This window comes from Rhinichthys klamathensis, unplaced genomic scaffold, assembly GCF_029890125.1.
Source record: "Rhinichthys klamathensis goyatoka isolate OS25496 unplaced genomic scaffold, OSU_Roscu_1.1 h1tg000738l_1, whole genome shotgun sequence".
NCBI lineage: Eukaryota > Metazoa > Chordata > Actinopteri > Cypriniformes > Leuciscidae > Rhinichthys > Rhinichthys klamathensis.
In genome coordinates, this window is record NW_026607150.1 from 324,944 (window position 1) to 450,000 (window position 125,057).

Consider the following 125,057-nt stretch of genomic DNA (forward strand, 5'->3'; position numbering starts at 1 on the left):
CAATAAAAGACCGGCGTGTAAAACTCTTGGATGTATTTTACAGAGTTTATCCCGTTATCTTCACATGCTTCACATAATTGAAAATCCAGGGCTGCGTTCAGCCCCGACAAAACGTTGCACAACGTTTTTTAAACCGAAACGGTGATTTGTTGAACACACTGTTCTGATGACATAAGAGTTGCAACTACAGTATTGGTATAAATATGCGTTTAATACTACAAAATATGCCCGATGTTACAGTTACTGCACTTGCCGCCCAGAACACAAGAGAACATCCCAATCGAGTGATGGGGTTTGTGGAAACTGAAATGGAAGCACACATCTTACCTAATTCACACTAAAACACATCTATTTATCCTCACATACTGACTTTATTTGTAGTTCATACTGTTTTAATACCCTGTATTTTCTTTCTCATTTTTAGGAAAAGCACTTAATTACCATTGTTTATATTTACCAAATGCCATACACTTGCAATGAAGCTAAAAATATAAACAACTACATCATTATGTTGATATCCTATATTTTTACAATAAACATGTCTTCTAATATCCTCAGTTGTTGCGTATACCGAACTGCATCGAACACGTTTGTAAATGACTTTCCTTGAACCCATTGTGCGAGTTCACTTTAATACCGCGTGCTTTATATACATGTTGCTGCTGATTGGACTGCAGTTCTGACACACCCACCAAACAAGAGAAAACGTATCTCAAACCCTGTTGCACACCGGTGCGCGCCGTTTCCAGGAAACATGACGTTCAACCCGGAAACCGTAGCAAAACGTTGCATACCATTTTGAACTTGAACGTGCCCCCGGTGTTTAGTTGATGGATCCTGATAAACGCTCATTATCACAGTTATAAACATAACAGCTTTCTTTTTCCATGAGGGGGTTTGGCATCACGACGGCTTTGTTTCCAGGCAGACCGTTAACGAAAGCGACACACGTCTCCCGGAAATCCTGTAGAATTCAACCAATCAGATGATGACTTTGAAACTCCTGAAGTGTTTCCAATTTTGTGTGCCTTATGCATCAGATGTTCAGCCAACAGTTTGTTTGTGTAATGTCTGAACCTGAGACTATTTACAGACAAGACCTGCTGATGTACAAGCCACAAGTCCTAGTGATTTTAACTTTAAGAAAGAAATTTTAAAAGGCAAAATCCCAGACTACCCCATAATCCTGCAGAGATCCATCACTAAGAGAAATCACTGTTACCTTGGCAATGAACGTCATTTTAAAAGTGCTTTTCAGAGAACGCCCAATCCCATAAAGCATTGTGGGTGATCAAGCTTATGTAATTGCTATGTATAGAGCAACTAATTATATGCTATATATATTTGTTGTTTGATTGTTTAATATTGTTAGATTTTCATTGTTTATATCCTATTGTTTTATATTGTTACATTGTTTCATAATCAATAACTATATCTATTTTTATTTTGTATAGTTTGTGATTCCATTGTGGCTCATTTACTCATCAAATAATTGAAGTACAAATAAACCTTTTTTTATTCTTATCAACATTGTAATTTTGTAACTTTTGAAATGCCTATGGACAGTGAACTGGAAAACATGCTTCTTGTTCCAGTTATTCTTCCACAATCCTTCAGTTGTTTTTGCATGTTTTGAGAGTACAGTCGGTGAGTGAGTATTAGACGTCTCGTAAAAGTGAAAAATGTATTACGCATGTCTGGTATGTAGACTTTGCCTGCTAATAATCGTGATATTTTTGTTGTGTTGGAGACACTTATTTACATTTATGCATTTGGCAGACGCTTTTATCCAAAGCGACTTGCATTGCATTTCAAGGTACACATTTACATTATCAGTTATTTCCCAGGGAATCAAACCCATGACCTTGGTGTTGCAAGTGCCAACACTTTACTGTTTGAGCTACAGGAAAGCTGTACACTGAGACACTTTGATGCAATATTGCTAGAAACAGAATCAGGATTGTACTGCATTATTATTCATGTGTGGCTTTGACTGGGAATGATGGGACATATGGAAGAGATTGGGCATGACCTCTGGTGTTTGGCACGGTTGGCTCTTTGATGACTCCATTGGTAGGAAGTTATGAAGCTGAAGTGCTGTTACTAGGGATGGGCATTTTTCAAAAATATAGCATTCGAATATTCGGGCTCATAAAAATCGAATATTAATTCGTTTATTTAAATGACGTTTAACGAAAAAGACGTTATTTTTTAAGTTAAATTTTTTTCACGTTTTTGTCACCATTTCTGAACAAGCTTACAATTAGGCAATATACACAACAAGCTTACAATATATGTTAAAGTTTTCTTTTAGTTGAAAACATTAAACAGTAGGCCTATGTGTAAACAAAAAATATAAAAAAAACAAAAGCATTGCTTAAGCAGCGCGAACGGGAAAAAAACGCCTAATAGAGCAGATTGCGCCAGATATCGTACAGAACGCACACACACACTCGAGTCAGCATATGATTATCGTGTTTATATTGTTTCACGTTATTATTGAGAAAAACAATATCCACAATGTAGGGGCGCCGCCAGCAATTTATGCTCGAGTGAGAAAAGGCGCTTCGCTGACAGACGCTTCAGAGACACAAAGATAACGGTGTTTTAAGTTTCTAACAGCACTAAACATGTCCCCCTCAACAAAACTTAAAGGAAGTATATGTCTCAGAATCATTTTGCTGTAAGATAAGTTATTATTTCAGATCACGCGGGGTCCAGCTGGGCTTACCTGCCGTCGTGATGCAGTGATGGACAGCTGTCTTTCCTCATTCGACTGTTTGGATTTCATGTGATTTCTCATTGTGTTGATGATATTATAACTCAGATTAATTAATTAATTAATTCGATCAAAAGTAATTCCATTTAGTAAGATCGTTTTCAAGTAATTCCAAACTTCGCGAGGCAGACGACAACATTATGTGATCAAATACACACAACTTGTTAACACTCCACAGCGCCACCCATTGCATTTAATTATAACTGCGAGTTAGTGCTTGGGATTTATCATGGATTCACTGCATTTACGGCCAGCAAAGCAATGTAGTAAAATTCGAATAGTATTTTATTTTTCGAATAATAATTACAGATCGAATATTCGTGCACATCCCAAGCTGTTACACGCCTTTTTCAGGGTTAGATTATAGAAAAAGTTCTCAGGATTTTCAAACACTTCAGACCCATATAAGAATCAGATTCCAGTTCTACATAAACCATAATTGGAATCCAGTTTCTACGTTCAAGTTTACTCTTAAAGTGTAACTTTGTAAATTTTCAGCATGCTTTGTATTGTGTTGTGTTGGTATTATATGTAAATAAACAATGTTTACTCACTCTCCGTGCTAGAAATTCATGTTTATTTGTCAGTAAAAAAAAAAAAAAGCTTTCCTGTAGCTCAAACAGTAGAGCATTGGCGCTTGCAACGCCAAGGTCATGGGTTCGATTCCCAGGGAAAGAATGTAAATGTGTGCCTTGAAATGCAATGCAAGTCGCTTTGGATAAAAGTGTCTGCCAAATGCATAAATGTACAGATTATACTTCCGCATTTTTGCATCCCTGCGTCCCCGCCCACGGACAGTCGGATCATCAGAGGGTTATTAACAGAAGAGTTATTGTAAGTATAGCTTCATCACTGAAACTTATATCATACTTTGTCTACTTTTTAAACAACATTTTGGTAAAAATGTAACACTGACAACAGCTTTCTTACCTGAACGCGATACGTTTTGCTCGGGGCAGAACGGCAGTTTTTCTCCTCCGTTTGGTCTAAAACACTCATGGTCATCCAGATTGAAATGTTGACTGAAACGTGTTCTCCCTATTTACGATTCTTTGCCGCCTTTATCCTCTGCCTACAACGCACTGGATCCTTCACTTTAGAGCTGCAAGATTAATCGTTAAAAGGCCACAATCTCGATTTAAACACCCACGCGATCTTATTCCTAAATGAGAATGATTCAGCTCTATCAAAATAGAGCAAATCCTTTTGAAAGTATAACTTGGCACTTCAAATAACTGTTGTCAATTACATTGTGACGCCACCAGGTGCAACAAGTGACTTATTGTGTCATTGAATCATTCATTCAAACCAATTAATTTTTTTAAATAATTAATTCAAATTAATTCAACATTTTAAATAGACTGCAGCAGTTAATACTTTGTCAGAACCTCTAGTAAATTACATGCTATTTTGTTTAGTTGTCTGTTCAGAATTGACCGTTCACAAAGACTTAGTTTAAAACAGTAACTAAAAACCTTTAGTTACTGATGCTATGTCCGACAAGCCACGCCGCTCTCACGCCACACCATGTGAACAATACATAATGCGGAGCAGAGAGGACACAGGCAACATGCTGACAGACAGGACAGACCAGATTACTTTTAATATGAAGCAAAGTCTCAACTTTCAATGTTTTAAAAAAAAAAAAAGAAAAAAAAAAGTAAACAATAAATGCAGTTTTTTGGCTCTTTAATGTGTCTGACAGATCGCTGTAAAGCCTCAGTTAAAGCTGCTCGTGAACCGATCATCTCTTTCTTAATTTATTTTATAGCATCAAATAAAGTTCAAGTTTATTGTCAATTCTACTATATGTACAGGACATACAGAGAATTGAAATTGCGTTTCCCTCAGACCCATGGTGTAAAACCCCCAACATAACACAGACAAGTATTAAAAATATATATAAATCACAATACTAACTTTAGGCACATGATAATTTAAATAGATTTACATTAAAAAGTGCAAACAGTATGCAACAAGAAAGAGAGCAGCAATTGTAAAAGTGTCTGGTGCATTTTGTGTGTGTGTGTGTGTGTGTGTGTGCATGTGTGGCTATTGGGGCAAAGAGTCACAGTTCAGTGCATCTGAGGGAAGGGCATGAATTCATAAACATGAATGAACATAAGGAGGAGTGTTGTTTTAACCGCGGAAAGACGTCAGTACACGCCGTTTTTCATGTTCAAATCCTCCAATGTTAATCTACTAACTCTCCTGACTGCTTTGTCGGACAAAAATGGCGGATTCGGCGGATTATGATTGGTCAGAGAACGCCTGTCAATCAAACTCCCTGCGAAGGGTCAATTGGTCAGAATGCCTGTCAATCAAACTCCCTGCGAAGGGTCAATTGGTCAGAACGCCTGTCAATCAAACTCCCTGCGAAGGGTCAATTGGTCAGAACGCCTGTCAATCAAACTCCCTGCGAAGGGTCAATTGGTCAGAACGCCTGTCAATCAAACTCCCTGCGAAGGGTCAATTGGTCAGAATGCCTGTCAATCAAACTCCCTGCGAAGGGTCAATTGGTCAGAACGCCTGTCAATCAAACTCCCTGCGAAGGGTCAATTGGTCAGAACGCCTGTCAATCAAACTCCCTGCGAAGGGTCAATTGGTCAGAACGCCTGTCAATCAAACTCCCTGCGAAGGGTCAATTGGTCAGAACGCCTGTCAATCAAACTCCCTGCGAAGGGTCAATTGTGGGAGAATCGTGATCTCTATTCAAAACAAAAGATCGTGATTCTCAATTTATCCAGAATTGTGCAGCTCTACTTCACTAGAAACTGAAAGTAACTCATGGTGCGTTCAAGTCCTCCTGGGAAGTCGTGTTTACGACGGCAGGTGTGTTCGACAGTACTTTCTCTTCATTAATTACACAAAAATACAGCAAGGTTCTTAAACTCTAGTCCTAGAAAATGAAGAACTAGGAATGTGCATCAGGTGTGCTTTGCTTTTTTGTAGGGATGCGCGATATTGGGTTTTGGCCGATATTCGATATGCCGATATTTTCAAACTAATTTTGCCCGATACCAATATATTTGTATTTTTATATACCGATATATAAGTGCAAAAAAAGCTATTTAAAGCTTCTATTAAAGTTCTCAGTCAAGAGCAGTGAGTGATTTCCTCTCTGTGTTTTGTTATTTTATTAACATTAAAGGGATAGTTCTCCCAAAAATTTAAATTGTCATCATTTACTCTCTCAAGTTGTTTTAAACTAGGGCTGGGCGATATGGCCAAAAAAATTTATCACGATATTTTTTTATATATCAGTCGATATCGATAATTATCACGATAAATGTCAAATCTTTATTTCTTTCAAGTTTAAAGGCAGATTTTTGCTCCTAAGTGAAAGTTGTATAAACCAGAGCGTTGTGGTTTTAAAAATCTGAGCTAGAACATTCAAACATTTGTCATTTTTCCTTAACAAAATAAATATCTGAAAAGAAAAACATTTCTTCAGCACAGTTTGCAGTGCAGGCTGCAATATTCAAATTACATGTTTTGTCTCGAAATGCATATTTGACAGTGAGTTGACAGTAAATCTGCATCCTAACTCAAGCTAATACTACTATGTTAAATTTATGTTCATTAACAAAAACAGTAACATCTGTTTTTTTTTGTTTTTTTTAATTTAAGGACCACATTTTTATTTGGTAAAATGTAATATTCTGACTGTTTGAGTTTTATTAAAATTAACCATTGGTCATCCAGTATTATGCATTTAGATCATGATAACCACAGATAAAGCCAGGTACAGCCTATAGCACCTCACTATCATGCAAAATGTAACTTTATGGTATTTGTATGAAAAACAGTAGCCTAACAGTTAAATACATTATTAAATACTGTAATTATATTCCATTAGTCATTTAATACATTTTCTACATTAATAATATTATACAATTCAATATGTATTTCCCACATTTCATGGTGCAGTTAATATTACTAGGCTAACGTTACAGTAAATCCATGGTAGGCTAAATGGATTCAGTATCAATTCAGATTCTTACTGTTTCGCTGCGCACAGTGTTTCTCCTGTTTGTCAGCGGTGTTTCATCTGCCTTTGAACTGATTTAAACTGGACATTTGTGTTCTTCGCTGAACTTAAGCGCTTCTCACTGGATCTGGTGAGCGAGACGATCAGAGTAAACGCGTCTGCTCTAGTGAGCTCGCGCTGCCGTTTGGACTTTGAGCCGAGCGGATAAACAGTCCGTGAGGCGCGCGCGGTTCAAATGAGTTTCGTTCCGCTTTTGGCGCATACACATTATCGAACATTTATCGACCTCTTGATATCGTTTTATCGAGAAAAAATATATCGCGATAATTATCGTTATCGTTTTATCGCCCAGCCCTATTTTAAACCCAAATAAATTTCTTTCTTCTGTTGAAAATAAAAGTTATTTGGAAGAATGTGGCTAACCAAACAGTTGCTGTACTTCAGTGACTTCCATAGAATATTTAAGCACAAGAAAGAAATGAATACAGGTTTGGAACAACATTAGAGTGAGTAAACAATGACATAATTTTTTATTTCTGGGTGCATATTTTTATCCTTTATCTCTTTAAGGACAAGCGGCAGCATATTATTACTGTCTCTTTAAGAACTGCACGCCACGCGTCTAATATACATGCATTTGACAAGTAGATTTTCTCTGTTTGCTTTCACTTTAGACATAACCAACTTTGTTTATGTAAACCTTGTGTGTATTTGACAGTTTCAGCGCAATAAGACTCGAAAGATTAGTCCAGTATGCAGGCGCTGTGACGGCTGTTAGTTCCTGTGAGTGTCGGGTGTAACGCGCTCAGAAAAGCGCATGTTAGGACAGCGCATCAGCACGTGAATGACATGTTTAACTAGCAAGACTTTGACGCACATGCAAATAATGAACTTTTGTGAATTGCAGTGTCCCGTGAGTGTAACTCTACCTCTGCGTTTACATGTGATGTGATGTGAATGTACGTCGCGTTGTACAGTATGTTGAGATGAAGGCGCCAGAATTGAACAGATAGAATGCACGATACAATGATTTCTCTTCAAAAGCAGATCGTGGAGACATTTTAATCGTCCACGATCAAAAACCGCGTGAGACGCACACTAGAGATGCGCGGATGGGCTATTATTTCATCCGCAACCGCATCACAAAACTCATCATCCGTCCGCCATCCATCCGCACCAACGTTTTTGACCAATTTTCAAAACCGCACCCGCCCGCCATCCGCTGATTGGGCGATACAAGGCGTTGCTGATGACAGCCGCGAGACTAGAAAGCTCTCAGAATATCAGCAGTGAACTCCGTCTCCGATCGGCGCGCAGGGACAAAAATAAATAAATAGCCTAAATTAAACGCACTTCGGCAAACCTGACCTTATCTGATAGGCTACTGTACAATATGTTCATTGTAGCCTAATAGAAAACGCATTTTGGCACATAATTTCAACATGCTGCTATTGTATGGGGCGCCAACAATGTTACGTGACAGTTCTCCATTACTGACGCGAACACTCAGAAAGCGGCACTAAAAGAATTTTTAAACTTTCACAGAGGCCTCAAAAAAGCACAAAGACTTTCTTTAAAGCGAATTTCGTTTTGTATTAATTGTATCTTCATTTTAATCCATGTTTCATTAACCAATTTCCTGGATTTAATAAATAGGCTAAAAAGTAAATAGTCTATCTTGATTGTGTAGGCTATTTTTCATTATAAAATATTAGGCTGTGTATACCGACATGGATCAATTATTAATATTATATTTCATCTGTCTTTTGTAGGCATAGCTGATGGCGCACCAACGAAAAAGCCTATAGTGACTTCGGCGTTTCTTTAATGGCTCTATAGTTTATTATATGATTGTTAGGCCTGTTGATGGTATAAAATGAATTGCACTGTGCCTGAAAAAGACGCGCTCTCCGCTCTCTTCCCGTGCATTCAAAATTAACGGGAGTCTTCAGAACAGGCTCGTCCAGCGTCAACAGGACCGAACTTAGCTCCAATGTCAATCAACGTCTGGGCCACTTGGTGGAATCCTTTACCAGAAACAATATCGAACGGGCGCATATCAAGAGAGCGCACAACTTATTCCAGGCAACACTTTTCTGACTTTCTATTTCCTTTGTTTTTAATTCTCCTTTTTTGAGTTTGTCACGTACCTCCTTCGCCGGCGTTGCCATCTCTGATAACAACAAGCAGTCTCTGCATAGACTCGAGCTGATGAAAATTTGACTATTTCAAAGTGTGCTCGATTTATTTTTTATTTTTTGGATGTAGGTATAGTCAGATAACAATATTAACAATGTATATTATTCATTTGATTGGTTCAACCGCCCGCCACCCGCCCGAATTTAATTAAAATACTTTTTTTTCGTCCCGTCATCCGCCCGATCCGCGGTTTATCCGCGGAGTCCGTGGCTGTAACCTCCAACCGCGCATCTCTAACGCACACCCCTAGTTGGAAGTTTAAGTTGCTGGCGCTCATGCTTCGTTCACGGTCGTCACGTGCGCATAGGAAACACGCCACCCTATCGGCAAGACTCATCGGCAGAAATATTCATATCGGCCGATGATGGTCATTTTAAGCTTTTATCGGCCGATACCGATGTTGTACCAATATCATCGTGCATCCCTACTTTTTTGTTTTTAATTTATTAAGCCACTTTATACTTTATCGTTACATATTATATTGTTATATTGTAGGGCTGTCACTTTTGTGAAAAAATCCTGTTCGATTTTTGAGACGTAAAATCGATTTTCCATGTCTAAAGACGTTTCCATTTTCATCACCACATACAGGCAAATCCATGGACAACTAACAGGCATTAGGACGAGCGTAAAGAGGCGCTTGAGACGCACAAGTCAGCAATATTTCTGATGATTTATTGGCGTGAAGTTTCGTGCACAATGACAAACAGGAGCGCAACATTCAGAGATTGAGATTAACTCCCTCCGACCGTACAAATGCGGGTAAAAATGAACTTTGGCGGGAAACGCTGTCAAATCACGAGCCAATCTGGCGTGTTTCTGTGTTTACTCACTTTTCTTTGCTGGGGAAGTTCGTGTAAGCCAAATCTGTGCGGATTTAACGCAAATACGCAACTCGTGAATCCTCATGATATATTAAATACAGTGTATCGCGCAGAATCTGCGCATTTCTGGCTTACTTGAACACACACGTCACTACGCAACAAATAACGGCGCGCTTGTTCACTTGCATTGAGTTAATAGCGAATATTAAAAAGCATTTGGTTTACAGAAAAGACATTGTTATTTTCCAGCATCGTACATGTTCTGTGCACTGTATTGATCTGTCCGCCTAAAACACATTTTTGGTAAAAAAAAAAAAAGCCTGTTAAAATCGATTCCCTATTTTCGTTTTCGAAACTTGTGTTGGTTGGTCCGATCGATTGTGTAATCGATTTTCGAACGTAAAGTGACAGCCCTATTATATTGTGTGGCAATGAGCTTACTTCGCTGTAAATAGAAAAGTCTGACAATATCACTGCTAAATTTCTCACTGACACACCCTCAACTCGTAAAGATCGGGGCTTAAAGAAAACCCTGAGCTTCCCACTCCATATTTATGACATGGTTTAACCCGTAAATACGATCTTGAACGCACCATCACTCCCACTGAACGTTTACTCTTTGAATTCTTGCATCCGGGAACAATACAAGTCGACAGCATTATGACTAAAAGTTTGCTGAGAAGTATTTCCTAGAGTATTTGACTCTGTTAAGTGTATCCATAGCAGACTGGTGACTGTGGCCTTGGACGGCAACATGCCCAGTGCATTATGGGTGTTGGAGTTTTCCTATCTATGTGACAAAAGGGAAGAAAACAGCCTTTTTTCTCTGTTTTCTCTTGTTAGGAAGCACTGGTATCGAACGTGTTCTCCTTTCTACTGTATAGCCAAGTCGCAAATTAGCAAATGCCTTGCGATGAGCCTGGTGGAAAAAATAAATCCAAGATAATGGACAAGATAAATATTTTTTACATCCTTGCATACTAAAAAGTAGCAAATATAATGCAGTTAAAATTGACTATTTTAGTCAATGTAGCTGTGTTTGGACTGCAAATGCTGGAATTGGATGTGACTGGAAACCACCACATTTCTCCTTTGTTGGTGTAATTTCAATCAATTTGGGTCAGAAATCTCAGTTCGCACCAATAAAGGGAAACTGATCTGTTTATATGCTGCTGCCTTGATCATTGTGTAGTTTTGATTTAGGCCAAATATTCTGTCTTAATGTTCTTGTGTTCCCAAGAGGAGCCCAGAGCACTAATATATATATATATCTCATGTTGTCTGCTTTCAACTTCTGCTTTTTTACTGTTTCTTTCTGTTGTGTTTTCATCTTGTCTCTAGATGGGGTCGAGGATTTGGACTGTTGGGATCCATTTTTGGGAACGACAGTGCAGTAAACCAGCCAAACAGTGTCTATGGGATTTTCTTTTATGTCTTTCAGCTGTTACTAGGTAAGAACAATCATAAACCGCATTGATAAGCAGATAATGCCACCGTTTCACATGAACAGGTACTAGGGCTGTCACTTTTGTGAAAAAATCAGGTTCGATTTTTGAGACATAAGTGTTCATTGAATCGCTAAATATATCTGTCTAAAGACGTTTCCATTTTCAACACCAAATATAGGGAAATCCACGGACACCTAACAGGCATTAGGACGAATGTAAAGAGGGCGCTTGAGACGCACAAGTCAGCAATATTTCTGATGATTTATTGGCGTGGAGTTTCAGCACAATGACAAACACAATGAGTGCAGCATTCAGAGATTGAGATTAACACCCTCCGACCGGCCAAATGCGGGTAAAAATGAACTTTGGCGGGAAACGCTGTCAAATCACGAGCCAATCTGGCGTGTTTCTGTGTTTACTCACTTTGCTGTGGAAGACAAATCTGCGCGGATTTAGCGCAAATACGCAACTCGTGATCCTCATGATATATTAAATACAGCGTATTGCAGAATCTGCGCATTTCTGGCTTACTTGAGCACACACACACACACACACACATCACTACGCAACAAATAACGGCGCGCTTGTTCACTTGCATTGAAGCAATAGCGAATATTAAAAAGCATTTGGTTGACAGAAAAGACAGTTATTTTCCAGCATCCTACATGTTCTGTGTCCTGTATTGATCTGTCCGCCTAAAACACGTTTTTGGTAAAAAAAAAAAAATCGATTCCCTATTTTCGTTTTCGAAACTTGTGTTGGTTGGTCTGATCGATTGTGCAATCGATTTTCGAACGTAAAGTGACAGCCCTAACAGGTACTTTATTAGGGATGCACCAGTATAGAAAGTATATGCCATAATAAATGTTACTTTATGGCCAGAATCTTGATATTTCAAGCTAACGTGTCTATTGGTCTCTGATGAATGTCTTTGGTCATTGCGTGCATTGTTACTGTCCGTTCTGCATCAAGTTTAACTTTTAAAAATGTGTTGAGATTTCTCTGTGCACTTTTGTTCAATATAGCTGTATTTACACTAGGGCTATTTTCACTTACAATTTATCAACCGCTTGATTGTTTTATATTGTTGCAAAATGTATTATCGCCCAGCTCTTTACATGATACCTTATGTATCAATATTATATAGAGCGATATAAACTGCTTGTATCGTCGCAAAAAATGTAAACCATATTATCACCCAGCTCTAATCTGATAGGCATGCCATGAAGATATTATAAACATTAACATCATGTTTTTTTCTGTAAAGCTGCTTTGAAACAATGTGTATGTGAAAACACTATACAAATAAAATTGACTTGACTTGATTTTGACTTTTGACAATTATGAAAACAATATAATTGAGAAACTATTATGGTGTTTAGTAGTTTTCAGTAGGTTGTGGAAGTGCAACATCTTATTTTGATATCATACATTTGTTTTTATTGTTTTTGATATTTATTTTTTATGTTTTTCAGTTGAATTATATATTCAAAGATATGAAATCCACTGATTAAAACACAATAAAAAAAAAAATATAAAAAAAATAGGTGGTTTCTTAAAGTCAATAGTGTTGAATTACTTTTGTTTTTCAGTTAAATTATATATTTAAAGATCAATGGAATACACTAATAAAAAGACAATTAAACATAAAATAAAATTAAAAACAGGTGATGTTTCCAAAGTCAATGGTGTTGAATTACGAATTTGTTTATTTTTGTTTGTTTGTATGTTTTTCAGTTTAATTATATATTCAAAGATCAATGAAATCCACTGATAAAAAGACAATAAAAAATAAAACAATAAAAAATAAAATAGGTGGTTTCCAAAGTCAATGGTGTTGAATTACGAATTTGTTTTTTGTTTTAAAAATTTTTTCAGTTGAATTATATATTCAAAGATCAATGAAATACACTAATAAAAAGACAATTAAACATAAAATAAAATAAGAAATAGGTGAAGTTTCCAAAGTCAATGGTGTTGAATTACCAATTTGTTTATTTATTATTTGTACATTTTTGTTTTTCAGTTGAATTATATATTCAAAGATCAATGAAATGCACTAATAAAAAGACAATTAAAAATAAAATAAAAAACAGGTGGTGTTTCCAAAGTCAATGTTGAATTACCAATTTGTTTGTTTTTATGTTTTTCAGTTTAATTATATATTCAAAGATCAATGAAATACACCGATAAAAACACAATTAAAAATAAAATAATAGGTGAAGTTTCCAAAGTCAATGGTGTTAAATTACGATTTTTCCCATAATCAAGCAGCCATAATTTAAACGCATGAACACGCGTGGTGTTTCCAGCGCCTTAAACTACATTTACTAGTGGGGGGATTTATGTTGAAACTCGTAGGTGATAACATTCCTGTCTCCGTCTAGGTTTATTTGTGAAACACCTGATAGTTCACATCAGTTTGTGTAGTGTACAGTGTCTGGTATTAGCCAGAGATGAAAGTTAACTCGTATCGTTTCCTGAAACAGGATTGAGACTGATACTGTAAGGGATGTGCGGGCGTCTCAGGTTATATAAGGAACTTTAATGTCTGTAATCTAAAGCGGCCTCGCTTGTGCATATGTCACCACTGACGGGTGAAATCTCTAGGCGTTTCAATGATAAAGCACATGTCAAACATTCACAACCTTAGTTTAACCTCACGACTCTTATGCGCCAATCTCCTGTCTTGACAGATTGTTAGACAAATGTGTTTGAGTTACTGCTGTATCAGCTTCTCTTATATTTCTTATTCCCTTCGTCTGGGTGTATGATTATCATAACTAAAACATTGTTAGCAGAGTGAAAAAAGTCAAAGTAAAAACTCGTTCATTCATTTTCTCCATAGGGATGTCTAATTTTGCCACGGTTGTTTAATAGGGATGTCATAATTTTTCAATGTCATGAAAAATGATGTTGCCATGACAAAAAACGTATGATCCTAAAATAATCTTTTTGCTTCTGGGATGAAATATGACCTAGACATTTTGTGTGTGTGTGTGAGAGATTCAATGAAATTACTACAACCTGAATTTGCGCAAAACAACCACAGTCGTCGCTGAAAAAAACAGATATGCATGTAATCTATGATAATGGGAGCATGAAATATATTTTCTGTAAAGTCATCACGGTTTAAAAACCACCACAAACATTTAAACACAATCACTTTTGATTTTGCCCCCATTTTTCATGAGCTGAACTCAAAGATCTAAGACTTTTTCTATGTACACAAGGCCTATTTCTCTCAAATATTGCGGGGACATATTGAATTGAGATTAATGTTTTAAATCTTACCCATTTATAAATCCATTTTGTACAGCGTACAAAACAATCGTCCAGACAAGATGATCACAACAATATTATCAAACTCTGTAAACAATAAATCAACTCCGATAAAACGGGAGACGCAAGACGGCAAGTTGTATTTGAATGAAACAAGAGCGCGTGTCCGTTGTGATGCATAGATGTGCGCCGTGTAATAATGTGTTGCTATTAGGGGTGTAACGGTACACAAAAATAACGGTTCGGTACGTACCTCGGTTTTAAAGTCACGGTTCGGTACGTTTTCGATACAGCAAAAAGTAAGAATTGCCAGAGAAATTTCCTATTTGTTAAAAGAAAAAATATTTTTTAAATAAGTGTGAGTTTTCCTAAATCTTGAAACTTTCTGGTTTATAAATGGGTGTCATCTTTGAAGGATGAACGAATAATGTTTTGGTCATCACATTAAAAATAACATTTAAATATAGGAGGAGTTCAGATGCAAAAGCCATTTGAAATTTTCTTCTAGAATGATCATTTTTATCAAGCTTGTATATTTAAGTTCAGTAATTTCACTTAAATGGCAGTGAAGATTACCTTTTAATTGTCATTTGAGTGAAATTACTGAACTTAAATATACAAGCTTCATAAAAATTATCATACTAGAAGAAAATTTCAAAGGGCACTTAGAGGCTTTTGCATCTGAACTCTTTGTATATTTATTTATATAATATTTGAGTTTTGAAGTGCTGGAAAAAGATGTGTGAAGTACTTGAAAGCATTTCACTATTCCAGCCAAACTGGTTACATTTAGTGTTACTATATTAAATCCATGGTGAATGTTGCTGGTCTGTGGACGTAAAGTAGCTATTACTAGTTCATTCACGGCACAATATTTCTCCTGGTGTCCACGTCAGCGCTGTTTGATCTAATAGAGATCTACGGTTAATAACGGAGAAGTGTGAATGCTTCTCACTAGATCTCGCAGCGATGTTATTACTTCAGTGGCGAATTCAAATGTTTTCTTCACTGGATCTTAGCGCTGTGTTGTAACAGTGTCGCTTGATCAAGATCGGCTCGCGCTGCACAGATGTTGCTGGTCCGAACTGCGATCCGTGAAGCACAATATAATGAGTAGCGCAGTTTCGTTCCGCTTTCATTACGTTTGCCATTTGATGTTGCGCAACGTTGTGGTGATCGCGCCAGCGCGGATTTTTTCGGCAGGAAAAATGGTCCTAGGAATCGTTCAGTTTGTATGCGTACCGAACCGGAAGCCTCGTACAGAAACGGTTCAATACGAATACATGTACTGTTACACCCCTAGTTGCTATTGACGACGGTCATTATAAAGAAGGAAATGCCACAGAATAGAATCTTGCTTAAAAAACTGCATAGACCTGCTTGTTTTATTTGTTGTTTGTTGATTTTCAAATATAAAACTTGTTGAAATGTTTTCAAAAGTGTTCTTTTTGAACACTTTCATCTCATTTTAACAAAACCGTGATAATATTGATAATCACGATAATTTTGGACACTATAATCGTGATATGAAATTTTCACACCGTCCCATCCCTAGGTGCGCCGTTATCCGCTGTGTTTGATGTCAGATTGTGCGCAGTGTTGCCAGATTGGGACGGTGATTTCCAGCCCAAAAGCTCACCAAAACCCGCCCACTACAAGAAAAAACCGCCCAAAATTTTACTGCCAAAATAATGTGATATAATTTCATTACCATGTCATTTAAGGTTGATAAGCACAATTTGTATCTACTTAAAACAAAATAACGATGATAAAATAAAATAAAAAATAAATAAATTTTCCAGCAAAACAGATCAAAACAGGGCAATAATTAAGGAGAATTAGCCAATATGACTAAAATGTCCAGGTGGACACTGTCAAAACGGCAATCAAGAAATGAACCGATGACTTTAACCCTCGGAAGTACACATTGCAGAACATAACGCAGAATTTAGCAGTCAAAACGGATTCATCGTTGATTCAAACCTTTTTCAGCTGCCGTCAGGGACAAGTAGAGTGCAGTCTGGATGGTGTAAAGTTGCAGATGTTTGGTTAGGCTAGTGTGCACATATGATATGGACAGGAATCGTCCCATTTTTGATTTCAATTCAAGTCATTCAACTGTGCTCTCCTCTCAGAGTTATATTCACCATAGAGTGATCTCCTTCCACGTGTGCGTTTTTTAGAGTTGCTCACTACTGTACACTCTTTTGTATAGTTGGCACTTTGCCTTAGCGATCACTTTAATATACAGCTACAACTTCTCGCGCTCAATCGCGTCTGCCTGCGGATCGCTGATTGGCTAAAAGTGCGTGCTCGTCGGTGATGTCAACACTAGCGCCAGCTGACTCTGCATGAGCGTGTGTGTACAGTAATGTCATGATGACTGGTTTTATGGACTACATGCACTTTAGTTTCGTTTTTTAGATTAGACTTTAAAATGTAGATGTTTGAAAACCGCCGAAATGATCCCAAACCAGCCCAAATTTTGACCACCCGCCCAAACCCTTTTTTACCCGCACAATCAAATTCAAAACCGCCCAATTGGGCGGGAACCCGCCCAATCTGGCAACACTGATTGTGCGCCGTTATCCGACTACCGGAACCAGTAATAACTTTTTGTTAGGCTTCTGATTGGCCAACGTGGCTTTACGGTTAGGGATATATCGTTTATGTTTGCATTTATGTTTGCATTTTCATGTAGACAACAGAGACTTTTTTTTTTAAACGCAGGAGGAAAAACTCCGGTTATAAAAATACCGTGTCCGTGTGGACAAGGCCTAAAATGTGCTTTGAGATCAGCTCATGAAAAATGGGGGCAAAAAAAAAAAGTGTTGTTTTTAATTTTGTTCAGTGTAGTCCTGACTGATTCCTACACGCACGCCTGCCTCATAATGTCCCGTTCTTCATTCCTCAGCGGTCATGTGGGCTTTGCTGACTCAAGTTCTTCTGCGTGTTTGGCTCTGCTGATCTGTCCTCAGGTTCATTGTGCTTCTATAACTGGACACACTGAAGTCTTTCTTCACACTATTGCAGCACATTTGCATAACGCCAGCGTGCAGTTGGCTCTCTGAGTGATGGACGGTTGTAAGCGTGGAATCGTTTTGCACTTCCTTTAAACTGTTTTACATTTACTGTGCAGTTTCTCTTCTTATTTTCTTATCGACACGTGAATGAATGGAGACGCTGTTAGTTCAGTTACTCAAACGAACGGCAAAACCTACTGAGCTGCCTTCTAAAGTGGCAATTAAAGACTGTATTGTGGCGCTTGCTACGCCAAATACCAAGTCAGTTTTCATTTTTACCCCCAAATTTTCCATTTTAATGCAAGGCAAAAACTTTTTTTTTTATGCACCGTTCAATTTTGAGATTTGCTTTCATGACGTGTCTTTTTTTCAGACTAGTGGAAAGAAAACATCCAAAGATTTAAGCGTTTTATTTTATTTGATCTATCTGTGTCTGTAGATTTAAATTTCAATCCATATCATTCAAATCGGAAATATCCACTTCAGCAGCTTAAACACACTTTTATTCCTACCTATATATTCTGAAGATGTTCATATATCATTTGATTGGTATTCCTAAAAACATTGTTAATGTATTTTTCTGTCTGTTGACAGTATTTTCTGATTTCTGGAGTGATAAAAAGGTAGATCCAAAATCCCCTCTGTAAAAACCTTTAATATGTCAACAAAATGAAACACATTTTGAACCTGTGTTCAGATTTCTGTTCTGGAAATGTTTGCCAATTAGTTTTATATTTAATTGACAAAATGCTTCATTTATTTCTTATTTAAACAACATTTTTTTGTAATACAAACAATTTTTCAAAATTAGATCCTTTTTACCCTATTCACGTGTGGTGTCTTGCTTTAATTGTTTAATTAAAGTTTAATCAGAAAACTTTAACAATAACCGGTCCCTATGAAATCTGTTTTGCAAACTCCATGTTGTTTCTGTGTTTTACGCTTTACTACAAATTTATCATCAAAAACGGTGGTAATCAAATTAATTTATTAAATTTTAACAGCTTTTTTCACTTGATCAATGAATCAAGTGAAAAAAGAACAATTCCTTTTCAAAAACATTGCATTTTTTTGTCAGATGAGCTACTTCACAGCAAAGGTTTAATGTATGAATTAAAACGTGCTATTTTTGTGTTATAAAGTGGCCCTTTAAAGGCTGCTGTCTGTCGAGCTCGCTAGGTTTTGCAACAGATCCCTCGTGTTGTGTGTGTAGCCTTGAACCAACAGACACTTGAACATGTTTTTAATTTCTGAAATCATGATCTCCACTATGACCCGAATCTCAGACGTGAGTCTGAAGTTCTTCCTCTCTCCTGTCCTTGTCTGCTGCGTTAATGTGTGTGTGTGTGATCTTTTTGTCCTGCTTTGCCCTAATGAAATTTCATGACTATGAATAGCCAGACTGTGTGTGTGTGTGTGTTGAATGCCCTCTGTTCAGGAGAAACGTTCCCTTTTCCGAAGGGGTCAAGCGATGATTAGTGGAGGAAAGGTCAAGCCTGACAATGCCCCGCCCCCTCGTCATAAGCCACACCCACTCTTTTGACACTCAACCAATTTAGCTGCATGTCTATGAATGCACTCACCCTTTAAAGCATCATCTTAACTGCAATGCAACCTCATGAGTGTGTGATTTGAAACGCTCTACATAGGCAGCGTCTCTGTGTGTTACAGAAATAGAAACACAGCCTGAGTGACAATACGTGTCATTCATTCAGTATTCATTGTTTTGGCATGTGAAGTGACAAGTGAAGGAGTTGAGTACATTTGGCTTGGATTTATCTTGTAACACACCAGCAAGATCTGGATTTCAATGTGATCTATAGAGCAATTATTAGTGTTTAAACTAACTCGAAATCTGAAATTTGTTTATTTTACTGTGATTCAACTGATAACATATTTTTTGTTATAAGAAGAATATTGTTTATTATTATTCCCATATTTTATTGTATATTTATTTACACATCTATTTGTGTGTAGTGTACCAAATAAGTCTTTATATTATGTCTTTGCTGATGTGGCATTAAAATAACTAAAAATGTTTTTTTTTATACTGGATTTTCTATAAGAATTATATTGTTTATTACTATTATTTCCATATTGTGTGTGTATATATATATATATATATATATATATATATATATACACACACACACACACACACACACACACACACACACGGTATGTGTGCAAAAATAGTAATCTTTAAAAAAATAGTAATTTTTTTTTAATGAAATGACTTTTTGCAGTTGATTTTATAATGCAAATGGTTTAGTTGTATTTTGCTTTTAGTTATTACATAGGTGTTTCTGTGAATATAGCTTTATAATGCTGAATGACATTTAATGATGAATAAATAAATTTGCTGCATCATTTTTATCTACATATTCTTACACATACCATCATTTGTGTGAAGGTTATTATATTGAATTCAGTTGATGTGGCAGTGAATTCATGTTGGCAGTGCTTCAGTGCATTAACTGCTGTGTGTGTGTGTGTGTGTGTGTGTGTAGGTTTGACGGCCAGTGCGATGGCCGCTTTGATTCTCATGACCACCTCCATCGCGTCGGTGATGGGCTCCCTGTACCTGGGCTACATTCTCTACTTCGTCCTTAAGGACTTCTGCTTCATCTGCGTCACCACGTACCTACTGAACTTCATCTTGTTTGTGCTCAACTACAAGCGACTGGTTTACTTGAACGAGGCCTGGAAGCAGCAGCTCCAAGACAAGCGGGACTAGACACACAACAACAACCACAACAAGTATAGAAGGATAACAAATCATCCAACACGTGCGGAAAATGTGACCTCTGAAAATTTGTGACTTGCCACCAGGAGACCTTGCTTCCAAACAAATGTTCATTCTGTTGCGTGCGTGTGTGTGTGTGTGTGTGTGTGCGCGCGTGTGTGTGTGTGTAAGCGAAATGGAAAAATTAAACAAGGAGAAGAAAACGTGTAACTTTAGGGGCCACAGATCACAGGTTTATTGGAAGGATTGGAAAACAGAAACACAAATCTTTGTCTGTTTTGATTTCTTGTTGGTTTTCTTTGTTCCCTGAGATGAAAATGAGGTTTGCGCTTTGATCGCGAGAGAGAGAAAGAAAGAAAGAGGGGGGAGAGAGAGCAGTCAGAAAGCTCTTAGGAAACTTCCAGTCAAAGGCGTGCTTTCCCTGAGGAATAAAATAACGGAGTAGAACAATGTGAGACTTAGAAATTCTGTTTACTTGAATCCACTGGGAAAACCGTTGCTCTTTGGGAGCAGCTGATTCCAGCGGGACTGAATTTAAAGGTTTATAAAGGGTAAACACGAGTGATCATGAGGCTAATGTACTGCTCGCAGAGATGATTCCACGAAAACGACAAATAAAGTGTAATTTTTTATGTTTACAGTTTTTTTTTTTTTTTATTGTTTTGGAAGAGGACCACTCAAAACAAGCAAGAATGTGAGCTGTATGTGTCTAGATCAGATTTATTTGTGACTACTTTTTTTATTTGTTTGTTTCGCAGTTCTGTAAATAGCTGCCGCAAAGCAATATTCCAGACTAGTTTGTGTTTTACCGTCGAAACATTAAAAAGACCCGATCTACGGCATGTCCGTCACTTCCAGTGAGTGCTTTCAACAGCGATTGTGAGTTGTTCTTCATGCGTTGTGCTCATTATGTTGGGGGTCTTGATCCAGATTAAATGCTGCATTTATGTCCTGTTGGAATTACTGTAATTATGAGATGAAGGACGACAATCTTTCCAGTTGGTCTTCAGACTCGAGGATTATTTATTTCTTTGCCAGCGCTCGTGTAAGACCAAATCGATGCATTAATTCCCTTCTGAATTCTCTTGCCAATTTATTGGCTGTATTTAAATGACATCAATCTGTAAAATGTGTAGCTCCTTAAAGGAGCAGTTCACCCAAAAGTGACAATTTTGTCATTATTTACTCGCCAAACTCGTAAGACTTTCATTCATCATGAAATCTGAGAGGTTTTCGATGTGGTAAACGAAAGCTCAAGCATGCGGGAACCAATGAGGTTCATTCTCACGCATCAAGCAAGTACAGTTTATGTTCACTGATCAATGGCTGTGTCCGAAATCTCCCACTACTCACTATATAGTGGACTATATAGTGAGCTCGCCATTTTGCAGTGCTGTCCGAATGTATAGTGATGATTATTATACCCTATATAGTCCACTCAATGTATCCCAGAATGCATTTTGAAAAGTAGTGTACAACCGATGGTCACTAACCCAAGCCCCACATACCATCATGCATTGCGCTGATCGTAAAAGACCTATCAGCATCATCTTCATCTTTAACTTACAATTTGACGACGTCTCGCTAGCGTAGCAAGAACAGCACGTCGTTTTCTGTTTCCTAGTTTCTTTTGCTAATCCGCAAAATCTTCTGAATCACGAGAACAAACAAACAAAAAAGATAAATATTGAGTGGCATCTCCACAGAGTCTAAAAGCTGTTTTATTAAGAGTATTATGAGCAAGATATTTGATAACGTAGAGCTGTTTTTTTTTTCCTAATGTCGACAGGCAAGAGAAAACGGTGTGGCGCGAAAATGAAAATATATGAAATGTGTATTAATTTTATTTATGTTTATAAGTTATAATCATGTGTGGAGTAACGCATTATAACAGAAACGGCCAGAAATGACTTAAGTTTACAATTTTGGAGAAATAAGCTCAATATAATGTAATGTATTTATATATATATAAAAAAAAATCTATTTAGCCCAGAGCTGGCTCGCCACCAGCTGACAGATGATGGCACGTTTAATCAACGGCGCCGAGAGACGATCGAGTAGTGTCCGAAAGTGGTGTTTCTATTATGCTGGTGAGCTCACTATATAGTGCTCTACTCCCTACCCCCTACATAGGGGTTAGGGAGTAGTGGTTTGAGTGGAGATTTCGGACACAGCCAATGTTTATATGTGAATAAAAGCCTAAATTCAATCTGTTCAGCGTATAAAGCGACCGTGTCTTTTCAGAAAATTTGGACTAAACCGAGATCTTCATTTGTGTTCTGAAGATGAACGACATGAGCGTGAGTAATTAATGACAAGTTTTAAGTTATTGGGTGAACTAGCCCTTTATCTACCCATGTATTGCTGAAGTTTAGGGCATTTATATAATGTCAACCTGCACTTTCATAAAACTCAGAATTTAGAGCTTTGCACAATTCTTCAACTTTAATAAACTCGTAACTCATAATTGTGGAAATTCCGACAAATTCCGATTGAAAAGACCAGTGTGTTCCTGGAGACGTCAGCTTTGAGTTAACTACTTTTATTATTGGTTTCGTAAGTACTCTAGTCAATCTCTCCCTTTGTGTTTGAGTTTAGGTCTATTTTAATTCAAGTCCGTCGCATGTCATGATACGGTTTCTTATTTTTGTGTCTTTTTGAAGATTTTTATGTTGTAGCATGATTGACATCACATCTACTGTAATACTGTTGTGTAATTTACCCCACTGTTGTTACCCATAAGCCCCTCTGCCCGCCGTCACCCTACAAAAGTACCCACAACTCTCGGTTTTTCTCACCGCTACCTCTCAGTATTTGTCTCCAGCTGTTGGGAAAGTTGCAACATCTAATTGTCCACAGATGAGTCAAAACCTGCCAGTTTTCATCCCTCTTTTAATTTATTTCGAGTTAAAGTATGTCCAATTTTTCCGTCTATGTCTTGTGCTGTCGTGTTGGACACTGAAAGTCATTATTTTGTTGAAAACTTGATCTGAATTTACCAACTATCCAATCCAGTATTGGACGAGTCAAACTTGCTCGTCGACGTTTTCTGGCGATTGTTGAGCTAATTTCAGTTTTCGAACGGCCATCAGGTGCTTTGTGTTAATGTGAAGTTAACAGAATTAGTTTTGTGAACTCGTGAATGAAAATAAGGTTGTGATGGACATTTGAAAACTGATTTTGGACTCAAATCTGTATTTTTATCCCTCACAGTCTTGGGTTCATTCACATCAATTTAAAAATGGTATCTACCCAAACTAAAGTGTATGGCTTGGTGATGTTGAGTTATTTCCTAATTTATTTGACCGTTCATTGGAAACTGTGTATTGAGCAGCACTGATGATGCTTTTGTGAAGCACGACTTGTGGTTGACGTCTTTGTCTATATGGCTGAACTAAACAATGCATCTTCGTTAAGCGTTACCAGCCAAACCTGAGTGGTCAGAGCGGACAAATCGAAACGTAGTTAGTTACACAGCTCAATTCTACAAGAGTTGATTGGATTTGTAGATTAGCATCTTGAATCGTGTGTGAGTTATGTTGGTTTTATATATTCAACGCAGAGAAGTTGATGCCAGAATCACCGTTTCTCCCATCAAAGTCAACATGAAACCCGTTTTACTTGAGTACTGTGACGTGTTCTAGAGTGAAAAGACATCCAGTGTCTAGAGATCGAGTTTATCCATTAGGGATTGTGAAAAGGACCTGACTGTGTGTTTCCTCAATTTGTTTTATTAGCCAATAGCCTGAGCGATCTAGATGACATTATCTTCAAAGTAAAGTAATTTCAAGTTATTAAACACCCTTATAAATAAAGGTTCTTTATTGTTATTAATGGTTCCATATTTTGCACAAAGACTTTTCACTGAGCGCGTTTCCATTACAGATTTGCGCAAAACTTTTCTAAATATCGATAAACTATTGCGAAATGATGGCGTTTCCATTAAAGGCACAATATGTAGGTTTTTTTTCGCCACAAGAGGGCGCAGTTTCCAACAATAACAAAGGCGTAGGTTGATGATGCAGTGATGAGCTGAATGATGGGACTTGCTGTCAAGCTTTTGGATCTAATAATGTTTATGGAGGAGTGCAAACATTCATGTTTTTAACATTACAGTGGTATGAAGCGGGTCGCGATTGCTAAAGAGACAGATACCACACGCAAGTCCCGCGGATATAAAGGAATAAGGACATTTAATTCTACCGAACTACCCGCAAGTGCTGGATTACTCACACAGGTCAGTTTATTAGATGAATTAAACTTGTGAGGTAACGCAGCGCTGCTTCACTTGGTCTAACGTTACACTATCACACTAAACGCCATTTAAATGTGTTGAAAGTTATAATGTTATACTACGTGTTAGTTCGTTTGCTATACGAAACTAGCAGTAACGTTAAGCTAGATCAACTACTGACCATATTCTAATATTTCATCATGTTGAGCTAACGTTATATAACATTGATTTGTTTTATGTACATTTGCTCTCCTGTCTAATAAAGCTGTCGCGACTCGTGAAGCTCTGTCGAGTCCATGTTAGTCGCGGACGCTAGCTCTCGGCATCTCAAAAACGCCACGCTGATGTTGATCCTCATTTTAGTTCTCCTTGTTTGTCCCAAAGTCTGCTTGCCATGGTCTATGTTTGAAAGAAACAAGAACTGCGTGCCGCTAAACGTACGCAGTTTTCCACGTCTGTCGCCATGGTTACGTCATGGCTACGGCGGTACGAGCGGAAACCGAGGATAGCGCGGATATTGCGTCATTGACAGGCGACATTTTTTCCGGGACGGCCACTTATTTAAAATGGGAATTTCTCTTAAATAAAAAAATCTTTGGAGACTTTTGGGATATTGTAAGTACACAACTGCAGGAAACATATCACACTGTGCAAGTGATTTTTGGATATTTTATTACAAAATTCCTACATATTGTACCTTTAACCGATGTTATGCGACTAATGTCGTTTTTTCCTCTCGCGTTAAGTCATGCCAAAAATCATGGCGACGGATGTTGGTAGGTTTATATATATCAGCCACCGCAATAGACAATATTATTATTATTATTAATGGAAGGAGTGTGTGTGTGTGTGTGTGTGTGTGTTATCCAAGCATTCATGGCAAGGAAAAGACTCTTATACTGTGAACGGCACATATGAGGAGTTTCTGTGTTTCTCCTCATTTCTGCTTCCAGCTCGTGATTGTGGCGTTTCTTTGAGGTTCAGAATCCATTATTCCTGTAATTCTTTTGTCTTTTATGAGTTTAATAAAGAACTCTGTCTCGTATTCTGTCCAAACACACCGCGTCATCTACGTCAGGAGACTGTAAACGCGCAAAAACTGTTTCCATAGCAGTTTTGCGAAATATTCCTTTTTCAAATTTTACGCTTTTTCATGCGAGCGTAAAAACTTTTTAGCGATAAACAGGAGTTTTTGCGAAATTTACGTGTTTCCAATTTCAATTTGCGCAATTTGAAGGGTAATGGAAACGTCGCTACTGAAAGTTTCTTTGAGGAACCAAAAATAATAATTCTATGGAAATGCTGTGAAAACCTTCTTTTGGAGCCTTTATTTTTAAGATAACAAACATTGCGAATAATAATGTGCACCGGACCAATCATTAAACAGCAGGAACGTGAAGTAAATAGTCAGTTTTGAACTTATATTGACTTTAAAGATGATGACATTTAAATTTATGTCCAATTCAAATGACAAGATCCCCCAAAAATGACAAAGAAAGGCTTGCCTTCACAACTTTAAATTTCATTAAAAGTGCCTTCTGTATGTCCACTGGGCCTTGGAGTAACTTCAGCCTCGATTATAAACCGGTTCGGTTTAAGTCTGTCCTTAGATTGGTATTATCTCGGTATTGTCTCATAACCAGTATCCTTAACTCGATATCTCACTGTTAAAAAAAGCAAAAACACTGTAAACCCAAATCCATACCGCGATTTGGTTGTTCCTTCACTCATCTTTGTATTATTTCTGATGTTTTCTGCAAACACACCACGTCAGTCCTGAGAATTGTACAATGTGAGTTTCAGATAGCATTTTTTCTTTCCTGATGTAATTGTCGGGGCGTCTCGTCGACGACGAGCCCCTGTAGATGTACAGACTGTTAACGTTAAAGCATATTTTAGTAGATAAACAGAAATGAGAAATGGACGGATTCCATGTTTGGCGTCGTTTTTTTTATTTCGAACGCACCTTTTTTTTGGGGTATTTCTTTTGTGGAAAATGAACTGTGTTTCGGTTTGCTTCTGTATTTGCCAAATATGAATTTAAGTTAAAAAATGCTGTTTTCTCCTACATGGATTACGTGTTATGGAGAACGCAGAAGGACGTCGGAAGAAAGATCTGTGTCTGGGAATCAGCTGGAGGAGACACTGCAGTGAACATTAACGCGTGTCGTTGTTGTGTGGATTTGATCTGCCATTAAAACATTCCCCCAGACGTCTTTGACCCCTTTAGTCCTTTGACCGTGTGAGAGAAATGTGTTGAACTAGCATACTATGATGCACTCTTAACCCTTGTGCATCCCTATGGACATTTTTATCACTTTGCCTGTGTTAATGCTAACTGCATAAAATTTGGCACAGGTGTGTGTTTTTATTGTCATTTTACTATTTCACTGCCATTTTCTTTAAAAAAAATCTTTTTTGCACTAGCTACACAAAATACTCCCACTTAGCGCCTTTTGGACAAAAATGTCCCCATTGAAACCCATTAAAACTGCAATTTTTAATCTCAGGGCCATTCAACTATAAAATGATGCAATCTTTGTTAAGAGGCTTTCATTCTGTTGACAAGGCTTCAAAATTTTAATTTTTACAATTTTTTTAGCAGATGGTGCCATATTTTGGGGTTTGGCCTATAAAACAAATATCGCTTTATTCCTGTTTTCTGCTTCGGCATATTATAGAGCCAATTGGTTAAATTATGCAACGATATAATATTTGTGTGGGTGTGTTGGTATGGATGTCAGAGTGTGGTTAGTATGTGTGTTATAAAAAAATATGTGTGCATGTGTGTGTTTGTAATATTGAGAGAGAAAAACTCAACTGCAAATAACAAAAAGTTTTGCTTGCACCCAATGGGGAAAATGTGTTACTGCGCCCAAACAAACTCTTACCGAAAGCTCATTTTTTGCGATATCATCCTCAAATTTGGAACACAGTTTATTTAGATTTATGCCTTTTATTTTCTTGCCGTTTTAGAGTTCAACTTGATTTATAAAATATATATTTTGTATAAAATTATTTTCATAAACTTATACCTATATAACTTTTTTTGGGATTTACTTATTATCATTTTTTTACTTCAGCAATAATCTGCCAAGGGTCTTCTTTAAAATGATACCAAACTTAAGCTTCACATTTTTATGAGTTTTTAAACACGGACATTTTTGTCCTCTGTGTACCTATGTGTAACTTTTTTTTAATTGATGCACAAGGGTTAAAGGGATAGTTCACCCCAAAATGAAAATTACTCACCCTCATGTTGTTCAACCCCGTAAGACTTTCGTTCATCTTCTGAACACAAATTAAGATATTTTTTATTAAATCTGAGAGCTGGATCACTCCTCCATAGGCTTCTAAGGGATTGAAACTTGCCGGCCCAGAAAAGTTATGAAAGACATCGTTAAAATAGTCCGAGTGACTACAGTGGCTCAACCTTAAGTTTATCAAGCGACGAGAATACTTTCTGTGCGCAAAAAACAAACAAAAATAACGACTTTATTCAACTATTCATTTCCTTCTCTGTGGGCCTCGAGTGAGTTCACGTAGTGTAACAGCGCAGCGCTTCTGGGTTGTCCGTCACACGCAGGCTCACTATTGGCCGACGCTGGTCGTGTGTGTTTGTGTGTGTGTGTGTGTGACGGACAACACAGAAGCGCTGCGCTGTTACACTACGAGAACTCACTCGAGGAAAAGTCAAAAGTGGTAGTTGCGTAGCTGTCAATGGATGGTTAGAAATCGCTCAGATTTCATTAAAATGATCTTCATCCGGTTCTGAAGATGAACGAAAGGCTGACAGGTTTGGAGTGACATGAGCGTGAGTATTTAATTAATGACGACATTTTCATTTTAGGGTGAACTATCCCTGCAAGTCTTGTGATTATGCATTTGAACCAGAGTGTATTTTAACATTTTTATCTTGGTCTCAGACTTCCTCCATCTACTAACTAAACATTATTTCCAGACTTTAAAACCAGCATGAAGTAAAGCTGTTTCCATGGTAACACTTTACAGCAATGATGCATCACAGTACGTTGTTTAATAAAGCATACGCTGCATTAACACTGGACAGTAAAAAGCAGGAGTCGGAAGAAAAACAACAAATGTTTTTTTTATGCCTCCATCAACCTGTCGGACGCAGTTTGAGTCGTGTTCAGTAGATGTGAAGCCTTAAAGGGGTCATATAATGGTACATGCACTTTTACAAGTTGATTGTACTGAAATGTGTGTTGGCAGTGCCTGTACACAACCATCATATAATGATAAAAATCCATCCAGTGTTTTTGTTTTAATCTTCTTATATGTTTTCCCCTGCCTCAAATCAAGCCGTTCGACCGTGTGACGTCACACGGTCAGAAGCCCCTCCCACGATTGTTGATTGACAGGAGCGTTTCAACACAGACCCGCCCTCGCTCGTGAGAGCTGTCAATCATAGTCTGCGCGGACCGGCGCGGTCATTGTTGATATGCTGGAGCACTGTCTATGAGCAGAATGGCGTCTAAGCGATTGTGGTGTTCTGTTCTTGGGTGTAATAACGAACACAGTCATTTTAATGTTCCTGAATCCGAACCGCTGAAGACGCAGTGGCTGAGTTTGTTTTCGAAGGGAATATTCCCCACGAGCAACGTCAATGCTTTCATGTTTGCGCGAATCATTTCACAGCAGACTGCTTTATAAACGAGGGTCAGTATAAAGCTGGATTTGCTAAGAAGCTGCTCATGAAAAAAGGATCGGTACCAGATATTAGTGTTCCTGCTGAACCTCTAGAACAACTGAAGTGAGTGTAACGTTTTATTAAACTTTATATTAATATTTATATTAATCCTTGTAAATCGCTAGCTGCACGCTTCACAATGAATGCGTCTAAGGTTTACACTTAGGGTACATTACGGCATGTTTTCTATGTATGATGTTCTCAATATAATTCATAATTCCACGTTTATACTGAACAACGCGTTATGGTTATTGTGTTATTGTGTTACAAACGGTGTAGCATAGAACAGAGAGGCGGGGTGAGCAAAACTCATCTTTTAAAGTCATATGCACTGAAACGGCGTGCTGAAAACAGAGCTGTTTTTGACCAGGTAAAATAAGTGTTTTCTTACAATACTAATGAGAATTTGTAATTAAAGTATATTACAAACTTTTAATTTAGACCCTAAAGAATCATATTAGCTTCTACAAAAATGGCATTATATGACCCCTTTAAATAAGTGCAATAACAGCTGTCAAACCAACATAAATGATCATTCTAGCTGTCTATATTATATCATCTTATCCATGTTCGTCTGCTGAATCATGTTTCTTGAGCGTTTACTCTTGAAAAGGTGTGTATTAATAAATCTCGACTGAATCTAGGATATGTTTCTGATGGCAATAACATGAACATCCATAAATCTCAGGAATGATCTTGTGGAATGTTGTTTATTTTGATGACATCATTGAGAAAAGTCTGGAATGTCCACAAAACAAAGGACTCATTGAATTGCTTATTATAAAAGTAATGAACTCTTCCCCCGCCGGAAATCCAGGTTTATACAGTTATACAGCAGGGGGCGCTATCACACATCTACTGAAAGAGTGCAGAATCTCCAGCTCAAAACACAGGAGAAGAAGAAGCAGAGACCAGCGATACCGTGATCATCAAACATTAAGCTAGTGATGGGAGAAACAACGCTTTTCGAAACTTTGAATCAATTGCTTTGCAAAATAATTCACTGTTTTGAAGTGTTCGGAATGCCACAAGATGGCGGCCCCTGCTGGTCAAACCGTGTAAATGCAACAAACTCCTCAAAAACGCCTTTTACAAAGCAATTGCAAATGTTTTATTGAAAATGGTATCTATTAAATGCAATTAATAAATCATCTAATACCATTCAATATGAAGTGTCTGTATAATATGTGTTATTTGATTAAATTGTAGGGTTTGTCTGATGGAGAGCTCGGTTTAATCAGGCCAATAAGAGACTATTAACTCAAACTGCCTTTTTAATCTACAAATGTGTCATTAAAAATATTAACGAATTCATGAAACTTTTTAAACACTATATAGACACTGGTTCAGGGGTTTAGTCTATGCTTCAGAGAGATCATCTATTGGTGAACCAATCAAGTTTCGAAAAAGTTGATGTAACGAAGCCTTGTTTACTGAAATCACATTTTGATATCACTGGTTCAAAACAAATGATTCGCAAAGGTTTCCAAGCTTTTCGGAAACGCACATTACTACATTGACCAGCATATAAACTGGAAACTTTATTTAAAAACACTGGCAGGGAAAGAGTTAAAGTAAAGTTCACTCTACTATCATACAAATCAACACAACACATGAAACTCAAAACGTGAAATATGGAGGTCATGAAAGACTGGAGCCAATTATTACAATAATAGTTGATTGAAATGAATAGAAAACACCGGTTTACTAAAGTACTTCCAGTAAAGTACCCAGTGGCCTTATGGGAAACATGAAGGTGTTTCAGTGAATCTCAGGATAACAAGTCCAGGTCACATTTCACCTCAAAATAATGTATTTATCTATTTTTATTGATCTATTTTCATTTTATTTTGTATTTAGAGATTTTCATGAAAATTAAATAAATAAATAAATTCTCACTGTATTACATCTGCATGTTTTTTTTGTGTGTAATTCTCATTAAATATGCATTATGGCATTAGAACAAATATTTCCATGATTTATTAATACGGTAACACTTTACAGTAGGGTTTCATTTGTTAAAATACACTTAGTAAACATGAACTAACAATGAAACATAATTCTAAAGCATTTATTAATCTTAGTTAATGTTAATTTCAAATGCATTATTAAAATCTGTTATTATTTAATGGACCTGAGCTGGCAAAGATGAATAAATACTGTAACATATGCATTGCTCGTTGTTAGTTAATGCATTAAATAACATTAATGCAACCTTATTGTAGTGTTACCATAAATACAAATTTCTTTAAATTCTCATTGCATTAAATTTATGTTTTTATTTTTCTCAATGACGATCCCTATTAGATGCACATTAGATATTGCTATGACTGCGATGCAAATATTTCTTGCATTAAAGAAATGAATTTGGCAAGAAATGCGTCTTGCATTCCCTTTAAGTCTTGTATTTTATTTCTTTTGAGGTCAAACATGTGCCGGACTCAGACCTGACAGGTTTCATGAGATTCACTCATCTGAATATCATTGTAAACATTCACAACATGAATTACGGCATAAGGCACATTTTAAGGAAAGACATTCCTGTTCCAGTTTAATAGTGTTGCCGCGTTTCTTAAAGGATTAGTTGACCTCAAAATGAAAATTTGAAACGATCGCTCATTTAAAAAAAAACAAAAAAAAACATTTATATACTTTTTAACCACAATTGTTCGTCTTGTTTTTTTTTTTTTGGGGGGGGGGGGGGGGGGGGTTATTATTAACAAAGTTTGTACAAACACTTGTGTATACATAATTGACATACAACATAGATATAACAAAGACTTTCACGCTAGGGGGCTATTGCTAATTTATATGAAATTGTCAATGTTTTAATTGCTTTTTGCTTCATAGAAAATCGGAGTGAATCAATATAAAGCTCAATTTCTTTCCTGAATGAAGTAAAATAAGTTTTTTTACAGGAGAATTTACATTTATGAACATAAAATTTTGCCATTAAACGAATAAAATTAATTATATAAATCTGACAATGCTTGATTCTACTGTTCTCCCAAATAAAATATGTTTCCAAAACAACATAAATTGGTCATCAATGTTTCTTGTGATAAAATCACAGGCATTTTGCCAAAATGGTCTTACAAATGGGCAATGCCAAAATAAATGAACCTGTCACAAAAGGTACAATTAACATCAATATCACTTTTAAATTTTATAAAGTAATGTTTTACAGGGTATATTCTATGTATCAATTTGAATGATACCTCCTTAACTTTGTTTGTAATTAAATATTGATTAGGTAATAAGCCAAACCTTTTTCCACACAATATCTTCTGTAAAACGATTCCAATATGAGTAAATATAAGGCAAAGAACAATTGTTGGTCTTGTGCTGGTCTGCGACGCGCCAGGGATTACATCATCACGTTTGAAACGTCAAATTTTTTTTTTTTATAATAATATTAAATTAAAAGAAAGATGTCAGACGATTTTGAAGTTGGAGGAGAAAACGGGAGAAAATCAGAAGGGATTTTTTGGCCTTTCCCTGCCTTTTTGAACCGGAGTACACAGACAAATAAGACACAAGACCAACAATTGTGGTTAAAAAGTATATAAATGTTTAATTATTTTAGAAAATGGCCGATGGTTTGGCTAGATAAGACCCTGTTCCTCAGCTGGGATCGAGCAGAGCCGTGTGAAGCTCTTCAAACCCTCTGAAACTGCACTGATTTGGACTTCAACATGTTGGTTGCGATTGAAGTCCATTGTGTGGAGAAAAATCCTGAAATGTTTTCCTCAAAAAACTTAATTTCTTTTCCAGTGAAGAAAGAAAGACATGAACATCTTGGATGGCATTGGGGTGAGTAAATTATCAGGAAATTTTCATTTTGAGGTCAACTAATCCTTTAAGCGCACAAACATTTTTGTAACATGGACAAAGATCTGACAGCACATGTGTTCATCACACAACCCCAGCGTTACAACAGATCTGTGTGATTGTCACGGTGTAGGAAGTGTAAGGCACTGTTACTTGATAAACGGCTCATTCCCAGCAGGTGTTCCTGTTACCCAGCATGCTCAGGGACAGTGGATCGCTCACTGGCAGGGATACCTGGTCCAGGTGGGCAACACGCCGGTCTCGTTGGCGATCCTCCAGTATCGCTCCCGCAGGAGAAACGCTCCGGCTTTGGGCTGCCGCTGCCGAGTGAAGATCCCTTTCTTATTCCCAACCACTCGAGCGATGGCTGGAGACAGAGAGAGATGACGGGATCAGGGCTTTGAACGCTTTTAAATCAAATGAACAGCATATGTGTGGGGAAGAGCAGTGTCTACTGTAACATCCTAAAGCGTGAAATCACTGTAAAAATAATGTTTCAGCCTTTAACCCATTGTTAAAGAAAAGTAAGGATGCAAAATGATATTATATCTTTTGAGCGTGTGAACACAATGGCCAATCAGAGGAGTTTAAGAGGCCACTCAACAGCGCTCAAAATGCAATGCTGGTATCGTCACATTTTTTAAAATTTAAATACCGACTTGGTACCGAAGTTGGTATTTTTGACAACACTAATATATATATATATATACACATTAAACTCAAACAATTTTTATATCGTGCAAAAGTTCATTTATTTCAGTAATTCAACTTAAAAGGTGAAACTAATATATTATATAGACTCATTACATGCAAAGTGAGATATTTCAAGCCTTTATTTGTTATAATTTTGAGGATTATGGTTTACAGCTTATGAAAACCCCAAATTCAAAATTAGAATATTGTGAAAAGGTTTTAAGTCATAATCATCAAAATAACAAATAAAAGCTTGAAATATCTCACTTTGCATGTAATGAGTCTATTTGCACGATATTCAAATTTTTCGAGTTTCACCTGTACATGGTGAAGAGATTTAATTTAGGCTTTTATTCACATATAAACTGTTCTAGCGCATCAAGCAAGTACGGTTGAGCTTCTGTTTATGTTCTCTGATCAATGTTTATATGTGAATAAAAGCCTAAATTCAATCTTCATCATATAAAGCGATCGAGTCTCTTCAGAACATTTGGACTAAACCGCTCAATAAATATGGATTCGTTTCAGGATCTCTTTATGATTTTTTTGAAGCGTTAAAGGTGTAGTTGTGTAGCTGTCAATGGAGGGACAGAAAGCTCTCAGATTTCATTAAGATCTTCATTTGTGTTCTGAAGATGAACGATTGTCTGACAGGTTTGGAACGACATGAGCGTGAGTAATTAATGACAGAATCACTTATACGTTTTACATTTAGTCATTTAGCAGACGCTTTTATCCAAAGCGACTTACAACTGAGGACTAAAGCAAGCGAGTCATCGCTTGATATAATAATCAATCAGATTAAGCTATATCGTGTTTTCAATTTTTCTGTCCCCATATTTAAGATCTCTTGAAATGATAATTAAGATTCTTCTTATATCACTTATGATATGTAGACTTTAATCAAACTGAATGTAAGACTTGTTAAGCACCTGAAGGGACTGCTTTCCTTAAACTACGAGTTGCATGAAAATGTGCAAATAAAGTGTGGCGATTCCATGTGGACCTGCTGATAATCACCCATGATCCATCTGACACGTGTTCATGCTCTTATCAAAAGCGTGCGTGAGTGACCAGTTTATGCCTGTTGATGTGTAAAAGAGAAAAGGCTGCGGTTATTTCCTACTTTGAGCCGTCATGAAGTCGGCGAAGTTCCAGATCAGTTCTCCGATGACGAACTCCTTCCTCTTCTGGTCGAACACGCTGTGGTAGTTCTGCAGGACCGTCTTCTGGTACTCCTCTGTGAACATCATGGGTGGATCCTGCAGGACCACAAACACACCAGAAACCAGCGTTTTACCACACCTGGCTAAATAACTACTTAAACAGCCAGCCGCAACTATGAAACTCGACAAATTTGAATATCGTGCAAAAGTTATAATTTTGATGATTATGGCTTACAGCTTATGAAAACCCCAAATTCAAAATCTCAGAAAATTTGAATATGAAATCAATAAAAAAAGGATTTTAAATACAGAAATGTCGGCCCTCTGAAAAGTATAATCATGCATATGTATATAGTTATATATACTAAATATATTAGTTTCACCTTTTAATTTGAATTACTGAAATACATGAACTCAATTCAAATCTTTCGAGTTTCACCTGTATATATATATTTATAATATAAATATTCGTATAACATCAGATCTGATTTGCATAAATGTATGATTCACTTATATTGTATACATACACACACAATACATACTTGAATTCTTAAGACAAAAGATTTGCATTATTCCTTTATTGAGTCAAAAAATACATAACCCCCCCAAATTAAGAGTATAAAATATCCATAATCTTATGATATAAAATCTGATTTGCATCATTTTTTGTTAATCAAATACATTTGTATATATAGACCTATTTATCATAGAAGTAAATATTTATATCTAAATATATATACAATAAATATTTTTATAACAAAATGTCTAATATGCATAATTCCTTAAGAGAATAAAAAAAATTTATATCTATATATCTAAGTTAAAAAAAGTATATAAAATATAAATTCTTACGACAAAAGTTCTGATTTCTTTAGTGAATCAAATGTCTATATATTATTATTTTATATATATATAATAATGACTTTATTCAGGACTCAAAATGGAAGATCCATAGTACAAAAAAAGAAACAAATGCCAATAGTTACAACATAGCAATAATAAATTAAATAATAAAATAAATAATAAATAAATTAATAAAAGGTCAATAACATATATAATATTCTTATGATGCCATCAGCAGGAGACATTCATTCTAACCTCGTGAAGCCAGACAAGGTTCAAATGAAACATATTTAATGAAATGTGTTCTCAGACATGCTCATATTATTATGTTTTGTGTAATTTGTGGACTTACGCTGTGTAGACCAGCAACAGCATCCGCTCCGTACTCGCTCTGGATTATGGGCTTCTTGTATTTCCCAAACCAGTTATCAAACTGAGCGCTGAGCTGAAGGCCGATGACCTCTGTGTGACCCGGGTCATGATACCACGAGAAATAGCTGTTTATACAAATAACATCCACATACGGGGCCTGAGGACGAGAACACGTCAACACAAACAGCATTTACAACACAGAAACAAAAGATATATATACATACATACATATATATATATATTAGGGGTGTAAAAATATATCATGTCGCAATATACCGCAATACAAAAATACAACAATATGTATCATTGATAGTGACAATATGTATTGTGGATAGTTCACCCAAAATAAAAATGTATGTGTGAAGTTTTCAGAGTTTTAGTGTCAGCATTAAACTACTATTTATAATGTTGAATATAATGTATAATAATGCAATGGGGGAATATTTGTGTAAAAAGTGGCCAACATTATTTTAAATATATCTAGTCAGTGAACGAGTAAAGCATATTTGTCTAAAATAATTCTGTTTTCAGCTTCAGAATCATGAATATTGTTATTCTGGTGTCTCTATTGTCCTGTGCTTTGGGTTTCCAGCACAGAGTCCAAGCCGATTCATTTACACACACAATGTAATATCAAATTTAGCATTTTAATCAACAGTGAAAAAAAGTGTTAACCTTTTATCATGAGTAGCGCAATAATATCGTATCGTGAGTTCAGTATCGTGATATGTATCGAATCGTGACATCAGGGTATCGTTACACCCCTAATATATATATATATATATATATATATATATATATATATATATATATAATCAGGTCTGTATGTTTGCAGCATTCAGGGGGAAGTAAATTAATCTAAAATAAACTTTAATGGTGCAGATCTACTGTAGTTCAACTCAACATGATAGCAAGAAATATAAGATAAGCCTTGTTTAAACAGCTGAAATAAGAAGGTCAGAAGGTATTAGGTTGTGAAATGATTACTTTGCAACATATTAGTTACTTAAAACTAAATGTCTCAAATGTGTGGTTTATGTCTCACCCCTAGATCTCTGGCGTAGTTACTGTTGGTGATGAATGTGACCGGCCGGCTGGAGTCCAGAGATTTGGTGTGAGACACGAGTTCCCTACGGAAAAAAGAAAAACCGGTTAAGACGTGTTTTCTGACACTACGAATTTAGTCCGAGATTGAAAAAATGACCTATTCTCAGTTTAAAAACAGGATTTAAACAGTTATTTGCCATTTTTTTCATGATTACTGCATAAGGATGTCTTATTTTATTATTTAAAATAATTAATAATGATTAATGACTCACCATAAGACATTTCTGGCTGATTAAATATACAATTGTATTGATTTCTATGACTTTCCAGGATGTGTGATACTTTATTTAAAGTTAAATATTTATTTGTTACTATCATTTACTTTATATCATAAACTTACTGGCAACGTTTAATAACATTAGTTATCTATTTTAGTTAACATGAACTAACAAATGGACAATACTTTTTTTCAACATTCACTCATATATTAATAAAATCAAGTCGTATCTGTTCATTTATTTAATGGACGTGAGCTAAGAGTTGTATTTTTATTAACTGACGTTAACAAAACATTAAAGATTAATAAATACTGTAAGAAATGTATGTGTTAGTTAATACATTAGCTAATTTGACCTGATGGTAAAATGTTACCAAAGTATTTATTTGATTTATTATTTATTTTAATGAATTAATTCATATTATTTTTCACTCATTTATTTTACATAATTTATATATATAAATCCAGGTAACAATGAACAGTTGTATTTTTATTAACTGACGTTAACAAAACATTAAAGATTAATAAATACTGTAACAAATGTATTTCTCATTGTTAGTTAATACATTAATTAATTTGACCTGATTGTAAAGTGTTACCACTGAATTTATTTTATTTATTTATTTTAATGAATTAATTCATATTATTTTTCACTCATTTATTTTTTTTTTTTTATATATATATATATATATATATATATATATATATATATATATATAAATAAAAAAATCCAGTTGTGAAAATCACAATTTTAGCATTTCCAGATTCTCCATGGCCACGGGAAAGGGAACAAGAAACTAGTCAAACGTCAGTGATGCAGACAGAAGGGACATTAACATCATGGCATTAAGTTTAATATTGTACTATCAAGCATTAATAATTCAAACGGACGTTATTTGCAAATGCATATCGCATCACTATCATGCATGAAGAGCTAAAGCTGTTGAGACTCAGTGAATCGTCTTTATGATCCTCAGGAATGTGTGTCAGAGCAGGTGTTTCTCCCTGAAGACATTCTTTACACCCGCTGAACAAGACTCACACACACACACACACACCCTATTATGATGCGTTATCACTGTCAAAACAACAGCTTGACATGAACACAGAGAAAACACCACCAAAACACACATATACACACCCTTGCATCACATTAAAGGTCATGGAAAACAGGATTTTCATAACACATGAAATCAAATTTCCTTGATCTTCTGACATATAAAAGGTCTTTGTACCAATAAAGCATCCTGCAAGTTTCATATCTTAAAACGTCCTCCTCATTATAAACAAAGCATTTACTTAATCAAGCTCCAAAAACGGCTCGTTTGGATATTGCGGGATCTGTGACGTCACACGGGCAAATACATTTATATGCCCGCCTCCAGAGCAACACATCGACCAATCGTTATACATCATTACATCATAGGCTCCGCCCACTGGCGTTCAGTCGCTTGACGGCTGACATTTGCCTTCACTGAGCGTCGCGTCAGAAGCAAACAGAAGCCATTATAACGACTGACGCTGATACACTGATACAGATGTGTGTTACAGACGGAAGAGTGAAAGAGCGTTCGCTTTGATGCGTCCAGTTTTAACAGATCGTTTGAGTCTCTGTACAGACTTCAGGAGGATCCCAGTGTCGGACACAAGTGGATGGCGTCGGAGGATGATATGTTTGTTCGGAGCGTTTGACTAAAGCTGGTTTTGTAAAGTGTAATGGAGAGTTCACTAAAGCTGTATTGGATCTGACAGCAGCTGCATCACAAGAAGTGAGTAAATTATTTCATAATGCTTTATATGGGTTTATATGGATAATGTTTTACTCCTGAAATAGAGAGTGTTCATTGATACTGTTTCCTATGCAATGACGTTAGCCAATCATAACAGTGGCTTTTACTGAGAAGCCTTAAAGGAGCCGTGTCTTAAAAACTGATCATTTCAGACTGAGGCTCAGAATGAGGGTTGAAAATTTTATATTTTCTGCATTTATATATTTTTTATATACTTTTTACACATTTTTATAAGTGAACCCCAAGGAACATTTTAAAATAGTAATAAAATCCATGTCATGACCCCGTTAAAAGCAAGATTTAAGACTGTACATAGTTTGCATTACGCTACAACAACAGAAGGTCAGTGTTTCATCTGTAACCATTAAATAAATCTTTCATATTTAGTTGGTCTCACTTGAAATATTGTCCCGCGGGCGGCATTTCAGACGCAGGCTCGTTGGCCACAGACCACATGACCACAGAAGGATGGTTTTTATCACGTCGGACCAACTCCTCCATGACGATCAGGTGATGAGCCAGAGAAGCGTTCCCGAAACTGCGTCTGAGGGTGACACACACACACACACACACGCACACACACACACACACAGGCACGCACGCACACACACACACACACACACACACACACGATCAAGATATAATAATAAAACCAGCTCATACCAAAGCACTTCAAATAGATTGAGATTCATTAGTGTTGTTATGTTAACTAAAACTAAAATGATTAGAAATAATTTTTGTTAACTAAAATATCTCATAATAAAATAACATTTAAATAAAAACATTTGAATGTTAGATGAAAAACTTTAGCTTAATTTTTTTTTACAAATGCTGTCTTGGCAATGAACTGAAATAAGTTTAAGCACTAAAACTGAAAAAAGCTAAAATGGCCCAAAAGATTAATATTAATAATAATAAAAAAAATCACAATTAAAATTAAAACTGAAAATACATAAAATAAAGGCAAAATATGAATAAAATAAGTAAGTAAAATAAAGACTACAATAGTATATTGTTAGTTTACTAAAACTAAATGTATTAAAAATCATTTTCAGTATTTGAAATAAAGCTGAAATTAAATAAAAATATTAGATGAAGAACTGAAATAAATATAAATTAGAGCTATACAAAAATATATTTAAATTGAAAATAAGAGCTAATTCAAAATATGAATAAATACTATTTCATAAATAATCCTAAAATAACATTGACTGGCCAAATGATTCAGTAACATTAGTTCACTACATTTGCTACCATGAACTAACAATAAAAAAAGCATTTAATAATTTTAGTTAATGTTAGTTTCAACATTTACTAATACATTATTAAAATAAAAAGTTGTATCTGTTAATATTATTTAATGGACTTGAGCTGACATGAACAAACAAACAGTGAACTGTTGTATTGTTATTAAACATAGATTAATAAACATTAACAATGTTAGTTACTGCATTGTAAAGTGGATTCATTTCCTACAAGCTTGTGACTTTAAAATCATTTTAGACAGACGAAAAAGGGGTAAAACACTGTGTTTGTGTGCCACACTACTGTGTATTTGTTGGGACGGCGTCTCACATCTCTTTAATGCCCACTCCAGGACACTCGTCGATAACCACGATGCCGTGCCGGTCGGCCATCTGCAGGATCTCCTCGGCGTAGGGATAGTGACTGGTGCGGAACGAGTTGGACCCCATCCACTTCATCAGGTTAAAATCCTTCACGACCAGAGGCCAGTCGAAGCCTTTGCCCCGGATCTGAGGTTCAACCAGTTAACATTGGTCAATGGATTATCAAACATTGCACAGCAGTGGGCCGGTGTTATTTATATCATTCAGACAGAGTTTGAGTTTTTATTCATATTTTGAAAGTTTTTTTTTTATATTTTACCGTTAACGTTTATTTTATTTCAAGTAACAAATGTTTTTTAATGGTTTAAAGGGGTGGTTCAGAATTTTGGACATCGGACCTCATTTTCAAGTTAGCCTTAGTGTTATTTATCAGTGGAGACAGTTTTCAAAAATTTTCATCCAGTCGTTCCAGTTGCATAGTTCGCCGGTGCTAGGCTAGCGCGAGTCAACGGTAACTGCTAGCCTGGCATTAAAAACAGTTTTATCCACTCCACAGTTCACCAAAAGCAAATACATTATAACGCCAGACTATCGATGTAAATGTCTGTTAAAGGTGCTCTATGTAACTTTTAGCGGCCTCTAGTGGTGATGTTTCAGATTGCAACCAAATTTTACAAGAGCGCTCGTGCTCGAACTCATAGACAATACCGTCTATTACGCAAATATCTCGGCGAATACTAGATGGTTTTGGCGAGCACCGAGCTCGTTGGGACCATCTAGTCGAGCTGAAAAGAAGAATATTCGCGGAGATATTAGCAGAAAACCATCGGCCGCGCTGCAAAATTGCGGACGCCGGTGACGTCACGATCTCAGAAGAAAATCGCTTGTATCTCTGGAACGCAAAGACACAGAGAGCTCAAATTCGGGGGAGGAGGTCCCAGGGGAACCCTTGCCCGAACGCTAGAGTGGCGGGCCTCGGGGATGCCCCCTACCGGATCGCCGTTCGCTGGGACTCCCGATTTCGAACGGCTATAACTCGGGGAGCCGGGCGAGTTGGACCTCGGGGGTGGGCTCGTTCGAAAGGCCCCGTCCAGCACTACGAACGATTAGAGTCTTGGGAATATTGATCAAAGATTGACTGAGATATAAGCCGAAAAACGTGTGCCTTTAACCGGACGTAACTCCCTGACCGTCTACAATTAGGGGTGGGCGCTATACCGGTATGAACGTGAATACCGGTATTATGTTGTGCCATGATATGGATTTTGCGATACCGAGGATACCGTATTCATAAATTCAAATTTTGCAGTTATATTGTTTTGTTCAATTTGGTAGCCAACTCTTTACAACTGTTAACACTAATGACGATACAGAATAGAATACGCTGTTTAAGGAAGTGGCTGATTTGGCGCTTCATACGCGTGAAGTTGCTGAGGCGATTAACCGCTGTCCTGTGACGCGTTCAATGAAGGACCGTAACGTAGAACACATCGCTAGTGCTAAGCGGCTGTTCATAAAGGATGCATCTTTTGCGGTGGAATGGGAAATAACAAGGTAATGAGACGCAAGTTTGACTTTTAACTTGAGCGCAGCATTTTTAGAATGCCGTTTCATTTGCGAGACGCGGGTGCAACACCAAAACAAGTTCGTCAAGCACAAACAAACGTTAAAGTTCTAGGCTACTGTATGTTTGAGATGTCATGTTTTCATGAAGGTTGAAAGCTGCTATTATTATCTTTGTTTTTACAAAACATTTACTGCTAATAATATTATCCACGTGGAGACATTTCCCCGCAATGTAACGTTACGCTATGAATAACAGGACACGACACACACATAAGCGCGCGCATACACACACACTGGTCCACTATCTTTGTGGGGACTCTCCATAGACGTAATGGGTTTTATACTGTACAAACTGTAGGCCTTTATTCTGTCTCCTTACACTAATGAATTAGTTTGTATGAACATTTTCATTGTTTTTTTCTTGTATACTTTTAAGTTCTATTTATTTGGTGCTTTGTTCAATCTCAAACCATTATTAGTGGTGCTTGCCTATGGCGAAGCAACACTATTGTTATCTCACATACTTATTATTAGTGGTGCTTGCCTATGGCAAAGCAACACTAGTGTTATTGTGCATACTTATTATTCTTATTCTTATTATTCTTCTGGCCACTTTTTGACGCGCTACTCCTCCCGCAGTTTTTGTCACAGACCCATGAATGAGGCGTCAAAACGTGCGGCCTGTTCGGGAATGGTGTGCTATGACTTTTATAAGGGATCGGGGGTACGATGTTCGCCCCAGGGGCGAAAAACCGGCCGAAAAATCCCATAGACTTAACATTGCGTCAAACTTTGACGAGTCGTAGCTCGGAACGAGGATGTCGCAGAAACGTGTAATTTACCACATTTGAAGAGGCTGACAGGCTCTGTAAGAACATACCACACAATGGGGTAAAAGTTGCACCCCTGGGGTGCAGGAGGGGCCCAAAGTTGCCCCATTGACTTACTATGGTGTAGGACGGCCCATGAAATGGGCCGTCCTACACCATAGTAAGCGATTTTCTATTCAACATAACTCTGGATCACAGTGTCATAGAGACAAGGGGGCGGGCTCATTTTACTCAGACGACCAATCAGTCTCTCAGGATCATTGTGAAGCTATTAAGCCACGCCCTAGCAACCATTTAGAGCTCCTTAGCAACAAGTTCCATAGACTTCCATTGAAACAGATCAAAGGGATATCTCAGAATATAAGAGTCATAGAAACATGAGGGTGGGCTCATTTGACTCGGGGCAGCAAACAGCCAATCCTGAATCACCTCAACACTTACTGGCCACGCCCTAGCAACCATTGTCGAGCACCTTAGCAACCAAAATCCAAACAGGGATATCTTCCATTCTGAATGTCACAGAGGCATGGGAGTTGGTTTATATCATTTATACTGACAAGCAGCCTTTGGAGTTTCATGATTGGCAGCTGCCAAGCCACTCCCTAGCAACCAAACAGAGTACCCTAGCAACCATTTTGCAAGACCTATATCTCTGCATCAAAACATCGTATAGAGATGGGGGTTGGTTTATACATTCACATTGACTTTGGAGCTTCATGATTGACAGCTGCCAAGCCACTCCCTAGCAACCAAACAGAGTTCCCTAGCAACCGTTTTGCAAGACCTATATCTCTGTATCAGAACATCGTATAGAGATGGGGGTTGGCTCTTTTGACTCATGCTAGCAAACAGGACTTGCTACATCCTACACATGCTAGCAGTGAATAGCTACATGCTAATATCGATTAGCTAAGCGCTAAATCATGCCAATAAAATGCTACAAACTCAACAGTAACCATCTTTGACAACTACCAACCACCTAGTAACACCATAGCAACCACCCAGATTACCCTAGCAACACCCTAGCAACCACCCAGAACACCCTAGCAACTGCCTAGCAACGCCCTAGCAACCACCCAGAACACCCTTGCAACCGCCTAGCAACCACCCAGGACACCCTAGCAACCACCTAGCAACGCCCTAGCAACCACCCAGATTACCCTAGCAACCGCCTAGCAACGCCCTAGCAACCACCCCGAATACCATAGCAACCGACTAGTGACACCCTAGCAACCACTTAGAACACCCTAGCAACTGCCTAGCAACCACCCAAAACACCATAGCAACCACCCACAATAACCTAGCAACCAACCAGAACACCCTAGCAACCGCCTAGCAACGCCCTAGCAAACACCCAGAACACCCTAGCAACCGCCTAGCAACGCCCTAGCATGATGCTAGCATGATGCTAGAAACATGCTAATCATGCTAGCAACTAGCTACAAACATGCTATGCAACAGGCCAATCATGCTAGCATCAAGCTAGCAACATGCTAATCATGCTAGTAACATGATAGCAACATGCTAATCATGCTAGCATGATGCTAGAAACATGCTAATCATGCTAGCAACTAGCTACAAACATGCTAGCAACAGGCTAATCATGCTAGCTTCATGCTAGCAACATGCTAATCATGCTAGCAACATGCTAGCAACATGCTAATCATGCTAGTAACATGCTAACAACATGCTAATCATGCTAGCAATATGCTAGCAACATGCTAATCATGCTAGCATCATGCTAGCAACATGCTAATCATGCTAGCATCATGCTAATCATGCTAGCAACATGCTAGCAACATGCTAGCAACATGCTAGCAACATGCTAATCATGCTAGCATCATGTTAGCAACATGCTAATCATGCTAGCATCATGCTAGCATCATGCTAGCAAAATGCTAAACATGCTAGCATTATGCTAGCAACATGCTAACAACATGCTAATCATGCTAGTAACATGCTAACAACATGCTAATCATGCTAGCAATATGCTAGCAACATGCTAATCATGCTAGCATCATGCTAGCAACATGCTAATCATGCTAGCAACATGCTAATCATGCTAGCAACATGCTAGCAATATGCTAGCATTATGCTAGCAACATGCTAACAACATGCTAACAACATGCTAAACGTGCTAGCATCATGCTAGCAACATGCTAATCATGCTAGCATCATGCTAGCAACATGCTAATCATGCTAGCATCATGCTAGCAACATGCTAATCATGGTAGCAATATGCTAGCAACATGCTAATCATGCTAGCATCATGCTAGCAACATGCTAGCAACATGTTAATCATGCTAGCATCATGTTAGCAACATGCTAGCAAAATGCTAATCATGCTAACATCATGCTAGCAACATGCTAATCATGCTAGCAACATGCTAATAATGCTAGCAGAATGCTAACAACATGCTAATCATGCTAGCATGATGCTAGCAACATGCTAATCATGCTAGCATCTTGGTAAAAACTAGCTAACCGCACGCTAGCAACCGAGCGGCGAGTTTTGCCACTGCAAGCACCACTTCACATTTTCTTCTGGAAATGTACATTCTAGTTAGTGGTGCTTGCCTATGGCGAAGCAACACTATTGTTATCTCACATACTTATTAGTGGTGCTTGCCTATGGCGAAGCAACACTATTGTTATCTCACATACTTATTAGTGGTGCTTGCCTATGGCGAAGCAACACTATTGTTATCTCACATACTTATTATTCTTATTCTTATTCTTCTTATTCTTATTCTTCTGGCCACTTTTTGACGCGCTACTCCTCCCGCAGTTTTTGTCACAGACCCATGAATGAGGTGTCAAAACGTGCGGCCTGTTCGGGAATGGTGTGCTATGACTTTTCTAAGGGATCGGGGGTACGATGTTCGCCCCAGGGGCGAAAAACCGGCCGAAAAATCCCATAGACTTAACATTGCGTCAAACTTTGACGAGTCGTAGCTCGGAACGAGGATGTCGCAGAAACGTGAAATTTACCACATTTAAAGAGGCTGACAGGCTCTGTAAGAATATACCACACAATGGGGTAAAAGTTGCACCCCTGTGGGGCAGGAGCTGCCCAAAGTTGCCCCATTGACTTACTATGGTGTAGGACGGCCCATGAAATGGGCCGTCCTACACCATAGAAACCGCTTTTATATTGAACATAACTCTGGATCACAGTGTCGTAGAGACAAAGGGGCGGGCTCATTTTACTCAGACGGCCAATCAGTCTCTCAGGATCATTGTGAAGCTATCTAGCCACGCCCTAGCAACCATTTAGACCTCCTTAGCAACAAGTTCCATAGACTTCCATTGAAACAGATCAAAGGGATATCTCAGAATATAAGAGTCATAGAAACATGAGGGTGGGCTAGTTTGACTCGGGGCAGGAAACAGCCAATCATGAATCACCTCAACACTTACTGGCCACGCCCTAGCAACCATTGTCGAGCACCTTAGCAACCAAAATCCAAACAGGGATATCTTCCATTCTGAATGTCACAGAGGCATGGGAGTTGGTTTATATCATTTATACTGACAAGCAGCCTTTGGAGTTTCATGATTGGCAGCTGCCAAGCCACTCCCTAGCAACCAAACAGAGTACCCTAGCAACCATTTTGCAAGACCTATATCTCTGCATCAAAACATCGTATAGAGATGGGGGTTGGTTTATACATTCACATTGACTTTGGAGCTTCATGATTGGCAGCTGCCAAGCCACTCCCTAGCAACCAAACAGAGTACCCTAGCAACCGTTTTGCAAGACCAATATCTCTGCATCAGAACATCGTATAGAGATGGGGGTTGGCTCTTTTGACTCATGCTAGCAAACAGGACTTGCTACATGCTAAACATGCTAGCTGTGAATAGCTACATGCTAATATTGATTAGCTAAGTGCTAAATCATGCCATGAACATTATAAAAACTCTATAGTAACCAAATGTGAACACTACCAACCACCTAGTAACACCATAGCAACCATCCAGAATACCATAGCAACCACCTAAAACACCCTAGCAACCACCCAAAACACCCTAGCAACCGCCTAGCAACACCATAGCAACCACCTAGAATACCCTAGCAACCGCCTAGCAACCACCCAGAACACCCTAGCAACCGCCTAGCAACACCCTAGCAACCACTCAGAACACCCTAGCAACCACCTAGCAACACCCTAGCAACCACCCAGAACACCCTAGCAACCGCCTAGCAACACCCTAGCAACCACCCAGAACACCCTAGCAACCACCTAGCAACACCCTAGCAACCACCCAAAACACCCTATTAACCACCTAGCAACCCCCTAGCAACCACCCTAGCAACCACCTAGCAACACCCTAGCAACCACCCAGAACACCCTAGCAACCACCCAAAACACCCTAGCAACCGCCCAGAATACCCTAGCAACCACCCAGAACACCCTAGCAACCGCCTAGCAACACCCTAGCAACCACTCAGAACACCCTAGCAACCACCTAGCAACACCCTAGCAACCACCCAGAACACCCTAGCAACCACCTAGCAACACCCTTGCAACCACCCAAAACACCCTAGCAACCACCTAGCAACCCCCTAGCAACCACCCAGAACACCCTGGCAACCGCCTAGCAAAACCCTAGCAACCACCCAGAACACCCTAGCAACCACCTAGCAACACCCTAGCAACCACCCAGAACACCCTAGCAACCACCTAGCAACACCCTAGCAACCACCCAAAACACCCTAGCAACACCCTAGCAACCACCCAGAATACCCTAGCAACCGCCTAGCAACCACCCAAAACACCCTAGCAACCACCCAGAATACCCTAGCAACCGCATAGCAACACCATAGCAACCACCCAGAACACCCTAGCAACCGCCTAGCAACACCCTAGCAACCACCCAGAACACCCTAGCAACCGCCTAGCAACACCCTAGCAACCACCCAGAATACCCTAGCAACCACCTAGCAACACCCTAGCAACCACTCAGAACATCCTAGCAACCGCCTAGCAACACCCTTAGCAACCATCCAGAACACCCTAGCAACCGCCTAGCAACACCATAGCAACCACCCAGAAAACCCTAGCAACCGCCTAGCAACGCCCTAGCAACCACCCATAATACCCTAGCAACCACCTAGTAACACCTTAGCAACCATGCTAGCAACATGCTAAACATGCTAGCATGATGCTAGCAATATGCTAATCATGCTAGCATCTAGCTAAAACATGTTTGCAACATGCTTATTTTTGTTAGCATCTTGCTAGCAACATGCTGATCATGCTAGCATGTTGGTAGCATGATGCTAACAACATGCTAATCTTGCTAGCATGATGCTAGCATGATGCTAACAACATGCTAATCATGCTAGCATAATGCTAGCAACATGCTAATCATGCTAGCATCATGCTAGCAACATGCTAATCATGCTAGCATCATGCTAATTCTGCTAGCATCATGCTAGCAACATGCTAATCATGCTAGCAACATGCTAATAATGCTATCATAATGCTAACAACATGCTAATCATGCTAGCATCTTGGTAAAAACTAGCTAACCGCACCCTAGCAACCGAGCGGCGAGTTTTGCCACTGCAAGCACCACTTCACATTTTCTTCTGGAAATGTACATTCTAGTTATTCTTCTTCTTCTTCTTCTTCTTATTATTATTCTTCTGGCCACTTTTTGACGCGCTACTCCTCCCGCAGTTTTTGTCACAGACCCATGAATGAGGTGTCAAAACGTGCGGCCTGTTCGGGAATGGTGTGCTATGACTTTTCTAAGAGATCGGGGGTACGATGGTCGCCCCAGGGGCGAAAAACGGCCCAAAAAAATCCCATAGACTTAACATTGCGAAAAACTTTGACGAGTCGTAGCTCGGAACGAGGATGTCGCAGAAACGTGAAATTTGCCACATTTGAAGAGGCTGACAGGCTCTGTAAGAACATACCACACAATGGGGTAAAAGTTGCACCCCTGAGGGGCAGGAGGGGCCCAAAGTTGCCCCATTGACTTACTATGGTGTAGGACGGCCCATGAAATGGGCCGTCCTACACCATAGAAACCGCTTTTGTATTGAACATAACTCTGGATCACAGTGTCATAGAGACAAGAGGGCGGGCTCATTTTACTCAGACAACCAATCAGTCTCTCAGGATCATTGTGAAGCTATCAAGCCACGCCCTAGCAACCATTTAGAGCTCCTTAGCAACAAGTTCCATAGACTTCCATTGAAAGAGATCAAAGGGATATCTCAGGATATAAGTGTCATAGAAACATGAGGGTGGGCTCGTTTGACTCGGGCCAGCAAACAGCCAATCCTGAATCACCTCAACACTTACTGGCCACGCCCTAGCAACCATTGTCGAGCACCTTAGCAACCAAAATCCAAAAAGGGATATCTTCCATTCTGAATGTCACAAAGGCGTGGGAGTTGGTTTATATCATTCATACTGACAAGCAGCCTTTGGAGTTTCATGATAGGCAGCTGCCAAGCCACTCCCTAGCAACCAAACAGAGTACCCTAGCAACCATTTTGCAAGACCTATATCTCTGCATCAAAACATCGTATAGAGATGGGGGTTGGTTTATACATTCACATTGACTTTGGAGCTTCATGATTGGCAGCTGCCAAGCCACTCCCTAGCAACCAAACAGAGTACCCTAGCAACCATTTTGCAAGACCAATATCTCTGCATCAGAACATCGTATAGAGATGGGGTTTGGGTCTTTTGACTCATGCTGGCACACAGGACTTTCAACATGCTAAACATGCTAGCTGTGAATAGCTACATGCTAATATTGATTAGCTAAGTGCTAAATCATGCCATGAACATTATAAAAACTCTATAGTAACCAAATGTGAACACTACCAACCACCTAGTAACTCCATAGCAACCATCCAGAATACCATAGCAACCACCTAAAACACCCTAGCAACCACCCAAAACACCCTAGCAACCGCCTAGCAACACCATAGCAACCACCCAGAATACCCTAGCAACCGCCTAGCAACACCCTAGCAACCACCCAGAACACCCTAGCAACCGCCTAGCAACACCCTGGCAACAACCCAGAATACCCTAGCAACCACCTAGCAACACCCTAGCAACCACCCAGAATACCCTAGCAACCACCTAGCAACACCCTAGCAACCACTCAGAACACCCTAGCAACCACCCAGAACACCCTAGCAACCGCCTAGCAACCACCCAAAACACCTTAGCAACCACCCTGAATACCCTAGCAACCGCATAGCAACAACATAGCAACCACCCAGAACCGCCTAGCAACCGCCTAGCAACACCCTAGCAACCACCCAGAACACCCTAGCAACCGCCTAGCAACCGCCTAGCAACACCCTAGCAACCAACCAGAACACCCTAGCAACCCCCTAGCAACACCCTAGCAACCACCCAGAACACCCTAGCAACCGCCTAGCAACACCCTAGCAACCACCCAGAACACCCTAGCAACCACCTAGCAACACCCTAGCAACCACTCAGAACACCCTAGCAACCACCCAGAACACCCTAGCAACCGCCTAGCAACCACCCAAAACACCTTAGCAACCACCCAGAATACCCTAGCAACCGCATAGCAACAACATAGCAACCACCCAGAACCGCCTAGCAACACCCTAGCAACACCCTAGCAACACCCTAGCAACCAACCAGAACACCCTAGCAACCCCCTAGCAACACCCTAGCAACCACCCAGAACACCCTAGCAACCGCCTAGCAACCACCCAGAATACCCTAGCAACCGCATAGCAACACCATAGCAACCACCCAGAACACCCTAGCAACCGCCTAGCAACCACCCATAATACCCTAGCAACCACCTAGTAACACCTTAGCAACCATGCTAGCAACATGCTAGCAACATGCTAAACATGCTAGCATGATGCTAGCAATATGCTAAACATGCTAGCATGATGCTAGCAATATGCTAATCATGCTAGCATCTAGCTAAAACATGTTTGCAACATGCTTATTTTTACTAGCATCATGCTAGCAACATGCTAATCATGCTAGCATCTTGGTAAAAACTAGCTAACCGCACCCTAGCAACCGAGCGGCGAGTTTTGCCACTGCAAGCACCACTTCACATTTTCTTCTGGAAATGTACATTCTAGTTATTCTTCTTCTTCTTATTATTATTATTCTTCTGGCCACTTTTTGACGCGCTACTCCTCCCGCAGTTTTTGTCACAGACCCATGAATGAGGTGTCAAAACGTGCGGCCTGTTCGGGAATGGTGTGCTATGACTTTTCTAAGAGATCGGGGGTACGATGGTCGCCCCAGGGGCGAAAAACGGCCCAAAAAAATCCCATAGACTTAACATTGCGAAAAACTTTGACGAGCCGTAGCTCGGAACGAGGATGTCGCAGAAACGTGAAATTTGCCACATTTGAAGAGGCTGACAGGCTCTGTAAGAACATACCACACAATGGGGTAAAAGTTGCACCCCTGAGGGGCAGGAGGGGCCCAAAGTTGCCCCATTGACTTACTATGGTGTAGGACGGCCCATGAAATGGGCCGTCCTACACCATAGAAACCGCTTTTGTATTGAACATAACTCTGGATCACAGTGTCATAGAGACAAGAGGGCGGGCTCATTTTACTCAGACAACCAATCAGTCTCTCAGGATCATTGTGAAGCTATTAAGCCACGCCCTAGCAACCATTTAGAGCACCTTAGCAACAACTCCCATAGACTTCCATTGAAAGAGATCGAAGGGATATCTCTGGACTCAATTGTCATAGAAACATGAGGGTGGTCTTGTTTGACTCGGGGCAGCAAACAGCCAATCATGAGTCACCTCAACACTTCCTAGCCACGCCCTAGCAACCATTGTCGAGCACCTTAGCAACCAAAATCCAAAGAGGAATATCGTCCATTCTGAATGTCACAGAGGCATGGGAGTTGGTTTATATCATTCATACTGACAAGCAGCCTTTGGAGTTTCATGATTGGCAGCTGCCAAGCCACTCCCTAGCAACCAAACAGAGTACCCTAGCAACCATTTTGCAAGACCTACATCTCTGCATCAGAACATCGTATAGAGATGGGGGTTGGTTTATACATTCACATTGACTTTGGAGCTTCATGATTGGCAGCTGCCAAGCCACTCCCTAGCAACCAAACAGTGTACCCTAGCAACCGTTTTGCAAGACCGATATCTCTGCATCAGAACATCGTATAGAGATGGGGGTTGGGTCTTTTGACTCATGCTAGCAAACAGGACTTGCTACATGCTACACATGCTAGCAGTGAATAGCTACATGCTAATATTGATTAGCTAAGTGCTAAATCATGCCAATAAAATGCTACAAACTCAACAGTAACCATCTTTGACAACTACCAACCACCTAGTAACACCATAGCAACCACACAGATTACCCTAGCAACCACCCAGAACACCCTAGCAACTGCCTAGCAACCACCCAGAACACCCTAGCAACCGCCTAGCAACCACCCAGGATACCCTAGCAACTGCCTAGCAACACCCTAGCAACCACCCAGAACACCCTAGCAACTGCCTAGCAACGCCCTAGCAACCACCCAAATTACCCTAGCAACCGCCTAGCAACCACCCAGGATACCCTAGCAACTGCCTAGCAACCACCCAGAACACCCTAGCAACCACCTAGCAACCACCCAGAACACCCTAGCAACCATCCAGAATACCTTAGCAACAACCTAGCAACACCCTAGCAACCACCCTGAACACCCTAGGAATGCCCTAGCAACCACACAAATTACCCTAGCAACCGCTTAGCAACCACCCAGGATACCCTAGCAACTGCCTAGCAACTCCCTAGCAACCACCCAGAACACCCTAGCAACCGCCTAGCAACACCCAAGCAACCACCTAGTAATACCTTAGCAACCATGCTAGCAACATGCTAAACATGCTAGCATCATGCTAGCAACATGCTAATCATGCTAGCATAATGCTAGCAACATGCTATTCATGCTAGCATGATGCTAGAAACATGCTAATCATTCTAGCAACTAGCTACAAACATGCTAGCAACAGGCTAATCATGCTAGCATCATGCTAGCAACATGCTAATCATGCTAGTAACATGGTAGCAACATGCTAATCATGCTACAAATATGCTAGAAACATGCTAATCATGCTAGCATCATGCTAGCAACATGCTAATCATGCTAGCATCATGCTAGCAACATGCTAATCATGCTAGCATCATGCTAGCATCATGCTAGCAACATGCTAATCATGCTAGCAACATGCTAGCAATATGCTAGCAACATGCTAATCATGCTAGCATCATGCTAGCAACATGCTAATCATGCTAGCATCATGCTAGCAACATGCTAATCATGCTAGCATCATGCTAGCAACATGCTAATCATGCTAGCATCATGCTAGCAACATGCTAGCATCATGCTAGCAACATGCTAATCATGCTAGCAACATGCTAGCAATATGCTAGCAACATGCTAATCATGCTAGCATCATTAGCAACATGCTAATCATGCTAACATCATGCTAGCAACATGCTATTCATGCTAGCATGATGCTAGAAACATGCTAATCATTCTAGCAACTAGCTACAAACATGCTAGCAACAGGCTAATCATGCTAGCATCATGCTAGCAACATGCTAATCATGCTAGTAACATGGTAGCAACATGCTAATCATGCTACAAATATGCTAGAAACATGCTAATCATGCTAGCATCATGCTAGCAACATGCTAATCATGCTAGCATCATGCTAGCAACATGCTAATCATGCTAGCATCATGCTAGCAACATGCTAATCATGCTAGCATCATGCTAGCATCATGCTAGCAACATGCTAATCATGCTAGCAACATGCTAGCAACATGCTAATCATGCTAGCATCATGCTAGCAACATGCTAATCATGCTAGCATCATGCTAGCAACATGCTAATCATGCTAGCATCATGCTAGCAACATGCTAATCATGCTAGCATCATGCTAGCAACATGCTAGCATCATGCTAGCAACATGCTAATCATGCTAGCAACATGCTAGCAATATGCTAGCAACATGCTAATCATGCTAGCATCATTAGCAACATGCTAATCATGCTAACATCATGCTAGCAACATGCTAAACATGCTAGCATCATGCTAGCAACATGCTAATCATGCTAGCATCATGCTAGCAACATGCTAGCAACATGCTAAACATGCTAGCATCATGCTAGCAAGATGCTAGCAACATGCTAGCAACATGCTAAACATGCTAGCATCATGCTAGCAACATGCTAAACATGCTAGCATGATGCTAGCAATATGCTAATCATGCTAGCATGATGCTAGCAATATGCTAATCATGCTAGCATGATGCTAGCAATATGCTAATCATGCTAGCATGATGCAAATAATGCTAGCATCTAACTAAAACATGTTTGCAACATTCTTATTTTTGCTAGCATCATGCTAGCAACATGCTAATCATGCTAGCATGATGCTAGCAACATGCTAATCATGCTAGCATCTTGGTAAAAACTAGCTAACCGCACGCTAGCAACCGAGCGGCGAGTTTTGCCACTGCAAGCACCACTTCACATTTTCTTCTGGAAATGTACATTCTAGTTAGTGGTGCTTGCCAAAGGCAAAGCAACACTAGTGTTATTGTGCATACTTATTATTATTATTATTCTGGACACTTTTTGACGCGCTACTCCTCCCGCAGTTTTTGTCACAGACCCATGAATGAGGTGTCAAAACGTGCGGCCTGTTCGGGAATGGTGTGCTATGACTTTTCTAAGAGATCGGGTGTACGATGTTCGCACAGCGGACGAAAAAGCGGCCAAAAAAGTCCCATTGACTTAACATTGCGGAATTTTCAAAAATTTAAATCCCAACTGTCATTTTCACACAGACACAAAAGGGCCTGACAGCCCTGCTGTCAGGCAGACCTCTCTCTCTCCCTAGGAGGATTTATTTTATCAAGCAGCCAATAAGTAATGGCCCTAAATCTTCAAAGCCACACCATAGCAACCAGTTACAGCACCCTAGCAACCGTGGGTGATAGGCACGAGGCCGCAGGCCTCGTGCCATACTAAATAACTCTATAAAAACTCTATAAAACTCTATAAAAACTCCAAATAAAAACTCCACAGTAATTATCTGTTAAAAAATACACGCCGACATCACACACCCCTGATTGAGGCGTCAAATTGTGCGGATTATTGAGGAGAGGTGTGGTATGATTTTTCTTAGCGATCAGGGGTACGGTGTTCGCCCCAGGGGCAAATCATTGGGTAAAAAAGTCCCATAGACTTAACATTGGCACAAAATTTGTGAGATCATATCTTTTGACTAGAAGGTCATAGAGACTTGGGGTTGGGCTCTTTTGACTCGGCTTATGAAGCAGCCAATAAGTAGGGACATAACAACTTCATGGCCATGCCCTAGCAACCACTTATGCCACCCTAGCAACCATACAACTACATTTCTAAGTCATTTTTCAGCTCCAGAAAATGGTAGAAACATGGAGTTTGGCTTTTTTGACTCAGACTGTCAACTAGTCTTTAAATATCATCTCATAAACTGTATAAGCACACCATAGCAACCATTTAGAGTACCCTAGTAACCACCTGAACACATGAATAAGTCATATCTCAGCTCCAGAACATCATACAGACATGGTTGTTGGCTCGTATGCATTAATGTACCACACTCTAGCAACCGAGCGGCGAGTTTTGCCACTGCAAGCACCACTTCACATTTTCTTCTGGAAATGTACATTCTAGTTAGTGGTGCTTGCCTATGGCGAAGCAACACTATTGTTATCTCACATACTTATTATTCTTCTTCTTCTTCTTCTTATTATTATTCTTCTGGCCACTTTTTGACGCGCTACTCCTCCCGCAGTTTTTGTCACAGACCCATGAATGAGGTGTCAAAACGTGCGGCCTGTTCGGGAATGGTGTGCTATGACTTTTCTAAGAGATCGGGGGTACGATGGTCGCCCCAGGGGCGAAAAACGGCCCAAAAAAATCCCATAGACTTAACATTGCGAAAAACTTTGACGAGTCGTAGCTCGGAACGAGGATGTCGCAGAAACGTGAAATTTGCCACATTTGAAGAGGCTGACAGGCTCTGTAAGAACATACCACACAATGGGGTAAAAGTTGCACCCCTGAGGGGCAGGAGGGGCCCAAAGTTGCCCCATTGACTTACTATGGTGTAGGACGGCCCATGAAATGGGCCGTCCTACACCATAGAAACCGCTTTTGTATTGAACATAACTCTGGATCACAGTGTCATAGAGACAAGAGGGCGGGCTCATTTTACTCAGACAACCAATCAGTCTCTCAGGATCATTGTGAAGCTATCAAGCCACGCCCTAGCAACCATTTAGAGCTCCTTAGCAACAACTTCCATAGACTTCCATTGAAAGAGATCGAAGGGATATCTCAGGATATAAGTGTCATAGAAACATGAGGGTGGGCTCGTTTGACTCGGGCCAGCAAACAGCCAATCCTGAATCACCTCAACACTTACTGGCCACGCCCTAGCAACCATTGTCGAGCACCTTAGCAACCAAAATCCAAACAGGGATATCTTCCATTCTGAATGTCACAAAGGCGTGGGAGTTGGTTTATATCATTCATACTGACAAGCAGCCTTTGGAGTTTCATGATAGGCAGCTGCCAAGCCACTCCCTAGCAACCAAACAGAGTACCCTAGCAACCATTTTGCAAGACCTATATCTCTGCATCAAAACATCGTATAGAGATGGGGGTTGGTTTATACATTCACATTGACTTTGGAGCTTCATGATTGGCAGCTGCCAAGCCACTCCCTAGCAACCAAACAGAGTACCCTAGCAACCATTTTGCAAGACCAATATCTCTGCATCAGAACATCGTATAGAGATGGGGGTTGGGTCTTTTGACTCATGCTGGCACACAGGACTTTCAACATGCTAAACATGCTAGCTGTGAATAGCTACATGCTAATATTGATTAGCTAAGTGCTAAATCATGCCATGAACATTATAAAAACTCTATAGTAACCAAATGTGAACACTACCAACCACCTAGTAACACCATAGCAACCACCCAGAATACCCTAGCAACCACCTAGCAACCACTCAGAACACCCTAGCAACCGCCTAGCAACACCCTAGCAACCACCCAGAACACCCTAGCAACCACCTAGCAACACCCTAGCAACCACTCAGAACACCCTAGCAACCGCCTAGCAACACCCTAGCAACCACCCAAAACACCCTAGCAACCCCCTAGCAACCACCCAGAACACCCTAGCAACCGCCTAGCAACCACCCAAAACACCTTAGCAACCACCCAGAACACCCTAACAACCGCCTAGCAACACCCTAGCAACACCCTAGCAACCACTCAGAACACCCTAGCAACCGCCTAGCAACACCCTAGCAACCACCCAGAACACCCTAGCAACCGCCTAGCAACACCCTAGCAACCACCCAGAATACCCTAGCAACCACCTAGCAACACCCTAGCAACCACTCAGAACACCCTAGCAACCGCCTAGCAACACCCTAGCAACCACCCAGAACACCGTAGCAACCGCTTAGCAACACCCTAGCAACCACCCAGAATACCATAGCAACCGCTTAGCAACACCCTAGCAACCACCCAGAATACCATAGCAACCACCTAGCAACACCCTAGCAACCACTCAGAATAACATAGCAACCACCTAGCAACACCCTAGCAACCACTCAGAACACCCTAGCAACCGCCTAGCAACACCCTAGCAACCACCCAGAACACCCTAGCAACAACCTAGCAACGCCCTAGCAACCACCCATAATACCCTAGCAACCCCCTAGTAACACCTTAGCAACCACGCTAGCATCATGCTAGCAACATGCTAATCATGCTAGCATCTACCTAAAACATGTTTGCAACATGCTTATTTTTGCTAGCATCATGCTAACAACATGCTAATCATGCTAGCATGTTGGTAGCATGATGCTAACAACATGCTAATCATGCTAGCATGATGCTAGCATGATGCTAACAACATGCTAATCATGCTAGCATGATGCTAGCAACATGCTAATCATGCTAGCAACATGCTAATCATGCTAGCATCATGCTAGCAACATGCTAATCATGCTAGCATCATGCTAGCAACATGCTAATCATGCTAGCATCATGCTAGCAACATGCTAATCATGCTAGCATCATGCTATCAACATGCTAGCAAAATGCTAATCATGCTAACATCATGCTAGCAACATGCTAATCATGCTAGCAACATGCTAATCACGCTAGCATAATGCTAACAACATGTTAATCATTCTAGCATGATGCTAGCAACATGCTAATCATGCTAGCATCTTGGTAAAAACTAGCTAACCGCACGCTAGCAACCGAGCGGCGAGTTTTGCCACTGCAAGCACCACTTCACATTTTCTTCTGGAAATGTACATTCTAGTTAGTGGTGCTTGCCTATGGCAAAGCAACACTAGTGTTATTGTGCATACTTATTAGTGGTGCTTGCCTATGGCAAAGCAACACTAGTGTTATTGTGCATACTTATTATTCTTATTCTTATTATTCTTCTGGCCACTTTTTGACGCGCTACTCCTCCCGCAGTTTTTGTCACAGACCCATGAATGAGGTGTCAAAACGTGCGGCCTGTTCGGGAATGGTGTGCTATGACTTTTATAAGGGATCGGGGGTACGATGTTCGCCCCAGGGGCGAAAAACCGGCCGAAAAATCCCATAGACTTAACATTGCGTCAAACTTTGACGAGTCGTAGCTCGGAACGAGGATGTCGCAGAAACGTGTAATTTACCACATTTGAAGAGGCTGACAGGCTCTGTAAGAATATACCACACAATGGGGTAAAAGTTGCACCCCTGTGGGGCAGGAGCTGCCCAAAGTTGCCCCATTGACTTACTATGGTGTAGGACGGCCCATGAAATGGGCCGTCCTACACCATAGAAACCGCTTTTATATTGAACATAACTCTGGATCACAGTGTCGTAGAGACAAGGGGGCGGGCTCATTTTACTCAGACGGCCAATCAGTCTCTCAGGATCATTGTGAAGCTATCAAGCCACGCCCTAGCAACCATTTAGAGCTCCTTAGCAACAAGTTCCATAGACTTCCATTGAAAGAGATCAAAGGGATATCTCAGGATATAAGTGTCATAGAAACATGAGGGTGGGCTTGTTTGACTCGGGCCAGCAAACAGCCAATCCTGAATCACCTCAACACTTACTGGCCACGCCCTAGCAACCATTGTCGAGCACCTTAGCAACCAAAATCCAAAAAGGGATATCTTCCATTCTGAATGTCACAAAGGCGTGGGAGTTGGTTTATATCATTTATACTGACAAGCAGCCTTTGGAGTTTCATGATTGGCAGCTGCCAAGCCACTCCCTAGCAACCAAACAGAGTACCCTAGCAACCATTTTGCAAGACCTACATCTCTCTATCAGAACATCGTAGAGAGATGGGGGTTGATTTATATCATTCATACTGACAAGCAGCCTTTGGAGTTTCATCATTGGCAGCTGCCAAGCCACTCCCTAGCAACCAAACAGAGTACCCTAGCAACCTTTTTGCAAGACCTACATCTCTGCATCAGAACATCGTATAGAGATGGGGGTTGGGTATTTTGACTCATGCTGGCACACAGGACTTTCAACATGCTAAACATGCTAGCTGTGAATAGCTACATGCTAATATTGATTAGCTAAGTGCTAAATCATGCCATGAACATTATAAAAACTCTATAGTAACCAAATGTGAACACTACCAACCACCTAGTAACACCATAGCAACCATCCAGAATACCATAGCAACCACCTAAAACACCCTAGCAACCACCCAAAACACCCTAGCAACCGCCTAGCAACACCATAGCAACCACCCAGAATACCCTAGCAACCACCTAGCAACACCCTTGCAACAACCCAGAACACCCTAGCAACCGCCTAGCAACACCCTGGCAACCACCCAGAATACCCTAGCAACCACCTAGCAACACCCTAGCAACCACCCAGATTACCCTAGCAACCACCTAGCAACACCCTAGCAACCACTCAGAACACCCTAGCAACCACCCAGAACACCCTAGCAACCGCCTAGCAACCACCCAAAACACCTTAGCAACCACCCAGAATACCCTAGCAACCGCATAGCAACAACATAGCAACCACCCAGAACCGCCTAGCAACCGCCTAGCAACACCCTAGCAACCACCCAGAACACCCTAGCAACCGCCTAGCAACACCCATAGCAACCAACCAGAACACCCTAGCAACCCCCTAGCAACCACCCAGAACACCCTAGCAACCGCCTAGCAACCACCCAGAATACCCTAGCAACCGCATAGCAACACCATAGCAACCACCCAGAACACCCTAGCAACCGCCTAGCAACGCCCTAGCAACCACCCATAATACCCTAGCAACCACCTAGTAACACCTTAGCAACCATGCTAGCAACATGCTAGCAACATGCTAAACATGCTAGCATGATGCTAGCAATATGCTAATCATGCTAGCATCTAGCTAAAACATGTTTGCAACATGCTTATTTTTGCTAGCATCATGCTAGCAACATGCTAATCATGCTAGCATCATGCTAGCAACATGCTAATCATGCTAGCATGTTGGTAGCATGATGCTAACAACATGCTAATCATGCTAGCATGATGCTAACAACATGCTAATCATGCTAGCATGATGCTAGCAACATGCTAATCATGCTAGCATGATGCTAGCAACATGCTAGCAAAATGCTAATCATGCTAGCATCATGCTAATCATGCTAGCATCATGCTAGCATCATGCTAGCAACATGCTAATCATGCTAGCAACATGCTAATAATGCTAGCATAATGCTAACAACATGCTAATCATGCTAGCATGATGCTAACAACATGCTAATCATGCTAGCATCTTGGTAAAAACTAGCTAACCGCACCCTAGCAACCGAGCGGCGAGTTTTGCCACTGCAAGCACCACTTCACATTTTCTTCTGGTATTGTGATTACTATTCACCAAGACAAAACTTCGGCACGCTACTCCTCCCGCATTTTTTGTCGTAGACCCATGAATGAGGTGTCAAATCGACCGGCTCATTGAGGAGAGGTGTGCTATGACTTTTCTAAGTGATCGGTTGTACGATGTTCGTTCAGCAGCCGATAAATCGGACGAAAAAATTCCCATAGACTTAACATTGGCACAACATTTGTGAGATCATATCTTTTGACTAGAAGGTCACAGAGACTTGGGGTTGGGCTCTTTTGACTCGGCCTATCAAGCAGCCAATAAGTAGGGGCATAACAACTTCATGGCCAAGCCCTAGCAACCACTTATGCCACCCTAGCAACCATAAAACAACATTTACAAGCTATATTTCAGCTCCAGAAAATCGTAGAGACGTGGAATTTGGCTCTTTTGACTCAGACTGTCAACTAGTCTTCTAATATCATCTAATAAACTGTATAAGCACACCATAGCAACCATATAAGGTACCCTAGTAACCATACAAACACATGAATAAGCCATATCTCAGCTCCACAATATCGTACAGACATGGTTGTTGGCTCGTATGCAATAATGTACCACACCCTAGCAACCGGGCGGCGAGTTTTGCCACTGCAAGCACCACTTCACATTTTCTTCTGGAAATGTACATTCTAGTGTTGTGATTACTATTCACCTAGACAAAACTTCGGCACGCTACTCCTCCCGCACCTTTTGTCGTAGACCCATGAGTGAGGTGTCAAATCGACCGGTTCATTGAGGAGAGGTGTGCTATGTCTTTTCTAAGCGTTCGGGTCTACGATGTTCGTTTGGCGGGCGATAAATCGGCCGAAAAAAGTCCCATAGACTTAACATTGGCACAAAATTTGTTATATCACATCTTTTCACCAGAAGGTCATAGAGACTTGGGGTTAGGCTCTTTTAACTCGGCCTATCAAGCAGCCAATAAGTAGTGACGTAATAACTTCATATTCGCGCCCTAGCAACCACTTAGGGCAGCCTAGCAACCATAAAACAACATATTCAAGCCATATCTCAGCTCCTGAAAATAGAAGAAACATGGAGTTTGCCTTTTTTGACTCAGACTGTCAACTAGTCTTTAAATATCATCTCATAAACTCTATAAGCACACCATAGCAACCATATAGGGAACCCTAGTAACCATACAAACACATGAATAAGCTATATCTCAGCACCAGAACATCGTACAGACATGGTTGTTGTCTCGTATGCAGTCATGTGCCACACTCTAGCAACCGAGCGGCGAGTTTTGCCACTGCAAGCACCACTTCACATTTTCTTCTGGAAATGTACATTCTAGTTATTCTTATTCTTATTATTCTTCTGGCCACTTTTTGACGCGCTACTCCTCCCGCAGTTTTTGTCACAGACCCATGAATGAGGCGTCAAAACGTGCGGCCTGTTCGGGAATGGTGTGCTATGACTTTTATAAGGGATCGGGGGTACGATGTTCGCCCCAGGGGCGAAAAACCGGCCGAAAAATCCCATAGACTTAACATTGCGTCAAACTTTGACGAGTCGTAGCTCGGAACGAGGATGTCGCAGAAACGTGTAATTTACCACATTTGAAGAGGCTGACAGGCTCTGTAAGAACATACCACACAATGGGGTAAAAGTTGCACCCCTGGGGTGCAGGAGGGGCCCAAAGTTGCCCCATTGACTTACTATGGTGTAGGACGGCCCATGAAATGGGCCGTCCTACACCATAGTAAGCGATTTTCTATTCAACATAACTCTGGATCACAGTGTCATAGAGACAAGGGGGCGGGCTCATTTTACTCAGACGACCAATCAGTCTCTCAGGATCATTGTGAAGCTATTAAGCCACGCCCTAGCAACCATTTAGAGCTCCTTAGCAACAAGTTCCATAGACTTCCATTGAAACAGATCAAAGGGATATCTCAGAATATAAGAGTCATAGAAACATGAGGGTGGGCTCATTTGACTCGGGGCAGCAAACAGCCAATCCTGAATCACCTCAACACTTACTGGCCACGCCCTAGCAACCATTGTCGAGCACCTTAGCAACCAAAATCCAAACAGGGATATCTTCCATTCTGAATGTCACAGAGGCATGGGAGTTGGTTTATATCATTTATACTGACAAGCAGCCTTTGGAGTTTCATGATTGGCAGCTGCCAAGCCACTCCCTAGCAACCAAACAGAGTACCCTAGCAACCATTTTGCAAGACCTATATCTCTGCATCAAAACATCGTATAGAGATGGGGGTTGGTTTATACATTCACATTGACTTTGGAGCTTCATGATTGACAGCTGCCAAGCCACTCCCTAGCAACCAAACAGAGTTCCCTAGCAACCGTTTTGCAAGACCTATATCTCTGTATCAGAACATCGTATAGAGATGGGGGTTGGCTCTTTTGACTCATGCTAGCAAACAGGACTTGCTACATCCTACACATGCTAGCAGTGAATAGCTACATGCTAATATCGATTAGCTAAGCGCTAAATCATGCCAATAAAATGCTACAAACTCAACAGTAACCATCTTTGACAACTACCAACCACCTAGTAACACCATAGCAACCACCCAGATTACCCTAGCAACACCCTAGCAACCACCCAGAACACCCTAGCAACTGCCTAGCAACGCCCTAGCAACCACCCAGAACACCCTTGCAACCGCCTAGCAACCACCCAGGACACCCTAGCAACCACCTAGCAACGCCCTAGCAACCACCCAGATTACCCTAGCAACCGCCTAGCAACGCCCTAGCAACCACCCCGAATACCATAGCAACCGACTAGTGACACCCTAGCAACCACTTAGAACACCCTAGCAACTGCCTAGCAACCACCCAAAACACCATAGCAACCACCCACAATAACCTAGCAACCAACCAGAACACCCTAGCAACCGCCTAGCAACGCCCTAGCAAACACCCAGAACACCCTAGCAACCGCCTAGCAACGCCCTAGCATGATGCTAGCATGATGCTAGAAACATGCTAATCATGCTAGCAACTAGCTACAAACATGCTATGCAACAGGCCAATCATGCTAGCATCAAGCTAGCAACATGCTAATCATGCTAGTAACATGATAGCAACATGCTAATCATGCTAGCATGATGCTAGAAACATGCTAATCATGCTAGCAACTAGCTACAAACATGCTAGCAACAGGCTAATCATGCTAGCTTCATGCTAGCAACATGCTAATCATGCTAGCAACATGCTAGCAACATGCTAATCATGCTAGTAACATGCTAACAACATGCTAATCATGCTAGCAATATGCTAGCAACATGCTAATCATGCTAGCATCATGCTAGCAACATGCTAATCATGCTAGCATCATGCTAATCATGCTAGCAACATGCTAGCAACATGCTAGCAACATGCTAGCAACATGCTAATCATGCTAGCATCATGTTAGCAACATGCTAATCATGCTAGCATCATGCTAGCATCATGCTAGCAAAATGCTAAACATGCTAGCATTATGCTAGCAACATGCTAACAACATGCTAATCATGCTAGTAACATGCTAACAACATGCTAATCATGCTAGCAATATGCTAGCAACATGCTAATCATGCTAGCATCATGCTAGCAACATGCTAATCATGCTAGCAACATGCTAATCATGCTAGCAACATGCTAGCAATATGCTAGCATTATGCTAGCAACATGCTAACAACATGCTAACAACATGCTAAACGTGCTAGCATCATGCTAGCAACATGCTAATCATGCTAGCATCATGCTAGCAACATGCTAATCATGCTAGCATCATGCTAGCAACATGCTAATCATGGTAGCAATATGCTAGCAACATGCTAATCATGCTAGCATCATGCTAGCAACATGCTAGCAACATGTTAATCATGCTAGCATCATGTTAGCAACATGCTAGCAAAATGCTAATCATGCTAACATCATGCTAGCAACATGCTAATCATGCTAGCAACATGCTAATAATGCTAGCAGAATGCTAACAACATGCTAATCATGCTAGCATGATGCTAGCAACATGCTAATCATGCTAGCATCTTGGTAAAAACTAGCTAACCGCACGCTAGCAACCGAGCGGCGAGTTTTGCCACTGCAAGCACCACTTCACATTTTCTTCTGGAAATGTACATTCTAGTTAGTGGTGCTTGCCTATGGCGAAGCAACACTATTGTTATCTCACATACTTATTATTATTCTTCTTATTATTATTCTTCTGGCCACTTTTTGACGCGCTACTCCTCCCGCAGTTTTTGTCACAGACCCATGAATGAGGTGTCAAAACGTGCGGCCTGTTCGGGAATGGTGTGCTATGACTTTTCTAAGAGATCGGGGGTACGATGGTCGCCCCAGGGGCGAAAAACGGCCCAAAAAAATCCCATAGACTTAACATTGCGAAAAACTTTGACGAGTCGTAGCTCGGAACGAGGATGTCGCAGAAACGTGAAATTTGCCACATTTGAAGAGGCTGACAGACTCTGTAAGAACATACCACACAATGGGGTAAAAGTTGCACCCCTGGGGTGCAGGAGCTGCCCAAAGTTTCCCCATTGACTTACTATGGTGTAGGACGGCCCATGAAATGGGCCGTCCTACACCATAGAAACCGCTTTTATATTGAACATAACTCTGGATCACAGTGTCATAGAGACAAGGGGGCGGGCTCATTTTACTCAGACAACCAATCAGTCTCTCAGGATCATTGTGAAGCTATCAAGCCACGCCCTAGCAACCATTTAGAGCACCTTAGCAACAACTCCCATAGACTTCCATTGAAAGAGATCGAAGGGATATCTCTGGACTGAATTGTCATAGAAACATGAGGGTGGTCTCGTTTGACTCGGGCCAGCAAACAGCCAATCATGAATCACCTCAACACTTGCTAGCCACGCCCTAGCAACCATTGTCGAGCACCTTAGCAACCAAAATCCAAAGAGGAATATCGTCCATTCTGAATGTCACAGAGGCATGGGAGTTGGTTTATATCTTTCATAGTGACAAGCAGCCTTTGGAGTTTCATGATTGGCAGCTGCCAAGCCACTCCCTAGCAACCAAACAGAGTACCCTAGCAACCATTTTGCAAAACCAATATCTCTGCATCAGAACATCGTATAGAGATGGGGGTTGGTTTATACATTCACATTGACTTCGGAGCTTCATGATTGGCAGCTGCCAAGCCACTCCCTAGCAACCAAACAGAGTACCCTAGCAACCGTTTTGCAAGACCAATATCTCTGCATCAGAACATCGTATAGAGATGGGGGTTGGCTCTTTTGACTCATGCTAGCAAACAGGACTTGCTACATGCTACACATGCTAGCAGTGAATAGCTACATGCTAATATTGATTAGCTAAGTGCTAAATCATGCCAATAAAATGCTACAAACTCAACAGTAACCATCTTTGACAACTACCAACCACCTAGTAACACCATAGCAACCACCCAAATTACCCTAGCAACACCCTAGCAACCACCCAGAACACCCTAGCAACCGCCTAGCAACCACCCAGAACTGCCTAGCAACCACCCAGAACACCCTAGCAACCGCCTAGCAACCGCCCAGGATACCCTAGCAACTGCCTAGCAACGCCCTAGCAACCACCCTCGAACACCATAGCAACGGCCTAGCAACACCCTAGCAACCACTCAGAACACCCTAGCAACCACCTAGCAACACCCTAGCAACCACTCAGAACACCCTAGCAACACCCTAGCAACCACCCAGAACACCCTAGCAACCACCTAGCAACACCCTAGCAACCACCTAGCAACACCCTAGCAACCACTCAGAACACCCTAGCAACCACCTAGCAACACCCTAGCAACCATCCAGAACACCCTAGCAACCGCCTAGCAACACCCTAGCAACCACCCAAAACACCCTAGCAACCACCTAGCAACACCCTAGCAACCACCCAGAACACCCTAGAAACCGCCTAGCAACCACCCAAAACACCTTAGCAACCACCCAGAATACCCTAGCAACCGCATAGCAACACCATAGCAACCACCCAGAACACCCTAGCAACTGCCTTGCATCATCATAGCAAACTCCAAGAACACCCTAGCAACCGAGCGGCGAGTTTTGCCACTGCAAGCACCACTTCACATTTTCTTCTGGAAATGTACATTCTAGTGTTGTGATTACTATTCACCAAGACAAAACTTCGGCACGCTACTCCTCCCGCACCTTTTGTTGTAGACCCATGAATGAGGTGTCAAATCGACCGGCTCATTGAGGAGAGGTGTGCTATGTCTTTTCTAAGCGATCGATTGTACAATGTTCGTCCAGCGGGCGATAAATCGGACGAAAAAAGTCCCATAGACTTAACATTGCCACAAAATTTGTTATATCATATCTTTTGACCAGAAGGACACATAGACTTGGGGTTGGGCTCTTTTGACTCTGCCTATCAAGTAGCCAATTAGTGACATGAAAACTTCATATTTACGCCCTAGCAACCACTTAGGGCAGCCTAGCAACCATAAAACAACATATTCAAGCAATATCTAAGCTCCATAAAATAGAAGAAACATGGAGTTTGCCTTTTTTGACTCAGACTGTCAACTAGTCTTTAAATATCATCTCATAAACTGTATAATCACACCATAGCAACCGTATAGGGTACCCTAGTAACCACACAAACACATGAATAAGCCATATCTCAGCTCCACAATATCGTACAGACATGGTTGTTGGCTTGTATGCAATCATGCACAACACCCTAGCAACCGAGCGGCGAGTTTTGCCACTGCAAGCACCACTTCACATTTTCTTCTGGAAATGTACATTCTAGTTAGTGGTGCTTGCCTATGGCGAAGCAACACTATTGTTATCTCACATACTTATTATTAGTGGTGCTTGCCTATGGCGAAGCAACACTATTGTTATCTCACATACTTATTATTCTTATTCTTCTTATTCTTCTGGCCACTTTTTGACGCGCTACTCCTCCCGCAGTTTTTGTCACAGACCCATGAATGAGGTGTCAAAACGTGCGGCCTGTTCGGGAATGGTGTGCTATGACTTTTCTAAGAGATCGGGGGTACGATGGTCGCCCCAGGGGCGAAAAACGGCCCAAAAAAATCCCATAGACTTAACATTGCGAAAAACTTTGACGAGTCGTAGCTCGGAACGAGGATGTCGCAGAAATGTGTAATTTACCACATTTGAAGAGGCTGACAGGCTCTGTAAGAACATACCACACAATGGGGTAAAAGTTGCACCCCTGAGGGGCAGGAGGGGCCCAAAGTTGCCCCATTGACTTACTATGGTGTAGGACGGCCCATGAAATGGGCCGTCCTACACCATAGAAACCGCTTTTATATTGAACATAACTCTGGATCACAGTGTCATAGAGACAAGGGGGCGGGCTCATTTTACTCAGACAACCAATCAGTCTCTCAGGATCATTGTGAAGCTATCAAGCCACGCCCTAGCAACCATTTAGAGCACCTTAGCAACAACTCCCATAGACTTCCATTGAAAGAGATCGAAGGGATATCTCTGGACTGAATTGTCATAGAAACATGAGGGTGGGCTCGTTTGACTCGGGGCAGCAAACAGCCAATCATGAATCACCTCAACACTTGCTAGCCACGCCCTAGCAACCATTGTCGAGCACCTTAGCAACCAAAATCCAAAGAGGAATATCGTCCATTCTGAATGTCACAGAGGCATGGGAGTTGGTTTATATCTTTCATAGTGACAAGCAGCCTTTGGAGTTTCATGATTGGCAGCTGCCAAGCCACTCCCTAGCAACCAAACAGAGTACCCTAGCAACCATTTTGCAAAACCAATATCTCTGCATCAGAACATCGTATAGAGATGGGGGTTGGTTTATACATTCACATTGACTTTGGAGCTTCATGATTGGCAGCTGCCAAGCCACTCCCTAGCAACCAAACAGAGTACCCTAGCAACCGTTTTGCAAGACCAATATCTCTGCATCAGAACATCGTATAGAGATGGGGGTTGGCTCTTTTGACTCATGCTAGCAAACAGGACTTGCTACATGCTACACATGCTAGCAGTGAATAGCTACATGCTAATATTGATTAGCTAAGTGCTAAATCATGCCAATAAAATGCAACAAACTCAACAGTAACCATCTTTGACAACTACCAACCACCTAGTAACACCATAGCAACCACCCAAATTACCCTAGCAACACCCTAGCAACCACCCAGAACACCCTAGCAACTGCCTAGCAACGCCCTAGCAACCACCCAGAACACCCTAGCAACCGCCTAGCAACCACCCAGGATACCCTAGCAACCACCTAGCAACGCCCTAGCAACAACCCAGATTACCCTAGCAACCGCCTAGCAACGCCCTGGCAACCGCCTAGCAACCACCCAGAACACCCTAGCAACTGCCTAGCAACCACCCAGAACACCCTAGCAACCGCCTAGCAACCGCCCAGGATACCCTAGCAACTACCTAGCAACGCCCTAGCAACCACCCTCGAACACCATAGCAATGGCCTAGCAACACCCTAGCAACCATTCAGAACACCCTAGCAACCACCTAGCAACACCCTAGCAACCACTCAGAACACCCTAGCAACCACCTAGTAATACCTTAGCAACCATGCTAGCATAATGCTAGCAACATGCTAAACATGCTAGCATCATGCTAGCAACATGCTAAACATGCTAGCATCATGCTAGCAACATGCTAATCATGCTAGCATAATGCTAGCAACATGCTAATCATGCTAGCATGATGCTAGAAACATGCTAATCATGCTAGCAACTAGCTACAAACATGTTAGCAACAGGCTAATCATGCTAGCATCATGCTAGCAACATGCTAATCATGCTAGTAACATGCTAGCAACATGCTAATCATGCTAGCAATATGCTAGAAACATGCTAATCATGCTAGCATCATGCTAGCAACATGCTAATCATGCTAGCATCATGCTAGCAACATGCTAATCATGCTAGCAACATGCTAATCATGCTAGCATCATGCTAGAATCACGCTAGCAACATGCTAATCATGCTAGCAACATGCTAGCAATATGCTAGCAACATGCTAATCATGCTAGCATCATGCTAGCAACATGCTAATCATGCTAGCATCATGCTAGCAACATGCTAGCAACATGCTAAACATGCTAGCAACATGCTAGCAACATGCTAAACATGCTAGCAATATGCTAATCATGCTAGCATGATGCTAGCAATATGCTAATCATGCTAGCAACATGCTAGCAACATGCTAATCATGCTAGCATCATGCTAGCAATATGCTAATCATGCTAGCATCATGCTAGCAACATGCTAATCATGCTAGCATCATCCTAGCATCATGCTAGCAACATGCTAATCATGCTAGCAAAATGCTAGCAACATGCTAATCATGCTAGCATCATGCTAGCAACATGCTAATCATGCTAGCATCATGCTAGCAACATGCTAAACATGCTAGCATCATGCTAGCAAGATGCTAGCAACATGCTAGCAACATGCTAAACATGCTAGCATCATGCTAGAAAACATGCTAAACATGCTAGCATTATGCTAGCAATATGCTAATCATGCTAGCATCATGCTAGCAACATGCTAATAATGCTAGCATGATGCAAATAATGCTAGCATCTAGCTAAAACATGTTTGCATCATGCTTATTTTTGCTAGCATCATGCTAGCAACATGCTAGCATAATGGGAGAATCTAACTAAAACATGCTAGTAACATGCTTATAATGCTAGCATGATGCTAGCAACATGCTAATCATGCTAGCATGATGCTAGCAACATGCTAATCATGCTAATCATGCTAGCATCTTGGTAAAAACTAGCTAACCGCACGCTAGCAACCGAGCGGCGAGTTTTGCCACTGCAAGCACCACTTCACATTTTCTTCTGGAAATGTACATTCTAGTGTTGTGATTACTATTCACCTAGACAAAACTTCGGCACGCTACTCCTCCCGCACCTTTTGTCGTAGACCCATGAGTGAGGTGTCAAATCGACCGGTTCATTGAGGAGAGGTGTGCTATGTCTTTTCTAAGCGATCGGTTGTACGATGTTCGTCCCGCGGGCGATAAATCGGCCGAAAAAAGTCCCTTAGACTTAACATTGGCACAAAATTTGTGAGATCATATCTTTTGACCAGAAGGTCATAGAGACTTGGGGTTGGGCTCTTTTGACTCGCCCTATCAAGCAGCCAATAAGTAGTGACATAATAACTCCATTTTTACTTCCTAACAACCACTTAGGGCAGCCTAGCAACCATAAAACAACATATTCAAGCCATATCTCAGCTCCAGAAAATAGTACAAACATGGAGTTCGGCTTTTTTGACACAGACTGTCAACTAGTCTTTAAATATCATCCCATAAACTGTATAAGCACACCATAGCAACCATATAGGGTACCCTAGTAACCACCTGAACACATGAATAAGCCATATCTCAGCACCAGAACATCGTACAGACATGGTTGTTGGCTCATATGCAATAATGTACCACACTCTAGCAACCGAGCGGCGAGTTTTGCCACTGCAAGCACCACTTCACATTTTCTTCTGGAAATGTACATTCTAGTTAGTGGTGCTTGCCTATGGCGAAGCAACACTATTGTTATCTCACATACTTATTATTCTTATTCTTATTCTTATTCTTCTTATTCTTATTCTTCTGGCCACTTTTTGACGCGCTACTCCTCCCGCAGTTTTTGTCACAGACCCATGAATGAGGTGTCAAAACGTGCGGCCTGTTCGGGAATGGTGTGCTATGACTTTTCTAAGGGATCGGGGGTACGATGTTCGCCCCAGGGGCGAAAAACCGGCCGAAAAATCCCATAGACTTAACATTGCGTCAAACTTTGACGAGTCGTAGCTCGGAACGAGGATGTCGCAGAAACGTGTAATTTACCACATTTGAAGAGGCTGACAGGCTCTGTAAGAACATACCACACAATGGGGTAAAAGTTGCACCCCTGGGGTGCAGGAGCGGCCCAAAGTTGCCCCATTGACTTACTATGGTAGGACGGCCCATGAAATGGGCCGTCCTACACCATAGAAACCGCTTTTATATTGAACATAACTCTGGATCACAGTGTCATAGAGACAAGGGGGCGGGCTCATTTTACTCAGACAACCAATCAGTCTCTCAGGGTCATTGTGAAGCTATCAAGCCACGCCCTAGCAACCATTTAGAGCACCTTAGCAACAACTCCCATAGACTTCCATTGAAAGAGATCGAAGGGATATCTCTGGACTGAATTGTCATAGAAACATGAGGGTGGGCTCGTTTGACTCGGGGCAGCAAACAGCCAATCCTGAATCACCTCAACACTTACTGGCCACGCCCTAGCAACCATTGTCGAGCACCTTAGCAACCAAAATCCAAAGAGGGATATCTTCCATTCTGAATGTCACAGAGGCACGGGAGTTGGTTTATATCATTCATACTGACAAGCAGCCTTTGGACTTTCATCATTGGCAGCTGCCAAGCCACTCCCTAGCAACCAAACAGAGTACCCTAGCAACCATTTTGTAACAGCTATATCTCAGCATCAGAACATTGTATCGCGATGGGTGTTGGTTTATATCATTCATACTGACAAGCAGCCTTTGGAGTTTCATGATTAGCAGCTGCCAAGCCACTCCCTAGCAACCAAACAGAGTACCCTAGCAACCATTTTGTAACAGCTATATCTCAGCATCAGAACATTGTATCGCGATGGGGGTTGGGTCTTTTAACTCATGCTAGCACACAGGACTTTCAACATGCTAAACATGCTAGCTCTGAATAGCTACATGCTAATATCGATTAGTTAAGTGCTTAATGATGCTAGCAACATGCTAATTTTGCTAGCATCTAGCTACAAACATGCTAGCAAACATGCTAATCATGCTAGCATGATGCTAGCAACAGACTAATCATGCTAGCATGATGCTAGCAACATGCTAATCATGCTAGCATGATGCTAGCAACATGCTAATCATGCTAGCATGATGCTAGCAACATGCTAATCATGCTAGCATGATGCTAGCAACATGCTAATCATGCTAACATGATGCTAACAACATGCTAATCATGCTAGCATCTAGCTACAAACATGCTAGCAAACATGCTAATCATGCTAATGATGCTAGCAACATGCTAATCATGCTAGCATGATGCTAGCAACATGCTAATCATGCTAGCATGATACTAGCAACATGCTAATCATGCTAGCAACATGCTAATCATGCTAGCATGATGCTAGCAACATGCTATTCATGCTAGCAACATGCTAATCATGCTAGCATGATGCTAGCAACACGCTAATCATGCTAGCATCTAGCTACAAACATGCTAGCAAACATGCTAATCATGCTAGCATGATGCTAGCAACATGCTAATCATGCTAGCATGATGCTAGCAACACGCTAATCATGCTAATATGATGCTAGCAACATGCTAATCATGCTAGCATGATGCTAGCAACATGCTAATCATGCTAGCATCTAGCTACAAACATGCTAGCAAACATGCTAATCATGCTAGCAAGATGCTAGCAACATGCTAATCATGTTAGCATGATTCTAGCAACATGCTAATCATGCTAGCATGATGCTAGCAACAAGCTAATCATGCTAGCATGATGTTAACGACATGCGTATCATATTAGCATAATGCTAACAACATGCTAATCATGCTATCATTATGCTTATTTTGTTAGCATCTTACTAAAAACTAGCTATACACACCCTAGCAACCGAGCGGCGAGTTTTGCCACTGCAAGCACCACTTCACATTTTCTTCTGGAAATGTACATTCTAGTTAGTGGTGCTTGCCTATGGCGAAGCAACACTATTGTTATCTCACATACTTATTATTCTTATTCTTCTTATTCTTCTGGCCACTTTTTGACGCGCTACTCCTCCCGCAGTTTTTGTCACAGACCCATGAATGAGGTGTCAAAACGTGCGGCCTGTTCGGGAATGGTGTGCTATGACTTTTCTAAGAGATCGGGGGTACGATGGTCGCCCCAGGGGCGAAAAACGGCCCAAAAAAATCCCATAGACTTAACATTGCGAAAAACTTTGACGAGTCGTAGCTCGGAACGAGGATGTCGCAGAAATGTGTAATTTACCACATTTGAAGAGGCTGACAGGCTCTGTAAGAACATACCACACAATGGGGTAAAAGTTGCACCCCTGGGGTGCAGGAGCTGCCCAAAGTTTCCCCATTGACTTACTATGGTGTAGGACGGCCCATGAAATGGGCCGTCCTACACCATAGAAACCGCTTTTATATTGAACATAACTCTGGATCACAGTGTCATAGAGACAAGGGGGCGGGCTCATTTTACTCAGACAACCAATCAGTCTCTCAGGATCATTGTGAAGCTATCAAGCCACGCCCTAGCAACCATTTAGAGCACCTTAGCAACAACTCCCATAGACTTCCATTGAAAGAGATCGAAGGGATATCTCTGGACTGAATTGTCATAGAAACATGAGGGTGGTCTCGTTTGACTCGGGGCAGCAAACAGCCAATCATGAATCACCTCAACACTTCCTAGCCACGCCCTAGCAACCATTATCGAGCACCTTAGCAACCAAAATCCAAATAATGATATCTTCCATTCTGAATGTCACAAAGGCGTGGGAGTTGGTTTATATCATTCATACTGACAAGCAGCCTTTGGAGTTTCATGATTGGCAGCTGCCAAGCCACTCCCTAGCAACCAAACAGAGTACCCTAGCAACCATTTAGCAAGGCCTATATCTCTGCATCAAAACATCGTATAGACATGGGGGTTGGTTTATACATTCACATTGACTTTGGAGCTTCATGATTGGCAGCTGCCAAGCCACTCCCTAGCAACCAAACAGAGTACCCTAGCAACCGTTTTGCAAGACCAATATATCTGCATCAGAACATCGTATAGAGATGGGGGTTGGCTCTTTTGACTCATGCTAGCAAACAGGACTTGCTACATGCTACACATGCTAGCAGTGAATAGCTACATGCTAATATTGATTAGCTAAGTGCTAAATCATGCCAATAAAATGCTACAAACTCAATAGTAACCATCTTTGACAACTACCAACCACCTTGTAACACCATAGCAACCACCCAAATTACCCTAGCAACCACCCAGAACACCCTAGCAACTGCCTAGCAACGCCCTAGCAACCACCCAGAACACCCTAGCAACTGCCTAGCAACCAACCAGGATACCCTAGCAACCACCTAGCAACGCCCTAGCAACCACCCAGATTACCCTAGCAACCGCCTAGCAACGCCCTAGCAACCGCCTAGCAACCACCCAGAACACCCTAGCAACTGCCTAGCAACCACCCAGAACACCCTAGCAACCGCCTAGCAACCGCCCAGGATACCCTAGCAACTGCCTAGCAACGCCCTAGCAACCACCCATAACACCATAGCAACGGCCTAGCAACACCCTAGCAACCACTCAGAACACCCTAGCAACCACCTAGCAACACCATAGCAACCGCCTAGCAACACCCAAGCAACCACCCAGAATACCCTAGCAACCACCTAGCAACACCCTAGCAACCACTCAGAACACCCTAGCAACCACCCAGAATACCCTAGCAACCGCCTAGCAACACCATAGCAACCACCCAGAACACCCTAGCAACCGCCTAGCAACGCCCTAGCAACCACCCATAATACCCTAGCAACCACCTAGTAACACCTTAGCAACCATGCTAGCAACATGCTAAACATGCTAGCATGATGCTAGCAATATGCTAATCATGCTAGCATCTAGCTAAAACATGTTTGCAACATGCTTATTTTTGCTAGCATCATGCTAGCAACATGCTAATCATGCTAGCATGTTGGTAGCAACATGCTAATCATGCCAGCATCATACTAGCAACATGCTAACAACATGCTAATCATGCTAGCATCATGCTGGCAACATGCTAGCAACATGCTAGCAACATGCTAGCAATATGCTAATCATGCTAGCATCATGCTAATCATGCTAGCATGATGCTAGCAACATGCTAATCATGCTAGCAACATGCTAATAATGCTAGCATAATGCTAACAACATGCTAATCATGCTAGCATGATACTAGCAACATGCTAATCATGCTAGCATCTTGGTAAAAACTAGCTAACCGCACCCTAGCAACCGAGCGGCGAGTTTTGCCACTGCAAGCACCACTTCACATTTTCTTCTGGAAATGTACATTCTAGTGTTGTGATTACTATTCACCTAGACAAAACTTCGGCACGCTACTCCTCCCGCATTTTTTGTCGTAGACCCATGAATGAGGTGTCAAATCGACCGGCTCATTGAGGAGAGGTGTGCTATGACTTTTCTAAGTGATCGGTTGTACGATGTTCGTCCGGCGGCCGATAAATTAGCCGAAAAAATTCCCATAGACTTAACATTGGCACAACATTTGTGAGATCATATCTTTTGACTAGAAGGTCATAGAGACTTGGGGTTGGGCTCTTTTGACTCGGCCTATCAAGCAGCCAATAAGTAGGGGCATAACCACTTCATGGCCACGCCCTAGCAACCACTTATGCCACCCTAGCAACCATAAAACAACATTTACAAGCAATATTTCAGCTCCAGAAAATCGTAGAGATATGGAGTTCGGCTTTTTTGACTCAGACTGTCAACTAGTCTTCTAATATCATCTAATAAAATGTATAAGCACACCATAGCAACCATATAGGGTACCCTAGTAACCATACAAACACATAAATAAGCCATATCTCAGCACCAGAACATCGTACAGACGTGTTTGTTGTCTCGTATGCAATCATGTGCCACACTCTAGCAACCGAGCGGCGAGTTTTGCCACTGCAAGCACCACTTCACATTTTCTTCTGGAAATGTACATTCTAGTTAGTGGTGCTTGCCTATGGCGAAGCAACACTATTGTTATCTCACATACTTATTATTCTTATTCTTCTTATTCTTCTGGCCACTTTTTGACGCGCTACTCCTCCCGCAGTTTTTGTCACAGACCCATGAATGAGGTGTCAAAACGTGCGGCCTGTTCGGGAATGGTGTGCTATGACTTTTCTAAGAGATCGGGGGTACGATGGTCGCCCCAGGGGCGAAAAACGGCCCAAAAAAATCCCATAGACTTAACATTGCGAAAAACTTTGACGAGTCGTAGCTCGGAACGAGGATGTCGCAGAAACGTCAAATTTACCACATTTGAAGAGGCTGACAGGCTCTGTAAGAACATACCACACAATGGGGTAAAAGTTGCACCCCTGAGGGGCAGGAGGGGCCCAAAGTTGCCCCATTGACTTACTATGGTGTAGGACGGCCCATGAAATGCATGTGTTTTTCCTACTATGGTAAATTGCATAGGGATTTTGTATTGAACATAACTCTGGATCACAGTGTCATAGAGACAAAGGGGCGGGCTCATTTTACTCAGACAGCCAATCAGTCTCTCAGGATCATTGTGAAGCTATCAAGCCACGCCCTAGCAACCATTTAGAGCTCCTTAGCAACAAGTTCCATAGACTTCCATTGAAACAGATCAAAGGGATATCTCAGGATATAAGTGTCATAGAAACATGAGGGTGGGCTCGTTTCACTCGGGCCAGCAAACAGCCAATCCTGAATCACCTCAACACTTACTGGCCACGCCCTAGCAACCATTGTCGAGCACCTTAGCAACCAAAATCCAAACAGGGATATCTTCCATTCTGAATCTCACAGAGGCATGGGAGTTGGTTTATATCATTTATACTGACAAGCAGCCTTTGGAGCTTCATGATTGGCAGCTGCCAAGCCACTCCCTAGCAACCAAACAGAGTACCCTAGCAACCATTTTGCAAGACCTATATGTCTGCTTTAAAACATCGTATAGAGATGGGGGTTGGTTTATACATTCACATTCACTTTGGAGCTTCATGATAGGCAGCTGCCAAGCCACTCCCTAGCAACCAAACAGAGTACCCTAGCAACCGTTTTGCAAGACCTATATCTCTGTATCAGAACATCGTATAGAGATGGGGGTTGGCTCTTTTGACTCATGCTAGCAAACAGGACTTGCTACATCCTACACATGCTAGCAGTGAATAGCTACATGCTAATATTGATTAGCTAAGTGCTAAATCATGCCAATAAAATGCTACAAACTCAACAGTAACCATCTTTGACAACTACCAACCACCTAGTAACACCATAGCAACCACCCAGATTACCCTAGCAACACCCTAGCAACTGCCTAGCAACGCCCTAGCAACCACCAGAACACCCTAGCAACCGCCTAGCAACCACCCAGGACACCATAGCAACCACCTAGCAACACCCTAGCAACCAACCACATTACCTTAGCAACCGCCTAGCAACGCCCTAGCAACCGCATAGCAACCCCCCAGAACACCCTAGCAACCACCTAGCAACGCCCTAGCAACCACCCAAAACACCCTAGCAACCACCTAGCAACCACCCAAAACACCCTAGCAACCACCCAGAATACCCTAGCAACCGCCTAGCAACACCATAGCAACCACCCAGAACACCCTAGCAACCGCCTAGCAACGCCCTAGCAACCACCCATAATACCCTAGCAACCACCTAGTAACACCTTAGCAACCATGCTAGCAACATGCTAAACATGCTAGCATGATGCTAGCAATATGCTAATCATGCTAGCATCTAGCTAAAACATGTTTGCAACATGCTTATTTTTGCTAGCATCATGCTAGCAACATGCTAATCATGCTAGCATGTTGGTAGCAACATGCTAATCATGCCAGCATCATGCTAGCAACATGCTAACAACATGCTAATCATGCTAGCATCATGCTAGCAACATGCTAACAATATGCTAATCATGCTAGCATCATGCTAATCATGCTAGCATGATGCTAGCAACATGCTAATCATGCTAGCAACATGCTAATAATGCTAGCATAATGCTAACAACATGCTAATCATGCTAGCATGATACTAGCAACATGCTAATCATGCTAGCATCTTGGTAAAAACTAGGTCACCGCACCCTAGCAACCGAGCGGCGAGTTTTGCCACTGCAAGCACCACTTCACATTTTCTTCTGGAAATGTACATTCTAGTATTGTGATTACTATTCACCTAGACAAAACTTCGGCACGCTACTCCTCCCGCACGTTTTCTAGTAGACCCATAAATGAGGTGTCAAATCGACCGGCTCATTGAGGAGAGGTGTGCTATGACTTTTCTAAGTGATCGGTTGTACGATGTTCGTTCAGCGGGCGATAAATCGGACGAAAAAATTCCCATAGACTTAACATTGGCACAACATTTGTGAGATCATATTTTTTGACTAGAAGGTCATAGAGACTTGGGGTTGGGCTCTTTTGACTCGGCCTATCAAGCAGCCAATACGTAGGGGCATAACAACTTCATGGCCACGCCCTAGCAACCACTTATGCCACCCTAGCAACCATAAAACAACATTTACAAGCTATATTTCAGCTCCAGAAAATCGTAGAGACGTGGAGTTCGGCTTTTTTGACTCAGACTGTCAACTAGTCTTCTAATATCATCTAATAAACTGTATAAGCACACCATAGCAACCATATAGAGTACCCTAGTAACCACACAAACACATAAATAAGCCATATCTCAGCACCAGAACATCGTACAGATGTGTTTGTTGTCTCGTATGCAATCGTGTGCCACACTCTAGCAACCGAGCGGCGAGTTTTGCCACTGCAAGCACCACTTCACATTTTCTTCTGGAAATGTACATTCTAGTTCTTCTTCTTCTTCTTCTTATTATTCTTCTGGCCACTTTTTGACGCGCTACTCCTCCCGCAGTTTTTGTCACAGACCCATGAATGAGGTGTCAAAACGTGCGGCCTGATCGGGAATGGTGTGCTATGACTTTTCTAAGAGATCGGGGGTACGATGGTCGCCCCAGGGGCGAAAAACGGCCCAAAAAAATCCCATAGACTTAACATTGCGAAAAACTTTGACGAGTCGTAGCTCGGAACGAGGATGTCGCAGAAACGTGAAATTTGCCACATTTGAAGAGGCTGACAGGCTCTGTAAGAACATACCACACAATGGGGTAAAAGTTGCACCCCTGAGGGGCAGGAGGGGCCCAAAGTTGCCCCATTGACTTACTATGGTGTAGGACGGCCCATGAAATGGGCCGTCCTACACCATAGAAACCGCTTTTGTATTGAACATAACTCTGGATCACAGTGTCATAGAGACAAGAGGGCGGGCTCATTTTACTCAGACAACCAATCAGTCTCTCAGGATCATTGTGAAGCTATCAAGCCACGCCCTAGCAACCATTTAGAGCACCTTAGCAACAACTCCCATAGACTTCCATTGAAAGAGATCGAAGGGATATCTCTGGACTCAATTGTCATAGAAACATGAGGGTGGTCTCGTTTGACTCGGGGCAGCAAACAGCCAATCATGAGTCACCTCAACACTTCCTAGCCACGCCCTAGCAACCATTGTCGAGCACCTTAGCAACCAAAATCCAAAGAGGAATATCGTCCATTCTGAATGTCACAGAGGCATGGGAGTTGGTTTATATCATTCATACTGACAAGCAGCCTTTGGGGTTTCATGATTGGCAGCTGCCAAGCCACTCCCTAGCAACCAAACAGAGTACCCTAGCAACCATTTTGCAAGACCTACATCTCTGCATCAGAACATCGTATAGAGATGGGGGTTGGTTTATACATTCACATTGACTTTGGAGCTTCATGATTGGCAGCTGCCAAGCCACTCCCTAGCAACCAAACAGTGTACCCTAGCAACCGTTTTGCAAGACCGATATCTCTGCATCAGAACATCGTATAGAGATGGGGGTTGGGTCTTTTGACTCATGCTAGCAAACAGGACTTGCTACATGCTACACATGCTAGCAGTGAATAGCTACATGCTAATATTGATTAGCTAAGTGCTAAATCATGCCAATAAAATGCTACAAACTCAACAGTAACCATCTTTGACAACTACCAACCACCTAGTAACACCATAGCAACCACACAGATTACCCTAGCAACCACCCAGAACACCCTAGCAACTGCCTAGCAACGCCCTAGCAACCACCCAGAACACCCTAGCAACCGCCTAGCAACCACCCAGGATACCCTAGCAACTGCCTAGCAACACCCTAGCAACCACCCAGAACACCCTAGCAACTGCCTAGCAACGCCCTAGCAACCACCCAAATTACCCTAGCAACCGCCTAGCAACCACCCAGGATACCCTAGCAACTGCCTAGCAACCACCCAGAACACCCTAGCAACCGCCTAGCAACCACCCAGAACACCCTAGCAACCATCCAGAATACCTTAGCAACAACCTAGCAACACCCTAGCAACCACCCTGAACACCCTAGGAATGCCCTAGCAACCACACAAATTACCCTAGCAACCGCTTAGCAACCACCCAGGATACCCTAGCAACTGCCTAGCAACGCCCTAGCAACCACCCAGAACACCCTAGCAACCGCCTAGCAACACCCTAGCAACCACCTAGTAATACCTTAGCAACCATGCTAGCAACATGCTAAACATGCTAGCATCATGCTAGCAACATGCTAATCATGCTAGCATAATTGCTAGCAACATGCTATTCATGCTAGCATGATGCTAGAAACATGCTAATCATGCTAGCAACTAGCTACAAACATGCTAGCAACAGGCTAATCATGCTAGCATCATGCTAGCAACATGCTAATCATGCTAGCATCATGCTAGCAACATGCTAATCATGCTAGTAACATGGTAGCAACATGCTAATCATGCTACAAATATGCTAGAAACATGCTAATCATGCTAGCATCATGCTAGCATCATGCTAGCAACATGCTAATCATGCTAGCATCATGCTAGCAACATGCTAATCATGCTAGCATCATGCTAGCATCATGCTAGCAACATGCTAATCATGCTAGCAACATGCTAGCAATATGCTAGCAACATGCTAATCATGCTAGCATCATGCTAGCAACATGCTAATCATGCTAGCATCATGCTAGCAACATGCTAGCAAAATGCTAAACATGCTAGCATCATGCTAGCAACATGCTAATCATGCTAGCATCATGCTAGCAACATGCTAAACATGCTAGCATCATGCTAGCAAGATGCTAGCAACATGCTAACAACATGCTAAACATGCTAGCATCATGCTAGCAACATGCTAAACATGCTAGCATGATGCTAGCAATATGCTAATCATGCTAGCATAATGCTAGCAATATGCTAATCATGCTAGCATGATGCTAGCAATATGCTAATCATGCTAGCATGATGCAAATAATGCTAGCATCTAACTAAAACATGTTTGCAACATTCTTATTTTTGCTAGCATCATGCTAGCAACATGCTAGCATAATGGGAGAATCTAACTAAAACATGCTAGTAACATGCTTATAATGCTAGCATGATGCTAGCAACATGCTAATCATGCTAGCATGATGCTAGCAACATGCTAATCATGCTAGCATCTTGGTAAAAACTAGCTAACCGCACGCTAGCAACCGAGCGGCGAGTTTTGCCACTGCAAGCACCACTTCACATTTTCTTCTGGAAATGTACATTCTAGTTAGTGGTGCTTGCCTATGGCAAAGCAACACTAGTGTTATTGTCCATACTTATTATTCTTATTCTTATTAGTGGTGCTTGCCTATGGCAAAGCAACACTAGTGTTATTGTGCATACTTATTATTCTTATTCTTATTATTCTTCTGGCCACTTTTTGACGCGCTACTCCTCCCGCAGTTTTTGTCACAGACCCATGAATGAGGTGTCAAAACGTGCGGCCTGTTCGGGAATGGTGTGCTATGACTTTTATAAGGGATCGGGGGTACGATGTTCGCCCCAGGGGCGAAAAACCGGCCGAAAAATCCCATAGACTTAACATTGCGTCAAACTTTGACGAGTCGTAGCTCGGAACGAGGATGTCGCAGAAACGTGTAATTTACCACATTTGAAGAGGCTGACAGGCTCTGTAAGAATATACCACACAATGGGGTAAAAGTTGCACCCCTGTGGGGCAGGAGCTGCCCAAAGTTGCCCCATTGACTTACTATGGTGTAGGACGGCCCATGAAATGGGCCGTCCTACACCATAGAAACCGCTTTTATATTGAACATAACTCTGGATCACAGTGTCGTAGAGACAAGGGGGCGGGCTCATTTTACTCAGACGGCCAATCAGTCTCTCAGGATCATTGTGAAGCTATCAAGCCACGCCCTAGCAACCATTTAGAGCTCCTTAGCAACAAGTTCCATAGACTTCCATTGAAAGAGATCAAAGGGATATCTCAGGATATAAGTGTCATAGAAACATGAGGGTGGGCTTGTTTGACTCGGGCCAGCAAACAGCCAATCCTGAATCACCTCAACACTTACTGGCCACGCCCTAGCAACCATTGTCGAGCACCTTAGCAACCAAAATCCAAAAAGGGATATCTTCCATTCTGAATGTCACAAAGGCGTGGGAGTTGGTTTATATCATTTATACTGACAAGCAGCCTTTGGAGTTTCATGATTGGCAGCTGCCAAGCCACTCCCTAGCAACCAAACAGAGTACCCTAGCAACCATTTTGCAAGACCTATATCTCTGCATCAAAACATCGTATAGAGATGGGGGTTGGTTTATACATTCACATTGACTTTGGAGCTTCATGATTGGCAGCTGCCAAGCCACTCCCTAGCAACCAAACAGAGTACCCTAGCAACCATTTTGCAAGACCAATATCTCTGCATCAGAACATCGTATAGAGATGGGGGTTGGGTCTTTTGACTCATGCTGGCACACAGGACTTTCAACATGCTAAACATGCTAGCTGTGAATAGCTACATGCTAATATTGATTAGCTAAGTGCTAAATCATGCCATGAACATTATAAAAACTCTATAGTAACCAAATGTGAACACTACCAACCACCTAGTAACACCATAGCAACCATCCAGAATACCATAGCAACCACCTAAAACACCCTAGCAACCACCCAAAACACCCTAGCAACCGCCTAGCAACACCATAGCAACCACCCAGAATACCCTAGCAACCACCTAGCAACACCCTAGCAACCACCCAGAATACCCTAGCAACCACCTAGCAACACCCTAGCAACCACTCAGAACACCCTAGCAACCACCCAGAACACCCTAGCAACCGCCTAGCAACCACCCAAAACACCTTAGCAACCACCCAGAATACCCTAGCAACCGCATAGCAACAACATAGCAACCACCCAGAACCGCCTAGCAACACCCTAGCAACCACCCAGAACACCCTAGCAACCGCCTAGCAACACCCTAGCAACCAACCAGAACACCCTAACAACCCCCTAGCAACACCCTAGCAACCACCCAGAACACCCTAGCAACCGCCTAGCAACCACCCAGAATACCCTAGCAACCGCATAGCAACACCATAGCAACCACCCAGAACACCCTAGCAACCGCCTAGCAACCACCCATAATACCCAGCAACCACCTAGTAACACCTTAGCAACCATGCTAGCAACATGCTAAACATGCTAGCATGATGCTAGCAATATGCTAATCATGCTAGCATCTAGCTAAAACATGTTTGCAACATGCTTATTTTTGCTAGCATCATGCTAGCAACATGCTAATCATGCTAGCAACATGCTAATCATGCTAGCATGTTGGTAGCATGATGCTAACAACATGCTAATCATGCTAGCATGATGCTAACAACATGCTAATCATGCTAGCATGATGCTAGCAACATGCTAATCATGCTAGCATCATGCTAGCAACATGCTAGCAACATGCTAATCATGCTAGCATCATGCTAATCATGCTAGCATCATGCTAGCATCATGCTAGCAACATGCTAATCATGCTAGCAACATGCTAATAATGCTAGCATAATGCTAACAACATGCTAATCATGCTAGCATGATACTAGCAACATCCTAATCATGCTAGCAGCTTGGTAAAAACTAGCTAACCGCACCCTAGCAACCGAGCGGCGAGTTTTGCCACTGCAAGCACCACTTCACATTTTCTTCTGGAAATGTACATTCTAGTTCTTCTTATTATTCTTCTGGCCACTTTTTGACGCGCTACTCCTCCCGCAGTTTTTGTCACAGACCCACGAATGAGGCGTCAAAACGTGCGGCCTGTTCGGGAATGGTGTGCTATGACTTTTATAAGGGATCGGGGGTACGATGTTCGCCCCAGGGGCGAAAAACCGGCCGAAAAATCCCATAGACTTAACATTGCGTCAAACTTTGACGAGTCGTAGCTCGGAACGAGGATGTCGCAGAAACGTGTAATTTACCACATTTGAAGAGGCTGACAGGCTCTGTAAGAACATACCACACAATGGGGTAAAAGTTGCACCCCTGGGGCGCAGGAGCTGCCCAAAGTTGCCCCATTGACTTACTATGGTGTAGGACGGCCCATGAAATGGGCCGTCCTACACCATAGAAACCGCTTTTATATTGAACATAGCTCTGGATCACAGTGTCATAGAGACAAGGGGGCGGGCTCATTTTATTCAGACAACCAATCAGTCTCTCAGGATCATTGTGAAGCTATCAAGCCACGCCCTAGCAACCATTTAGAGCACCTTAGCAACAAGTTCCATAGACTTCCATTGAAAGAGATCGAAGGGATATCTCAGGATAGAAGTGTCATAGAAACACGAGGGTGGTCTCGTTTGACTCGGGGTAGCAAACAGCCAATCATGAATCACCTCAACACTTCCTAGCCACGCCCTAGCAACCATTGTCGAGCACCTTAGCAACCAAAATCCAAAGAGGGATATCTTCCATTCTGAATGTCACAGAGGCATGGGAGTTGGTTTATATCATTCATACTGACAAGCAGCCTTTGGAGTTTCATGATTGGCAGCTGCCAAGCCACTCCCTAGCAACCAAACATAGTACCCTAGCAACCATTTTGTAACAGCTATATCTCAGCATCAGAACATTGTATCGCGATGGGGGTTGGTTTATATCATTCATACTGACAAGCAGCCTTTGGAGTTTCATGATTGGCAGCTGCCAAGCCACTCCCTAGCAACCAAACAGAGTACCCTAGCAACCATTTTGTAACAGCTATATCTCAGCATCAGAACATTGTATCGCGATGGGGGTTGGGTCTTTTGACTCATGTTAACACACAGGACTTTCAACATGCTAAACATGCTAGCTGTGAATAGCTACATGCTAATATCGATTAGTTAAGTGCTAAATGATGCTAGCAACATGCTAATCTTGCTAGTATCTGGCTACAAACATGCTAGCAAACATTCTAATCATGCTAGCATGATGCTAGCAACATGCTAATCATGCTAGCATGATGCTAGTAACATGCTAATCATGCTAGCATGATGCTAGCAACATGCTAATCATGCTAGCATGATGCTAGCAACATGCTTATCATGCTAGCATGATGCTAGCAACATGCTAATCATGCTAACATGATGCTAGCAACATGCTAATAATGCTAGCATCTAACTACAAACATGCTAGCAAACATGCTAATCATGCTAGCATGATGCTAGCAACATGCTAATCATGTTAGCATGATGCTAGCAACATGCTAATCATGCTAGCATGATGCTAGCAACATGCTAATCATGCTAGCATCTAGCTACAAACATGCTAGCAAACATGCTTATCATGCTAGCATGATGCTAGCAACATGCTAATCATGCTAGCATGATGCTAGCAACATGCTAATCATGCTAGCATGATGCTAGAAACATGCTAATCATGCTAGCATGATGCTAGAAACATGCTAATCATGCTAGCATTATGCTAGCAACATGCTAATCATGCTAGCATTATGCTAGCAACATGCCAATCATGCTAGCATGATGCTAGCAACATGCTAATCATGCTAGCATGATGCTAGAAACATGCTAATCATGCTAGCATGATGCTAGCAACATGCTAATCATGCTAGCATAATGCTAGCAACATGCTAATCATGCTAGCATGATGCTAGCAACATGCTAATCATGCTAGCATGATGCTAGCAACATGCTAATCATGCTAGCATCTAGCTACAAACATGCTAGCAACCTGCTAATCATGTTAGCATCATGCTAAAGACACGGTAGCATGATGCTAGCAACATGCTAATCATGCTATCATTATGCTTATTTTGTTAGCATCTTACTAAAAACTAGCTATACACACCCTAGCAACCGAGCGGCGAGTTTTGCCACTGCAAGCACCACTTCACATTTTCTTCTGGAAATGTTCATTCTAGTGTTGTGATTACTATTCACCTAGACAAAACTTCGGCACGCTACTCCTCTCGCACGTTTTGTCGTAGACCCATGAATGAGGTGTAAAATCGACCGGTTCATTGAGGAGAGGTGTGCTATGTCTTTTCTAAGCGATCGGTTGTACGATGTTCGTTCGGCGGGCGAAAAATTGGCCGAAAAAAGTCCCATAGACTCAACATTGGCACAAAATTTGTGAGATCATATCTTTTGACCAGAAAGTCATAGAGACTTGGGGTTGGGCTCTTTTGACTCGGCCTATCAAGCAGCCAATAAGTAGTGACATAATAACTTCATATTTGCGCCCTAGCAACCACTTAGGGCACCCTAGCAACCATAAAACAACATATTCAAGCCATATTTCAGCTCCAGAAAATAGTAGAAACATGGAGTTTGCCTTTTTTGACTCAGGCTGTCAACTAGTCTTTAAATATCATCTCATAAACTGCATAAGCACACCATAGCAACCATATAGGGTACCCTAGTAACCATACAAACATGAATAAGCCATATCTCAGCAGTAGAACATCGTACAGACATGGTTGTTGGCTCGTATGCAATCATGTACCACACCCTAGCAACCGAGCGGCGAGTTTTGCCACTGCAAGCACCACTTCACATTTTCTTCTGGAAATGTACATTCTAGTTAGTGGTGCTTGCCTATGGCGAAGCAACACTATTGTTATCTCACATACTTATTATTCTTATTCTTCTTATTCTTCTGGCCACTTTTTGACGCGCTACTCCTCCCGCAGTTTTTGTCACAGACCCATGAATGAGGTGTCAAAACGTGCGGCCTGTTCGGGAATGGTGTGCTATGACTTTTCTAAGAGATCGGGGGTACGATGGTCGCCCCAGGGGCGAAAAACGGCCCAAAAAAATCCCATAGACTTAACATTGCGAAAAACTTTGACGAGTCGTAGCTCGGAACGAGGATGTCGCAGAAATGTGTAATTTACCACATTTGAAGAGGCTGACAGGCTCTGTAAGAACATACCACACAATGGGGTAAAAGTTGCACCCCTGGGGTGCAGGAGCTGCCCAAAGTTTCCCCATTGACTTACTATGGTGTAGGACGGCCCATGAAATGGGCCGTCCTACACCATAGAAACCGCTTTTATATTGAACATAACTCTGGATCACAGTGTCATAGAGACAAGGGGGCGGGCTCATTTTACTCAGACAACCAATCAGTCTCTCAGGATCATTGTGAAGCTATCAAGCCACGCCCTAGCAACCATTTAGAGCACCTTAGCAACAACTCCCATAGACTTCCATTGAAAGAGATCGAAGGGATATCTCTGGACTGAATTGTCATAGAAACATGAGGGTGGTCTCGTTTGACTCGGGCCAGCAAACAGCCAATCATGAATCACCTCAACACTTGCTAGCCACGCCCTAGCAACCATTGTCGAGCACCTTAGCAACCAAAATCCAAAGAGGAATATCGTCCATTCTGAATGTCACAGAGGCATGGGAGTTGGTTTATATCTTTCATAGTGACAAGCAGCCTTTGGAGTTTCATGATTGGCAGCTGCCAAGCCACTCCCTAGCAACCAAACAGAGTACCCTAGCAACCATTTTGCAAAACCAATATCTCTGCATCAGAACATCGTATAGAGATGGGGGTTGGTTTATACATTCACATTGACTTTGGAGCTTCATGATTGGCAGCTGCCAAGCCACTCCCTAGCAACCAAACAGAGTACCCTAGCAACCGTTTTGCAAGACCAATATCTCTGCATCAGAACATCGTATAGAGATGGGGGTTGGCTCTTTTGACTCATGCTAGCAAACAGGACTTGCTACATGCTACACATGCTAGCAGTGAATAGCTACATGCTAATATTGATTAGCTAAGTGCTAAATCATGCCAATAAAATGCTACAAACTCAACATTAACCATCTTTGACAACTACCAACCACCTAGTAACACCATAGCAACCACCCAAATTACCCTAGCAACACCCTAGCAACCACCCAGAACACCCTAGCAACTGCCTAGCAACGCCCTAGCAACCACCCAGAACACCCTAGCAACCGCCTAGCAACCACCCAGGATACCCTAGCAACCACCTAGCAACGCCCTAGCAACAACCCAGATTACCCTAGCAACCGCCTAGCAACGCCCTAGCAACCGCCTAGCAGAGCCCTAGCAACCGCCTAGCAACCACCCAGAACACCCTAGCAACTGCCTAGCAACCACCCAGAACACCCTAGCAACCGCCTAGCAACCGCCCAGGATACCCTAGCAACTACCTAGCAACGCCCTAGCAACCACCCTCGAACACCATAGCAACGGCCTAGCAACACCCTAGCAACCACTCAGAACACCCTAGCAACCACCTAGCAACACCCTAGCAACCACCCAGAACACCCTAGCAACCACCTAGCAACACCCTAGCAACCACCCAGAATACCCTAGCAACCACCTAGCAACACCCTAGCAACCACTCAGAACACCCTAGCAACCACCTAGCAACACCCTAGCAACCACCCAGAACACCCTAGCAACCGCCTAGCAACACCCTAGCAACCACCCAAAACACCCTAGCAACCACCTAGCAACACCCTAGAAACACCCTAGCAACCACCCAGAACACCCTAGAAACCGCCTAGCAACCACCCAAAACACCTTAGCAACCACCCAGAATACCCTAGCAACCGCATAGCAACACCATAGCAACCACCCAGAACACCCTAGCAACTGCCTTGCATCATCATAGCAAACTCCAAGAACACCCTAGCAACCGAGCGGCGAGTTTTGCCACTGCAAGCACCACTTCACATTTTCTTCTGGAAATGTACATTCTAGTTAGTGGTGCTTGCTGAAAGCAAGGCAACACTATTACTATTGCTTTTTTGGAGTCCGCCAAAAAGTTTGACGCGCTACTCCTCCCGCAGCTTTTGTCACAGACCCACGAATGAGGCATCAAAACGTGCGGCCTATTGAGGAGAGGTGTGCTATGACTTTTATAAGCGATCGGGGGTACGGTGTTCGCCCCAGGGGCGAACAAACTTCCAAAAAATCCCATAGACTTAACATTGCGACAAACTTTGACGACTCATAGCTCCGAACGAGGATTTCACAGAAGCCTGCGATTTACCACATTTGAAGAGGCTGACAGGCTCTGTAAGAAAATACCTCACAATGGGGTAAAAGTTGCACCCCTGCGGGGCAGGAGCTGCCCAAAGTTGTCCCATTGACCCCCATTGGTTTATTATTCTTATTCTTATTCTTATTAGTGGTGCTTGCCTATGGCGAAGCAACACTATTGTTATCTCACATACTTATTATTCTTCTTATAATTATTATTATTCTTCTGGCCACTTTTTGACGCGCTACTCCTCCCGCAGTTTTTGTCACAGACCCATGAATGAGGTGTCAAAACGTGCGGCCTGTTCGGGAATGGTGTGCTATGACTTTTCTAAGAGATCGGGGGTACGATGGTCGCCCCAGGGGCGAAAAACGGCCCAAAAAAATCCCATAGACTTAACATTGCGAAAAACTTTGACGAGTCGTAGCTCGGAACGAGGATGTCGCAGAAACGTGAAATTTGCCACATTTGAAGAGGCTGACAGGCTCTGTAAGAACATACCACACAATGGGGTAAAAGTTGCACCCCTGAGGGGCAGGAGGGGCCCAAAGTTGCCCCATTGACTTACTATGGTGTAGGACGGCCCATGAAATGCATGTGTTTTTCCTACTATGGTAAATTGCATAGGGATTTTGTATTGAACATAACTCTGGATCACAGTGTCATAGAGACAAAGGGGCGGGCTCATTTTACTCAGACAGCCAATCAGTCTCTCAGGATCATTGTGAAGCTATCAAGCCACGCCCTAGCAACCATTTAGAGCTCCTTAGCAACAAGTTCCATAGACTTCCATTGAAACAGATCAAAGGGATATCTCAGGATATAAGTGTCATAGAAACATGAGGGTGGGCTCGTTTCACTCGGGCCAGCAAACAGCCAATCCTGAATCACCTCAACACTTACTGGCCACGCCCTAGCAACCATTGTCGAGCACCTTAGCAACCAAAATCCAAACAGGGATATCTTCCATTCTGAATGTCACAGAGGCATGGGAGTTGGTTTATATCATTTATACTGACAAGCAGCCTTTGGAGTTTCATGATTGGCAGCTGCCAAGCCACTCCCTAGCAACCAAACAGAGTACCCTAGCAACCATTTTGCAAGACCTATATGTCTGCTTTAAAACATCGTATAGAGATGGGGGTTGGTTTATACATTCACATTCACATTGGAGCTTCATGATTGGCAGCTGCCAAGCCACTCCCTAGCAACCAAACAGAGTACCCTAGCAACCGTTTTGCAAGACCTATATCTCTGTATCAGAACATCGTATAGAGATGGGGGTTGGCTCTTTTGACTCATGCTAGCAAACAGGACTTGCTACATCCTACACATGCTAGCAGTGAATAGCTACATGCTAATATTGATTAGCTAAGTGCTAAATCATGCCAATAAAATGCTACAAACTCAACAGTAACCATCTTTGACAACTACCAACCACCTAGTAACACCATAGCAACCACCCAGATTACCCTAGCAACACCCTAGCAACCGCCTAGCAACGCCCTAGCAACCACCAGAACACCCTAGCAACCGCCTAGCAACCTCCCAGGACACCATAGCAACCACCTAGCAACGCCCTAGCAACCAACCACATTACCTTAGCAACCGCCTAGCAACGCCCTAGCAACCACATAGCAACCCCCCAGAACACCCTAGCAACCACCTAGCAACGCCCTAGCAACCACCCAAAACACCCTAGCAACCACCTAGCAACCACCCAAAACACCCTAGCAACCACCCAGAATACCCTAACAACCGCCTAGCAACACCATAGCAACCACCCAGAACACCCTAGCAACCGCCTAGCAACGCCCTAGCAACCACCCATAATACCCTAGCAACCACCTAGTAACACCTTAGCAACCATGCTAGCAACATGCTAAACATGCTAGCATGATGCTAGCAATATGCTAATCATGCTAGCATCTAGCTAAAACATGTTTGCAACATGCTTATTTTTGCTAGCATCATGCTAGCAACATGCTAATCATGCTAGCATGTTGGTAGCAACATGCTAATCATGCCAGCATCATGCTAGCAACATGCTAACAAAATGCTAATCATGCTAGCATCATGCTAGCAACATGCTAGCAATATGCTAATCATGCTAGCATCATGCTAATCATGCTAGCATGATGCTAGCAACATGCTAATCATGCTAGCAACATGCTAATAATGCTAGCATAATGCTAACAACATGCTAATCATGCTAGCATGATACTAGCAACATGCTAATCATGCTAGCATCTTGGTAAAAACTAGGTCACCGCACCCTAGCAACCGAGCGGCGAGTTTTGCCACTGCAAGCACCACTTCACATTTTCTTCTGGAAATGTACATTCTAGTTCTTATTCTTATTCTTCTGGCCACTTTTTGACGCGCTACTCCTCCCGCAGTTTTTGTCACAGACCCATGAATGAGGTGTCAAAACGTGCGGCCTGTTCGGGAATGGTGTGCTATGACTTTTATAAGCGATCGGGGGTACGATGGTCGCCCCAGGGGCGGAAAAGCGGCCGAAAAATCCCATAGACTTAACATTGCGACAAACTTTGACGATTCATAGCTCCGAGCGAGGATTTCGCAGAAACCTGCAATTTACCACATTTGAAGAGGCTGACAGGCTCTGTAAGAATATACCTCACAATGGGATAAAAGTTGCACCCCTGGGGGGCAGGAGCTGCCCAAAGTTGCCCCATTGACCCCCATTGAAAATTTTTCTAGTATAACATTTACTATTCCAGGAAAAAAGTTTGGCGCCCTCCTATTCCCGCAGCTTTTGTCACAGACCCATGAATGAGGCATCAAATCGTGCGGCCTATTGAGGAGAAGAGTCCTATGAGTTTTAATAAGAGATCGGGGGTACGATGTTCGCCCTAGGGGCGAACAAACTTCCAAAAAAATCCCATAGACTTAACATTGCGACAAACTTTGACGACTCATAGCTCCGAACGAGGATTTCACAGAAACGTGTGATTTGCCACATTTGAAGAGGCTGACAGGCTCTGTAAGAGCATACCTCACAATGGGGTAAAAGTTGCACCCCTGGGGGGCAGGAGCTGCCCAAAGTTTCCCCATTGACTTACAATGGTGTAGGACGGCCCATGAAATGCATGCGTTTTTCCTACTATGGTAAATTGCATAGGGATTTTGTATTGAACATAGCTCTGGGTCACAGTGTCAACTTTTATAAGCGATCGGGGGTACGGTGTTCGCCCCAGGGGCGAACAAACTTCCAAAAAATCCCATAGACTTAACATTGCGACAAACTTTGACGACTCATAGCTCCGAACGAGGATTTCACAGAAGCCTGCGATTTACCACATTTGAAGAGGCTGACAGGCTCTGTAAGAAAATACCTCACAATGGGGTAAAAGTTGCACCCCTGCGGGGCAGGAGCTGCCCAAAGTTGTCCCATTGACCCCCATTGGTTTATTATTCTTATTCTTATTCTTATTAGTGGTGCTTGCCTATGGCGAAGCAACACTATTGTTATCTCACATACTTATTAGTGGTGCTTGCCTATGGCGAAGCAACACTATTGTTATCTCACATACTTATTATTCTTCTTATTATTATTCTTCTGGCCACTTTTTGACGCGCTACTCCTCCCGCAGTTTTTGTCACAGACCCATGAATGAGGTGTCAAAACGTGCGGCCTGTTCGGGAATGGTGTGCTATGACTTTTCTAAGAGATCGGGGGTACGATGGTCGCCCCAGGGGCGAAAAACGGCCCAAAAAAATCCCATAGACTTAACATTGCGAAAAACTTTGACGAGTCGTAGCTCGGAACGAGGATGTCGCAGAAACGTGAAATTTGCCACATTTGAAGAGGCTGACAGGCTCTGTAAGAACATACCACACAATGGGGTAAAAGTTGCACCCCTGAGGGGCAGGAGGGGCCCAAAGTTGCCCCATTGACTTACTATGGTGTAGGACGGCCCATGAAATGGGCCGTCCTACACCATAGAAACCGCTTTTGTATTGAACATAACTCTGGATCACAGTGTCATAGAGACAAGAGGGCGGGCTCATTTTACTCAGACAACCAATCAGTCTCTCAGGATCATTGTGAAGCTATCAAGCCACGCCCTAGCAACCATTTAGAGCACCTTAGCAACAACTCCCATAGACTTCCATTGAAAGAGATCGAAGGGATATCTCTGGACTGAATTGTCATAGAAACATGAGGGTGGGCTCGTTTGACTCGGGGCAGCAAACAGCCAATCCTGAATCACCTCAACACTTACTGGCCACGCCCTAGCAACCATTGTCGAGCACCTTAGCAACAAAAATCCAAAGAGGAATATCGTCCATTCTGAATGTCACAGAGGCATGGGAGTTGGTTTATATCATTCATACTGACAAGCAGCCTTTGGAGTTTCATGATTGGCAGCTGCCAAGCCACTCCCTAGCAACCAAACAGAGTACCCTAGCAACCATTTTGCAAGACCTACATCTCTATATCAGAACATCGTATAGAGATGGGGGGTGGTTTATATCATTCATACTGACAAGCAGCCTTTGGAGTTTCATCATTGGCAGCTGCCAAGCCACTCCCTAGCAACCAAACAGAGTACCCTAGCAACCATTTTGCAAGACCTACATCTCTGCATCAGAACATCGTATAGAGATGGGGGTTGGTTTATATCATTCATACTGACAAGCAGCCTTAGGAGTTTCATCATTGGCAGCTGCCAAGCCACTCCCTAGCAACCAAACAGAGTACCCTAGCAACCAATTTGCAAGACCTACATCTCTGCATCAGAACATCGTATAGAGATGGGGGTTGGGTCTTTTGACTCATGCTAGCACACAGGACTTTCAACATGCTAAACATGCTAGCTGTGAATAGCTACATGCTAATATTGATTAGCTAAGTGCTAAATCATGCCATGAACATTATAAAAACTCTATAGTAACCAAATGTGAACACTACCAACCACCTAGTAACACCATAGCAACCATCCAGAATACCATAGCAACCACCTAAAACACCCTAGCAACCACCCAAAACACCCTAGCAACCGCCTAGCAACACCATAGCAACCACCCAGAATACCCTAGCAACCACCTAACAACACCCTAGCAACCACCCAGAATACCCTAGCAACACCATAGCAACCACTCAGAACACCCTAGCAACCGCCTAGCAACACCCTAGCAACCACCCAGAACACCCTAGCAACTGCCTAGCAACACCCTAGCAACCACCCAGAATACCCTAGCAACCGCCTAGCAACACCCTAACAACCACTCAGAACACCCTAGCAACCGCCTAGCAACACCCTAGCAACCACCCAGAACACCATAGCAACCGCCTAGCAACACCATAGCAACCAGCCAAAAACCCTAGCAACCGCCTAGCAACGCCCTAGCAACCACCCATAATACCCTAGCAACCACCTAGTAACACCTTAGCAACCATGCTAGCATCATGCTAGCAACATGCTAAACATGCTAGCATCATGCTAGCAATATGCTAATCATGCTAGCATCTACCTAAAACATGTTTGCAACATGCTTATTTTTGCTAGCATCATGCTAGCAACATGCTAATCATGCTAGCATGTTGGTAGCATGATGCTAACAACATGCTAATAATGCTAGCATGATGCTAACAACATGCTAATCATGCTAGCATCATGCTAGCAACATGCTAATCATGCTAGCAACATGCTAGCAACATGCTAATCATGCTAGCATCATGCTAGCAACATGCTAATCATGCTAGCAACATGCTATAAACATGCTAATCATGTTAGCATCATGCTAGCAACATGCTAGCAAAATGCTAATAATGCTAACATCATGCTAGTAAACATGCTAATCATGCTAGTATGTTGGTAGCATGATGCTAACAACATGCTAATCATGCTAGCATGATGCTAACAACATGCTAATCATGCTAGCAACATGCTAATCATGCTAGCAACATGCTAGCAAAATGCTAATCATGCTAGCATCATGCTAGCAACATGCTAATCATCATGCTAGCAACATGCTAATCATGCTAGCATCATGCTAGCAACATGCTAATCATGCTAGCAACATGCTAGCAAAATGCTAATCATGCTAGCATCATGCTAGCAACATGCTAATCATCATGCTAGCAACATGCTAATCATGCTAGCATCATGCTAGCAACATGCTAGAAACATGCTAATCATGCTAGCATCATGCTAGCAACATGCTAGCAAAATGCTAATCATGCTAACATCATGCTAGCAACATGCTAATCATGCTAGCAACATGCTAATCATGCTAGCAACATGCTAATAATGCTAGCATAATGCTAACAACATGCTAATCATGCTAGCATGATAATAGCAACATGCTAATCATGCTAGCATCTTGGTAAAAACTAGCTAACCGCACGCTAGCAACCGAGCGGCGAGTTTTGCCACTGCAAGCACCACTTCACATTTTCTTCTGGAAATGTACATTCTAGTTATTCTTATTCTTATTCTTCTTATTCTTATTCTTCTGGCCACTTTTTGACGCGCTACTCCTCCCGCAGTTTTTGTCACAGACCCAAGAATGAGGTGTCAAAACGTGCGGCCTGTTCGGGAATGGTGTGCTATGACTTTTCTAAGGGATCGGGGGTACGATGTTCGCCCCAGGGGCGAAAAACCGGCCGAAAAATCCCATAGACTTAACATTGCGTCAAACTTTGACGAGTCGTAGCTCGGAACGAGGATGTCGCAGAAACGTGAAATTTACCACATTTAAAGAGGCTGACAGGCTCTGTAAGAATATACCACACAATGGGGTAAAAGTTGCACCCCTGTGGGGCAGGAGCTGCCCAAAGTTGCCCCATTGACTTACTATGGTGTAGGACGGCCCATGAAATGGGCCGTCCTACACCATAGAAACCGCTTTTATATTGAACATAACTCTGGATCACAGTGTCGTAGAGACAAAGGGGCGGGCTCATTTTACTCAGACGGCCAATCAGTCTCTCAGGATCATTGTGAAGCTATCTAGCCACGCCCTAGCAACCATTTAGACCTCCTTAGCAACAAGTTCCATAGACTTCCATTGAAACAGATCAAAGGGATATCTCAGAATATAAGAGTCATAGAAACATGAGGGTGGGCTAGTTTGACTCGGGGCAGGAAACAGCCAATCATGAATCACCTCAACACTTACTGGCCACGCCCTAGCAACCATTGTCGAGCACCTTAGCAACCAAAATCCAAACAGGGATATCTTCCATTCTGAATGTCACAGAGGCATGGGAGTTGGTTTATATCATTTATACTGACAAGCAGCCTTTGGAGTTTCATGATTGGCAGCTGCCAAGCCACTCCCTAGCAACCAAACAGAGTACCCTAGCAACCATTTTGCAAGACCTATATCTCTGCATCAAAACATCGTATAGAGATGGGGGTTGGTTTATACATTCACATTGACTTTGGAGCTTCATGATTGGCAGCTGCCAAGCCACTCCCTAGCAACCAAACAGAGTACCCTAGCAACCGTTTTGCAAGACCAATATCTCTGCATCAGAACATCGTATAGAGATGGGGGTTGGCTCTTTTGACTCATGCTAGCAAACAGGACTTGCTACATGCTAAACATGCTAGCTGTGAATAGCTACATGCTAATATTGATTAGCTAAGTGCTAAATCATGCCATGAACATTATAAAAACTCTATAGTAACCAAATGTGAACACTACCAACCACCTAGTAACACCATAGCAACCATCCAGAATACCATAGCAACCACCTAAAACACCCTAGCAACCACCCAAAACACCCTAGCAACCGCCTAGCAACACCATAGCAACCACCTAGAATACCCTAGCAACCGCCTAGCAACCACCCAGAACACCCTAGCAACCGCCTAGCAACACCCTAGCAACCACTCAGAACACCCTAGCAACCACCTAGCAACACCCTAGCAACCACCCAGAACACCCTAGCAACCGCCTAGCAACACCCTAGCAACCACCCAGAACACCCTAGCAACCACCTAGCAACACCCTAGCAACCACCCAAAACACCCTAGCAACCACCTAGCAACCCCCTAGCAACCACCCTAGCAACCACCTAGCAACACCCTAGCAACCACCCAGAACACCCTAGCAACCACCCAAAACACCCTAGCAACCGCCCAGAATACCCTAGCAACCACCCAGAACACCCTAGCAACCACTCAGAACACCCTAGCAACCACCTAGCAACACCCTAGCAACCACCCAGAACACCCTAGCAACCACCTAGCAACACCCTTGCAACCACCCAAAACACCCTAGCAACCACCTAGCAACCCCCTAGCAACCACCCAGAACACCCTGGCAACCGCCTAGCAAAACCCTAGCAACCACCCAGAACACCCTAGCAACACCCTAGCAACCACCCAGAACACCCTAGCAACCACCTAGCAACACCCTAGCAACCACCCAAAACACCCTAGCAACACCCTAGCAACCACCCAGAATACCCTAGCAACCGCCTAGCAACCACCCAAAACACCCTAGCAACCACCCAGAATACCCTAGCAACCGCATAGCAACACCATAGCAACCACCCAGAACACCCTAGCAACCGCCTAGCAACACCCTAGCAACCACCCAGAACACCCTAGCAACCGCCTAGCAACACCCTAGCAACCACCCAGAATACCCTAGCAACCACCTAGCAACACCCTAGCAACCACTCAGAACATCCTAGCAACCGCCTAGCAACACCCTTAGCAACCATCCAGAACACCCTAGCAACCGCCTAGCAACACCATAGCAACCACCCAGAAAACCCTAGCAACCGCCAAGCAACGCCCTAGCAACCACCCATAATACCCTAGCAACCACCTAGTAACACCTTAGCAACCATGCTAGCAACATGCTAAACATGCTAGCATGATGCTAGCAATATGCTAATCATGCTAGCATCTAGCTAAAACATGTTTGCAACATGCTTATTTTTGTTAGCATCTTGCTAGCAACATGCTGATCATGCTAGCATGTTGGTAGCATGATGCTAACAACATGCTAATCTTGCTAGCATGATGCTAGCATGATGCTAACAACATGCTAATCATGCTAGCATAATGCTAGCATAATGCTAATCATGCTAGCATCATGCTAGCAACATGCTAATCATGCTAGCATCATGCTAATTCTGCTAGCATCATGCTAGCAACATGCTAATCATGCTAGCAACATGCTAATAATGCTATCATAATGCTAACAACATGCTAATCATGCTAGCATCTTGGTAAAAACTAGCTAACCGCACCCTAGCAACCGAGCGGCGAGTTTTGCCACTGCAAGCACCACTTCACATTTTCTTCTGGAAATGTACATTCTAGTTAGTGGTGCTTGCCTATGGCAAAGCAACACTAGTGTTATTGTGCATACTTATTATTAGTGGTGCTTGCCTATGGCGAAGCAACACTATTGTTATCTCACATACTTATTATTCTTCTTCTTCTTCTTCTTCTTATTATTATTCTTCTGGCCACTTTTTGACGCGCTACTCCTCCCGCAGTTTTTGTCACAGACCCATGAATGAGGTGTCAAAACGTGCGGCCTGTTCGGGAATGGTGTGCTATGACTTTTCTAAGAGATCGGGGGTACGATGGTCGCCCCAGGGGCGAAAAACGGCCCAAAAAAATCCCATAGACTTAACATTGCGAAAAACTTTGACGAGTCGTAGCTCGGAACGAGGATGTCGCAGAAACGTGAAATTTGCCACATTTGAAGAGGCTGACAGGCTCTGTAAGAACATACCACACAATGGGGTAAAAGTTGCACCCCTGAGGGGCAGGAGGGGCCCAAAGTTGCCCCATTGACTTACTATGGTGTAGGACGGCCCATGAAATGGGCCGTCCTACACCATAGAAACCGCTTTTGTATTGAACATAACTCTGGATCACAGTGTCATAGAGACAAGAGGGCGGGCTCATTTTACTCAGACAACCAATCAGTCTCTCAGGATCATTGTGAAGCTATTAAGCCACGCCCTAGCAACCATTTAGAGCACCTTAGCAACAACTCCCATAGACTTCCATTGAAAGAAATCGAAGGGATATCTCTGGACTCAATTGTCATAGAAACATGAGGGTGGTCTCGTTTGACTCGGGGCAGCAAACAGCCAATCATGAGTCACCTCAACACTTCCTAGCCACGCCCTAGCAACCATTGTCGAGCACCTTAGCAACCAAAATCCAAAGAGGAATATCGTCCATTCTGAATGTCACAGAGGCATGGGAGTTGGTTTATATCATTCATACTGACAAGCAGCCTTTGGAGTTTCATGATTGGCAGCTGCCAAGCCACTCCCTAGCAACCAAACAGAGTACCCTAGCAACCATTTTGCAAGACCTACATCTCTGCATCAGAACATCGTATAGAGATGGGGGTTGGTTTATACATTCACATTGACTTTGGAGCTTCATGATTGGCAGCTGCCAAGCCACTCCCTAGCAACCAAACAGAGTACCCTAGCAACCGTTTTGCAAGACCAATATCTCTGCATCAGAACATCGTATAGAGATGGGGGTTGGCTCTTTTGACTCATGCTAGCAAACAGGACTTGCTACATGCTACACATGCTAGCAGTGAATAGCTACATGCTAATATTGATTAGCTAAGTGCTAAATCATGCCAATAAAATGCTACAAACTCAACAGTAACCATCTTTGACAACTACCAACCACCTAGTAACACCATAGCAACCACCCAAATTACCCTAGCAACACCCTAGCAACCACCCAGAACACCCTAGCAACTGCCTAGCAACGCCCTAGCAACCACCCAGAACACCCTAGCAACCGCCTAGCAACCACCCAGGATACCCTAGCAACCACCTAGCAACGCCCTAGCAACAACCCAGATTACCCTAGCAACCGCCTAGCAACGCCCTAGCAACCGCCTAGCAACCACCCAGAACACCCTAGCAACTGCCTAGCAACCACCCAGAACACCCTAGCAACCGCCTAGCAACCCCCAGGATACCCTAGCAACTGCCTAGCAACGCCCTAGCAACCACCCTCGAACACCATAGCAACGGCCTAGCAACACCCTAGCAACCACTCAGAACACCCTAGCAACCACCTAGCAACACCCTAGCAACCACCCAGAACACCCTAGCAACCACCTAGCAACACCCTAGCAACCACCCAGAATACCCTAGCAACCACCTAGCAACACCCTAGCAACCACTCAGAACACCCTAGCAACCACCTAGCAACACCCTAGCAACCACCCAGAACACCCTAGCAACACCCTAGCAACCACCTAGCAACACCCTAGCAACACCCTAGCAACCACCCAGAACACCCTAGAAACCGCCTAGCAACCACCCAAAACACCTTAGCAACCACCCAGAATACCCTAGCAACCGCATAGCAACACCATAGCAACCACCCAGAACACCCTAGCAACTGCCTTGCATCATCATAGCAAACTCCAAGAACACCCTAGCAACCGAGCGGCGAGTTTTGCCACTGCAAGCACCACTTCACATTTTCTTCTGGAAATGTACATTCTAGTGTTGTGATTACTATTCACCTAGACAAAACTTCGGCACGCTACTCCTCCCGCACCTTTTGTCGTACACCCATGAGTGAGGTGTCAAATCGACCGGTTCATTGAGGAGAGGTGTGCTATGTCTTTTCTAAGCGATCGGTTGTACGATGTTCGTCCGGCGGGCGATAAATCGGCCAAAAAAAGTCCCATAGACTTAACAATGGCACAAAATTTGTTATATCATATCTTTTGACCAAAAGGTCATAGAGACTTGGGGTTGGGCTCATTTGACTCGGCCTATCAAGAAGCCAATAAGTAGTGACATAATAACTTCATATTCGCGCCCTAGCAACCACTTAGGGCAGCCTAGCAACCATAAAACAACATTCAAGCCATATTTCAGCTCCAGAAAATAGTAGAAACATGGAGTTTGGCTTTTTTGACTTAGACTGTCAACTAGTCTTTAAATATCATCTCATAAACTGTATAAACACACCCTAGCAACCATATAGAGTACCCTAGTAACCACCTGAACACATGAATAAGCCATATCTCAGCTCCACAATATCGTACAGACATGGTTGTTGGCTCGTATGCAATCATGTACAACACCCTAGCAACCGAGCGGCGAGTTTTGCCACTGCAAGCACCACTTCACATTTTCTTCTGGAAATGTACATTCTAGTGTTGTGATTACTATTCACCTAGACAAAACTTCGGCACGCTACTCCTCCCGCACCTTTTGTCGTAGACCCATGAATGAGGTGTCAAATCGACCGGTTCATTGAGGAGAGGTGTGCTATGACTTTTCTAAGCGATCGGTTGTACGATGATCGTCCGGCGGGCGATAAATTGGACGAAAAAAGTCCCATAGACTTAACATTGGCACAAAATTTGTGAGATTATATCTTTTGACCAGAAGGTCATAGAGACTTGGCGTTGGGCTCTTTTGACTCGGCCTATCAAGCAGCCAATAAGTAGTGACATAATAACTTCATATTTGCGCCCTAGCAACCACTTAGGGCAGCATAGCAACCATAAAACAACATATTCAAGCCATTATGTCAGCTCCAGAAAATAGAAGAAACATGAAGTTTGCCTTTTTTGACTCAGACTGTCAACTAGTCTTTTAAAATAATCTCTTAAACTGTATAAGCACACCATAGCAACCATATAGGGTACCCTAGTAACCATACAAACACATGAATAAGCCATATCTCAGCACCAGAACATCGTACAGACATGGTTGTTGGCTCGTATGCAATAATGTACCACACTCTAGCAACCGAGCGGCGAGTTTTGCCACTGCAAGCACCACTTCACATTTTCTTCTGGAAATGTACATTCTAGTGTTGTGATTACTATTCACCCAGACAAAACTTCGGCACGCTACTCCTCCCAGACCTTTTGTCGTAGACCCATGAATGAGGTGTCAAATCGACCGGTTCATTGAGGAGAGGTGTGCTATGTCTTTTCTAAGCGATCGGTTGTACGATGTTCGTCCGGCGGGCGAAAAATTTGGCGAAAAAAGTCCCATAGACTTAACATTGGCACAAAATTTGTAAGATCATTTCTTTTGACCAGAAGGTCATAGAAACTTGGGGTTGGGCTCTTTTGACTCGGCCTATCAAGAAGCCAATAAGTAGTGACATAACAACTTCATGGCCACGCCCTAGCAACCACTTAGGGCACCCTAGCAACCATAAAACAACATTTACAAGCCATATTTCAGCTCCAGAAAATTGTAGAGACATGGAGCTTGGCTTTTTTGACTCAGACTGTCAACCAGTCTTTAAATATCATCCCATAAACTGTATAAGCACACCATAGCAACCATATATTGTACCCTAGTAACCATACAAACACATGAATAAGCCATATCTCCGCATCAGAACATCGTACAGACATGGTTGTTGTCTCGTATGCAATCATGTACAACACCCTAGCAACCGAGCGGCGAGTTTTGCCACTGCAAGCACCACTTCACATTTTCTTCTGGAAATGTACATTCTAGTATTGTGATTACTATTCACCAAGACAAAACTTCGGCACGCTACTCCTCCCGCATTTTTTGTCGTAGACCCATGAATGAGGTGTCAAATCGACCGGCTCATTGAGGAGAGGTGTGCTATGACTTTTCTAAGTGATCGGTTGTATGATGTTCGTTCAGCAGCCGATAAATCGGACGAAAAAATTCCCATAGACTTAACATTGGGACAACATTTGTGAGATCATATCTTTTGACTAGAAGGTCACAGAGACTTGGGGTTGGGCTCTTTTGACTCGGCCTATCAAGCAGCCAATAAGTAGTGACATAATAACTTCATATTCCCGCCCTAGCAACCACTTATGCCACCCTAGCAACTATAAAACAACATATTCAAGCCATATCTCAGCTCCAGAAAATAGAGGAAACATGGAGTTTGCCTTTTTTGACTCAGACAGTCAACTAGTCTTTAAATATCATCTCATAAACTCTATAAGCACACCATAGCAACCATATAGGGAACCCTAGTAACCATACAAACACATGAATAAGCCATATCTCAGCACCACAATATCGTACAGACATGGTTCTTTGCTCGTATGCAATCATTTACCACACCGTAGCAACCGAGCAGCGAGTTTTGCCACTGCAAGCACCACTTCACATTTTCTTCTGGAAATGTACATTCTAGTTCTTCTTCTTCTTCTTCTTATTATTCTTCTGGCCACTTTTTGACGCGCTACTCCTCCCGCAGTTTTTGTCACAGACCCATGAATGAGGTGTCAAAACGTGCGGCCTGTTCGGGAATGGTGTGCTATGACTTTTCTAAGAGATCGGGGGTACGATGGTCGCCCCAGGGGCGAAAAACGGCCCAAAAAAATCCCATAGACTTAACATTGCGAAAAACTTTGACGAGCCGTAGCTCGGAACGAGGATGTCGCAGAAACGTGAAATTTGCCACATTTGAAGAGGCTGACAGGCTCTGTAAGAACATACCACACAATGGGGTAAAAGTTGCACCCCTGGGGCGCAGGAGCGGCCCAAAGTTGCCCCATTGACTTACTATGGTGTAGGACGGCCCATGAAATGGGCCGTCCTACACCATAGAAACCGCTTTTATATTGAACATAACTCTGGATCACAGTGTCATAGAGACAAGAGGGTGGGCTCATTTTACTCAGACAACCAATCAGTCTCTCAGGATCATTGTGAAGCTATTAAGCCACGCCCTAGCAACCATTTAGAGCACCTTAGCAACAACTCCCATAGACTTCCATTGAAAGAGATCGAAGGGATATCTCTGGACTCAATTGTCATAGAAACATGAGGGTGGTCTCGTTTGACTCGGGGCAGCAAACAGCCAATCATGAGTCACCTCAACACTTCCTAGCCACGCCCTAGCAACCATTGTCGAGCACCTTAGCAACCAAAATCCAAAGAGGAATATCGTCCATTCTGAATGTCACAGAGGCATGGGAGTTGGTTTATATCATTCATACTGACAAGCAGCCTTTGGAGTTTCATGATTGGCAGCTGCCAAGCCACTCCCTAGCAACCAAACAGAGTACCCTAGCAACCATTTTGCAAGACCTACATCTCTGCATCAGAACATCGTATAGAGATGGGGGTTGGTTTATACATTCACATTGACTTTGGAGCTTCATGATTGGCAGCTGCCAAGCCACTCCCTAGCAACCAAACAGTGTACCCTAGCAACCGTTTTGCAAGACCGATATCTCTGCATCAGAACATCGTATAGAGATGGGGGTTGGCTATTTTGACTCATGCTAGCAAACAGGACTTGCTACATGCTACACATGCTAGCAGTGAATAGCTACATGCTAATATTGATTAGCTAAGTGCTAAATCATGCCAATAAAATGCTACAAACTCAACAGTAACCATCTTTGACAACTACCAACCACCTAGTAACACCATAGCAACCACACAGATTACCCTAGCAACCACCCAGAACACCCTAGCAACTGCCTAGCAACGCCCTAGCAACCACCCAGAACACCCTAGCAACCGCCTAGCAACCACCCAGGATACCCTAGCAACTGCCTAGCAACACCCTAGCAACCACCCAAATTACCCTAGCAACCGCCTAGCAACCACCCAGGATACCCTAGCAACTGCCTAGCAACGCCCTAGCAACCACCCAGAACACCCTAGCAACCGCCTAGCAACCACCCAGAACACCCTAGCAACCAACCAGAATACCTTAGCAACAACCTAGCAACACCCTAGCAACCACCCTGAACACCCTAGGAATGCCCTAGCAACCACACAAATTACCCTAGCAACCGCTTAGCAACCACCCAGGATACCCTAGCAACTGCCTAGCAACGCCCTAGCAACCACCCAGAACACCCTAGCAACCGCCTAGCAACACCCTAGCAACCACCTAGTAATACCATAGCAACCATGCTAGCAACATGCTAAACATGCTAGCATCATGCTAGCAACATGCTAATCATGCTAGCATAATGCTAGCAACATGCTAATCATGCTAGCATGATGCTAGAAACATGCTAATCATGCTAGCAACTAGCTACAAACATGCTAGCAACAGGCTAATCATGCTAGCATCATGCTAGCAACATGCTAATCATGCTAGTAACATGGTAGCAACATGCTAATCATGCTACAAATATGCTAGAAACATGCTAATCATGCTAGCATCATGCTAGCAACATGCTAATCATGCTAGCATCATGCTAGCAACATGGTAATCATGCTAGCATCATGCTAGCATCATGCTAGCATCATGCTAGCAACATGCTAATCATGCTAGCAACATGCTAGCAATATGCTAGCAACATGCTAATCATGCTAGCATCATGCTAGCAACATGCTAATCATGCTAGCATTATGCTAGCAACATGCTAGCAACATGCTAAACATGCTAGCATCATGCTAGCAACATGCTAATCATGCTAGCATCATGCTAGCAACATGCTAGCAACATGCTAAACATGCTAGCATCATGCTAGCAAGATGCTAGCAACATGCTAGCAACATGCTAAACATGCTAGCATCATGCTAGCAACATGCTAAACATGCTAGCATGATGCTAGCAATATGCTAATCATGCTAGCATGATGCTAGCAATATGCTAATCATGCTAGCATGATGCTAGCAATATGCTAATCATGCTAGCATGATGCAAATAATGCTAGCATCTAACTAAAACATGTTTGCAACATTCTTATTTTTGCTAGCATCATGCTAGCAACATGCTAGCATAATGGGAGAATCTAACTAAAACATGCTAGTAACATGCCTATAATGCTAGCATGATGCTAGCAACATGCTAATCATGCTAGCATGATGCTAGCAACATGCTAATCATGCTAGCATCTTGGTAAAAACTAGCTAACCGCACGCTAGCAACCGAGCGGCGAGTTTTGCCACTGCAAGCACCACTTCACATTTTCTTCTGGAAATGTACATTCTAGTTTTATTTTTATTATTAAGATGTCTGCATAAGAGTTAACTGTAATTTGTGCAAACATTAAACTTAAATTAAACGTCTCGCTTTGGTCTACACTGGAAGTGTTCTGCTCGCTCTGCTAAAGCTAAACTATAATTACTAAAACTGAAACTAAATAAAATAAAAACTATATAGAAATGTGTTTGCAAAATAAAACTAAATAAAAACTAACAAAACCATTAATGAAACTAGCTAAAACTAAACTGAAATTTAAAGCAAAATTGAAAACGATATTAAAATAAAAACTAATTTAAAAAAGCAAAACTATAACAACAGATATTCCCGGAGACAGAGCACACCCGAAGACGGCTCTCACTCAGAAATCAATAAAGTATTCATTCGCTGCCGGTTCTCATTATGACAAGACAAGCCAAAAAGTGGAAAGACATAACAAGTGCATTCAGGCCTACCTCATGTTGCACGTTTGCACTTTTTGAGAAAAAAAATGGCACAAAACAAAAAACATTTCAGGTCTATGTCCAATGAAATGCCTCACCTGTTTCTAGTTATCTACTGTTAAAATACATATTTTGCCTGTAATTTAACTAAGGTGTACTAAAATGTGATTCCAATTTTTTTTTTCTCATATCGCGATATAATATCGATATCGTCCGGACAGTGAAAAATATCGTGATATGAATTTTTGCTCATATCGCCCACCCCTATCTACAATAGACTGTATATAAGGAGAGAGGCTCGGGAGCGCGCATGCACGTCACATCCGTTTGATTTCGCGGTAAATCCGACCCAGAGACTTCACATAGAAATAGGAATACTGGCCTTCAGAGGTAATAGCAAAACTCGACAAGTGGATCATTTTAATGTGTGATTACAACCCCTTCACACACAGGCAATAAAAAAAGGACTCATTTTAGTAGAAAAGTTACATAGAGCACCTTTAAGAGAATAATGTTAAAAATCAAACTACTCTTGCATCTCAATGATCGCATTACATTTACAGGAACTAGTTTCACACCTGAATCAACTCATCAGCTCGTTAGTAGAGACTCCAAGACCAGAAATATATGGGTCAGAAAATGCCAAAATGTGCACTGTTGGTGTGCCTCAAGGAGTAGGGTTGGGAAACACTGGCCTAGGTAACTACATATCACTCCGCCGCTGCTGTAGACTGCGCTAATAAATACAGGGAACAAAGTATAACTATTGCAATGAGATGAAAGGGTAGTTTGATTTCTAACATTATTCTCTCAACAGACATTTACATCGATAGTCTGGCGTTATAATGTATTTGCTTTTGGTGAACTGTGGAGTGGATAAAACTGTTTTTAATGCCAGGCTAGCAGTTACCGTTGACTCGTGCTAGCCTAGCACCGGCGAACTATGCAACTGGAACGACTGGATGAAAATTTTTGAAAACTTGGAAATGAGGCCAATGAGGCCCGATGTCCAAAATTCTGAACCACCCCTTTAAGTTAACTATAATAACCCTGCAATCAACAATACATTTGTTATAGTTAACCTTTGCTAAAAATTTGTCAATAAAAATACAACTGTTTATTGTTCGTTCATGTTAAATGGAATCTTATTGTAAAGTGTTGCCGAGTTTAAAGTTTTATTTCCGTGAATAAGTTTCAATGAATTGATACAAAATTCTGAATCGATAAATAATTTGCTTGTAGCATTTAACTTTTCATGCATTTAAATGTGTTAGTTTATATGCAAGTAAATATTGCTGTTGATTCTTATATGGATGCTTTTCCAATGGTCATGGAAAACATGGAGATGTTAAAATGTTGATTTCCAGGCCATTTAAATAAAATGAAATAAAGATAAATACATTTATTGGATAGATTAAATAAATAATAATTACAAAATATATATACTTTTTATTAGAAAATTAGAAAAACTGTATCTGACGTTATGTTAGTCAAACAAAATTGTGCCACCACTGAAATATGAAATCGGATGTGAGGATGCAGTATTTTACAGTGTGTGTCCATCAAACATCAGCAATAATAACAGAACTACAGCACTCGGTGAGAGCATGCGGGCGTGTGGTTGAGCTAAGAGCTGGTATCAGCTGCTTTTACCAGATGCTTGGCTTAAAAATACAAATGTCAGCATTTACTCTGTAATCATGTCGTTTCAAACCCGTATGACTTTCTTTCTTCCGCACACTAATCTTTATGATAAAAGATTCAACAACTCACGCAACATGTCTTGATATGTGAAAATGTGCAAACATTAATACGATTTGAGAGATTTGATTATATGACATGCTATCAAATCAGAAGAATCTGAATATAATCCATGAGCCTTATAAACTACTTAATGAAACTTAATTGTGCTTTTTTGTCATTTGTGGAGCTTGAAAGCATCCAAACCTCATTCAGTTTGATAAGAGCATGTGCTAAACATGTTCCACTGAAGACAGAAAGTCAAAAAATAACAAGGAATCGGTTTCTTTAATCAGTATTATAGTCACTCAGCAAAGAAACAAATGAGAAAACTAATGAATTTCACCCTTGTGTCATGATATTACTATAGTTTAAACGATATTGCCGCGTTACTGACAGTATATGCTCATAAATGTCTTTTTGTATCTGGTTTTCTATAGGCAGCGTAAGCGCACGTCAGTTTTGTGTTTTGCATGAAAGGTGTGTGTTTTGCATGGACGGTGTGTGTTTGCTGCCCTCTGCTGACACTCACGTCTGCGTCCTCGTGCTTGTTGACCCCGTGGAAGTAGAACGGCTTGTTGTTGATGAGAAACTGCGTATTGGTGACCTTAACCGTACGAATACCCACAGAAAGAGTGTAAACATCCGTCTGTCCATCCTCTGCTGTCGCCTGAACCTACAAACAGCAGAACAAACATGAGTTATTGAATCAAAGCTTTGAATCAATTCATTGAAAAACGCTTTGAACTGATTCACAAAATGAATCTATAAACTCAGATTTTTTTAAATAATAAGATTCACATTAGTTAACATGAGCATGAATTTCCACATTTACTAGTACATTATTAAAAACCAAAAGTTAATATTTAATAGACCTGAGCTAACATGTACCAATTAAACGTTTTATTAACTAATGTAGCAAATGTATTGCTCATTGTTAATGTTAGTTAATGCATAATCCAGCATTAACTAAATGCGACCTTATTGTCTAATGCTATCTTTTCTACTAAGTTTCAATCAAAAATGTTATTTATAATCTAACGACACAATATGGCCAAATAAACAGAGCATTGTTATAATCAGTGCAATATTTGCGCATTAATTTGACATAACCAGGAAAAGTTTTTTCTTTTACATTTATGCATTTGGCAGGCGCTTTTATCCAAAGTTGCTTATATTGCATTTGATCAATTTACGCGGATCCACAACAGAACCGGAAGACAATACAATGCTGAATAAAGTCGTAGTTTTTGTTATTTTTGGACCAAAATGTATTTTCGATGCTTCAACACACTCTAACTAACCCACTGATGTCACATGGACTACTTTGATGATGTCTTTATCTCCTTTCTGGACAAGGACAGTATACCGTACATACATTTACAATGGAGGGACAGAAAGCTCTCGGACTAAATCTAAAATATCTTAAACTGTGTCCTGAAGATGAACGGAGGTCTGACGGGCTTGGAGCGACATGAGGGAGAGTCATTAATGACATCATTTTCATTTTTGGGTGAACTAACCCTTTGAATAAACTACCTATACAAGTAGTTATGTCTCTTTGTATTAATTTGTGCTGTTATTGACGTAATGCGAGTCATTGACAAAATGCGCAACCAGATGTTCGAATAGTTCGAATGTATGTGTTTTTTTTAGAGGGAATATTCGAACGAACGTCATTTTTGAGCAATTTTGACAGCCCTAGTCACAATAGGGATGAAAAGCTTAGTGCAACTTCTGTTTCATGCCGACACCATCGGAGAGTAACTTCACTGACCTCCATGGAGTAAAGGTATCCTGGGTTTTCGTGCATCAGGTACGGCCACCAGAGGTTGACGTCTGTGACCTTGAGAGTTCCTCGGGAGCCGTTAGCCGAAGCCACACATCTGCCGTCCTTTGCAGAGAGCGTCACTTTCACAGCAGGCTTAGAGCCGCCCAACACGGACACATTATAACTCACCAGCCCTAAATCACAGGACACACATATGAACAGATGAACTAGGCACTAAATCAACAAACATTTTAAACAAATGCATCAGGTTAAGGTCTATTCATAGTTTTCACGTGACATCACCCACATTGAGGGTTCAAAACAAGGCTTTCTTCCATTGACCACCAGTCATTTTTACCAGGTTTGTATTAAGTACTAATGTAGAGAGAGACAGTGATGTTAAAAGACCAAATTCAGTTTACCGGGTACACGCTATTGAGGATGCATACTACAGGTGAAACTCGAAAAATTTGAATATCATGCATAAGTTAATTTATTTCAGTAATTCAACTTAAAAGGTGAAACTAATATATTATATAGACTCATTACAAGCAAAGTGAGATATTTCAAGCCTTTATTTGTTATAATTTTGATGATTATGGCTTACAAATAATGAAAACCCCAAATTCAAAATTAGAATATTATGAAAAGGTTTTCATAAGCCATAATAATTTATGATTATGAAATAAAGGCTTGAAAATTATAACAAATAAAGGCTTGAAATATCTCACTTTGCATGTAATGAGTCTATATAATAAATTAGTTTCACCTTTTAAGTTGAATTACTGAGATAAATGAACTTTTGCATGATATTCTAATTTTTCGAGTTTCACCTGTATATACAGGAAAGTAGATGAACCCAGAATATAAACGCAACACACAGTTTCTCGTTAATTGTTTTTCCATATAAAACCATAATAAAGAAAAGCATTTTATAATGTCCCGCTGTTTTTAGTGATTGAAATACTGTAGCATGTGTTGTTTATGGATCACAAGTCCCTAAAACTAACATTTTGTTCACATATTTTTGAGAGGTGATCAAAATATCTGTGGCTTGAAACTATGAATAGCTTCTAATGGCCTAAAGTAAATTCCCACAAAAAAAAAAATACAATTCGTCCCTCGGTTTGTTAAAACACGTGAAAATCATACTTACACAGAACGTCTATGAATGTTCAAATACACATTAAAAATACTACATTTCGACTTTTCATTTTTGAAAGTGCTTCTGAGAAATGTTTGAATTCACTTAATAAACAGAAGAGGGGATTTGAGGAATCTACATTTATGTATAAAATATTTTGCAAATATTATAATGTTATTAATCAAGTAAAACAAAAGACAGAAGTCTGTGAATGGTTATACCATTCATTATATGTTCTAATGTGAAAGTGAAAGTATCAGGAGCCACATCTTTTTCTGTACGCCAATTCTCCGCTTACCAATGTTATCAGAGAATGACGTCTCCACTGTGATGTCATCAATGTGCACCTTTGGTGTCGTGTACAGCAGGACCGATCGGTGTATTCCAGCGTAGTTGAAGAAATCAAAGTTAGTGTTCTGAACGAAGTAGCCAGCGGGGTATCTGTATGGAAAAGAAAATGGCAAAGAAATACAATTTTTATGTTTATCCAACTAGGTCCTACAGGTTTGGAACGACATGAGGGAGAGTAATTAACAACAATTTTCGTTTTTAGATGAACTGTCACTTTAAATATGAGTAACTTTTTCAAATAAATAACGCAAGTTACTTTGTTTTCCCATGTATTATTGACTGACAGCTCTCCGGTCCCCATTTTGAGAGAAATCGTAAGTGCAGAGGCGAGTGTGTGCGCTGTGTGAATATAATGCGTATTGCAGTAAAACACATTCAGGTCTTCAGCCAGTTGTTGATTAGCCACAGTGCTGGGGGATGGTGTCAGTTTTCAACACATTAAAGGGATAGTTCACCCCAAAATGTAAACTCTGTCAGGAATTACTCTCGCTCATGTTGTTCAACCCCGTAAGACTTTCGTTCATCTTCTGAACACAAATTAAGATATTTTTGATTAAATCTGAGAGCTGGATCACTCCTCCATAGGCTTCTAAGGGATCGAAACTGGCCGGCCCAGAAAAGTTATGAAAGACATCGTTAAAATAGTCCGAGTGACTACAGTGGCTCAACCTTAAGTTTATCAAGCGACGAGAATACTTTTTGAGCGCAAAAAACAAACAAAAATAACGCCTTTATTCAACTATTCATTTCCTTCTCTGTGGGCCTCGAGATTTCACGTAGTGTAACAGCGCAGCGCTTCTGTGTTGTCCGTCACACACACATCAAACACATGACCAGCGTCGGCCAATAGTGAGCCTACGTGTACAACACAGAAGCGCTGCGCTGTTACACTACGTGAAATCTCGAGGCCCACAGAGAAGGAAATGAATAGTTGAATAAAGTCGTTATTTTTGTTTGTTTTTTGCGCACAAAAAGTATTCTCGTAGGTTGAGCCACTGTAGTCACTCGGACTATTTTAACGATGTCTTTAATAACTTTTCTGGGCTGGCCAGTGACAGCTCAAAACCCGTAAGATCTTCGTTCAACTTCGGAACACAAATTAAGATATTTTTGATGAAATCCGAGAGCTTTCTGAACCAGCCATAAGCAGCAACGTCATTGCAACTTCCAAGGCCCAGAAATGTAGTAAAGACATCGCTAAAAAAGTCCATGTGACTACAGTGGTTCAACCTTAATGTTATGAAGTGACGAGAATACCTTTTCTGCGCCAAAAAAACTAAAACAACGACTTTATTCTTCAATCTCTTGTCTTTCTTGCCTATGCTGTTGACTTAGTGTACCAAAACTCTTCCAGGTTCTACATCAGAACGCCGACTTATTATTGGCCGACGCTGGTCATGTGAGCACCACGACACATGCGTGTGATGCTGACGCAGGAGCTAGTCAATAATAAGCCGGCGTTCTGACGTAGAGCCTGGAAGAGCTGCACTACACTACATATACAGTGTAGGAGAATGACGTGGAAGAGAAGAAATTGTTAAATAATACCGTTATTTTGGGGGGTTTTGCACACAAAATGTATTCTCGTCGCAGCTTGAATCACTTTCTGAACCACCTATAGGCAGCACACAGTACTCTTGTCACAGTACAGGAGGGTGGGGTTTAAATCGTTGTATTTATAGGCTGTGTTATCTTTCGTGTAGGTATTCTGAGTCCCATTGCTGGTATCAGTAAGAAATGTATTCATAGGCTGTGTAGGTATTCGGATTACCATTGTTGGTAATATTATAATTATTTACCTGCGGTAATATGGTGTGTATTTAAGATATGCGGTGTTTTGATTTGTTTTTTTATGTATTCATAGGCTGTGTAGGTATTCGGATTACCATTGTTGGTATTACTATAACTATTTACCTGCTGTAATATATAGTGTGTATTTAAGAGATGTGGTGTTTATTTTGTTTTTTTGTTTTTTTCATACATATATAAATAAAATTGTAATTGTGAGGAATGATAATGTCAACAATTAAGGAAGTAGCTACCTTTGTTTTTCTTTCTTGTTTTTCCCCTAACTGTAACAGTCCGGGGTGGGTCTAAATAAGTCCGACTTCTTCCCACTCCGTTTCGAGCAATTGACTGATTTATGTTGTCAAAAATCAAATGTTTCTTATTGCCTTTGTTATATGTCACTATATTGCTAGAAATAAAATAAATTCATTCACTTTCGTCATATGGACTATTTTAACGATGTCTTTACTACCTTTCTGGGCCTTGAAAGTCGCAAAGATGTTGCTGCCTATAGGTAGTTCAGAAAGCTTTCGGATTTCATTAAAAATATCTTAATTTGTGTTTGGAACAACATGAGGGTGAGTAATTAATGACAGAATTTTCATTTTTGGGTGAACTATCCCTTTAAGTGTGAGAGCTTAATTAAACACGGGGAGAGTCTCAAGCACAAGAAATGCCGGGACAATTGTGTGTTGTGGTGCTTCTAACTTTTTAAAGTTGGGATTAAAAAAGTTAATTTTGAGCCCTGAAAAGGCAGAGAGCCAACTGGCATTCACTCGACTGCTGTTACAGCTGTTTTCTTTGAAAAACAGTGCCCTAAGGGAAAATTACGCTCTTTGGAGACCGCCCTGGTGGCCAGTTTCTACAACTACCCGGTGCGAAAGCCCCTTTTGTGTTTGTGAAGCAATACAGGAACATGTTCAACACCAGTTGATACTTATTGCAATGATATTCAGACATTTTTAAGTGTGATTTCAGTCCCCAAATACTTCTCTAGGGCCGCTATATGGACGTGTCTAACCTGGTGCGATCGTTCATGTACTGGATGGTTCCTGGTGGAAGTGTCTCTGGAGTTAAAGTGTTGTTCACTGCAATGGTGATCCGACATGCACTTCCGGTGCTCTGACGCAGGACGCCGCTGATGTCCGACTCAAAGGGAAGATGACCGCCCGCGTGTTCAGTCATCTTGACCCCGTTCACCCACTGCAACATGGGAACATCAAAGATCTGCGTGTCAGTCCTGAGACTGTGACTAACCAAATGAGTCAAAGACAATGGGCCCTATTTTAGCCATCTAAGCGCATGTCCGAATCCACTTTTGCTAGTTTAACGACGGGAAAAATGGTCGACGCATGGTCTAAAAGGGTTGTGTCTATTCTCTTAATGAGTAATGGGTGTGTTTTGGGCGTAATGTGAAATAAACCAATCATAGTCTCTCCCATTCCCTTTAAAAGCCAGTTGCGCTCGCGCCATGGTGGAATTTGCAAGTGGAAAGACTTAACGCTCGTGCGCGAGGTTAAAGCTGTGTGTGTGTGTGTGTGTGAGAGGTTAAAGCATAAGCAGACCATCTACAGGACAAGACGGATTCTACCATATCTCTATGCACACAATAATAATCTTTTACATTGTAAACCTTTTATTTTTATTATTTGGCATGTTTTAGTGCTGCTGTGTGTGTACTAAGCAGAGTTTGTGTGTAATAAGCAGAGTTTGTGTGTAATAAGCAGAGTTTGTGTGTAATAAGAAGAGTTTGTGTGTAATAAGAAGAGTTTGTGTGTAATAAGCAGAGTTTGTGTGTAATAAGCAGAGTTTGTGTGTAATAAGAAGAGTTTGTGTGTAATAAGAAGAGTTTGTGTGTAATAAGCAGAGTTTGTGTGTACTAAGCAGAGTTTGTGTGTAATAAGAAGAGTTTGTGTGTAATAAGAAGAGTTTGTGTGTAATAAGCAGAGTTTGTGTGTAATAAGCAGAGTTTGTGTGTAATAAGAAGAGTTTGTGTGTAATAAGAAGAGTTTGTGTGTAATAAGCAGAGTTTGTGTGTAATAAGCAGAGTTTGTGTGTAATAAGAAGAGTTTGTGTGTAATAAGAAGAGTTTGTGTGTAATAAGCAGAGTTTGTGTGTACTAAGCAGAGTTTGTGTGTAATAAGCAGAGTTTGTGTGTAATAAGAAGAGTTTGTGTGTAATAAGCAGAGTTTGTGTGTAATAAGCAGAGTTTGTGTGTAATAAGAAGAGTTTGTGTGTAATAAGAAGAGTTTGTGTGTAATAAGAAGAGTTTGTGTGTACTAAGCAGAGTTTGTGTGTAATAAGCAGAGTTTGTGTGTAATAAGAAGAGTTTGTGTGTAATAAGAAGAGTTTGTGTGTAATAAGCAGAGTTTGTGTATAATAAGCAGAGTTTGTGTATAATAAGATGAGTTTGTGTGTAATAAGAAGAGTTTGTGTGTAATAAGCAGAGTTTGTGTGTAATAAGCAGAGTTTGTGTATAATAAGATGAGTTTGTGTGTAATAAGAAGAGTTTGTGTGTAATAAGCAGAGTTTGTGTGTAATAAGCAGAGTTTGTGTGTAATAAGCAGAGTTTGTGTGTAATAAGCAGAGTTTGTGTAATAAGCAGAGTCTGTGTATAATAAGATGAGTTTGTGTGTAATAAGCAGTTTGTGTGTAATAAGAAGAGTTTGTGTGTAATAAGCAGAGTTTGTGTGTAATAAGCAGAGTTTGTGTATAATAAGAAGAGTTTGTGTGTAATAAGCAGTTTGTGTGTAATAAGCAGAGTTAGTGTGTAATAAGCAGAGTTTGTGTATAATAAGCAGAGTTTGTGTATAATAAGATGAGTTTGTGTGTAATAAGCAGAGTTTGTGTAATAAGCAGAGTCTGTGTATAATAAGAAGAGTTTGTGTGTAATAAGCAGTTTGTGTGTAATAAGCAGAGTTTGTGTGTAATAAGCAGAGTTTGTGTGTAATAAGCAGTTTGTGTGTAATAAGCAGTTTGTGTGTAATAAGCAGAGTTTGTGTGTAATAAGCAGAGTTTGTGCATAATAAGAAGAGTTTGTGTGTAATAAGCAGAGTTTGTGTGTAATAAGAGTTTGTGTGTAATAAGAGTTTGTGTGTAATAAGCAGTTTGTGTAATAAGAAGAGTTTGTGTGTAATAAGCAGTTTGTGTGTAATAAGAAGAGTTTGTGTGTAATAAGCAGTTTGTGTGTAATAAGAAGAGTTTGTGTGTAATAAGCAGTTTGTGTGTAATAAGCAGAGTTTGTGTGTAATAAGCAGAGTTTGTGTGTAATAAGAGTTTGTGTGTAATAAGAGTTTGTGTGTAATAAGCAGAGTTTGTGTGTAATAAGAGTTTGTGTGTAATAAGAGTTTGTGTGTAATAAGCAGAGTTTGTGTGTAATAAGCAGTTTGTGTGTAATAAGAGTTTGTGTGTAATAAGAGTTTGTGTGTAATAAGAAGAGTTTGTGTGTAATAAGAAGAGTGTGTGTGTAATAAGAAGAGTTTGTGTGTAATAAGAAGAGTTTGTGTGTAATAAGAAGAGTTTGTGTGTAATAAGCAGAGTTTGTGTATAATAAGAAGAGTTTGTGTGTAATAAGAAGAGTGTGTTTCGGCGCACCTGGTGAATGGTCTAAAAGGGATGTGTCTATTCTCTTAATGAGTAATGGGTGTGTTTTGGGATTTACGTGTGTTAAATCAATCAGAGTCTCATCTCCCATTCCCTTTTAATGGCAGTTGCGCTCGCGTCATGGCGGAATTTGCAACCGGAAAGACTGAACGCTTGTGCGCGAGGTCAAAGCTGTGTGTGTGTGTGTGTGAGAGGTTAAAGCGCAAGCAAACCATCTACGGGACAAGCCGGATTCCACCATATCTTTATGTACACAACAAAAATCTTTTACATTGAAATCCTTATATTTTTAATATTTGGCATGTTTGAGTGCTGCTGTGTGTGTAATAAGCAGAGTGTACGCACGTTGTGTACCCTATAGGCACATATTACTAATGCGTCCTTTAAATAACAATAAAAAATACTGCGCCATTGACTTTAGAGCAGGTTTCAGATAGTCAATGGAGCAGTCTATTTCTGTTGCCTCAAAATAGCAACACGCCAACAATGCGCCTGAACACACCTCGATTTCAGAGCAGAACCCCATGGGCGCACAGATGGGCACAAATGCATTTGCTATTTAAACAACGTGGTGCAGGACATGAAAATGATAACGCCGTCGGGCTGAAATTAGCAAAACACACTTGTGTCGCGCCTGGCGTATGATAGGGCCCAATGTGACACTTGCACCAGACACGTAAGAACCTGTGACAAATGAGATATCAATCTGGAAAGTGTATGCATGATAAAATACAGAGAAAAGAATCACTGATGGGAATCTCGTGCACTTACAAGCACAGAATAATAGTGTGCACTTCCAACTCGGAGCATGACCCGTGTTCCCTGATCCTGGATCCAGCGCGCAGGCACCCACAATTCCTTCTCATACCAAACCCAGCCAATGAAATCCCTGATTTTGGAGTCTTGTGTGATGTCATTGTAGCTGGACGGCACCGGCATGTCAATTACTGGACCCGTCTGGAACAAAAACACAATTAATATCTCAGACTATCAAAGACATAAACTCATCATAAAATCAGACTCAGAATGCAAAATAAATGATTTCATGCTTAATATGCAACATTTTATATTGGAACAACAAGTTGGCTGACTATGTTTACTACTTTGACAATAGCCTCTTAATAAAATGAACACTGTGTACGGGAATATAACAACATTTTAAACTAATCAAAACATTTAGTACCCTTGAAGCTCGAGAAGCTCTTTAAAACATCTCAAAATCGACTTTTCACTCAGATTATTGTGCTGATAATGTAATAGTGTATCTTTATTTTACTTTATTTATTTATGTTCTTTATTTTATGTTATGGTGCTTGTCTGTTGTCTGATTAAGACATTTCATATTTTGTACCAATATGGTTGTAAATATTGTTCTTAAAAAAATTATAAAATAAAAACAAAACAATTGTCCAGCTGTGCTGCGTCAGAGCTCACGTGACCTCCGCTAGTGGACTCTTGAACCACTCCTTCTCAAAGCCTCGGTTCCGCTCCGGAGAAAGATCCGCTCTGAATCTCCACAGGCCGTTCACTTCTTTCACTTCTCTGGAGGGAGAGTCTGTGGGGAACAGCATCCCGCCCTGCAGAGACTGACACACACTGCAGACAGCGGCCAGTAACACACATTTCAGCACAATCCCCTCTCCTGTTGAGTCCATCACGCGCGCGCTGGTCAACTTCTGTTTACACTCTCCACTTCCGCGCGTGACGTCATTCACGCGTGACATCCGCACGGCAGAGCATAATTTGATTAAAAAAAATTAAACCGTAATATTTGATTTTGCTATACCATGTTTTTTTTTGTTTAAACGATTCGTCTTATATTTATATGATTTTACTATACTTTATATTTGAAATAGGACAAAAACATACTTACCCAGTCGGTTCCCGCGCTTCGATGGTTCAAATTTTAACGGTCCAGTGACAGTCAATGGACATCAATTACTTCACACCAAAAAATAAAATGTCGAGAGGTCTGTATAACATAATAATACTATAGAAATATCTAAAACAACTGAAATATTAAACATAAAAGTGCAGCTGTCATGTTGACCACGAGGGGGAGACAACATATTACTAACTTACGTTCACAACGTCACACTGCCAAAGCATTTATATGATATATTTGCATACCTGCACGCAGAATAATGATTCCTAATGGATTCTATGGCTATAGAAACCCCTATGCACCTATAATGAAACTAACAAGTGCGACTTAATTATGATAAAGTAAAGTCTCACAGGTGAGCTGCTCATGGACCTAATTGCTCCTGAATCAAACTTCAAATAATTCGATTCGGAATATTGTTTACATTATTAAAAGATGATTTGGTGTTTTGTTTTTATGCTCTGTAGGAACCATGGTTTACAGGTGGAGATCTCTGTAAAATCAAATGCCAGTCAGAGTTTTAGGTAAGTTTATCTTAAATTTGTGTTTTTTAACTCGGTTGTCTGCTCATGCAACATGGCGGCGCCCATGAGCGGGCGACCTGCATTATGTAATGCATCGGCAGGCCTAATTGTTTTGGGTACAGCTTTGGCTACTGGGAACAGTGTGCAAATGAACGTGCAAATTAATAATGCACAGTACATTTTATTTCATGCAATACTGTGTAAAGTTTTTTTTCTGAAGAGGCAAAGGAAGCAATGCCGCATTTGGATGATACATTAATTGATTATTATACAAATATTACGAAATATGATAGCAAATAATGTCTAACGCACTTATTTTTCTCTTTTAAGCTTTTTGTGTTCTCGTTGAGCTTCTCAAGTGTTTTGTGAATGCGAGTAGCTTTTTTGACTACGTAACAAATGTTTTGGTATTGTAGTTATTGTTTTGAAGCAGAGTAAAAATGTTTTTAAAATGCATAAAGATAAGTCAAGTTTATTTATAGCACATTTAATACAAAATGGTCATTCAAAGTGCTAATAATCAAAACAGATACAAAATAAAAAGTAAAAAATAAAACTTTTTGAAAATATGTTTAAAGTTAATTTAAAAAGAATAAAATAGAGTACATGAATAAGATGATATGGCGCAGTTATTAGGATGCATGCAACTCAGTCCTCATAAACTTGATGATACTTTGATAGTCTATGACTTGATTTTAATAAATAAAAGTAGTTTAAACTCACAAAAGTATTATTACTGTTTTCTTATAAAAATGTGTGGTAAATGTTGCTCCACAAGCCTTTAACCTGTAAACAGTGACAATAATTGCATTTATAGTGGATCATAAACACCCAAATGCAGAGATGGGACTCCTCGTTTCAGAAGTAAAACATATTCACTGATACAGAATAAGAACTGTGATACAGACCAGACAGACTACAGATCATGAAGTGAGAATGTTTCTAATATTGTATGTATTACTGAGATAAACAATGACCATGATGGCACTTGAGGTCTCTTTACTGTTGTTTAATCTGGAAATTAGTAGTCTGAGGTCTCAGAATGAGTCTTTATCGCATAATTATACATCAATGGTTTTTAATATATTTTTAGATAAATAGATTTATTTCTTTAGAGCTAATTTCTTTGACTGGAATTTTTTTCGTCCTCCAATTTTCAGCTATTAGGCACTTGCTGGTTCAGATACGTGACTGACAGTATAGCGCCCCCTATGGTAATATCAGAGGAACGGCAGCGTGTCCCTCAGGCACGAGAGGCGAGACACAATCACAGTGCTTGACCTCAGTGAGGTCACATCTTCTGTAATACTGAGTAAACAATTAAATTCAGCCTTGTGTCATAGACAAATACAACATTAATTTCCTGTCTTGAGTGTTTTCCCTGTAGTGCTCTGTAAAAACAGTCGATGGTTCTCTCTCATTATTTGCAGAGGTCATTTTCCAACATTTTTGTCTAGTGATGCTATATGTACCATAATAACACATTATATGATACTAGTCCTGACAATCACTCAACCCTCTTGTTTTGTTGGTTCTTTAAAGCACACATTTGCAGCTATTTGTCGTTTATTTCATTTAAAAGCATACTCATACCATAATAAATAAAGATAAATAGAATGATAGAACAATAGGTAGATAGATGGATGGATGGATGGATGGATGGATGGATGTATGGAGAGATAGATAGACAGAGAGACAGACAGATAGATAGACATAGAGATATATAGATAGATAGATAGATAGATAGATAGATAGATAGATAGATAGATAGATAGATAGATAGATAGATAGATAGATAGATAGATAGATGGACAGAGAGACAGATAGATAGCTAGATAGATAGATAGATAGACAGACAGACAGACAGACAGACAGAGAGAGAGATAGATTGACGGAGAGACAGACAGATAGATAGATAGATAGATAGATAGATAGATAGATAGATAGATAGATAGATAGATAGATAGATAGATAGATAGATAGATAGATGGATGGATAGATGGATGGAGAGATGGATGGATCGATGGATCGATAGATGTGAATTTATTCATTCATTTATTGTGTCGTTTGCTATTCACTCAAGTATTCAACACTCTCTTTTTTACAATCCAATCCACAAACAATGGATAAAATTAGTAGCAGTAAAGTTGGTCACAACTTCTGTTTCTTGCTGACTTTAATCAGTCATATAATGACATTTAATATGCATTATTATTAGTCATGTCCAAAGCTCAAGAAAACATCACATGTGTTTTGGGCTCCATATAAACGGCATGATTAAAATTGAATTAGAGCACATTTAATTGATAGCCGTCGGGTGAAACAGGGTCAGGAAGTTGAATGTGCCGTTATTAAGACGACGGGACCATCTGAGTGCTTAAACACTCACTTCTCAGTCCGTGACCCAGTTTCTGCGTGTGGAGAACTTACGTGGGCTTTTGCTGTTGTGAAGTTCTGAACATCAGGCTTTTACATAAAAACATTCGCTTAATGGTGAAAAACATGAGGTCATCAGCAGCCGACAGGACAGGTTTCACTCTTATTATATTGTCATATGAGATTTTACTTCATCATAGACTGACCTTTTTATAGTCAAGAGAATTTGTTTTATTTATGTACAATTTTACATTTATTCATTTGGCAATAAAATAAAAATCCTCATCAAATCAAGCCGCATGAAATGTATTAATTTTCTTAGTTCATCTTCCTGGCTTTAATGTTTTAATGTTTTCTTTGTAAATGCTTAGGGATGAAAGTTTATTTTTCTGAAAAAGATGTCTTTTTTTATTTTAATAGACAAAGATTACCACCAAATCTGGCCTTTATTGTTAATCTCTGTTTAATTATGGGGAAATACCATATACATTAACAAAAATGGGATAAAGGAAAACCCAACTTTTTGTTATTTCAGATAGAAATGAAAAATTATATTGAGTTACTACTTGGGTTGAAAAACAGTAAAGCAAAACGTACTAGGTCTTTATGTGAAGCTTTTATGCTATTTATATGATGATCTCATACATGTTCCTTTTCTTTTTATATTATTTTAATTAAATTAAAATTTAATTTTACTTGTATTATTAATTTTAATTACACTATATTTTCTTTTCTTATTTGCTGTAATGTATAATTATTTCATTAATTATTCTTGTATAATATTTATTGTTATTTTTATTATTTGTTTGTGACTGACATTCAAAAAAGATTACCGGGTGCCCGCGGTTATGTAGATATAAATGTCTCATTCTAAGGTAATAAAAACAAAATTAAATAAATAAATAAATAAAAATCTTATATTTCATTTCTGTCAATAGATCCTCAGAAATATTACACATTGCACCTTTAAGATGAAGCATCCGCTATTGTCTTTGTCTATCACGCACAAATCAATATTGTTTTTCAAGGTTTAAATCACCCATAAAAACCAAGAAGTGACGTTTGCGGTATCTAAATTTACACCCTGTCTTACATGATCATTGATTTTTCCGGGTGACTTTTGAACTCCTGTCAGAGATTTTATTATCTGCTATAAAATAGGAAAACGGTTCCGTTTGCCTTCAGTGTTTTGGTTATATTTTATTATCCCATATAACATTTTTATTTACTTTGATAGACCTTGATTTGACTGGTCGGATGACAGAGCTGTTCCATGAAATATCGCAATCAGAAAAAATAAGAAACATTAGAAAGAAACATAGTGTATCATAGGGTTTAGCCTCAAATTAAAATTCAAAATAATTTTTTCAGGATTTGGCCTAATAGGATGTTATTGAGTTAGACATAAACGCATGATAAACGTGTTTTTTTTTTTTTTTTAAGTTTGCAATGTGTAGCCTATATAAACATAGGCTTGATAAATAAAAGTTTGTTGTTTTGAGTTTTGACCAGTCATCTGCTCTTCTACATTGTTGGGCTTTATTTTGTGTAAACGTGTTTCTTATCACATCTTCCGCCTTGACGTTTATGAGACGAGGAAGAAAGATCCGTTTCCTTCAGATTTCAATACATCCTTCTAGGAAGATCCTAAAGTCCTTCTCTTCCGTCTGTCGAGTCTGTAACGTGTGTGACGACACATTTATTGACTTAATCACTTGAACCTCCCTCAGATTTGACTGATCCAGTATGACAGAGTGTGTGTGTGTGTGTGTGTGTGTGTGTGTGTGTGTGTGTGTGTGTGTGTGTGGATTGACGTAATGAGGGATGCTTACGACAGCGTTCTGTCTCTGAGATGACATAAAATCAGATATGAGGATACAGTGTAACTCTTCTTGATGCCCGTCATCAAATCTCAAACGCTCACTTGTGTCTGAGTCACAGAAGATTAAAACCTCGTACTCATTGTTACTGTACACTTTATTAACTCACACTAAA

At 41.2% G+C, this 125,057-nt stretch overlaps 2 protein-coding genes and 1 long non-coding RNA gene across 3 annotated transcripts in view; 2 read left to right on the forward strand and 1 right to left on the reverse strand.

Annotated features, from left to right (window-relative positions):
* Nucleotides 1–20,459, forward strand: part of vkorc1l1 (vitamin K epoxide reductase complex, subunit 1-like 1) — a 23,023-nt gene extending 2,564 nt beyond the window's left edge. The window contains exons 2-3 of the mRNA XM_056242657.1: nt 11,135–11,244; nt 20,057–20,459. Of these exons, the coding sequence (XP_056098632.1) occupies nt 11,135–11,244; nt 20,057–20,283 (337 nt within the window). The 3' untranslated portion in view covers nt 20,284–20,459. The remainder of the gene's footprint in view (nt 1–11,134; nt 11,245–20,056) is intronic.
* Nucleotides 20,460–23,549: 3,090 nt separating this feature from the next.
* Nucleotides 23,550–23,766, forward strand: LOC130077411 (uncharacterized). Its single transcript, XR_008805742.1, has 2 exons — nt 23,550–23,599; nt 23,649–23,766. It is a non-coding gene; the product is annotated as an uncharacterized LOC130077411 (long non-coding RNA).
* A 9,376-nt stretch (nt 23,767–33,142) lies between these two features.
* Nucleotides 33,143–119,977, reverse strand: gusb (glucuronidase, beta). The gene is made up of 12 exons (XM_056242650.1): nt 119,717–119,977; nt 119,049–119,234; nt 115,696–115,877; nt 112,834–112,976; nt 111,398–111,585; nt 110,153–110,296; nt 40,832–41,010; nt 39,654–39,800; nt 37,188–37,272; nt 36,123–36,299; nt 34,888–35,023; nt 33,143–33,435 (listed from the first exon to the last, which is right to left on the reverse strand). Exons 1-12 carry the CDS (start codon nt 119,930–119,932, stop codon nt 33,287–33,289), a joined length of 1,932 nt encoding a protein of 643 aa, XP_056098625.1. The 5' UTR covers nt 119,933–119,977; the 3' UTR covers nt 33,143–33,286.
* Between the last annotated feature and the right edge of the window lie 5,080 nt (nt 119,978–125,057).

What these genes read in the sequence shown, in the direction of transcription:
- gusb (XM_056242650.1), bottom strand. Translation starts at nt 119,932, where the DNA reads ATGGACTCAACAGGAGAGGGGATTGTGCTGAAATGTGTGTTACTGGCC. An exon ending in CACACTATTATTCTGTGCTT is followed by an intron (nt 115,878 to 119,048) that starts GTAAGTGCACGA and finishes CCCATGTTGCAG; the next exon opens with TGGGTGAACGGGGTCAAGAT. An exon ending in ACAAGCACGAGGACGCAGAC is followed by an intron (nt 41,011 to 110,152) that starts GTGAGTGTCAGC and finishes GTTGAACCTCAG; the next exon opens with ATCCGGGGCAAAGGCTTCGA.